Source organism: Medicago sativa, chromosome 8 (assembly GCF_051527215.1).
Source record: "Medicago sativa cultivar Bolivia chromosome 8, Bolivia_mono, whole genome shotgun sequence".
NCBI classification, from domain to species: domain Eukaryota; kingdom Viridiplantae; phylum Streptophyta; class Magnoliopsida; order Fabales; family Fabaceae; genus Medicago; species Medicago sativa.
This window is the reverse complement of record NC_140756.1, coordinates 50,638,755-50,782,933: the sequence shown is the minus strand read 5'-3', so window position 1 is coordinate 50,782,933 and position 144,179 is coordinate 50,638,755. Positions and strand designations below refer to the sequence as shown.

The window sequence follows — 144,179 nt, the reverse complement described above, 5'->3', positions numbered from 1 at the left end:
TATACCATTTTTTTCATAAGACTCATTATGCATTTCTCTTAGTGTTCTAATTAAGGCATGTTATCCAAGCAAAAATCATAATTACCATCGAGATACTATCATGCACATCTAAACTACAAAAAATGAACTAAGCAAAGAAAAAATAAGCAAGGGACATTAGGCTTGACAATTAGCAAGTATTATCATATAGTTATGGCGAGACCACAAAAAACATATTCGAGACCACATTGCATTGCATGCCAACAAAACATGTTCTTCATATACCATTTAAATTCTACCGAGCACACCAAGTGGAAGGAAATTGTATAGTTATGGCAGCAAACATTACATCCAAACAAAATGTCATTGTTCATGACACTACAATTCAATACATGCACCGAAAACATCACACGAAGAAGAAGAAAACTGCTTGAACAAATTGTTCTAGCAACTTAAATCCAATCTTAAAATTACAATGTAAAATGGAATGAAAGTACCTTAAAACCACAAATTAACCAACGATGATAATGATAGACCATAGATGCTATCGGTAATAAACTCGTCAATAATAGACCATAGATGAAATTCTTAAACAATTAGGAGCATATATTAGCAAAGATAATAATGGTGAAACAATGATAATGATTCCAAAAATGCAATGGCTTAATTGTGCTCAACCTGCGAAGAAAAACAAAGATAGCATAAAATTGAAGCATTAGTTGCCGCAATCCTTATTATAAGTTATTTATAATATGAGAAGAACTGATTTATGCGAAATTTTAATCAACATACTGTATACATCAAGCCTTTCATATAGACGAAGGATTGATCATTGAGTATACTATAAACATGAATTTATGCGTTTCGGATATGATGGCAAATGCAACGGTCGGAGTCAAACAAAACCCGTAAAAACAAATTAAGCAACACAACGATGAGTTAGGTTTGACGACCATGATTCGGACATTTATTTAAGATTAATATCAATACGGTACATACTTGTATTGATGGCGAGACAAATGTATCAACAAAACGGCAACACCTATATTTCATCGGCACCGAACAATTCATAAATTGCAAAAAAACTTCTTTATACACCACGTTTGATGTAGTATTGATGCAATTGTTGTCCTCATCCGTCAATAAAATTTTCGGACCGTTTCGATAGGTTACTCTTGATACCGCAACGTATAGTTGACCGTGCGAAAATACGGGTTGAGGTAGATATATACCAACTTTTTTCGGTGATTGTCCTTGGCTTTTAATCATGGTCATAGCGAACGACACAAAAATAGGAAACTGTCTACGTTGAAGAAATAGGAAACGGTCAAGAAGGCCGCACCACTTCGATTATCAACACACCAAAAGGCATGACTCAAGACAACCTTTCGTGCGAGAACTAAAAGTTGCAAATTCCCACAATAACTCAATTAGTAGTCACCAAGCACTCTATCTAAAATCCATATCAAACTTACTCCATCTTTTCCTTTGAAATACCCAACGGTCACAAAACCTACATTATAATAAAAATTGATACAAAATCACGATGGCCACAAAGATGAATTTCACAAAAAAAGTGAGTCAATCATTAAACTACATGGCATTGTTCATCTCCAATCTCGAATATATAACGGCGAAAAACAAATTATAAGGACAACAAAATCATATTAATAGACTCATATCGAGCCAAGGAATGCTTCTCACCTAGATAATTAAAAGGCATACCACATGCACATCTAAGTATTGCATAAAAAACTAAGGCGAAAAAGGGATACAAAAGAGTCAATCGAAAAAAGCGTTGCATTCACATTGAAAGGAAAAAAGCTGACAATAAGCCAAAGTCATGGGGGGTAAAACAACGGTATCAAAACATATATATGAAAATATGTGATATATCCTAGCCATTAAAGTATTAAAAGTTCAGTTTCCACTATTACACAATCATATCTCCCATTTGATGGTTTTGGTTATATCATTTCTACATTGCCAATTGAATAACCCCTCAAGAAAGGAAAAAATAACCGAGATGTCAAAATAAGTTAAACAATAATAGGAATGATAGTAGAGATTGTCAAAAACAGAGCAAGAAGACTCAAGTGGAATATGAATATGAGAAGATAAAAAATATTATTAGCAAATTGTACATGGCTACATATGAACTATTTGTCGAAATGATTAGTAAATTCATGACCACAGTTCATATCTTCAATTAAATCTATCAATTCAAAAGGAGAGTTCTAATACCAAATTGTACATAGCTACATATGAACTATTTGTTGAAATGAGTAGTAAATTCATGACCACGAGTTCATATCTTCAATTAAATCTATCAATTCAAAAGGAGAGTTCTAATACCATAATATAAAATCACTTTGATTAACTACCTAAATGATTGTTTTGAAAAGTATATTTGATTGCAATAGATTCTCCATTTAGTTTGCTGCTATTGAATGACATATGGCAGCATGACAAAACAATGGTTCTAGACAACCTTAAGGCAAAGGATATTTATTATTTTAGCAACTTCTTCATCACTATAACTTAATCTGTTAATCCATTATTCCGTTGTCAACAATGTTAAGGCACATGTTACCTACATTAATACCGAAATAAGTTATATTAGTGTATGTAAGGGAACATAGAGGAAAACTAATACATCCGCGAAATAAAAAAGAAGCAATTTTTTGTTGAGGATATGGATTATTTCAAGGCTTACTTGAAAGGAGGGTTTGATTTTGCTCAATAGGCGGCATCATAAGAGACAATAGAAGAATCGAAGTCACCTAAAGCAAAAGCAACCAAAAGCAAAAGTCATCTTAAGCCATGAATGGAAATCGGATATAAAGAATCGAGTTGAAAGCAAAATAGATATATACAAAGACATATAAACATATTTATCCTAAACCATAAATACGAAGAAAAAAGCTTCCAAGCAATCAAAGTGTAAAATTCGGACGATTATTTATGTGGACAATTACATTTATTTGTGAAATCACCAATATGCAAATCTAAATTGAAAAACAAACAAACCAAGGTCCGTAAATTATTTGAAGAGGAACGTCCAAATTCTGCATTGTTTTTGATGTCGGGTATGCAGATTAAAGCAATTTTCTTTTGTACTTATATATGGTTTTCTAGGCATTTTTGCCTGCAGTTGGTATGTTTAGTTTTAGTGCAAATTTTATGTGTTTTCGGCAAGCTTTTACTTTTTTTTCCTATTTTCCTACATCGGTATAATTGGTTGATTGAAAAAGAAAAAGAAAAAACGAAACAATCTAATCTAAAATAACACTAAAATTGTAGTTAAAAAAGGCAATCATGAAGGCATCACCGGACTTGGGATAGAAATTACGGCAACTCTGCACTAACGGGAAAGGATACACGAGTTGAAAATAGATTACATTAGCAACAGTAGGCCAAAACGACAAACCTTAACGGCCATATGCTTGAAAAAACAGCGGGACTCAATGGGAAAATAACATAATAGACATTAGCAAAACACCAAGACACAAAACCAACAAACCATCAATTTATAACTCTCTAGCAACAGATACAAAAGCAAGCACAAAACATACAAAAATTACTTCTTTCTTTGACCGAAACACCATCGGTTTGAAAAATATGAATACCACACCAAGTTTGAAAATACCAATTTTACATTATACTACACACTCAAAATCTACTATTTTATCCAAAGTTAGAGCAAACCTTGTTAAAAGTTTTCAAAAGCCGCAACACGAATATGAGCATTGCTTCCGGCGGCATCAAACTTTGCACTTTGAATTTGTCCACCTAAAAGAATTACTTGGCAAAATCAGTTCTTTTGAGGATCGAAACTAAAATTGGCATATTCAAAAGATGTTCAAATAAAAAATGTCTATTTTTGTAAAGTCAACGGAAATTGTGAGTTCCGATTAAAGGAAGCAAAATTAAGAGAATCCGATTGAAGTTAACGGAAATTGTGAGTTGCAAATATATAGCATAATTAATCCATACTCACAAAGATCTATGAATCCCTAGAATTGTTTCTTCAAAAATTCAAAAAAATCAAATAAAAAATTCAGCGGACGAAAGAGAAGGTTAAAGATGAATTTTTCTTGAAAATTGATCAAAGAAAATAGTAGTAGAGCCGCACACCACATTTCATTCTTAACAACGGCAACGCTTACCCATTACACGAAAAGATGAAAATTTATGTTGTTTAATGTTAACTCATGAAAGCGGAACGAACCAAACTCAATTATTTTTGTTTATTTTGAAATTGAAAAAGAAGCATACAATAAAAAATAAAACAAACTAAGCACTTGATTAACAAAACAAAAGGGTTAATAAATTGATTACCTGGAGAGGAAAATTCAATGTGTTGCCATGGATTGAAACCGCAAATGAAAATGCCGTGAATTTCGAGATTTTGATGTGATATGGGATTTTCTTCTCGGTACGCACACTCTACCTCTCAACCAAATTTACTTACCCATAAACAAACACTAAAACACAATTCAACCAAATTAAAACAGAGCCAATCCACTAAAACACAATTCAACCAAATTGGAACAGAGCCAATCTGTTGAGGCCGAGGCAAACAACGACGGTATGTTTAGGCCGAGGCGGTAGAGGACGGACGGCGGCGATCGAGTCGACGACGGCGAGGGATGAGAGGAGAAATACGACTATGATGGAGGATAGATATGGTAGAAAGTTTTGCTATTGATATGTTGTGGGAGAGGTTTGGTGGTCGCCGTCGATGGATGGGGGAGAGGGTTGGCGGTGGTGATGATAAGAGGAAGAAGAAGAAGAAACGCGTGACCTTGTTTTGGGAAATAGGAGATTCAAATAAAGAGAGAGAAAGAAGAAGAATTAACCCGTGCTTTTTGCTCTTCTTTTGTTACAAATTTGTTTCTAAATTAAGGGTTAGGTTAGGGGTAAAATAGGAATTTTAGTCATTAGGGTTTAGGAAAAATTAGGGCTTCAAAGTTTGCTTGGGGCAACTTTTATATATAGATTGATAAGAAGCGAAGCGCCACTCTCTTTCAACCCTTCTTCTCATTTCGGCGCCGCTCTCTTTTAAACCTTCTTCTCATTTCTCTCTCATTTCTCTTCTTTCAACCCTTCTCATTTCTCTTCATTCATTCATGGCCCAATACGTTCATGACAAAGAAATGCTCGACGGCTAAATGCTCGGGTATCGATGCGAAAATTTTCTCCACCTTTGAACAAGCAACCTTGTTGCTGAATTTCCTCGAGCCACAACACGAGCGAAGTAACCGCCTTCCAACAAACGAGCTGTTCTTAGAGAATCAGAATCACAAAAACATGGCTTTTGGCCATCTTTATCACCTCGCTTTTAATGACGGTTGGAAGGAGGCGGCGGGAATTGGTTGATGATGAGACAACTCGCAATGAGGTTTTGATGCGGATACGTTTTTGTCGTATGTCAAGTTTTAATGGTCCATGGTTGGACGAACTTGATGAATTTTTGAAGAATGTTGAATACACGGACGTCGTTGGTGCTGCTGATAGATTTCAAATGTTGTCGCTTTCAAATGTTGTCGCTGAACATGAGTTTCGCGTGAAGCGGGCGAGAAGACCGCCTCTCTGCGCCAACTTCGCCGAAGTTGTAGCTTACGGCACAGTTCTTCACATCGAGAATGAAAGAAGTAAGATGAATTTGCATGGCCATTGGGAATTTCATTAGTAGTTTGTTATTTAGTATTGTTATCATCTAAGCTTAATGCTTTATCAATGAAATGTCTTTTTTTCAATTAACCCTACTTTTCTTTTTTCTTCCAATTGTAGCTCTTTGTGAACCGTTCTTAAACCTAATTTATGAAAATATTTTGTATATTGATGAAAAGGTTGATAAATACTGTGATTAATACAATTATTTTCTGTTTATTAAATTTCTTGTTTTGGACTTGTTTCACTAACACATGTTTGACACGTGTTGTATGAGGTGCCAATTTTGACGTCTCTTATGTTCTGTGATTTGAGTACTCTTTTGATGCTTCTCATTGCTGGGACAAGATCATGCCACATAAAGAAATAGCTTATACATAAGTAATTACTATGTGATAAGTGTTTATGCTATGAGTGCTTAATTAAGTTTCTTATCCATAGTCAAAATTCAGAAATTTCCATTTAAGACTTTGTTATTGAAAAGTTTGATGTTTATTCATTTAAAACCGGTGCATATTTGAGTGATTAACATACACTACGAGACAGTAATTCAAGCTTAGAGCCATGGTTGAAATAGGGAATTCATTCACAATTCCTCCTATCACACTTGTGTGTGTGTGTGTGTGTGTGTGTGTGTATTGGCCATGCACTTGCTTATGAACCAAGAAGTGTTGAAAAGTCAAGGCATGTTTCATTATTAAGGTTATATTCAATGATTGGTCCTTATTGGTCTTATGGAGTTTTTGGAACTTTAGCTGCTTTTACTACTGGTGCTTTCATGCCACTTTTTGCTCTTGGAATATCTCATGCTCTTGTATCATAATATGGATTGGGATAGCACACGCCACAAAGTGAAAAAAAATTGCATTCCTCTTCTGTGGAGCAGCAATTGGAGCTATCACTGCTAATTCCATTTAACATCTTTTGGAATCATGGGAGGACAACTTACCCTTCGTATCAGAGACATTATGCTTTCTGGTAATAGTGACCAACTTGTTATCATACTTGTGTGTTTGTTATTTTATGACATTTTCCTTTGGTCAGCAAAATGTCTACTATGGTTTATATACAAATTCTACGGCGGACCACTTTGATAGGCCGATACTTATAAATTGTTTGATATTCTAATGACGAGTGACAAACTTGGCTTTTCGTAAATAGAATCTTACTTCCTCCTTGCCTTCATGACTAAGGCGGTGTATGCCGGTTCGACAAAAGTAGGGAAAAACTAATATTTGTGTCTTAAAATTCACCTCACATGTTTTATCTTGTTTTTTTTTTTCTTTCCGAACTGAGACACATCATGTCACCGTTTCAGTCGTAAGAATGTGGAAGATTTCAGCTTCTATTTCAAAGTAGCATCGACGATAAAGTTTCAGATAATTTTAGTATTAGTCCATCATGGCCACCTGACCACTATCAAAGTGGTCTACTTTAGAATTTGCCTCTTTTTGCCAATTTATTTAACACTTTTAAGTATTGTAACAAGAGAAATGCTAATTCTTGGTTATCTTTCTATTCCTTAATTTCCTTTGTTCATCTAACTGCAGCTATTTTAAAGAATGAAATTGGTTGGCTTGATGATACAAGAAACACAAGTTCTATGCTTTCATCACGTTTAGAGACTGATGCAACTTTGTTAAAAACTATAGTAGTCGACCGTTCTACAATTCTCTTGCAGAATGTTGGTCTAGTTGTTACTGTTAAGAATTTCTGGTTTTGGGTTCCTTTTGTTCTCCCTTATTTTTCACAATGCATGAAATATTTGCTTATTGCTGATGATTATTTTTGATGAATTTCAGATGTCAAAAGGTGGGTTGTTCATTGATTTGAACACTTTTCTTGCTTTCGGAAAGGATTACATTGGTTGGAATTATGACAAGACTGGAAATCCGGTCTATTTGCATATAAAGCAGACAAAGAAGTTGGTTCCAGAAGATAGGCCTTCTAAGAAACCAACACTATTGGCTATAGGTATGTGAAATTGGAAACCCTTGGAGAAGATTCATGGCCCAATACGTTCATGACAAAGAAATGCTCGCCAGGCTAAATGCTCGGGGTATCGATGCGAAAATTTTCTTCACCTTTGAGCGAGGCAACCTTGTTGTTGAATTTCCTCGAGCCACAACTGAGCGAAGTAACCGCCTTCCAACAAACAAGCTGTTCTTAGAGAATCGAATCACAAAAACATGGCTTTTGGCCACCTTTATCACCTCGCTTTTAATGACGGTTGGAAGAAGGTGGCGGGAATTGGTTGATGATGAGACAACTCGCAATGAGGTTTTGATGCGGATACGTTTTTGTCGTATGTCAAGTTTTAATGGTCCATGGTTGGACGAACTTGATGAATTTTTGAAAAATGTTGAATACACGGACGTCGTTGCTGCTGCTGATAGATTTCAAATGTTGTCGCCGAATGTGAGTTTCGCGTGAAGCGAGGCCGAAGAACGCCTCTCTCGCGCCAACTTCGCCGAAGTTGTAGCTTCGGCACAGATTCTTCACATCGAGGATGATAGAAGTAAGATGAATTTGCATGGCGGAATTTCATTAGTAGTTTGTTATTTAGTATTGTTATCATACCTAAGAATATTTGGGATCTGTAATTCTAAGCTTAATGCTTTGTTTTTGGGATACTGTAATTCTAAGCTTAATGCTTTATCAATGAAATGTCTTTTGTTTAATCAACCTTAATTTTCTTTTTTCTTCCAATTGTAGCTCTTTGTGAACCGTTCTTAAACCTAATTTATGAAAATATTTTGTATATTGTGGAAGAGGTTGATAAATACTGTGATTAATACAATTATTTTCGTTTATTAAATTTCTTGTTTTGGACTTGTTTCAATAACACATGTTTGACACGTGTTGTATGAGGTGCCAATTTTGACGTCTCTTATGTTCTGTGATTTGAGTACTCTTTTGATGCTTCTCATTGCTGGGACAAGATCATGCCACATATAGAAATAGCTTATACATACGTAATTACTATGTGATAAGCGTTTATGCTATGAGTGCTTAATTAAGTTTCTTATCCATAGTCAAAATTCAGAAATTTCTATTTAAGACTTTGTTATTGAACAGTTTGATGTTTATTCATTTAAAACCGGTGCATATTTGAGTGATTAACATACACTACGAGACAGTAATTCAAGCTTAGAGTCATGGTTGAAATAGAGAGCTAAGGGAATTCATTCACAATTCCTCCTATCACACTTGTGTGTGTATGTGTGTGTGTGTGTGTGTGTGTGTGTGTGTGTGTGTGTGTGTGTGTGTGTGTGTGTGTGTGTGTGTTGGCCATGCACTTGCTTATGAACCAAGAAGTGTTGAAAAGTCAAGGCATGTTTCATTATTAAGGTTATATTCAATGATTGGTCCTTCTTGGTCTTATGGAGTTTTTGGAACTTTAGCTGCTTTTACTACTGGTGCTTTCATGCCACTTTTTGCTCTTGGAATATCTCATGCTCTTCTATCATAATATGGATTGGGATAGCACACGCCACAAAGTGAAAAAAATTGCATTCCTCTTCTGTAGAGCAGCAATTGTAGCTATCACTGCTAATTCCATTGAACATCTTTCTTTTGGAATCATGGGAGGACAACTTACCCTTCGTATCAGAGACATTATGATTTCTGGTAATAGTGACCAACTTGTTATCATACTTGTGTGTTTGTTATTTTATGACATTTTCCTTTGGTCAGCAAAATGTCTACTATGGTTTATATACAAATTCTACGGCGGACCACTTTGATAGGCCGATACTTAAAAATTGTTTGATATTCTAATGACAAGTGACAAACTTGGCTTTTCGTAAATAGAATCTTACTTCCTCCTTGCCTTCATGACTAAGGCGGTGTATGCCGGTTCGACAAAAGTAGGGAAAAACTAATATTTGTGTCTTAAAATTCACCTCACATGTTTTATCTTGTTTTTTTTTTTTCCGAACTGAGACACATCATGTCACCGTTTCAGTCGTAAGAATGTGGAAGATTTCAGCTTCTATTTCAAAGTAGCATCGACGATAAAGTTTCAGATAATTTTAGTATTAGTCCATCATGGCCACCTGACCACTATCAAAGTGGTCTACTTTAGAATTTGCCTCTTTTCGCCAATTTATTTAACACTTTTAAGTATTGTAATAAGAGAAATGCTAATTCTTGGTTATCTCTCTGTTCCTTAATTTCCTTTGTTCATCTAACTGCAGCTATTTTAAAGAATGAAATTGGTTGGCTTGATGATACAAGAAACACAAGTTCTATGCTTTCATCACGTTTAGAGACTGATGCAACTTTGTTAAAAACTATAGTAGTCGACCGTTCTACAATTCTCTTGCAGAATGTTGGTCTAGTTGTTACTGTTAGGAATTTCTGGTTTTGGGTTCCTGTTGTTCTCCCTTATTTTTCACAATGCATGAAATATTTGCTTATTGCTGATGATTATTTTTGATGAATTTCAGATGTCAGAAGGTGGGTTGTTCATTGATTTGAACACTTTTCTTGCTTTCTGAAAGGATTACGTTGGTTGGAATTATGACAAGACTGGAAATCCGGTCTATTTGCATATAAAGCAGACAAAGAAGTTGGTTCCAGAAGATAGGCCTTCTAAGAAACCAACACTATTGGCTATAGGTATGTGAATCAGGTCATTTTTGGACCATACTGTGGCCACATTGAGATTATGATGTGCTTTGTGATACTAAAGAAGAAAAATGGTGTTTATTGATAGAAAAACAGAAGTACACTCTAGGTTTTTGAGAGATCTGATTCTCGCACACAACTGTTAGGTTATAGGATAAGTAGGAGATTGTTAGGATTTGAGATAAGATGTTAGTTGGGGAAGTTATTAGTTAATGGGGTAGTTAGGATTATCGAGTATAAATAAGGAGTTTTTCGAGTTAGAGAAATGGTTCTCGAGTATTTTAATAGCTTAGTAAATAAAGTAGTGACTACTGTAAAATTGGAAACCCTTGGAGAAGATGCCTCTCCAGTCCTTCTGGTTGGTTTGCTTGCACTGAAGTGCCTTAAGTAGCCCTCGAGGAGTCCGTTTATATCAGACTGAGCTTTCAAAGATATACCCACCATAAGCATCTTACTTACCATTAGATACCAAAAGCCGTATTCTAACATTTTCAACCCTTTATAAAAAACCCGATTTCTGAGACCCTTTTATTTGAATTCAATTCCTTGGCTCCAAACAAAAACCCTTTACAAAACCAAAGATGCCCTCTATAATCTCTTTTTGTTGTTATTTATAGCGTATCACCTCATACTTTCTGACGTCCCTATCTCTACCAGTGTCAATTACAAAATATTTCAGACCCATCTGCTCTTCAAAATATTTTATAGCATATCATTCTTATTGTTAAGATGAACAGCTTGTACTCTCTAATTTCCTTAATACCCACCTTGCTGAATGTTGAACAGCACCTGTATTTCTCAACATGCACTTCCCCACAGCTACAAGATTGGAGCTCTAACACCAATTGATAGATTCTTGATCAGATTATTTCCTTAAAACTAAAGTACACCGCAGATATTTGAAAGACCTTTTATTAATTAAAGAGACGTTGTAAGCTGCAAAGGAGTTAAGTTTTTTTAATCTCATTTATTCAAAATATTATAGTTAAGGTTGGCAGTTGATGCAATCTTACTAGCCGATGGTGCTGAACGTAAGGAGCAACTTGCAGCTTGGGCGGCTGATGAGAAACAAGTTAGTGCCTACGCAGTGAGTTTACAAGAGATTGACAATGGCGTTGTTATTCCGCCATCTGGGTGGAAATGTGCCAAGTGTGATATCAAAATGAAACAGATTGACATGATATGTTTGTATAATTTTGTAACTTGAAGGATCAAGGTATTAATATTTTGAATACATGAATTAGCATTTCAAGTGCCTAAAATGAAGGATCAGAGCGATATCTAAAAATTATACAATTTATACTATAGTGAAAACATGGCTGTTACATGGCGATATCTGTTTGTATATCAATCACATGGCGTTGTTTGTATAATTTTGTAACTTAAGAGCCTAAAATAAAATAAAAAAATAAAATAAATTGCCTAAAATGAAACAAAACAAACATAATGGACCAGAGCGATATCTAAAAATAATTTACAAATATTAATACCTTGATCCTTCAAGTTACAAAATTTATACACTAAAATTTAACGTGGGGCCAAAATGTCTTAATTAATATTTGGAAGGGTCAAAGTGTTACACTTTTCGAAAGAAAACTTAAAACCAAATTTTATAATGTTTGTAACTTAAATGCCTAAAATGAAACAAAACAAAGCGATATCTAAAATTAATTAAAGGGACCCAAAGCATAATTTAGCCTATAAATTTAATTTGAACTGTTTGTTTATCTTTGATTTTCCCCTAAATTTAATATTAGCAGACTTGCAACTAAATATTTAAAAAAAATGTTGAGAATTGAAGTACTTCATTGGAGTTCACGGATGAAACAATGGGAACCAACATATATACTTCGATTATATTTGGAATTTAGAAGAATTATACGATGAATTGTCTCAGTGTAAAAAGAGGAATGCCTTAATATGCTGTTAACTCCTTATATACACCTTTTTAATACAGTGGAATTTTGATGACAAATTGTCTCAGTATAAAACTTTCAATTTTTTTTATAAAATATTACATTTTAATTTTAAAATTGCTATAAATACAATACAAGAAGTTATTTTAAAATTGCTATAAATACAATACAAGAAGTTATTCGACAAGTTACACCTAAGTCCTAACCTTTATATTACTTGTCATACACTATTGAGCTAGGAGATTGGACTATTATTCAACGTGGGGTCACCAAAATCATAGAGTAGAGTGAATGATTGAAGTTGAATTGTCACTGGACTTTATTGTGTAACAATCTAAATAAATAATAAAAATCAATATCAATAACAAATGAAAACAGAACCTGTGACCAATCTCATGTCTTTAAGCTGAACCATAACCATAGAAGAAAGTGAACCATATTATTGCCTAAAATCTAAGGCTAAAGTCTAAACACAAGTCCATCACGAGATAAGGCATGATTGTTTGCTTCTTCAGCAGTCACAATTAGCCTTAAATCTATCATTTAAATTTTATATCTATATATGTGATTAGTATAAAGTTCATACTGTGTGGCTGAATTTTGAGTTATAATTATTACAAAGATTATTCATATGTATTACAAACACTAATATATATATGCTTCTTTATTGTCCACAACTATATTCATGTTATAATTTTATGACTAAAACTATTCACATGATTCTATTGTCAGAATACCTTTGGTTCGATGGCGGATGTTGCTATTTCCATAACGGCTACTGTGGTTGAACGTTTGGCGGGACCAGTAATACGCGAAGGAAAATGTTTTCTTTGCGTTGGTAAGTTTATTGGTGATCTTGAGAATGAAAAGAAGGAGCTGGTATTCGAAAGGGATAACTTGTTGGATCGTGTTGAACAAGCCAAACATAGAGCCGAAGAAATTGAGATACCGGTGGGAAAATGGATAAATGATGTGAATAATCTACTGGAACAGGTGGAAGATTTGGAGCAAAGAATGAGAGAAAATACTAGTTGCTTTCAAGGGAAGTGTCCAACTTGGAAAAGATATCGTTTATGCAAGCAAATGGTGAAGAAGTTAGAGGCGATACGAAAATTCAAAGGCACGAGCAATATTAAGCCGTTTTCTCATCGCGCTCCTCTTCTTGGCATACAATACCAATCATCAGAGGATTTTACTTATTTTGAATCAACAAAAGTGGCTAGCAGTCAACTATTGGAGGCACTTCGAGACGAGGACATGTACATGATAGGAGTGTATGGAATGGGCGGAACTGGGAAAACAACTCTTGTTACTGAAGTTGGTAAGATGGTTGAAGCATCAAATATTTTTGACAAGACTATACTAATTACAGTGTCTCAAACTCCAAATATTAGAGATATTCAAGGAAAAATAGCTGATGTTTTGAACCTGAAATTGGAGGAAGAAAGTGATGAGGGAAGAGCGCAGCGTTTGTGGTTGAGTTTGAAAGAAAAGAAGCGGATTCTCGTAATAGTAGATGATTTATGGAGAGAGTTTGATTTGAACGATGTAGGGATTCGCTTAGACAATGATAACAAGGGTGCATGGAAGATCCTTGTAACCACTCGTAATCAACATGTATGTGATTTGATGCACTGTCAAAGGAAGATTCATCTAGGGCTCTTAGATGAAGATGAGTCTTGGTCTTTGTTCCGAAAACATGCACATATTGATGACAAATTCTCCAAATCATTAGATGGTGTACCACAAAAATTATGCATGGAATGTAAAGGACTACCTATAGCAATTAAAGCAGTTGGATCTTCTTTAAAAGGAAAATCCAATGTTGAATGGAAGGTTGCATTTCACAGATTGAGAAATGCAGAGACCGTTGATGATAAGGAGGAAGGAGTAGGAGTTGCTTTAAGTTGTCTTAAATTAAGCTATGATTATTTATCAAACAAAGAAAAACTTATCTTCTTAATGTGTTCCATGTTTCCAGAAGATTATAAAATCTCAGTAGAAGACATGATCCGATATGCGGTAGGGCTTGGACTAGGAGAAGGATTTTCGTTAGAGTCGGCAAGAGATGAGATCGAAGCAATGATAAACAGACTTTTGGAATCATGTTTGTTGATGCATACTGGCGAAAGCAAAGAGTATGTGAAGATGCATGACACAGTTCGCGACACAGCCTTATGGATTGCAAAGAGATCGGACAATAACAAAATTGTGGTAAATGTTGACAAACCAATTAGCACTTTGGAAATGGATGATGGTATAAGAGATTGTTTTGCTCTATCTTCATGGTATTTGGAGCAAGATAAAAAATTTCATCAATTGCATGCTCCAAACCTAGAAATTCTACTGCTACATTCTAGGAGGTGGAGGTGGAAGTGCTTTGATTTATCGCGTGCAACCTTTCAAGGAATAAAGGGGCTGAAGGTTTTTTCTCTAATCAATAATGGCTACGGTAACCCTCCATTATACTTGCCTTCTTCAACCCATTCATTGACAAATCTTCGAACTCTACGCTTGAATGGATTTAAGCCCTTAGGTAACACTTCTTTCATAGGAAGCCTAACAAGACTCGAGGTTCTTGACTTGCAACATTGTACCCTCGAAGAACTTCCTAATGAAATAGGAAAGCTCGAACGACTGAAGCTTCTAGATTTGTCATTTTGTGTCTTTCTTCAAGAAAACTATAATGGAGCAATAGGGAAATGTTCACAATTGGAAGAGTTATATGCTTCTAAATGCATGCCAAAAGAGTACATTTACCAGTGTTTTATGGACATTATTACTCTCCCAATGCTGCAAAGGTTTGTTATATGTACCAACCTTAATAGAGATTTTTCAAAAACCTCGAGACATTTAGAAGTAATGGATTTTAATATCTCCAACTTGAAGGATTCTAAAAAGAATCTTCTTCAAATGGCCGAAACAATTCACTTGATACATCTTCTTGGAGGATGTAAAAATATCATGCCAGACATGATTGAAGTTATGAGAGGTGTGAGTTGTTTTACATCTCTCTGTCTTGAGGGTTGTCCAGAGATAGAATACATCATCGATACAACCTCTGATTCTGAGGTCAAGTTTTCGGTTCCTAAGTTGGTTGAATTAGTACTGCTGGAATTGGAAAACTTGGAAGAGCTGTGTCGTGGTCCACCTCAACAAGTTCTAAGATTCTTTGAGAGATTAGAAAAACTTGAAATACAACAGTGCTTGAAGTTACGCAACATATTTCCACAGGAATGTAACTTACGGAATCTTAAAATCCTCAAAATAACAAACAGCATGTTCGGCGAAGCTCTCTTATCGATTTCTGTTGCTCAAAGTCTACAACAACTAGAAGTGCTAGAAGTAGCACAGTCTGATGAATTGAAGCTTATAATTGCCATTGGAGGCGAGCACGTTTCTAATTCAGGCAATGAAATATTTCAGACTGATCTAAAAGGTTCACATTTTGTGATGTCTAGATTGAAGAAACTTCAAATTTCTAATTGTAGGAAGTTAGAGTCAATATTACCAATATGTTGTGTTGAAGGACTGGCACCACTGGAAGAGATACAAATAATTCAAGCTCCTCAGTTGAAACTTGTATTTGATGAATGTGATCACCAAAATCATTCGTCTCACCAATACCGGAACAAGAACTTGCATCCTCATTTGAAACGTATCAAACTTACAGATCTTGATAATCTCATTGGGATATGCCCTGAAAAAAATTGTGAAAATTGGCCGTCTTCGACAGTGGTAATTGTGGAGAAATGTCCAAAGTTGAATGCATCATGGATCGCTACGTTGGCCGGCTCTGAGGATAGAGAAGTACACACCCTTTTTTTATATTTTTGTTTGATCTATTCCGATATGCATATGATGCTTAATTAATTTGTCCAAATTCCTTTTTCAGAAAGTTTTCAAGGTAGCGAAAATGACCTTAAGAGGTTTTTCGGAATTGAACCTCATATCAAGAGTAGGTCCTTCTCCAAGACATATTTTGAGTCTCCATTGTCTTCAAAATTTAGCAGTGAGCAGTTGTAAAAACTTGAGATCTCTATTCTCAATGGAGATACATAGAAGCTTACCAGCGTTGACATCGTTTCGAGTATACAACTGCGACGAATTAGAACAAATCACTGAAGAAAATGAAGAGCTTGTGTCCACTACTGAAGTATGTTTTCCGAAGCTAACAGATATAAAGATCGTAAATTGCAAAAAAATGAAAAGCCTTTTCTCTGTTGCTATGATTAGAATGCTTCCAAAGTTAAGCACTCTTGAAATATCAGAGGTCACTCAACTAGAAGAAGTTTTTAAGGGAGAGAATACCATCAATGATGTTGAAATTGGGCTCGTAAACTTGTCATCAATACAACTGCATAAGCTGCCGTGTTTTGTTGATATCTGCAAAGGTTTTAAGCTACGGACTGCGAAAATTAAACATGTTGACATAGTTGAATGTCCTAAAATTTCTCCAAGTTTGAGAAAAATTCAGGTGATCACTCCTCTTCTGTAGAAAAGAAACACTACTGAGTACTAACACAAATTCTATATAGTTTTTATTAGCACATTTCAATAAAGTCATTCAAATAAATTATCTGTTCATAGTAATGTTAAATTAATTTCTCTGATGGCTAAACTTTTGAATTTGATTGTGATGACGGTGCAGCTAGAAGAATCAGGAGACAGAAGCAGAAAATGACTGAAGGCTTGATCATTATACTCCCATTTGTGAGATATCTAAAGGTACAGAAAATCTAATATAAACTTGTGACTAGACTTAGACATGCTAATTGAGATCAACATTGTTCCAATCCTTGTGTGATTGTGATTTGGAAGTTAAGAAGAGTAACTCCTTTTCACTGTTTAGTTGCAAATTTCATTCTTTTACCACATGTAGGTCTGAATAGTCTATTGTATCACATCTCTTCAAACGAAGATTTGGAATTGCGATTTCCGATTTCCATGAACCTGGTACAGTAATATTTAAGATTATAAAAGTAAGAGTGAGAGAGAAAGATGAACTGAAACTGTGACTGTTGTATTTTGCAAAATATGATCGATAAGCCAGCAGTTCAGTAAGTGCCACTAACTGATTCGGTTAAAGTTCGCTGAAAGGCTGAACATTGAAATATTTTAGAAGGATTCAGAATGACTAGAGTGATTAAGAGATGAAATGCTTCAAATAATAGGAAAAACACAATCATATCACCTTGTCATTTATCTTGATTCAATATCTGAATTTTGAGTCTTTGCATATAAAATTTGAAAAAAAAAAAAAAAAAGCTGCAAGAAATAAGATAAACTTAACTCTATAAAAGATGAACCTGCTGTTTTGGTCTGTATTCTTTGATCACAAAGAAAATTGAATAAAATACATTGTGAAACCAGATCTGCATGTTTGGTTGGAGAAATCTGAGCTTCAAACTGAAACCTGAGCTGCAAGAATAGCTTCACATAATCCATTTAGTAGTTGTATCAGATCACTTAACTGTTTTTCATTTTTGCTTTGTCTTTACTTGTTCTAATGTCCTTTGTTAGAAGTAATTGTAGAATAATGATACAATGCTCAATTTTATTCATGCAGTTTATCAAATACAGAGATGATACATACACTCTCCTCCAGCATTCAGAAGTACAGGGTTTCATTTTTCATTTCCAGTTTTCTTCACACACTCCTTTCTCTTTGTTGTAATGTTCAGCTTTGGTGAATGATTTTGTATAACATGGTGATATGCCATGTTTATGGAAGAGGTGTGTGGATGGAGTATTTGATGAATATTGCTGGCAAGGACGAAGTTTATCGTTAAAATGTATCATTTTAGTAATATCACTATGTTGTATTCTACCTCTATTGTGTACTTCTATTTAGTAACCGTGATTTTCGACATTTTCTTTCTTAATTTCCAATTGATATTTCGAGATTGGGAATACTAATTCATGCAATGGCAACATTAAAGTTACCAACATACAGAAGTGATATGTAAGGGAATCATAAAATCCTAATTTCTTTGCAAAAAGTAATCTACAACATGTTAAAATGTCCTTTCTTCGTGCCATCATATGCTAAATTTACCATATTGTACTTGAAGACGTGCTTTCCGAATCGATTTTAAAGCAAAGAGTTATTCAAACCAATGATAAAAATAACATACAATTCAATTTGGTTTCTTCCTTCAAGAACATATGATTTGATCCAATCAAGTGTAGTTTGAATTACACAACATTCTCAAAAATATAATAACACATTCGTTACCAAAAAAATATATATTTATTAACACAATTTTTATAAATCCAAATAACAAATACTTATTGACCTGATTTCCTGATCATTTCCCTTATTCTATATCATGAGTAAACAACTGAACCATAAAATTCTATCAAAAAAGAAAACAGGACCAAAAATTATTCAAAACCTTCACAATGCCGGGCCCCAACTTGTAATAAGAAACACAATAAGGGCTGCACAAAAATGGCATTGGTAAATTGAAGCACATCTGCAACAATAGCAAAATAATGTACAAATTTTTCTGCACCAAAATTCTCAAAGTTTGGTGCAAACAAAAAGGCCATGTTTTGATTACGGGGCCACTGGTCCTTCAATGGCATAAGATAGAGACTCTTCTGCCAAGTCAGCTTTAAATAGCAGCGTCTGCAAAGCGTGCAGCATATCATAATCCGGATCAAGTCTCCGTTGCCACCCCTAAATGTAACAGAAATTATTAGTTCATGTTTATTGTTTAAGCAAGAAAATTAACAATTAGCTCAGAGCTCTGAAACATAACTACTTCATGTATAAAGAGTTAATCATATCCTCTGCATATATGATGTTTAAAATTTAAGCATTGCATTGTAACATCCTGCAGTTCCTGAGTCGGCACTTGACAGGATCTTTAGTTTCATACATTAATTAAATAAATATAAACGAAATAATTATTAAAGTTTTAATGGACTAAACAGGAATCGCAATTATCCAAATAAAGAAATGGATTCCCTGTAGCCCAATAGTGACTACAAGATCATTTGTCAAAAAAAAAAAACTACAAGATCTCAGCCAATCACCAAACGGAGACTTCTCTTCTTCATAGCAAATCAGAGACTGTTATTTTTCAACTTTTGACTGCTTATGATTTTAATTTGGATAGGCTATTTGAGAGTTAAGTGTTCATTCACACCATGATGTTTCTTACTAGCTTATGTATTTTTATTTGCAACCTATGTAATTATGAGTGAAGAGTTGTGTGCGACTATCATTTTCAACCTATACGAGTTTCATGAATTTTGTAGAATCTTACAATTCACATTAAGATTCACCTTGCTAGAGGTTAAGCAATCTTATTTCCTTACTGTTTATATATTTCAATAAATGAAAACAGCGAGACTATCATCATTTTTATTCATTTTTTATGCATTCTGGAATAACAAATATGAAGAAACTCACATAGGCTGGTTTGCTCAGTCAAAAAGAACGACCAATATAGGCTCCAACTATAAAAAATGAATCTAGTGGAAGGTTGTATGAATTTATAAATGCAGTAAAGGAAGACTAGAAAACTTTATAAAAACCATAAAAAAAATATAAAAATTCAAGCTAAATTGATCTGCGATAATATGTTTTTCATGGAGTCTAATGGCATTAAAAATCTGAATGGCTTATCGTTATCTTACCTAGAGGGATAAGGTTTTGTTAGTAGTTATTGTTGTTGTAAACAACTATATACCCAGAAATCAAAAAACAATGAATAATGCTTTTGTTCTCAAGCATAGAAGTAAAATGGAATAGTGATTAAGTTTTAGGCCTCAGTTATTCTACGAAAAAACAAAGCCTTCTAACCATGTCATATAAATGTGAAAAAAGTAAGCTCTAACTTCAAGCTTATGTCAAGACCATCAACAAACAACTCAACTAATCAGAACATGATGAAGACATGAGGCACAATAATGGTGTCCAGAGTCAAACTGAGCTGGTAATGAAAAGTTGCGCATTTTGGGAAGAAGAAAAATATAAACTTTCAATCATAAGAGATGCACAGAAGCTAAATAATCACTCAATGTGTCAATATTCACTTCATTTATAAGGATGTGTAGAATGGCTTGGTAAAACTTAAAAAGGGTTATTCTGAGGCAGAACTTACCTCCAGAACTAACGTGGTCACTATCACAGCGCAAATATTCCCATCTATATTGACTTTACACTGCCTAACATGCTCGAGCAAATGTTGCATACGGTCACCTGAGTGGACAGCTTCACCTTCTGAGGACCTCCATAACTTGAATGATTTATCCACCTCCTGTTAAATGCACAAAAAAATAAGGAAAAAAGTATAGGCTGATGCTGAAACAATTATGGCACATTGGTATATCGATAATACATTTGTCAACTGTATACAAGTATCTAGATGCAGAAGACTTGAACTTCAGTAAAATTGAAAGAAAAAAAAATCGGTCTTTCACCATACTGACATAATGTGTACACAACTACTAATGTTTAGACTCACTTATCTGATGATGTTGAAAACTATTGATCGTGACTTTGTAATTCAAAATGATAGGATCCTTTTCGAGCAAGGATAAAGCTCCAGAGAAATTAAGGACGGGAAGTGAATCAAATAAAATATAATGGATCAATTCCTCATTAGATCATTTTATTTCATCTATTCCTACATATATTGTGAAATTGGTTCTCTAATGTCACACATCCTCTGCCAAGTTAATAACCTAAAGCCAAAACAGGTGATTAGAGGTCCAATGAATAGCCGCGCTTCACATATAGGATTGTATAAATTTGTAAGTAAATCATATAATTCGTCAAAAATATGAATGCAATACAATATTAAGCATGCTATGTGCTAATATTGTTATCAATATTTTAATACAAATCATACATAGAAAACAAAGCAGTAGTTCTTTACCTCGATGAAAGATTTTGGGTCAGGGCAATTCTGTTGTTTTGATAATCTAAGTGTGCACTCGGCAACACCGCGGCCATCTTGAAGTGCTACAGCCTTAAAGAATTCCAGTAAACATTCTCGTTCCCTCTTCGAAAGTTCAGTAGTCATGCCTACATCAAGGAAAACGACATGGGGTTTTGACTTAAAGAGCTGTACAGCAGGTGGTGATTTCCTTTTCGCCATACGAACAAGAATATTTCCAGGATGCATGTCTGCATGAATAAAATTATCCACCTGGAAGAAGAGATGTACGTATAAGTGTATGCAATCAAATTATTTCACTCAAATATCTAATTATCCACAAGATATCACCTTAGTGATTACGACTTGTAACTAATGGAGAAGAGAAAATCGTTATCGATCTATGTAGTTATTCTTAGAAAGCAGCAAGGAGTGGCCAACCTCAATCCTAGGATGGCAGCAAAGGGCATAACAGGATAAACTATTCTAACATTTTTAATAACTAATAGAAAATAAGGTATATTGAATTTTTTATTAAGTAACTTATACTATATATATAGAGTGAGAGAGAGAGAGAGATTTTAATTTAATAAATATACTAAAAATTTAAAATATTTCGTGTTTTATTCAACAAATTTTGGGCTTATACTATATATCCAAACTGTTAGACTGTAAGGTAAGAAGACAAGACTACATCATTAGGGGGAAAAATAATGAAGCCTTTTGGGCTTAAAGGACTCAACTAAAAGAAAGCAGAGAATGACACTGCTGCGCATCTCTATCCTTCTCCTTTACTTCTTTTATCTTCTTTATTCTTCCTTTTTCCTTCTCCTGTGCTGGCCGTAAAAAACCAGATCATGACTAAAATATCTGTCGTCGCTGGGGCGAAAGGGACTTTTCAAACTCTATCCCCTTTTTTGGCCGCAATAGACCACAGAGCACAATTCCAGCGGCCAGAGCCGCACCAGCAAAATGCAATATACCAGTGGTTAGAGTCGCGGACGACCCGTCGGATGCTCCGCGATTCTGCAACCGCGCCGTTATTGACAACATAGTTCTGGACATTTATGATGCTTTATCACATGCATATAGGTTAAAAAATATTAACAAAAACATAATGAAGGTGATGAATCCTCTCTCACAAAATCCTTGAAGAATTTACCATTCTTACAAATTTAACTCGTCTTGAACTAACCAAGGAAAGGCATAATGATATATTACGATGAGGAGTTTTGGAATGTTAAGGAAATTGATTATTGTTAAGTTTATTTTCATTCTTTCTATTCTATCTTTCCTTCATTCAAGCAATATAAAAAACACTCTACGACATGCAATATAAAAAACAGAAGGAAGTAATTTATAACCAGTATTAGAAAGGTGATTGATATATGAAGATGGTTTTGAAGCAACAAGCCTAGAATTTTTCCCATTTATTACAAAACCCTCTCTGACATGCAATCTTTATCAACTAGGTTAAATGTTGCATTGCATGCAATTAAATCATATCATCATTTAATACTTTCATGAGCTAGCTAGATACAAATCTACAACCATGTTATTAAGGAAAAGAAAAGAAGACAAATCACAAAAGAATTCAGAATATTTTACCAAAAGCATCTTTAAAAGAGCATGTGTTCCAATATGAGCGAGAGAACTTTTGATATGCTCATGTCCTTCAAGATCTTCAACAAAATGTAAAACACTTTCACCTTGTTCATAAGTTTCCACCAAAACAGAAGGGTGCACGAGAGGGTATAGAGGTATTGGGAATGAAACATCTTTCGATCTCCGGAAATTGTAGATAAAGCGATTAAGATGTGCCGCTTCCCTCGAAAGATCGACCCGAGACATCATAAAAACAGCAAATTGCTGTATGCTCTCATCTAATCTCAACCACTTCAAATTAGGAACGATACTCGTTATCTTGGAAACAAGATTTATAATGAAAAAATCCCTTCTAATTGCTTCAGTAACCCCCGGATGTCGAACTTTCACTGCTACAACAACAGGTTTGATTTGCTGACCAGGGTATTTGTACTTAAGTGTAGCTCGATGAACTTGAGCTATGCTACCCGAAGCTACTGGTTCTTCCTCAAACTTTTCAAATATTTCATTTAACTTGCGACCAAACGCAGTTTCAATACATTTTCTGCTATAACCAAAACTATGTGATGGTGCTTTGGTTTGAAATTCTGCTAGTTCATCACAAAGATCCCTAGGAAAGAGATCAGGTCTGGTTGCAGCCCATTGACCCCATTTAATGAATGCTGGGCCGGCCTTTGCAAGTGTATGATGAACAACACGAATCCATGTTTTTCTAAATTTAACACCAAAATAGTGAACTAAAGGAGCCATAGCTATGCAAGGAGAGAACAAAACTAGTAAATACAAAGCCCTGAGAAACAAGGCAAACATCTCAAGGGCATCCAAGAGAACTGAGGTTAAATATACACGTCCATCTTGTGCGTGTAAGTACAATAAATCCCTTGTCGGGAATGCTTCCGCTTCTGCTAATTTCCCTTGTGTCCAGGCGCTTACTATGACAGCAATCATACCATGAATAACAAAATTTGATTTAACCATAGCTAGACTCACAGCACGGGCAATTTGACCTACTGGAGGTAGAGCTGGCCCTTTATGGAAACGCATCATGTTCCAAAGAACATGACCATGCTGGTATTTTGCATTATTTGAAGGGAGGGTATACAAGTTCCTCGCACTGCCATTCATCAACAACTTAACCTTTGTTTTATATAACATAAATGGAGTTTGTCCTTTCTGTACAACTGCATAGTATGAGAAAAATTTGTAGGTTGAGTAAGGGATCCCGATTGGATGAAATCCTTCCAAGTTGCCATTGTTCTGTTTCCGGTGAAAAGAATGCACAAACCTTCTAACATTTCCACTAGCGAGAAGCCTGCATATTTTATTGGAGGTTTACTCTTCATATGCTCAAAGTCTCAAACAAAGCTAAGATGCAAAATAAACATACAAATATCCTAGAATAATACAATAGCCGAGACCTCACAGATAAATACAAATTGATCGCAAGAGGGCATGTGGCAAATAAATTAAGTGTTTTTCCAAGAAGCTCTTATCAAATGAGAGATTATTTCATAAGAGCTAACAATCAATAATCTATTTGCATTTAAAAGTGCACGTTGTCAAATTATTTGCATTCTAAACATTTAATCGCTGTATAGATAGAATATAGGTGTGGATACGAATTGAACATTGCAATAAAATAACCTGAAAAACAGCTTATGGGCATTTCATAAGCTACGTTTATGTTCTTTTCTTTCAAATACTTGCATAAAAATCTGTCGTGAGATTAGGCCCAAATATGGGCATGTTTGAATGTACTTATTTGAGCTTAGCTCCTGACATAAGCAATTATGATACTGTTTGTTTGGAGAGCTAATAGAAACAGCTTTTGACATATCCATACGCTATTTCAGCTTATTTCCATAAGCTCTCTGAGATAAATTATGAAAACAGCTTATAGCTTGTATGGATATAGTTTAAATTTATTTTAGCATTAGTTATAAAAATAGCTTATACATAATCACTTATATGATAAGCGCTTATACTATAAGCACATAATTAATTTGTTTATCCTAACAGAGCTATAAACAAGTTCTACAAAATTAAAGGGAAAATTTTGAAATATAAAGAGTGTTTAGATTTAAATTTGAATTAGTTTTTACCAGAATTGGAAATTTCCACAGCAAAGTTTGTCTCTTGCTCTAGAATCTTTCCATTTAGGTCCATGCAAACATGTTTTTAAGAACTATATACCTTACAAGCTACAGCACTACTAGGATTGAAGAACCCTAAAAACTGAATGGAAAATTTTGAAATATAAACAACAAGCTTATACCAAATTACATTGAATATAAGTGATCAAAACAATATAAACAAATGACATTACTAAGATTATTTATACGATAAACAAAAGCATGCATTACTATGATTAATTTATAATTATGATAATGATTAACAGGAGAAATGAAAACATATTTGATGATATACATGCAGAAAATTCAATTCAGATATAAGGAATATAATTGAAAAGAAAAAACAAGAACCTTGACATGATGACGTGGGTTTTATGTTTATGACAATGAGTTTCAATGTTGAACAGAACATCCTCGTCCTGTGTCGGTCAGGAGGATCAGGTCGTACAAGGTAGCGTTGACAACATGTTGTCCTGTGTCTGAGGAGGCACCGCAGTTGGTGGGAAGAATTCTCTGTGGTCAATGTTTGTTTCAAATTGGGTATGGGTCTATCTATCCTTCAATTCATCAAATAACTTGCTACCTACACCCTATTTATTTCCTACACCTACTCCATACGTGCTTTCATAAAAGAGTAATGATATTTGTACGAAACGTTTTGTGACAGACTTTTGAACAACTTTCTCTTATGTACTCACATGATGTTCGCATCATCTCTCTTCATTTTTCTCTTTCTATTATTTTTAACCAATAAAAAGAGAGAGAAAGAAGGTTGTTACAAAAGTTGTCATTAAATAGTTGTATAAATATCATTACTCTTCATGAAAATAAAGAAAAATTATATTTAAAAAGATTCAAATCAAAATATCCGTAAAAAAAAAAGATTCAAATCAAAATAAATATGTAACACAACTTAGATTTACAAAACTTGGAATTTTATGAATTACATACGGATGCATCCATCAAAATTATGTTTCATAAAGAATGACGTAAACACGTACAACTCGCATAATCCGTGCTCTATAATTCTTTGCCGAGACCGATATCGTAGATATTGGTTCCATTGCAATTTTTTTAATGTTAATAAGATTGTACGAAATGAATAAGCAAGTGAAAATGATGTAAGATTGATCGACTATATATAGGGAAAAAGGCTAGCAAATTATTGAACATTAAAAATAGTATTTAGAACGCAAATCATCCATTTATCTTCTTGAAGGAATTGAATGAATTAATTTTTAGAGGAAAAAGGAATTGAAGGTAAATGATGATAATCACCATTAAGGATTTGAATGAATTATTTTTTAGAGGAAAAAAGGATTGAAGGTAAATGATGATCACCGTTAAGGAATTGAAGGTAAATGTGTTATGAATTATCTTTGACCATGCATATTACGTAATCGGTGTATCAATGCATATCATTTTCATTCAAAATAAAATTCTGCGTATTAATGTATGTTTAAATGGTCGTGAAGCTTTACGTCGCAACATAACGGGTTGTAGGCGTGGGGATCCGTATCCGTGTTGGCGGTCGAATCTCCCACCTTCACGAAGTTTGGCCTTGTATAACTTGGGGATGTTTCAAAATCCGCATCGGTCTTTGATGTTGGGATACATTTTGGCTTGAAAGAGACGCTATGCTTGTTGTTGTCGCAAGGACATGTTGGTTCTTGGATCAATTTCGTGTTGACGGTTGGTCCATACATCGCATGTTAGGCATCCACCGGTGTTGCTTTGATTTCTTTGTATCACCCGATTGGGTTGGCATACACTTTGTGTGGATTATTTGGGTTAAATTTATGTCCCTCCCGGTTATTTTAGTATTTATTTTTTTCCTCTTTTTAATAATATATATATGAGCACTCGACATGCATCGAAATCTCGTAAGACATTGTCTATTCCTTTTTTATGTCATTGGACTCTTGGCTTATAAAAAAAATGGACGTTTCTTAATCAAATGAATCACACACGTCCAATTTTTTTTAACAGAATATGGCCTAATAAGTTTGATTAGAAAATTTGCTATACCATGATTTATTTTTCTGAAAATTTAAACAAATTTTTGGAAAATTAGTTTTTAAAATTTTTGTAGGATATTAAATTTTAGATGAAAAAGAATTAATTATTTTTGTTGGGTTTGGTTTAATATGTAAAAATGTTTTTTCTATTTACTTAGGATAATATTTTCGTAGATTAAAAAATCACGAAGAAAATACAATAATTAAATAGAGTTGAAGCTTGTATAATAAAAACATAATCTGTTTTCTAGTACAATTTAAATCGGTAATTATTTGCCTATTTTGATTATTTCTGCAAAAATTAAAACAATAATTTGGAAAAACATTAGTCACCTAATTTGTGAATTTGAACAAAAAAAATATCGATCAACTAATATGCGAAACCGATTGGCTAATTAGTGTCGACATTAGAGTTTTAAAAAAAATGTTATTTTCTTTGTCAAAAAAAATGTTATTTTCGGTTACCAAAAGCTAAGAATGAAATCAAAAGAATAATTAATTTTTTTAGGTATGACTTTTTGCTGTGGAAATCAAAAAAATAATTAACTTGATCTTCTTACGACCATAACCAATTACTACAATCAAGGAAGCAAACTAATACTTAATTTTTTTTTTGTAGTGTAAACCAATATTTGATTACGTGTACACTTACTTATCACATACAACATAGGTGTAATTATTTTTTACGACATGGCAAAGCATTAAATGAGACTTAGAACATCAAAGTGACACATCTACTCATCAAAAAATGAAGGCAAATGTCTATAATAGAGATAAAGATATATTGGAAAAAATCAACATCGGTTTCAAAGAAACTTGTTTTAACTCCTAGAGTTGGTTTAGTAGTAAAAATAGGTCTTTATTTGGATGGTCTACATTCAATTCCTGTTAGTGTCTTTTGGATGAAGGTAAATGTAAACTTCCTTAAAAATATTTCAAAGTCAAAGGTCTTCTCTACCTTGCCTTGAATCGAGACACCATTCCTCTCATCCTAAATTTTATGTATATATATAAAAAAAAAAAAATTGGTCTTATTCAACAAAATATGTTTTTTTTAAAGAACATAATATGATATTGTTATTTTCAAGTCACATAAAGCAAATGACCACATTCATCAAAGTAAGTATTCACTTTAATATGAGTTGGGTACCAATACTCCCTAGGTAAAATTCATTTACAATTTGAACTAATTATAAAATGAATTAATATAAAAATATGACATGACATTGAATAATAAAATGTCATACCTTCAAAATAAAATGTCCCAAGTATACGAAGTGTTGATCTTCAAAATATCTTAACTAAACATAAATGAAAATAACAAAGTCATTCAAACTAGAATTAAAATAATAATCATTATAGTAAATGTTAGTATATTTTATTCCTTTAATAGGTATTGTACGTACGAAAATCGTTCATACTTGAGAAAATGTTATTCCTTTACTCACATTGATCATGACCTTCTAGATATTCTCTCTCTTTATTCCTTTTTGGTGTGAAATTGTTGAAAGTTAAAGGCAATATTTATAGCAAAAAAATAAATAATCAAATAACATCAATTACCTCCTTAATTTCTCATATATAAATGAATGAATATTTGATTCAATAAATGTACGATCTGAATATCGATACATTAATGCATTTCTTATCCATTAAAAATTGAAAACGTGTACTTTTATTGTACTATCAAAGAAAATTGCGAGAGAAGTTTATTTAGTGGTAACCATTCAAATTGACAATGACAATGAGTGCGACGATTATGTGGATTTCTTTGATAGCTTATTTTGTCAAAATAAAGTGTTTTTGTTTACTGTAACACCCTGATTTTTAATATTATTTTATTAATATACTTATTAGATAATATTAGTGTTGATTGTTTGACATTATTATTTTTTATTATTTTTATTTGAATTAAATCCGTTTTAACATGTTTGGGTGAGGTTGTTTAGTTAATTGGGATAGAGACATTGGATTAATAAGGGTAGCATATATAAACTAGAGCTTTAATTAATGGTAGTAGTTTAATTTAAAAAAAAGAGTGAGAGAAAATAATATTTAGAAAGAAAATAGAGTTTTTTTAGAGAGAATAAAGAAATTAGAGTGCGAACGGGGTGATTAGTAAAATTTGGTAGAAAAGAGGTGTAGTTAGTGAGATGAGTAGTGCTTTAATGATTTAAGTAGAGGGAAGTGTGAATAGCAAGATGGTGTAGTTACGAAATAATAGTAACAAATTCGAGAGGTGCAGATAGTAATTTGAATAAATTAGTAACAAACCTAGAGGACATATAGTAATCTAAAAAGATTGGTAACAAACTCAATTAGAGCTTATAAATAGAGAAGAGAATTAAAGAAGAAGGGTTACCGAGAAAGAGAGAAACAAAGCGGCAAAATAAAAACTAGGGTTATGGAGAGAAGAGGCAAAGAGGAATAGCGAGAAGAACCTAGAGAGAGATTTCAACGTACGAAATCATCAATTTCGCAAAACTAGATGTAGGGGAGTCTTCACCATAAGGATTGTATGAAAATATGAGTAGTGAACGGTTTGTGTTCTTTCTTTGTTTTCATGATCTTTTAATGAATTCATATTTAATTCGTACTCTAATATCTTTCTTTGTGATTTTTGAATATATTATTGTCTCTGGATTCATTAATTTCATGTGCTAAATTCGTGGTTATTTCAGAGTTATGTTCCGGTTTAATGTTTATATGATGATTTATTCATAGTTGTGTGCCAATTTTGTTCTCGTGTTTGATAATTTGATCTGAGAGAGGATTTGTGATTCACATGATTCTTATTATGCACTTTATTCTTATACGAACTTGCTATTTTAATTTATATACATGATATATGGATCCAATGGAATTTTGGTTAGTTATATCAGTTTTGAAATTGTAACAATCGGCGTGCACAGCAATTTGTTTTCATACCTTAGCTATCACTTAAAACACTTAATTAATTGACGAACACAACAATGCGGGAAGTATTAGGATAAAAAGGTGTTTTGATATTAGTTTAGAATATTGTGGCAAAAACGTTTGCCTATATATTGGCTTTAGAAATTGCTAGTGAGACTTGATTTAATTTCTTTTATTAAAACTAATGTTGTATATAATTTCTTTAATATGAGATAGTATTGGCCTGGAAAATATAACTTTACCATACATATTGTAATCTCGGTATGTTATATGAGATATTAATTGACATGCTAATTAATTAACGATGTGTAATTGAAGTGTTATTTAAATATGTTTAATTAATGTGTGAGTTAAAGATGTGTTATATAATTGATCTAATATTTGAAGATGTGATATTTGACGATGGTGTTATTTAAAGATGTGTATTTGTCGAGTCATATAAAGATGTGCATTGTCGAGTCATTACTTTGTGTTCATGCATTCATGGTCGAGTCTATTTAACGATGTGATTTAACATACTTTGATGGTGTTGTACTCAAAGATGATGTTCTCTTTAAAATACTTTGATGGTGTTGTATTCAAAGACGGTGTTGCTTTTAAAATACTTTGATGTTGTTGTATTCAAAGATGATGGGATAAAATTGGTGAGTAGGTTTGGTACCACATGCATATAAAGTCGAGTTAGGGACATTGCATACATAAGCTGCAAGTCTACTTGAAGATGTGTAATTAAAAGATGTGATTTAAAGACATGTAATTATTTAAAGATGTGATGTTCAATGATGTGCTTCTAATGGTCATGTGTGAATGAAATGTATTTTGCTAGATGTCTTTTCGATATTCTTAAATGTTGTTGATGCTCATATGTTATTATAAGATATTGACGGATATACGTTGATTTTATTAAATGAAGGTATATGTTTAAATGTGAATAGTATACTGATAGTGATGTATACATGCCTAAATGTAAATGATGTATTCTTTGTTCTGGATCTATACACGTGTTTATGCATTTCTTATGTTGAATATATTCTCACCCTCTAGTGGCTGGTTGGGCGCCTGCACCCTTGTGGTGTAGATTTGCGGGAAGAAGATCTTAGTAGCGGTGAGTCTCGGAGGATGGCGATGGGGCCTTCTCCTTTTTGTTTATAGCTTTTTGGGAGTTTTATTGAGTCGAAGCTCGATCAATAACACGACCGATTCTTTTTATTTTAGACTCTATTTTAGAATTCTTTTGAATTTAGTTTTGGTGTTGAAATTGTGATGCAACATGTACTTTAAAGTTTTTGAAAACTATTCCATTGCAATGTTTTTCATCTGAATGAAGTACTTTTGATTTTTTTTAGAAGATGTGCGACACCCTTATGTGTTTCTTTATTTTAAATGCATTTTTATTATAAAAAAATAAAATGTGGGAATTAGGGTGTAACATCCTAGATCGCTTCCAGATTGCCGACCGACCCCACAAACGAACACGAGTCTTTTCAGCGCGTGTTTTGTCCTCACTCGCACGCTTACCGAGAAACTTCCCGGTAGGTCACCCATCCCAAAATTGCTCCAAGTCAAGCACGCTTAAGCTGTGGAGTTCTTATGGAATGAGCTACCGAAAAGAAGATGCATCTTGTTGATATAGATAGTACCAAACAATTCTTATGTTCACCATAAAATTACAATAGACAGTACATAATGGATCGAAGTTGTAAAAAAAGAAAAGAAAAGTGTTCCATTATCATTTCTTAGTATTGTGTTTAGTAACAACCGGGAATGAATAGTCTTGTAATGAACTGGGTAAAGAACTAATAAACAAGTGATGGAAATGGTACGATGTTATTAAATAACGATGGAATCTCAACTTCCACCGTAAATGGTAGGAATATTACATGAGAGTTACTAGAAGGGATACAACCCCGATGCAAATACTCTCATGCAGCCTCTAATGCATGTGTATTTTCCCACTAAATCAACCCACGATGCATTTGAATTGTTCCCCCGTTGTACAACCCTTCCTTGTAGCAACTTAGCTAGTTGCATAATATGACCACTATAAGACATAATCATTGGTAATGGTAGATATTGTCCAATAGAGTTTCCTACAAATGGTTTCAATTGGTACACATGAAAAACATAATGTATACGAGCTGGCTCTAGAAGTTTCAACTTGTAAGCTACCTCTCCTAGCTTAGCAATCAATGGAAAGGGTCCAAAAATTTGCATTTCCAATTTTTTATTTTTTTCTCAAACTCACTAAATGTTGTACGCACTGCAAAGCTAGCACAATTTTTATGAAGCATCCAATTATAAAACATAAATAAAATATATTTTTAAAAGTGATATATTAAACTTGATCAATAAGTAAAATAAATTCACAATAATTTTACTTATACGTAATGAAACGACAACGTAATGAAACTTCCTTAAAAATATTTCAAAGTCAAAGGTCTTCTCTACCTTGCCTTGAATCGAGACACCATTCCTCTCATCCTAAATTTTATGTATATATATATATATATATAAAAAAAAATTGGTCTTATTCAACAAAATATGTTTTTTTTAAAGAACGTAATATGATATTGTTATTTTCAAGTCACATAAAGCAAATGACCACATTCATCAAAGTAAGTATTCACTTTAATATGAGTTGGGTACCAATACTCCCTAGGTAAAATTCATTTACAATTTGAATTAATTATAAAATGAATTAATATAAAAATATGACATGACATTGAATAATAAAATGTCATACCTTCAAAATAAAATGTCCCAAGTATACGAAGTGTTGATCTTCAAAATATCTTAACTAAACATAAATGAAAATAACAAAGTCATTCAAACTAGAATTAAAATAATAATCATTATAGTAAATGTTAGTATATTTTATTCCTTTAATAGGTATTGTACGTACCGAAAATCGTTCATACTTGAGAAAATGTTATTCCTTTACTCACATTGATCATGACCTTCTAGATATTCTCTCTCTTTATTCCTTTTTGGTGTGAAATTGTTGAAAGTTAAAGGCAATATTTATAGCAAAAAAATAAATAATCAAATAACATCAATTACCTCCTTAATTTCTCATATATAAATGAATGAATATTTGATTCAATAAATGTACGATCTGAATATCGATACATTAATGCATTTCTTATCCATTAAAAATTGAAAACGTGTACTTTTATTGTACTATCAAAGAAAATTGCGAGAGAAGTTTATTTAGTGGTAACCATTCAAATTGACAATGACAATGAGTGCGACGATTATGTGGATTTCTTTGATAGCTTATTTTGTCAAAATAAAGTGTTTTTGTTTCGTAACACCCTGATTTTTAATATTATTTTATTAATATACTTATTAGATAATATTAGTGTTGATTGTTTGACATTATTATTTTTTATTATTTTTATTTGAATTAAATCCGTTTTAACATGTTTGGGTGAGGTTGTTTAGTTAATTGGGATAGAGACATTGGATTAATAAGGGTAGCATATATAAACTAGAGCTTTAATTAATGGTAGTAGTTTAATTAAAAAAAAAAGAGTGAGAGAAAATAATATTTAGAAAGAAAATAGAGTTTTTTTAGAGAGAATAAAGAAATTAGAGTGCGAACGGGGTGATTAGTAAAATTTGGTAGAAAAGATGTGTAGTTAGTGAGATGAGTAGTGCTTTAATGATTTAAGTAGAGGGAAGTGTGAATAGCAAGATGGTGTAGTTACGAAATAATAGTAACAAATTCGAGAGGTGCGAGATAGTAATTTGAATAGATTAGTAACAAACCTAGAGGACATATAGTAATCTAAAAAGATTGGTAACAAACTCAATTAGAGCTTATAAATAGAGAAGAGAATTAAAGAAGAAGGGTTACCGAGAAAGAGAGAAACAAAGCGGCAAAATAAAAACTAGGGTTATGGAGAGAAGAGGCAAAGAGGAATAGCGAGAAGAACCTAGAGAGAGATTTCAACGTACGAAATCATCAATTTCGCAAAACTAGATGTAGGGGAGTCTTCACCATAAGGATTGTATGAAAATATGAGTAGTGAACGGTTTGTGTTCTTTCTTTGTTTTCATGATCTTTTAATGAATTCATATTTAATTCGTACTCTAATATCTTCTTGTGATTTTTGAATATATTATTGTCTCTGGATTCATTAATTTCATGTGCTAAATTCGTGGTTATTTCAGAGTTATGTTCCGGTTTAATGTTTATATGATGATTTATTCATAGTTGTGTGCCAATTTTGTTCTCGTGTTTGATAATTTGATACTGAGAGAGGATTTGTGATTCACATGATTCTTATTATGCACTTTATTCTTATACGAACTTGCTATTTTAATTTATATACATGATATATGGATCCAATGGAATTTTGGTTAGTTATATCGGTTTTGAAATTGTAACAATCGGCGTGCACGGCAATTTGTTTTCATACCTTAGCTATCACTTAAAACACTTAATTAATTGACGAACACAACAATGCGGGAAGTATTAGGATAAAAAGTGTTTTATCTTGGTTTTCGGGTGTCAAACATTGATTACGTTCGAACCTTTTAAACCGGTGATATCTTATTTTTTCTTGGGAAGGGAAAAAGTAAGCAAAACCCTTGAGAATCGAGGTCCGGGAGTTGTTTTCGCTACGGGAAGGTGTTAGGCACCCATAACGACTATAGTATCCTATAGGAACCGTCTTTAATTTCTACGCGCGCGCTTTATTTTTTAAATGCTATTTTGAAAGTGTTTATTTAAACCTAAGAGTTCTAGGTGAAGAATTGGAGGGAGAAGAGTGTGTTTGAATTTTTATTTTAGTTGAATTGAAGGAATTTTGTTCCTTGCCTACGTACCCGATTAAGGGATCAAATCCACCGTAGTTCTCTTTCAAAAATGTTTTTGTTTTTCTTGGTTGATTTTAAGTTTGAAAATGGGATTTTGAAGAAGAGAAAGAGGCCTCAAGGGCATGAGATTAGGAAATTGTGAGGTTTGATTAGTGATTTGCAAAAGAAGTCAAAGTTTGATTATTTTTATCGAAATTTGATTAAGAAAATGGAAAAGAAAATACAATGGGATGTTGGATCCCAAGGTTTATTTGGAAAAGGTTTGAGTGAAGTTGTTCACATTTGTTCGGAAAATTGGTTTCTTCTAAATATAAATCCTAGGCATTCATCTAAACATACAATCCTAAACATACATCTAAACATGCATATTCTAGCTACTTATCTAAAGTGGTGTGTGTGCATGTGTCGGTGCTTGTGTCGGTGTACATTATTAGAGTCCATTGTCCTTTACATCATATCCTAGATACATTCTATGGCCTCTTTGCCAAGAAATTAAAATGACATGAAAGTAAAATATTACAAAACTCCTAAGTATTTACATTTTAAACTTGGCATGAAATTGAAACCTAAAGTGCACAAAATTAGATGAAGAGGAAGATGAAGTGGGAATGCTTATGATGAATATGAAACATGAAATGAAAAGGTTAGTAGCATAAGGCAATATCAAAGGAAATAAAGCAAGAGAAACACTAGAACATAAGGGATAAAAAATAAAGGCAAAATGAGTGCAAATATGGCTAAAATTTGTTCATAAAATGCAAGAACCAAGTGACCCATAATTCTCACATTCCAATACATTTTAAAGGTTTAGAATCAAGTCTTGGAATGGGATTTAAGGCAACATGGTTTACTTGGCATTTTAAAACAAACCTTGAGCATATTTGCATTATTTAACTATTCAACTAACTTGTAGGCTAAGTAGCTAACCAAGATTCCTACTCATGCACTAATATCAAACACAAACAGTAGCTAAACCCTATGGAATCAAATAGCATAGGTCACCAACATTCATCAAGCAATTGGAATTAAAATCAAGTGAATTTTCATTTATTTTTTAGCACAAAATACCACAAAATAGTAGGAAAATTAGCACCTTAGTTTTTAACCAATTTTAATATGTAAAAATTATCACAAAATGCTACCAAACTATCAAGAACCCTATATGAATTTTTGGGATTTTTAAAGGGGTTTTTTGGACTAAAAGTGCAAGAAGATTACTAATTCTCGACAAAAACAAGAAAAAAGCTATATATTTTTTTTATCAAGATTTATTATGCAAAAATGTTAGAAACACACCTAAAAATCATCAAGAAATCATGAAAATATATTTTGGAATTTTTTGTAAAAGGTTTTGATGCACAAGAGGTGCGGGAAGCAAAGTCCGGTGGTGCAACTAGTAGGAAATAAGCCAAAAACGAAAAAACCGGTAAAGAGGACCCAGCCCGGGGTTCTCGATGGATCTTGGACCCTCCAACGGCCTCGAGGCGTTGGATTGATCCAACTCCTAGGAAACCCTAAATCCAAAGGTCGGGAATGCGGGGCGCATGATAAGCTCGGATAGACACACGGCAAGAACGAATCGGGACCACACATCTAATGCGAATGCAAGATCAACGGTTGACATAAAGTCTAGAAATGAACCAAACCGGTTTCTATGAACCGAGACCGGTTCACATCCGTATAAAAGCAAGCACAACCGGTTCAATTCATTTCTAAACCTCTCCTTCTTCTCTTCGTTCTCTCATTCTCTCATCCTAACCCTAACGGCGCCGTTCATCTTCTTCCTATCACTCATGGATCCAAACACGTATAATGAACAAAACCACACACCTACATAGCCTGGCCAAAACGTTTACGAATCTTGGTACTTTTTCGAAGAGAATCCATTCGAAATGCTTCGATGTTGTTGCTTTTTGAAGGAAATCGTTTGAAACGTTTCGATCTAAGCATCTTTCCAAGGAATCGGTATGAAACGTTTCGATTCTTGCTACTTTTTGACGAAAATCATTTGAAATGGTTCGATCTGGATACTTTTCGTTTTGAAATGCTTCGATTTGGATACTTTTGAAGAAAACCACTCGAAATGTTTTAAACTTGGTGTCTTCTTGAAGAACACCGTTTAAAACGTTTCGATCGATTTTTCGAAGGAAATTGTTTGAATCCCTTTAAACTTGATGTTTTTGTGGAAAATTGAATTGAAACGTTTCACACCATACCGATTCGAACGATTCTATCCTAATTCTTCGCAAATTCGAAGCGTTTTGGATTTTGAGGCTTTCTTGGGCCCGAAACCCTAATTTGATTCGTTAATGATGAAATTACTTTACGAATTGAAAGGTAAACGGTGAATCTTCATGATTTTGTGTTTTTTAGGGTTTCAATTTTCGACTTGTTCGAATCTTTTCAAGCTTCAATTGGATTCACCGTTCATCTTTCAACACAAAGTTTCGATGATGATTATGAGAAAGTTTCTTTGTGTTTTTACTGAATTACTTGGAGATTTGAACAAGTGGATCCTTGCGAGCTTTTGATCCCTCTGGTAAGCTTTGAAACCGAAAATAAATCGGTATTCAATCTTCTTCTTCTTCGAAGCTGGTTTGATTCTTCTTCAATCTCTCTTCTTCTCTTCCTCCAATTTTCTTGTGATCATCCTTTGGACTTGAATTGCAAGAAAGCGAAGGAAAACCGTTCAATGATGATGATTTTCGTAGAAAATCTGCGAGAACGAACCAAACTCAAAAGAACTTCGTTGAATTTTACGCCTCCGTTTTGATTTTCCAAAAGTTCATATTGATTCTGTATGTTTGATGATGAATGTGGTGGAACTGGTATGAAATTGAGAATTTGTGCGGTGGTTTTGATTCTGTTGTGGCGGTTTTGGATTACATTACGGTGGTGATTGAATTGTTACGGTGGTGATTGGAGAGAGAAATTACATTAGAGTTTCTCGATGATGATGTGTCCTTGAATAATTGGGAAAAATCGACTTTGACTTGAGTTGGCGAGGGTTTTATAGGTGCCATGTGTGCCCTTTGGACGAATAGGAAACTGCCACCTGGACTTGGACTAAAGTTCGAAGAAAAATGACTTGGACTTGGGCCTTTTTGCAATTTTGGAAAACCTAAAGGATCGGTTTCCGCAAATTAAGAAAACTAAAGGGACAAAGCGAAAAAAGGAAAAGAGGACTTAATTGCAATCAAAAAACTTAAAAAGAAAATTGAAATAAGAAGGACTATTATGCAAAAAATGCGAAATTAAAGGCTTAAAAAGAAAATTAAAAGGGACCCGAATGAAATTTTGGACACTTTGGACTTAAAAAAAAACTAAAAATAAAATTGAAAATAAAAAATGATAATTTGACTAAACGTAAAGTGAAACGTCTAAAATTTGACAAAACGGACTAAAACGAACCAATGGCCTAAATGAGGTACTTTAAAGTAACCTCTCTCGCCAAAATTTCGTGTGAAATGACCAAAATGCCCTGGGGCTAAAACGACTAAAAATGACTCGAGATGCGAATTAAAATGGATTTTTAACAAGGAATTGAAACAAAACTTTATTTAAACCAACTTGAAAGACTCAGAGACAATTTTAAGATTTGAACGAGTCTTGACACTTGAAAAGACTAAAATGCCCCTAGGGGCAAAAGCCGACTCAAGATGACTTCAAATGTAATTTTGAAATGGACTTTGACATAGAATTGAAATGAAGACTTATTCAAACTATTTGAAAGGACTCAAACAAAATTTTAAAAGATTGAAAGAAATTTTAACACATGAAATGACTAAAATACCCTTCTATGTGAATTTTGCAAATAACATTGAAATAAAATGCGAGAGAAAATGTAATTGATCGAGACAAATCAAATGACTTATAATGCAAGAAAAGGAGAATTGAATAAGTATTTTTAGGTCCAAAATTAGGGTATAACAAAAAGGTGTTTTGATATTAGTTTAGAATATTGTGGCAAAAACGTTTGCCTATATATTGGCTTTAGAAATTGCTAGTGAGACTTGATTTAATTTCTTTTATTAAAACTAATGCTGTATATAATTTCTTTAATATGAGATAGTATTGGCCTGGAAAATATAACTTTACCATACATATTGTAATCTCGGTATGTTATATGAGATATTAATTGACATGCTAATTAATTAACGATGTGTAATTGAAGTGTTATTTAAATATGTTTAATTAATGTGTGAGTTAAAGATGTGTTATATAATTGATCTAATATTTGAAAATGTGATATTTGACGATGGTGTTATTTAAAGATGTGTATTTGTCGAGTCATATAAAGATGTGCATTGTCGAGTCATTACTTTGTGTTCATGCATTCATGGTCGAGTCTATTTAACGATGTGATTTAACATACTTTGATGGTGTTGTACTCAAAGATGATGTTCTCTTTAAAATACTTTGATGGTGTTGTATTCAAAGACGGTGTTGCTTTTAAAATACTTTGTGTTGTTGTATTCAAAGATGATGGGATAAAATTGGTGAGTAGGTTTGGTACCACATGCATATAAAGTCGAGTTAGGGACATTGCATACATAACTGCAAGTCTACTTGAAGATGTGTAATTAAAAGATGTGATTTAAAGACATGTAATTATTTAAAGATGTGATGTTCAATGATGTGCTTCTAATGGTCATGTGTGAATGAAATGTATTTTGCTAGATGTCTTTTCGATATTCTTAAATGTTGTTGATGCTCATATGTTATTATAAGATATTGACGGATATCCGTTGATTTTATTAAATGAAGGTATATGTTTAAATGTGAATAGTATACTGATAGTGATGTATACATGCCTAAATGTAAATGATGTATTCTTTGTTCTGGATCTATACACGTGTTTATGCATTTCTTATGTTGAATATATTCTCACCCTCTAGTGGCGAGTTGGGCGCTGCACCCTTGTGGTGTATATTTGCAGGAAGAAGATCTTAGTAGCGGTGAGTCTCGGAGGATGGCGATGGGGCCTTCTCCTTTTTGTTTATAGCTTTTGGGAGTTTTATTGAGTCGAAGCTGCGATCAATAACACGACCGATTCTTTATTTTAGACTCTATTTTAGAATTCTTTTGAATTTAGTTTTGGTGTTGAAATTGTGATGCAACATGTACTTTAAAGTTTTTGAAAACTATTCCATTGCAATGTTTTTCATTTGAATGAAGTACTTTTGATTTTTTTTAGAAGATGTGCGACACCCTTATGTGTTTCTTTATTTTAAATGCATATTTATTATAAAAAAAATAAAATGTGGGAATTAGGGTGTAACATCCTAGGCTGCTTTCGGGATTGCCGACCGACCCCACAAACGAACACGAGTCTTTTCGGCGCGTGTTTTGTCCTCACTCGCACGCTTACCGAGAAACTTCCGGTAGGTCACCCATCCCAAAATTGCTCCAAGTCAAGCACGCTTAACTGTGGAGTTCTTATGGAATGAGCTACCGAAAAGAAGATGCATCTTGTTGATATAGATAGTACCAAACAATTCTTATGTTCACCATAAAATTACAATAGACAGTACATAATGGATCGAAGTTGTAAAAAAAGAAAAGAAAAGTGTTCCATTATCATTTCTTAGTATTGTGTTTAGTAACAACCGGGAATGAATAGTCTTGTAATGAGCTGGGTAAAGAACTAATAAACAAGTGATGGAAATGGTACGATGTTATTAAATAACGATGGAATCTCAACTTCCACCGTAAATGGTAGGAATATTACATGAGAGTTACTAGAAGGGATACAACCCTGATGCAAATACTCTCATGCAGCCTCTAATGCATGTGTATTTTCCCACTAAATCAACCCACGATGCATTTGAATTGTTCCCCTGTTGTACAACCCTTCCTTGTAGCAACTTAGCTAGTTGCATAATATGACCACTATAAGACATAATCATTGGTAATGGTAGATATTGTCCAATAGAGTTTCCTACAAATGGTTTCAATTGGTACACATGAAAAACATAATGTATACGAGCTGGCTCTAGAAGTTTCAACTTGTAAGCTACCTCTCCTAGCTTAGCAATCAATGGAAAGGGTCCAAAAATTTGCATTTCCAATTTTTTATTTTTTTCTCAAACTCACTAAATGTTGTCTGTGCAAAGCTAGCACAATTTTTATGAAGCATCCAATTATAAAACATAAATAAAATATATTTTTAAAAGTGATATATTAAACTTGATCAATAAGTAAAATAAATTCACAATAATTTTACTTATACGTAATGAAACGACAACGTAATGAAACTTCCTTAAAAATATTTCAAAGTCAAAGGTCTTCTCTACCTTGCCTTGAATCGAGACACCATTCCTCTCATCCTAAATTTTATGTATATATATATATATATATATATATATATATATATATATATATATATAAAATTGGTCTTATTCAACAAAATATGTTTTTTTTAAAGAACGTAATATGATATTGTTATTTTCAAGTCACATAAAGCAAATGACCACATTCATGAAAGTAAGTATTCACTTTAATATGAGTTGGGTACCAATACTCCCTAGGTAAAATTCATTTACAATTTGAATTAATTATAAAATGAATTAATATAAAAATATGACATGACATTGAATAATAAAATGTCATACCTTCAAAATAAAATGTCCCAAGTATACGAAGTGTTGATCTTCAAAATATCTTAACTAAACATAAATGAAAATAACAAAGTCATTCAAACTAGAATTAAAATAATAATCATTATAGTAAATGTTAGTATATTTTATTCCTTTAATAGGTATTGTACGTACGAAAATCGTTCATACTTGAGAAAATGTTATTCATTTGCTCACATTGATCACGACCTTCTAGATATTCTCTCTCTTTATTCCTTTTTGGTGTGAAATTGTTGAAAGTTAAAGGCAATATTTATAGCAAAAAAATAAATAATCAAATAACATCAATTACCTCCTTAATTTCTCATATATAAATGAATGAATATTTGATTCAATAAATGTACGATCTGAATATCGATACATTAATGCATTTCTTATCCATTAAAAATTGAAAACGTGTACTTTTATTGTACTATCAAAGAAAATTGCGAGAGAAGTTTATTTAGTGGTAACCATTCAAATTGACAATGACAATGAGTGCGACGATTATGTGGATTTCTTTGATAGCTTATTTTGTCAAAATAAAGTGTTTTTGTTTACGTAACACCCCGATTTTTAATATTATTTTATTAATATACTTATTAGATAATATTAGTGTTGATTGTTTGACATTATTATTTTTTTATAATTTTTATTTGAATTAAATCCGTTTTAACATGTTTGGGTGAGGTTGTTTAGTTAATTGGGATAGAGACATTGGATTAATAAGGGTAGCATATATAAACTAGAGCTTTAATTAATGGTAGTAGTTTAATTAAAAAAAAGAGTGAGAGAAAATAATATTTAGAAAGAAAATAGAGTTTTTTAGAGAGAATAAAGAAATTAGAGTGCGAACGGGGTGATTAGTAAAATTTGGTAGAAAAGAGGTGTAGTTAGTGAGATGAGTAGTGCTTTAATGATTTAAGTAGAGGGAAGTGTGAATAGCAAGATGGTGTAGTTACGTAAATAATAGTAACAAATTCGAGAGGTGCGAGATAGTAATTTGAATAGATTAGTAACAAACCTAGATGACATATAGTAATCTAAAAAGATTGGTAACAAACTCAATTAGAGCTTATAAATAGAGAAGAGAATTAAAGAAGAAGGGTTACCGAGAAAGAGAGAAACAAAGCGGCAAAATAAAAACTAGGGTTATGGAGAGAAGAGGCAAAGAGGAATAGCGAGAAGAACCTAGAGAGAGATTTCAACGTAGGAAATCATCAATTTCGCAAAACTAGATGTAGGGGGAGTCTTCACCATAAGGATTGTATGAAAATATGAGTAGTGAAGGGTTTGTGTTCTTTCTTTGTTTTCATGATCTTTTAATGAATTCATATTTAATTCGTACTCTAATATCTTTCTTGTGATTTTTGAATATATTCTTGTCTCAGGATTCATTAATTTCATGTGCTAAATTCGTGGTTATTTTAGAGTTACGTTCGGTTTAATGTTTATATGATGATTTATTCATAGTTGTGTGGCGGTTTTGTTCTCGTGTTTGATAATCGATCGAGAGAGGATTTACGATTCGCATGATTCTTATTATGCAATTTATTCTTATACGAACTTGCTATTTTAATTTATATACATGATATATGGATCCAATGGAATTTTGGTTAGTTATATTAGTTTCGAAATTGTAACAATCGGCGTGCTGGCAATTTGTTTTCATACCTTAGCTATCACTTAAAACACTTAATTAATTGTCGAACACAACAATGCAGGAAGTATTAGGATAAAAAGGTGTTTTGATATTAGTTTAGACTACTGTGGCAAAAACGTTTGCCTATATATTGGCTTTAGAAATTGCTAGTGAGACTTGATTTAATTTCTTTTATTAAAATTAATGTTGTATATAATTTCTTTAATATGAGATAGTATTGGCCTGGAAAATATAACTTTACCATACATATTGTAATCTCGGTATGTTATATGAGATATTAATTGACATGCTAATTAATTAACGATGTGTAATTGAAGTGTTATTTAAATATGTTTAATTAATGTGTGATTTAAAGATGTGCTTTATATAATTGATCTAATATTTGAAGATGTGATATTTGACGATGGTGTTATTTAAAGATGTGTATTTGTCGAGTCATATAAAGATGTGCATTGTCGAGTCATTACTTTGTGTTCATGCATTCATGGTCGAGTCTATTTAACGATGTGATTTAACATACTTTGATGGTGTTGTACTCAAAGATGATGTTCTCTTTAAAATACTTTGATGGTGTTGTATTCAAAGACGGTATTGCTTTTAAAATACTTTGATGGTGTTGTATTCAAAGATGATGGGATAAAATTGGTGAGTAGGTTTGGTACCACATGCATATAGAGTCTAGTTAGGGACATTGCATACATAACTTGCAAGAAAGTCTACTTGAAGATGTGTAATTAAAAGATGTGATTTAAAGACATGTAATTATTTAAAGATGTGATGTTCAATGATGTGCTTCTAAATGGTCATGTGTGAATGAAATGTATTTTGCTAGATGTCTTTTCGATATTCTTAAATGTTGTTGATGCTCATATGTTATTATAAGATGTTGACGGATATACGGTTGATTTTATTAAATGAAGGTATATGTTTGAATGTGAATAGTATCTCGATTGTGATGTATACATGCCTAAATGTAAATGATGTATTCTTTGTTCTGGATCTATACACGTGTTTATGCATTTCTTATGTTGAATATATTCTCACCCTCTAGTGACGGGTGGGCGCACTGCACCCTTGTGGTGTAGATTTACGGGAAGAAGATCTTAGTAGCGGTGAGTCTCGGAGGATGGCGATGGGGCCTTCACCTTTTTGTTTATAGCTTTTTGGGAGTTTTATTGAGTCGAAGCTGCGATCAATAACACGACCGGGGATTCTTTTTATTTTAGACTCTATTTTAGAATTCTTTTGAATTTAGTTTTGGTGTTGAAATTGTGATGCGACATGTACTTTAAAGTTTTTGAAAACTATTCCATTGCAATGTTTTTCATTTGAATGAAGTACTTTTGAATTTTTTTATAGAAGATGTGTGACACCCTTGTGTGTTTCTTTATTTTAAATGCATTTTTATTATAAAAATAAAATGTGGGAATTAGGGTGTAACATCCTGCATCGCTTTCGGGATTGCCGACCGACCCCACAAACCAACACGAGTCTTTTCGGCGTGTTTTGTCCTCACTCGCACGCTTATCGGGAAACTTCCCGGTAGGTCACCCATCCCAAAATTGCTCCAAGTCAAGCACGCTTAAATGTGGAGTTCTTATGGAATGAGCTGCGAAAAGAAGATGCATCTTGTTGATATAGGTAGTACCAAACAATTCTTATGTTCACGATAAAATTACAATACACGGTACATAAGGGATCAAAGTTGTAAAAAAAAAAAAAAGTGTTCCATTATCATTTCTTTGTATTGTGTTTAGTAACAACCGGGAATGAATAGTCTTGTAATGAACTGGGTAAAGAACTAATAAACAAGTGATGGAAATGGTACGGTGTTATTAAATAACGATGGAATCTCGGCTTCCACCGTAAATGGTAGGAATATTACATGAGAGTTACTAGAAGGGATACAACACGATGCAAATATTCTCATGCTGCCTCGATGCATGTGTATTTTCCCACTAAATCAACCCCTAATGCATTTAAATTGTTCCCCTATTGTACAACCCTTCCTTGTAGCAACTTAGCTAGTTGCATAATATGACCACTATAAGACATAGTCATTGGTAATGGTAGATATTGTCCAATAGAGTTTCCTACAAATGGTTTCAATTGGTACACATGAAAAACATAATGTATACGTGCCGGCTTTAGAGGTTTCAACTTGTAAGCTACCTCTCCTAGCTTAGCAATCAATGGAAAGGGTCCAAAAATTTGCATTTCCAATTTTTTATTTTTCTCAAACTCACTAAATGTTGTCCGCAGCTGCAAAGCTAGCAAAATTTTTATGAAGACCAATTATAAAACATAAATAAAGTATATTTTTAAAAGTGATATATTAAACTTGATCAATAAGTAAAATAAATTCACAATAATTTTACTTATACTTAATGAAACAACAACGTAATATATTAAAAATATATTCACAATAATTTTAAAAGTGATATATTAACCCTCGAATTGGCACCGAGATAGAACCGAACCTAAGACCTTGAAGAGGATCATACTTCCAAATCTCAAGCCAATACAACTAGGCCAACCCAAGTGGGTTTGTACCCTTCAAATTTTTGAATTAGTTTTTGCAGAAATATTTAAAATAATAAAAGAATTTCTCTAATTTTTTTTGTAGAAAACATGAATTAAATATGAATTTTTTAAAGTAAAAAATATATAAATTTACATTCTATCCATGTTTTGTTAAAAACAAATTCTAAATTCTTTTAAGGGAAATTCTTGTAATATTTTAAACCTGTTTGTGAAAAAAATTCAAAATTTCGAGTAATGCATATAAGTCAACTTAAAAACAATGAAAAACTTTTGATTACTAAAATTAAAAGTAAAAATATTTATAGGAGTAATAAGATATTTAGCCCTAAAAATAATGCTACCCCAAAGTGTGCAATCCCTACAATTATTTTGTACTGCGTGGGCCTCGATTTTGAAATTCCTAAAGTTCTCTTTAAACAAGTTTACACATCGTTGGTCGTTGGGGTCGGGAGTCTTCAAAACTGTGCTAATAAATGTTAATGAACTTCATTACTAATGGACCACAGATTGTGGAGCCAAGAGAAGGATTTTTATTTATTTATATCTTTAACCTTCCTCATACTTCTTCTTCACACTATTGTATTCACTACAAACACTCTCGTTCTTTTCTCATATGAGTAATATTATGTTATCTCGTTCACTTGGTGGTTTTTAGTTGCTTGGTAAGTGTTGCACGAGCACAAAGTGCAAATGCTACAACATCATTAAATGAAGGTCGGTGAATTTTACTACCTCCACTGTTTTCTTATCTCTGTATATAAATTGCTTTCAACGTTATTTTTTATTTTCCGAGCCAAACATATAGCATTAATAAGGAGTATATTACTATATTTAAAAAAAAGTAGTAAAGACATCTTATTCTGCTACGAATATAAAGAATTCGGGAATGAATTCTTTCTTTATATATATAAAATATCTAGTAAAAAAGTATCTAGTACCGGTACTAGATATTTTCCGGTCCTTCTGTGAATTGATTTAATAAATATAAAGAATAGTACAATATATATATATATATATACGTGTGGGTGTGTGTATGTGCGCGCGTGTGCGTGCGTACTCTCTTGCGTGTGCGTGTAAGTCAACTTTCAATGATTTATAGTTGAAGGACTACTTACAAATAACAAATTAGTTTAGGTATATAATTAGATCCTGTGTCAACTTTGACTAACTGTTGACTAACGGTTGTTTAACGGGAGGACTTAATTAAAAAATAAAATAGTTTAAGGACCTAATTACAACTTTTTTGAGTTTAGGGACTTATTTAAAAATAATTAAACCTTAGAAACACCATTGGAAACAATTTATTTCTTCTCTGCAAACAACGATTTCTCAACCTGCCACTCCTTGTTATCTTCTCTTCTTTCATAATACAATTCATAAGGCTTACCTCACATTGAGGGGATTAAATGGTACTAAAATAAAAAAGGCTACCCCCTACAAAAAAATAAAATTAAGAAGGTTTTATAATCAATTAATAATATACAAAATTGACAAATTGGAATACTTGATTATATAGAAGAACTAAATCGCTATGTAATTAATTAATTATTTTCAGGGGTTGAAAGTGAGGTTCCAACATTTACATTTCCAACTCATCTTTCTTTCTAAAGCTTGTGTTTAAACCAGTATTTACTCCTAAGTCTTGTGTAGGTTTTGTGAAAATTGCCTGCAAATTAGGCAAACATATTTCTTTTAATTAACAATATTTTATTAATCTAAAAAGAAGCAAAGTTTTTTGTATATACATTAACTCTTCATAGACATGACATAAGGATTGTTAGAAAAGGTATGTGATTGTGAATTGGTCTGTGAATTGACGTCTCTATAATAGCAACGAAACCTCAATTAAACTTGCATCGAACGAATTTGACATCAATTATCCTTAATATTAAGATTCATGATGCAATTTGCAACCTTGAATGACATGCATATTTCATCAACCTAAATGTACAAAATAATTTTGCTTTTGTGGGTTTAGCTTATTTGATAAAATTTTTATCATATATGTAGCAGTTTAGGTTTAAACTTAAACACTCCACTTATTCAGATTAATAGATGAATTTGAGCCACTATATTATTTAGAGTCTCTATTATAATATAAGTATTTTTTATATATATAAAATAACTACTTACTTTGTACTAAAAAATAATAAAAATTAACTACTTACTTTTTTAGTTAATAGTTAAAAGAAATATTGTAAAAACTTAAATTCAAAAATATAAAAATACTCGGGACCCTACCAATAGTTTTTTGTGATACAAATCGAAAGATAGTTTTTTTTCATATAGAAAATTGAAAAATAGTTGAATGAGTTTTTAATTGAATAACAATAACAATAACAATACTATAAAGTCTGTTATTTATTGGTTTATTTTAGTTAAATGTGTGCAAGGAATTCAAATATTTTACCTAGTAAACAAATAGATAACCCCTCAAAGGTACGAATACCACACCCCACCCTAACCATAGGCATCCCTAAAAATAAACAGCTTCAATTGAATTTAGCATGGTAAAATACTTGGTCATTACAGACACAGGCGCTGCTTTCCAATTCCTTTTTATAGAAGAATCTATCGATGTATAGTAGTTGCACAACAAATACACTATAACTTGGAAATATAATTCAATTGAGTATCTGTCTACAACATTAATTAATCGGGAGGAAATTATTGGAACATTTACAACAACAAGTGTGTCACATATACGATCTATTGCAATTTGCATCAATTAGAATTCAAAAACTGTTTGGGAAAACCCAAAGCAAACCAATTAGGACAACATTATTGAAGTTTAGAACATGTGAGCCTGAATTAAAAAAACTAAAATATTAAAGTTGTATTTGTGTTACACATTATCAATGCTCTCTAATCTTAGAATCTACCTAAAATGCTTGAGATCCAACCCATATATTGTGTGTAAAAGAACAAGGAGAACGAAACATACACTAATAATTAGTAATAACAACAACAACAATAATAATAATAATAATAATAATAATAATAATAATAATAATAATAATAATAATAATAATAATATTTGATTTACATGAATAAAAAAAATAAAAATATAAAACAAGCTAGGGCTAGCTACACATTATTTCCGCAAAGTTATAACAATATTTCAAGCTGTTATTTTGATGATGAAATTTTGAATATTATCCATAATTACAAGTATCAACATTATTCTTTAGAGTTAGGGTGCTAGTAATTAGTAACTCATAACAATGAAGCATAAAAAATATAGGGCTAGGTACACGTTCACAAATTTTTGAAAATGAGTCTTTGTCGGTAGTAATTGATTTGGAGTAGAAATTACTATCTTTTTATTTCACACATCACCTTCTGTCACAAATCTAATTTTTTTTCTGCCTCAAAAAAACAAATAACAACAAATAACAAGTATTACCATAAGTTGCAAGATGACAGATAATGTACTCCCAAACCGAGGGCTGGAAAGGATCATTAATAGGAGCAGGCTTGGTTGGTTGTGTTTATTTGAATTTGGCTTGGCCTATTGTACATTTTGTTCCTATAAAAAAGTCATAATTTAAAAAATCATCAAAATTACTACAACAATAATTTTTCAATTTAAACATACAAGAGTATGTATGTATCTGTCTACAACATTAATTAATTTGGAGGAAATTATTGAAACATTTACAACAACAAGTGTGTCACATATACGATCTATTGCAATTTGCATTAATTAGAATTCAAAAATTGTTTGGGAAAACCCAAAGCAAACCAATTAGGACAACATTATTGAAGTTTTAGAACATGTGAGCCTGAATTAAAAAACTAAAATATTAAAGTTGTATTTGTGTTACACATTATCAATGAAGGGGAAAAATAGAAATATTGCTGGTGACTTTTGATGTTGCTAAGAGAATCGATTCTCTCACAATTGAAAAGCTAAGAATTCTAGCTTTAGCCAAACATAACAGTAAAAATATTCATAAAAGTTGTCTTCAAGGAGTGGATTCTTTCTTTATATTTATAAAATATATAGTAAAAAAGTATCTAGTACCAGTCCTTCTGTGGCTCCCTATTTAAATTGTTTCCAATGGTGTTTATAAGGTTTAATTATATAAGGTTTAATTATTTTTAAATAAGTCCCTAAGCTCAAAAAAGTTGTAATTAGGTCCTTAAACTATTTTATTTTTTAATTAAGTCCTCCCGTTAAACAATCGTTAGTCAACAGTTAGTCAAAGTTGACACAAGATCTAATTAGGCACCTAAACTAATTTGTTATTTGTAAGTAGTCCTTCAACTATTAAATCATTGAAAGTTGACTTACACGCACACACAAGAGAGTACGCACGCACGCGCACATACACACACATACATACATATATATATATATATATATATATATATATATATATATATATATATATATATTGTACCATTCTTTATATTTATTACATCCATTCATATTAACTTTGACGTATAACTTTAAGAGGTGCAATACAAATTTCATATAGAACAATTATAAAATAATCATAAGCATCACCGTTATTCATTTAGGCAAGACTTGTATGGTAAATGTGTATGATGTAATCCTTGGAGAAGGCCTATGATAGAGTGAAGATTGTAACCAAATTAAAAGACAAGTTAAGAATGAAGATTACCATTGCAAGGTTTGCCTTTACCTTTTCATTACCCTGTGACATTCTTGTTAGAAACCAACACAGCAGAATAAGACTAATATGTCGGGAGCAGAATAAGAGTGATATAAAATAGGGAGCAAGAGAAGGACCGGTACTACATCCTTTCTTTATATTTGACTAACTGTTGACTAACGGGAGGACTTAATTAAAAAAATAAAATAATTTAAGGAGCTAAGGGACTTATTTAAAAAACAATTAAACCTTATATATATTGAATGTTTTTTTTTAAAAGAAGGCCAAGTAACTAACCAAAATAGGCATGAGAAGAAATTGAACATAAGACCTTGAGGATAGCACACTTTAATATTTCAATCTAACACTACTAGATTAATCCAAATGGACTATTCCCATGAGAATGGTAGATTCTCACTCTTAACCAAGAGAATAAACGTCTTTAAAAAAACAAGGGAATAAAATATGAAGAAACCACGTGTAAATAATATTTATTGAAATAATTTTCTAAAACATGATATAAACATGAGAATATTGTATTTTCAAACTCACACATAACATTGTAACAAAAAAAACCTCATATATAACATTATAAACCTTGAAATAATTCCTTCAAAAAAAAACCTTGAAACAAACACATTCAATGTCTTTAGTTGGCTGTTTCTGTCATCCATAAAACATTATTCTTTTTTTAGGGATTCATATAACACTTGAGATTTGTATCTAAAAAGAAAAATAGGTGTTATATTGACACACAAATTTAAAATTAAATTTCTTTTTATCCAAAAATAAACCATATTCATGAGTCGATTATAATTACAATTTGTGTTCAAATAATGACGTTTAAAATTGTGATTAATTATTTTTGTGGTGTCCGGGGTTGAACCTCAAACTTTGCATATATTATGCATTGTCCTTACTCATAAATTATTAATCAGGTTAATTATTAATCATCCGTTCCGCGTCACTAACTAACTCATAAATTGGGTTAACTTTTTGTCAAAAACTAAAATAAAATAAATTGGGTTAACATGTAAAAAAATTAGGACATGTGTACACGGAAGAAAGAAGCACCATATTTTGATGTTGCGGTTGCAAAGGAAGCTTCCAATTCCATGTAGGAATAACAACTTCTTTGTCTTCTTTTCTCTATATTTAGCAAAAACGTGTTATGTCTTGTTTAAGTAATGCCTTGGAGATGAAGCAAAGGATTGAAGCAATATAATTTGCCACAATAGAAAAAAAGTGTCACTGTCAACTAATGACTTTAAATCGTTAGATTCCATATACGCGCTACGTAAGAGATGATGGGGATGGTTAATAATTGGAGGCTGTTTAATTGAAATTAGATTAAATTGGATGCTTGAAAGCCATTGAAATTGACCAAATAAAAAGATTGGTTGCTTGAGATTTTTAAGATTTTCTAGAGTTACTAACCATAGGGAATTCATCTTTGTTGGAGTTGTTGAAAAGATAAGATTTGAGTTAAAAACACCACGAAAACTTAAAACACTTCTAAGCAAGTACACCTAAATTTATCCTATAATAATATGTCATGCACTAAGCAAGTAGTAATTGAGCTCAAAAAAGATAGATATTATACGGTTTAAAATACGGTTTAAACAAAATTCACATTATGTGATCCAAAGATTCTACGTCGGAGATTAGTTGTCAAAGACGGAAAAATTTTCTTAATTTTTTCCTCTAAAATTGGTTTGATAATATTAAACTATAAATAATTTTAGAGATTTTTTTATGGATAAATAAATTTAAAGAAAATAAAATAAAAAATTGCTTTATAAATTTGTTTTAAATAGTATTATTTTCAAAGCGCGTTGCATTGAGTTTTGGTGTAACATGAACAAAGAGTTCTAGATGATGTTACCACTTACTATATGAGTGCCTGTTAAAAAATATATATATGAGTGCAAGCAATGCTCTCCTCAGAAGGAAAAAAAGAGCGCAGACAATGCTTACTTTAATATTGTCTAACTTTAATTTTAGGTTAGGTAAAATAAGCATTTTTGTTCTATAAAAAAAAGCATTTTTATTGACAAAAAAGTAGATTGCCATCATTTTAAACATGGATCTCACATAAAAATAATAGAATTTACATAAATTTTATTCAATGATAAAAATTATTAAATAAGAGAAATATGAAGTCAGTGTTGTTAGTAAATTTCTAAAGGATACTATTGTACAATTATTGGACGAGGTTGGATGGTGTTTGACGTTAGATGGCATTAGTACATAAGTAAATTCTTTATAAAAAGTTAAAATGGAATTATATATGAACCAATCAACTTTACTTTCTCTACACGAGTGTTAGAGAGAAGAAAAAAACAAAAGTATTAGTTACATCAAAATAATAAAATAAATCATCAAAAAGAAAGTTAAGTAGAAGCGCATATATACACTACATCGACGACATTAAGAAAAGATTTCGACTAAAAACATAAATCATATACAACTAGACGGACTAAGAATACAACACGGATTCTTAGCTATTTTACATTCAATCATGATACATGAGAGTTTAGTTACCCCTTTGTGCGTCGCATAACTAACAACAAATAGTTGTTGAATCTTGGAGATGCATCAACAAGCTTCCTTATCCACCGCAATCTCTCTCTCTCTCTCTCTCTCTCTCTCTCTCTCTCTCTATATATATATATATATATATATATATATATATATATATATATATAGAGAGAGAGAGAGAGAGAGAGAGAGATTGCGGGGATAAGGAAGCTTGTTGATGCATCTCCAAGATTCAACAACTATTTGTTGTTAGTTATGCGACGCACAGGGGTAACTAAACTCTCATGTATCATGATTGAATGTAAAATAGCTAAGAATCTGTGTTGTATTCTTAGTCCGTCTAGTTGTATATGATTTATGTTTTTAGTCGAAATCTTTTCTTAATGTCGTCGATGTAGTGTATATATGCGCTTCTACTTAACTTTCTTTTTGATGATTTATTTTATTATTTTGATGTATGCCTTTAGGCGACAATTTTAAAAAGGGTAAAAAACAAAACAAAGAAACTTGTAACGCATCAAAAACCGTCGCCTATTATGCCTTTAGGCAACGCTTTTTCGGTTGTGGACTAAAGTTTCATTGCCTAAAATCAAAAATGGTGTAGTGTCTTTTGATTTAGTCGGACTTTAGTAAGGCTGATTATCTAAGAGACATGTTTTAAATTATGTACATGTGATATCGCCCGAAAGATCACAGGTAGGTTATATTCATGTATAACATTTCGGTCATATGCTATAAAAACAATCAACTATTTTGTCGTCATACATCGGAAGTCGAGTTGTTTTTATGTTATCTCGCATTGTTATATACGAGGAATAAAAAGTATACATTCCATTAAGAGGAATCACAGAGGAATAATTATTGAAATTCAATCCCGCACAACTCTATCTATATGTATTGGGTTTACTTTTATTCAAACTACTCAAACACTTTATAAACAATTTGTTCAGAAAATATGTCAATACAAACTTGAATTAACTAAACGTGACACAATATTTTATTTGTTTGATAAAACCGACATACTTACCATATGCAGGAGTAAAACCAATCGATTAAAACTCCTTTATCGGCTATTATATATGATAGTTAAAAACAAGGTTGACAAGTTTCACCTTGAACCATCCAAGAGAAAATAAAATCCCTTTTTTTATTCAAAAACTAGAAACATGAACAAGTTTTAAGATAAGTATACAGCAAATAAACACTATATACTTTTCCTTCCTTATACAAAAATCCAGTATTTTTACAAAAGTAAAAGTTTTTAGACGTGCACTCAATAATTTTAAATTAAAATTGTAAAGTGCGCAGTCACGTGACGTTGTTTCTTTCTTTATATTGTTCAATTCTTCCATTTGCCTCGCAAGAAACGGTCCACGGATCACAATTGGTCTGTGTTACATTTATAGAGCCAGGCAAATATATATACATAGCAGCCAATATTGAGGCTGCCACATGCCCAAAAGCATGACAAAATCCATTTATATATGCCATCTTATCTTATTCATTCTTTTTGAAAAAATTAAAGACAATTCTGTTATACAATGGATGCGCCATAGTTGGTTGAATTTGATGGTCTTTACGTGTTCATGATGCATGTTACATTGTTCTATATTGATTTCTAATTAACAGTTCTTTTAATTAAATTATATTTATTTAACTACAATTTTCAAAATTGCATTATATCTAACTAATGGCATCATACCTGGTTGATCACTCTTGACTACATCATAGATATCATCTTCTACTATGAGTTTCTCATCTACCCACACAATGAATTGTGAAGTAGTCACATGGAAAACAAACTAAGGAGAGTTATCATACTCAAATATATAAAAGAGGCCAGTGTGTTCATAATTCAAATGCACTAACAACAACGGCGAAGGTAGCAAATAATTTACGCGAGGGGTCAACTATAAACAAAAAATAAAATATTTTATAACCAACATATTAAATTTAAAAATAAAATATATTTTTTAGTCCTATAAATTATAAATATTTTATTATTTATGCTAATTTTTGTTTAAACATGTGTGGAAATTGAGTAATTGACTAAACACAAATTCTCATAATGGGTAGAACGGTGTAGTGTGAACCGAAAAAAGTGGAAGTCCCACGTCGGATGGATCTCACACATTAGTGGTGTTTATATAATGGGTGTACCTCTAAGGGGGTGCATAATTAAGTGAACAAAGTAAGCACAAAATAAAAAATATATATTCATATATTTTATTATTTGGAAATGATAAATTAAATAATTAATTTAATCATTATTAGAAAGTGATTTCTTAGTCCCCAAGGTTTGCTAAAATATTTTTGAACACAATCTAGAATATTTTGGAACACAATCTGAAATATTTTGGAATGCAATCAAATATATTTTAGTGTTTAATTTGAAATATAGTTTGGTACATAATATAATATATTTTGGTAATATTTTTGTACTACATCTAATATGGGAATTACTTAAAGTCAAAGTAATGTTTCACTTATTCTCAAAGTTTCTCACCTATTATTTGTGAATTTTCTCTATAAATAGAGAGCTTACACGGTGACTGTGTTCGTCCCTTGAGGGTGTTATTTCTCGAACGATTACTTACGGTGCGGTACATGATCGAACAGGTGAACTTGATTTGTTTTCACGTATTTTCGATTTTATTTCGTTTGTTTTTGTGATTTCGCCGTCTTTGCATGACTTTGTTTTGATATCTCGTCTTTATGTCGCTTGTCTTTTATTTCTTGTCTTAGTACGATATTTATTTGATTTAGGTTTAAGGATTAATTTTGATTTAGGCTCAATTAATAACTTTGACATCAATGTTGCATATCCAGATACATGATCTTAAAGACTTGAATATATTTATATTTGTAGGTATATATATAATATTGGGTTAAATATGTTTTTGGTCCCTATAAATATGTCAACTTTTCGTTTTAGTCCCTCTAAAATTTTCCTTCAATTTTTAGTCCCTATAAAATTTTCAATCTTCACTTTTGGTCCCTCTTTTAAAGTAAACTCATATGTAGAATTCATATTTTTTAATAAAAATTTTCAGAAAAATTCAAAATATTATAAGAATCACTCCAAAAAAATTTAGAATTTTTTAACAAAACATGAATTTAATATGAATTTTTATATTTTTTACGGTTAAAAATTCATATTTAATTTGTGTTTTGTTAAAAAATTCTAATTTTTTTCAGAAAATTGTTTTAGAATATTTTACACATTTCTGCACAATTTCTTTAAAAAATACATAAATTAAGTTGAAAATAGGGACCAAAAGTAGTGATTGAAAATTTTATAGGGACCAAAAGTTGAAGGAAAATTTTAGAGGGACTAAAACGAAAAACTGACATATTTATAGGGATTAAAAACATATTTAACCCTATAATATTCTTTGCCGTTTTATGTTATTCGATGACATGATTTTGTTTGTAAATTTATCAAATTTTGTTTGTAAAAAAAAAAAAGCGAATTTGAAAAAGATATATACACGGTGTAGGTCGCTGTCATATCTGAATCCACAGTAACGTTCTTTTTCTTCGTCCTTTCCATGATCAATCCTATACTTTTTTGTCTGGCCCCACACTCTTTTTCAACTTATATAACAAGAGAATCGCTTTTTCCAATTCATAAACTCAACCACCTCAACAACCTAAAAACACAAAAAACAAAAAGCGATTCTCTTCTTCTTCTCTCTTTTCATTCTCAAAGAATCAACCTTTGCTTCAAAGATAAAACACTATTCACATAATCACTTTTATAACATTCTTGAATATTACCTTTTCCGCAAGGTATCTTCTTCTTCTTCTTTTTGCTTTTAGTTTTTCTTCTTAATTCCAGTTTTTGATAATCTTTGTGAATGATTCTTGTTTCAACTTTTGAAATTAAGTCCTGTTTGGTTCATTCAAAAGTACCGAATTAATGTATTTTTTAATGAAGAATCTGATTCTGTTAACAACGACGAGAATCTCCAAATTTTGGTTAGTTATTACGTAACTGTTTCATGCTGGTTATTCTGTTTCTTTTCGTTGTTCAACAAACTCCAATGAAGCACAACACGCGTAACAAATTTTCGTTTTGGTGGAAAAACCATTACCATTACCATTACCGCGTTGTTTATTTTAAGAATCTTGTTATTTTTTTGTTTTGTTTGAATTTGTGAATATGAAGGGTTTTTATGATGATGAAATAATTAAAATTAAAATTGTGCAGTTTGAAGATAATAACAATGGGTGATGGAAATAGCATAAGAACATTGAAGGAATTTACGATACCGGATTATATACTATTGCCGGGAACTGCGAATAAAGGTGTTACTCATTTACCTGCATGTCCTGTCGTTGTTTTCATTAACTCCAAAAGTGGTGGTCAGCTTGGTGGAGAACTTCTTGTTACCTATAGTTCACTTCTTAACCAAAATCAGGTAAAAGTTTTTATTTTTTTTGCAATCGCGGTTTTGAAAATCGGGGATTTTGGTTGTGACGCAAGGGTTTTAGATGTTTTTTTGTGACTGTAATGTCAGAATTTGGGTTAGATCTAATCAATGTTGTTAAATATCGGCCATGACGGACTCTGATAGTGGATTTTTTAAAATCGCCATGACTGATTTGTGAAGGATAGTGGTGCCATGGCTTGAAATGGCGGAATTTTGGCTTTTTGCCATCCGCCATCGATAACAATGGACTTAATGCTACAAAACTGGTTTGTAAGGTCAGGGATGTCTCCCGCCTATAATTACATTTTTAGGCTATGTCATGGTTTGAATTGCGGTATACAACCGTAATATAAAAGGTTTTGAGATCTCTGCAACGGCGTCACAACCAAAATTTCAACCTCTGTTTCCCACATTTTACCACTTTATTCAAGTTTGCAGCATAACAACAACCACAATTTAAAATCACAGGCACTATCTCATCCAATGTTGAACTGCCAACACATAATGAGATTGACATTGAGGCTACATTAGTCTCATTTGATTGCGATATTTTTTTAATATTAAGAATTGTTAATGATTTTTTTATTTTATTTTACCAGGTCTATGATTTGGGGGTACATGCTCCAGATAAGGTGCTGCATCAACTTTATGCTAATTTGGAAAAGCTAAAACACAATGGAGATCATTACGCTGCTGAAATTCAGAATAGGTTGAGAATAATTGTAAGTTGATCCTTTGTGTTTTCCACTTTTGATGTGATTTTTGTCTCTGCACCATATATGCAAATGCTTTATTTATCATCTAATATGTTGCTTGAAATCTAGGTTGCAGGTGGAGATGGTACTGCTAGCTGGCTTCTTGGAGTGGTATCTGATCTTAAATTACCTCATCCGCCGCCAATTGCAACAGTGCCACTCGGGACAGGAAATAATCTCCCCTTTGCATTTGGATGGGTACATTATCTAACTCTTTTGCTGAACCTGAGCTATGAGAATTTCATAATCACTTTGATCAATTTTCATTTTGTCGAATATTTTGTCTTGTTATGATCATTTGGATCAACCATCATTTTGTTTGCATTTTTATGACGATTTTAATACAAACAATAGTTACCAAATTTTAATTTGAATTATGAATTACAAGGCTAATTTATGAATCTTGAACTAAACAAATTTGACTAAGAAGCTCATATATTTTTAGCCATGATCACATTTAAGGTTTTACCCTTTGTTGGAAGCTGTGCATGAGTGTTTTTGTGCTCAATAAGATTTATTTCATTCACAGGGAAAGAAAAATCCTACCACAGACATCCAATCAGTGGCATCATTTCTGAATCATGTAAAAGCTGCAAAGGAAATGAAAATAGACAGGTATTTCCATCATTTTTCTTAATTTTGAAATTGTGAAACTTCTCAGATGGATGCACCAAAATGTAAACAAGAATCATGCGTCATAATATAAAATTTGCACTGCGGTCGATTTGTTAGGGGTCCACGGTCTTCTAACAAATGGACCATCCAACGTCTAATTTGTTAGTGGCCTAGTTCTATGATATTTTTTTAATCTGATCAAACATTTACTTTTGGTATTGTAAGACTTGCCAATGTTAATACAGGACATCGATTGCCTTTTCTGTTTTTTCCTCTATAAGAATTCTTGTAAAAAGATTGAATAAAATAAAAGTTGTCGCCATCTTCTGTTCATTATTTTGCAACTGATGAATTTCCTTGACTCTGCTGAGATTTCATTTTTAAATGATTAATTAATTAAAGTTAAAATGTTATTCAGCTGGCATATTATAATGCGAATGAAAGCTCCAAAAGAAGGTTCATGTGACCCAATTGCGCCCCTCGAGCTACCCCATGCTATGCATGCATTTAATCGAGTCTCTTCAACAGATAAACTAAACTTGGTGAGTTTTGTATTTATTTTTCATTTCATTTTTTGATGTCCGTGCATGATCACATGTATGTTAGTTCTTGATTATTTCATTTACTTTTGAAAGAGTGAGGCACTCCATGTATGTTGATCAGTGAATTCTTGTCTATTCACAGGACGGCTACCACACTTACCGCGGGGGATTTTGGAACTATTTTAGCATGGGTAAGAAACTTGTCTTAAATTTGAAGGCGCACTTTGGAAAGAGCTCTTTCTTCTGAGTTGCAGAATCAATAAAAACTTTTAAAGCTGTTATATTAAAGTGACCGGCAAGAGTGTGACATAAAATGTGTATGTTTTTGATGTAGGAATGGATGCGCAAGTATCATATGCATTTCATTCTGAGAGGAAGTTACATCCTGAAAAGTTTAAAAACCAGTTATATAATCAGGTACCAAACTCATCTCACATAACTAAATAAACATTTATTGAAAATTGGAAATAAAAATACTTCTCATTATGTCTTTACTTCCAGTTCTTTCTTCATAGCTATCCATATTTCATATATCATCAAATTTGGGTTCTATACGGGCTATATTTGGCAGTTAGTTAGGTGTGAGAAATTTTCTTTTATCACACAATTGTCAATAATGAGTCTTCTCATCATTACATTCTTTTGGTAACCAGAGTGCTTATCTGAAGCTTGGATGTACACAAGGCTGGTTCATGAGCTCTTTATTTCAATCATCTTCCAGGTTAGTTATTTTTTGGTTGATTTGGTCAATTTATTTTACGAAGTTGGGATTCCATCGGAAATGATGAGACATATCAATAAATTTGGTTTTTGCTCATATCCGCCATTTACACAGTCACTTGCCATTGTTATGAAAGATACAATGTGAAACTTAATTAAGAAAAGATTGAATAAGCCATCACAATTTGGTCTTTAAAAAATCACTTTTTCTCCTATTTGGTCTCTAAACTCTAAAAATATAGTAAGTAGTCCATAATTTTTTTTAATCATCAAGCAAAAACAGTGAAAAGTAATGAACATTCCCTTCTAAGATTTATTTAGTAATGACTCTTTGGAACTAAATTGAGATAGGATTACCTGCAAATGATGATGGTTTCAGTAATGGTTTAATGGCGATACACTGCTTATAATATCTTGAGTCAGTTCAAACTTAAAAAAAATGCCAATTTCTGTTGGAATATTTCTGATTTTAGTCGTAGTATTTACTGAACTATGTGGTGTTAAGTTTACAACTTACCTTCTATTAAGTAGTATAATTCAAAATGTTTAAATTTTGACACAGGAATATTGCTCAGCTGACAAAGGTAAAGATAATGAAAAGGCATGGTCAATGGGAAGACCTTCACATACCTCGCAGGTGAGATACTATTCAAAACATGCAATCATAGAATATCTTGGAATTTATTGATATTGCCGTTCAAATCGGAAATCATCAAACCAACTTTTGAATCATAAATTGTGCAGGATAGTAAGATTCAGGATTTGAAAAACAAAGTTGAAATATATCATAAAAATGATGTATAGTGTTTGATGTAATAATTTAAAATTAGGACCAAATAAAATGATTTAACCATATGCCTGATGAAACAAAATATATTTCACAGATGAGAATAGAACGAACGTATAAAACCAACTATACACAGAAATAAAATAGTTAAACAAGGCGCCTTCAATGGAATTCCCTTAGTTTCTTTTTTTACATAACAAGTATGGACATTTAAAACTATAATTTAATGTTCACCATAACTTTTATATATCAAGGATTAATTACACATGAATAGAAGACACTATGTTGTTTATATTGGTGATACAAATCACACTGAACTCATATGTCGCACAATGCAAAATCATTGCGATTAATTGAGTCAGTTTATTTTTTTCGTAGTGCATCAGGGCTTCTCCTCCTTTGCCTTACGTGATATTTTTCTAGCTAGGTTTACTAAACCTTGATTGGATTACGGAAATTTACAATTCTTTATGAGTATTTTGTTGATTGTAGAGTGTGATGATTTATAGTGTATCTAGAAAAAAAAAATACAGCAAATGATTTAGATGCATATCTGGTTTTTTTTTTTTTTTTTTTTTTAAAGATAATTTTATTGCATAACTTAAACTTTTGACATTTCATATACAGCATACGATCAATAGTTTGCCTAAACTTGCCCAGCTTTTCTGGTGGACTCAATCCTTGGGGAAAACCAAACAGAAAGAAGTCAATCTATGTAAGTGTTGAATCTCATATCTCTGATAGTTTTCCGTGTATCATTTTCGACACATATTTGTTAAGAACATAAGCAGGTTTTCGTCTGGAATTTTGATCGAATGCTAATAAAATTCTGGTTTTGCAGAGAGACCTGACTCTTCCATTTGTTGATGATGGGCTATTTGAAGTGGTTGGTTTTAGAGATGCTTGGCATGGTCTTGTTTTGTTTGCACCAAATGGGCACGGGACTCGTTTAGCACAGGTAAGACATATCAGATTCTTGATCCTTGTAATACATATGCAGTATTTATTTATTTGTTTGTTTAATCTTCTCTCCCTCCTTATCTTTGTTTATCCATATGAATATGAGGCACACCAAGTATGAGGTTAGATATGGGATGTGTTAATTTGGAATTCTTGACTGTACAATCATACATGGATGGTCAAAGCCTTTTTGCTAAAATTTAATTTTAACCATCCATTTGATAGTGAGAGGAGATGAATGATCTAGATTGAAACAAAACAATATAGTCATTTGACAATCTCATTTGACAATCTTAAATAGACGTGTGACTAAAAACTTTTAATCTCTATCATTCATGTATGCTTCTCTTATCATAGAGATTCTGTGGTCAAGATTTATTCTTCTTTGTACTATATATAGTTATATATTGACCATTGGGCATTGAATAGATAATGATGAAACAATAAAACCTTGTGACTTTTTAAATTGACATTTGAGAAGAATAAAGCACAATCTTGACCGTCCCAGTAGGGTAGGCGAAGCATATTTGAATTTTTCTTTAGATAATGTGCAATGTAGAACCACTTAATTGACCAATTTTAAAAACCATACGTTGCATTAGTTTTTCTTTCTTCCACTTCTTTTGACTTACATTTCAATAATACAATCATACAGGCCAGCAAAATCCGGTTCGAGTTTCACAAGGGTGCAGCTGACTGTACATTCATGAGAGTCGACGGTGAACCATGGAAACAACCCCTCCCTAAGGATGATGCCACAGTTGTTGTTGAAATATCTCACCATGGTCAAGTGAGCATGCTTGCCACCCCATTATGTCGTTCTAAAAGTATGCATGACGACAATCCTTCTTCACCTTCTATTGATCATGAAGATGATGATAGTAGTGATGACGAATTAGACGAAAGTAGTGAAGAACGTCGCAAGTTTGGTGCAGCCGAGACATTCAAGTATACAGAGGGAGTTGTTATGTCTTCTTTGAGTTAGTATAGCTAGCTTTGCTTAATTTGTGGGAATCATAGGGAGTAAACTCTTTTTGTGCATATCACTCACTCGAACTTAATTCTAGTGTGTACAGGCCTTTTGGTGGGTTTGATAACCTTTTGAATGGAAATTATTTTCTTTTAACAATTTTTTAGTGAGTTTTGGCTATTTTGCATTAGTGTTATTTACAAGGTTACTCTACATTAATTCCATTAAAATTGACTAAGCTGTCTAATAGCTTGCATAGAATAAAGTTAACTTGAAACAACTATTAATTAATAAAGCACAAAGATTGTAAAAAAAAAAATTAATAAAGCACAAAAAGAAAAATAGTGTCAAATATATCAAGAAAAATTAATTTCATTTCAAACGAAAATTAAAATAATCTATATGTCAATAAAATTCTAGGCCATTTTACAAGACAAAAAGGTATTATGACAGTTGAAATAAAATGTAAAGAATGTAAAGCCTGAAAATAAAATAAAAAATCATACGAGAGATATAACATGGTATTATGAAGAAAGAAAAAAAAAGAGAGAATATGGCATGGTCAATCATGAAAGGGTCCATAAATTCTATTGACTACATAATACTACTATCAAACTATGTTGGCGTGAAAAGAGAAAATCAACTTGATAATCCCTATGATGATTATACTCATAAATATCTTTTTAATGAGAGAAGGAAATTGCAAAAGTCTAAGGAATTAATCTAGAATACTACACTTCATTAGATCAAACTAAAGCTTAAGAGATTTATGGCGACTTAAATTGACAAGGAAGTCAATACATGAGTTAGCCTTCTTATAAATATGCTTCTACGAGATATTCGAATTGAAAACATGGATAAGATGAAGAATGGTGAGTAAGAAGGATCGAAGAGCCACCATGTAAGTTTAAGTGCACCGAACAATGTGAATAACAACTTGAAAACACTCTGTCAAAAAAACTTGAAAATACTCATAACATCTTGGTGAAACACTTATACATTTTTTTTTTGAAAGATCAAGGTTAAACACTTATATGCTACAAAAAAGTTTAACACTTTATTCTTCCAACCCGAATAATATAATATATTTTTTTATAACATACAAGTTTGGATGAGTAGGGCTCACTAGGGTTAGGGCATCCGAGTAATATTTTCCTCATACATTACTATCTGACAATTAAATAACTCTCCTTGAATACCAATATCTTCAAGAATTCCAGTACTTACATCAAAATATGCCAATTCATCATTTTCTTTTTGGAAAAATATATGGCCTTTCTTGCCTACTCCGATGGGATGCTCAACACCATGAAAGGGTCTAACAACAAACAATTTAGTCCACGATTCCATGAAACCAAGTTCACCTAAAATGAATATTTCAAAACATGCACTGCTCTCATAATATGTTAGTAGAGAAATGGACATATTTAACACTGCCAGGCGTCTCTCAACACATTTAAAAAAACCATACATATGAAGAGGTACATGAGTTGTAAGGAATACTTCATTGCTCAAATCAAATGATACCAAATACTCTTCATTAATTTTTATTCCCCACCAATGACACATGCCATTCATGTACACATCATCAATGTTAAGATCACGATAAGGCATATCAACATCGAGTTTTCTCCATGACTTACTTTTCAGGCTATAAATTTCCCACAAGTGTTTATAGATCATTGGCACGACTACTCGATGACCATCAAGGTAGTTGAATGGAAAAAGCTTTACATGTTGAATGACCTTGTAGTCATCTTTAACGCTATCATAACCGAACCCATGAATTGTAGTCAAACCTTTGATATAAGATAAAGAATCAACATTACCGGGAGGAATGACCTTGAATTCCCCCGTAGTTGGGTTCCACAATACAAATGTTTTATGATCAACTCCTTGGAAGAGACAAATAATTCCATTAATACAAGAGCCAGAAATATCGATACATGTGTCATCATATTGAAATGGAAGAGGCAATTCTAATTTCACTTTTTTCTCAAACCTCTCGCCGGAAAGCATATAAATTGCGCATTGATAATCATCATTACCTGGAATTGTCTGCTTTAAGAGGAGACATTCATCATCATATGAAGAATTATATTTAGATATGATATTTTTGCGGAACTCACTCATGAAATCAGGGGTTTCAATTGAAAGAGCCCATGATTTGTGTACACACTTAAATCGTTTCATGGACTTTAAAGGAAGTTTTGACAAAATAGAGAAGACAAGATCATTAGGTACATGGTTACTAACCTTGTGATATATCAAAGCCATGGATTTCAATATCTGAGTTTGGTGTGGACAGGGTGAGTCGAGAATACAATGCAGATAGAAAAACGAAACTGTTAGGAATTAGAATACTTTGCTTGTTGATGAGAAAAGAAGAAGCTGAAGGATTTTATATAGAAATAAATAAATAAATCAATCAATCAATAAATCAAATTTATATTTTAAGTAACTTATGAAAACTTTAAAAGCGGAATTGAAACCTCTTTACAATACTTATCTTTAAATTCCTACCTCAACTCAACTACTGGTAAGAAATCATAAACGTTTGGATTTTATATATCTCATTCATTAAATCTTTTAAAATTCTTTCATCCTTTACTATAATTTTTTAATTAATGTGAGAGAAAAAAAGATGATCAGTTTTTTAAATCCATTTTAGGAAAAAAATCACACTAAACAGTCTCTTAAACGTAGAATATTTTTTCTCCACAGTAATAATGACATAATAATGGTGTTTAGTTTATGGATATCCTTTTCTTATTCAATTACCCTATCCGTCACTTACTTGGGGCTCAAAACCTTATTGTTGGTTGAGTAATTCAACAAACAAATAAGCGAGAGAATTTTTCATGTCGGTGATTTTACAAGCTTCTTCCTAAGTACTTTGGTCCTTTCAAGGTAATTAACATAATTGGAACTACCTGCGAAGATTGTCGTTCATAATGTGTCTCAATTGAAGAAATGTTTGAATCCGAAATATCCTAGTGTCATGAAATGGCTACATTGGAATTTTACTATGACTTGCTCAACATAAAATGGCTAAAGGAATAAACACTTTTATTAATATTATGTTTAATTATAAAGGTTTATTTCATTAATACACACAAAGACACTTAATCGGACCAGGTACATTTGAGTTACATATTCCACCAGTACGAGGTCCACCGTATTTGTTCTTACACTTTGAGTTGCAACATTCTAGATTGCACTCAGCAGAGCAGGTTCCAAATCCATTTATGCAAATCTGTTGTGGCTGATCTTTGTCGTCAAAAAAACATGTGCATTGGTTGAAGTAAGAGCATGATGACCCAGAGACATTTTTGAATTTGGATTTACAATTTGAAAGACAATTCTGATGATCAGGACATCTAGATTGCACAAATAGGGAACATGGTCGACCTTCTGCTATGAATTCCACTGTAAACCAGCAAATTAATTAGGAAAAAATTGAAGTTAAAAAGTTGATGAAATATATCATTTATGGTTTAAGAGACTTACATGAAGATACTAGAATTAGCACAACAAAAAAGTAGAAAGATTTTGGAGAATGGATTGCCATGAAACAACAATTCTTTGGAGTTTTACTGAGATTATGTTAAAGGTGAGAAGCATAAGTGAACGAAAGAAAAGAAAACGAGTTGTTGTTGTTTATATTGAGAGATTATAAAGTGGGTTCACAAGCCTTTTGGGGGTAAGCTTGTCATTTGTGAAAAATGAAAATAGTATGGATTACAAACGGATAACACTAGTGGATTACCCACTCCAAAAATAGAATAAATAATAGTGGATAACTGATTTATTTGTGCGTGAGTTGGACTACTGATTTATGATGGAATAATGTTTCTTTTTAAATAACTTTTTACATATATTTTTGGCTAAAGTGCACTTCCCCCTTAACTTTCAAAATCTTTGCAATTTTGGCCCCCTAATTACTAAAACCACAATTTTCCCCCTTAAGTTTTAGCCACATTGCAACTTTAGTCCTTTTGGTCAATTTTGACCGGTCAATGCTTACGTGGCACGTCATGTGTATAATTATTGAATTTTTAAAAAATAAAAAATTCACATAATCATTTTCCGAATTAAATAAATTAAAAAAGAAATAAAAAATCAGAAAAAATTAAAATTAAAAAGAAAAAGAAAAAGGAAGGAACACGCATGAATCTTCTCTCAAACCACCTCCAAACTTTTCTTCTTAATCCATTTCATCAAAACCCATTCTTCATCATCATTATCATCAACAATAGCAACCCAATCCATCTTTTTCATCATCAACAACCCAGTCAATCTCTCTCATCCTCAACAACAATCTCTCTTCCATAAATCCGGTAACAACACATATAACAAAATTCCTCTTTTTCAATTCATCGCAAAACACAACAACAATTCCCTTTCCTTTTCCCTCTTTCAAATCCAGAGCAAATAAAATCAATCAAAAATATTGAAGTTGTGTTTGAATTTTTTTGATGAATTTTGGATCATCTATGTTGTTGTTATTGAGAGCGTAAACGGGAACGCCTTCGAGGCGCTTCTCGATTGCCTCCGTTGACATGAGTTTGATGGCGTTTCTTTGGTGAGATTTTGGACTAAGTTGTTGCAATGGGTTTGGAAATCCGATAATGCTTTCTCGGAAATTTTCGAAGTTCATTTTGGTTTATGTTTGCGGTTGCCGCAGAGGTGAAGTAGGGGATAAGGCCGTGTTGTTTACGAACAAAAGTTGAAGAGGAGGAAGAGAGAAGGCCGACGAGGGTTAAGGACGAGGACGAAGCAGCGAAGATGGGAGAGGAAAAAGGAAAGGCATACGAGAGCGAGAGAGAGATGATGGTGGTGGTGACCGAGTTTTTAGAGAGAGAGGGATCCGGGATTGAAGGTCGAAGAAAGAGAGAGGGAGAAATTTATTTTTAATTTAATTTTTCATTTCTTTAATTTAAAAAAAGGATTATATGATTTTAAAAAAAATTAATTCATTCTTCAAAAAAAAATTAATTCAATAATTATACACGTGGCATGCCACGTAGGCCTTGACCGGTCAAAATTGACCAAAAGGACTAAAGTTGCAATGGGACTAAAATTTGGGGGGGGGGGGGGGGGGGGGGGGGGAAATTGTGGTTTTAGTACTTAGGGGGCCAAAATTGCAAGATTTTGAAAGTTAGGGGGAAAAAATGCACTTTAGCCTATAATTTTTTTATGTCGTTGTAAATTTTTTTGTCAACAAGATACTAAAACTCGACTTTTCTTGATGATTCCAAAGAGAGACACTATTATAGGCCATTTTGGACACTATTATAAACGCACAAGATACGAAGAAAATAAAAACCGTAGCAAGTTGAGTTTTCCGGCACGGTGGTTAGCGGTGAAGATATTATGATCTTGAATTTTTTTTTTTTGTATTTTGTTGTTTATTCAAAAGATGGTCTATGGTGGTCAATATCTAGAATAAAAGACGAAATTTATGATTTTAAAAATCTTTCGTTCTTGAAATAAATTTAATGAAAAAGATAGAGGGAGAAGAGGAGGGTGTAGTGGTGATGATGGAAAGTCCGATTGTGCAAGTGGTGGGCGGAGCATCACCGGAGATTTTATGCGGCAGCTAGGTTTTTTTTTTTTGGTGGTCGGGATTTGAACCCCGGACCTTGCATATTTTTATGCATTGTCCATACCAACCGAGCGTTCGAAGGACGATTAGGGTTTGTTAGAAGGGAAAGAGCCCTTTGGTGAAGAGAAAGAAAAAGATTAGTAAAGAAATAAAATAAATATTGTTTATGTGTTAATAATAAGAGAAGAAAAAATAAATCCCCTTGGATCCGTTAACGGCGAGAGAGAGAATGTTTTTTTTTTGTTACATAAAATTTAGGTGGGTTCGGCTCCGGTCACCACCGGGGTCGTGGCACGCCTCCGGGCCCAAAGGACACTTATAGAGGTACTTCCGAGATCACCCACCAACACTGCCCTCACATCGGCGAGGGAATCGAACACACAACCTTCGCAAGGAAGTGACCCGTTCCTTACCAACCGAGCCAACGTGTGTTGGTTGGTGAGAGAGAGAATGTAGTATCAAAAACATTTATAACGAAATAATGTAAATAAATTTGTCAAAAAATATAATGTAAATAAATGATGTGTGTTTTTTTTTTACTAAATAAATGTAAATGTGTGGCCTTTTATCTATCTATAAATAATTAATCTCTAAAAATCAATCCATCTAAAAAATATATCTATAAATAGTATAAACATATTTAAGTTGAATCTTCATCAACTAAAATGTATAGGATAAGTGGACTTTGTCTAAAAAAAATTAAATAATTAAAATGCATGGAAGAAGTGTGCACCGACACAAAATTTAAAAGTAATTCAAATGCACGAGATAAATTGACAGCGATTAACTAACTTTGATACACGAGACAAGTTGTTATTTAAAAAAAAATTGTTCTTGCAAAAACGTTTATACTATTTAGAATATCACATAACTTTAATTCTACAACTATATTGGACCCTCATCAACTAAAATGCACACGATAAGACCATCCACAACAGTACCCTAAATTAGGTGCTTAAATTGAATTCATCTATTCACATCACTCATTTTACCGTAATACTTAATTAGCACCAATTTTCCCCAACCCAAGGCACCTTAAAAGAAATTATTAAATAGGTCCCACAAATAATTTTTATCATTACATTTCAACAAAATTTATTTATTTTATTAAGATTTAATAAATGGGACCCATGAAAAATGAAGAGAGAGATGGTGCTTCCATAGCCACCCTTCTCCATAGCCTACTATGTATTGTACTCCACAACGGGGGTGCTTATTTAATATGATGTTAAATAAGTGAAACACCCACCATTGTGGATGGTCTAAGTGGCCATTGTCTAAAAATTTGTAAATATATAAAATGCACGAGAGATGTGGGCATTGACTAAAATTTCAAAATTAACATAAATGTACAAGATAAATTGCTACTAACTAAGCTAAATTTGATACATGGCCAAGTTGCCATTTACAAAAATTTGTTTCGATAGAATGTTTATACTATTTAGACTATTACCTCGCTTCAATTCTACAATGATGTTGAACGGACACCAACTAATATGCATGGGAAAAGTGGAATTGTCTAAAATATCGTAAATAAATAAAATGCACGGAAGAAGCGGACATTGACTAAAATTTCAGAAGTAACTCAAATACACGGGATAAGTTGTCACCGACTAAACTAACTTTGATACAAGAGGCAAGTTTTCATTTATAAAATATTGTTCCTTCTAAAACGTTTATACTCTTTAGAATATCACCTCACTTTAATTCTACAATGATATTGAACATTCATCAATTAAAATATATGAGATAAGTGACCATTGACTAAAATTTCAGAAATAACCAAAATGCATATGAGAAGTTTACATTGATTAAATTAAACTATCACGCACTTGACAATTTTTCACTAATAAGTTTTCATAAGTAACTCAAATAAATGCGATAAGTTGTCAACGACTAAACTAACTTTGATACACATGAGAAAATGTCACTTATCAAAATTGTTCATAATAAAATGTTTATACTATTTAGAATATCACCTCATTTCAATTTTACAATGACATTGAATCTTCATCATCTAAAATGCATGGGATAATTGTGAATTGTCTAAAAAATTTAAATAACTGAAATGCATGGAAGAAGCGAGGCATTGACAAAAATTTCAAAAGTTACTTAAATACACGAGATAAGTTGTCAATGACTAAACTAACTTTGATACACGAGACAATTGTTATTCATAAAAAAGTTGTTCTTGCAAAAATGTGTATACTACTTAGAATATCACATAACTTTAATTCTACAACTATATTGAACCCTCATCAACTAAAATGCACGGGATAAGAGAGCATTGTGTAAAATTTTGAAAATATATATAAAATGCAATAGAGAACGAGGCATTGACTAAAATTTCGAATTAACTTAAATGTACAAGATAAGTTGACACTTTGAATAAACTAATTTTGATACATGGGATAAGTTGTCATTTATAAAAATAATTGTTTATGATAAAACGTTTATACTATTTAGAATACCACCTCACTTCAATTCTACAATGATATTGAACGGTTACCACCTAAAATGCATGGAAAAAGTAGGATGGTAAAAAAAGATCATAAATAAATAAAATACATGGGAGAAGCGGATACGGCTAAAATTTCATAAGTAACTCAAATACACGGAATAAGTTGTCACTTACTAAACTATCTTTGATACAAGAGGCAAGTTTTCTTTTATAAAAAATCGTTCCTTCTAAAACGTTTATACTCGTTAGAATATAACCTCACTTCAATTCTACGATGATATTGAAAATTCATCAATTAAAATACATAGGATAAGTAATCAATGACTTAAATTTCAGAAATAACCAAAATGCATATGAGAAGTTGACATTGATTAAGCAAAAATATCTTGAACTTGACAATTTTCACTAATAAATTTTAGAGTTAACTCAAATAAACGGGATAAGTTGTCACCGACTAAACTAACTTTGATACACAAGATAAGTTGTCATTTATCAAAATTATTCATGATAAAGCGTTTATACAATTTAGAATATCACATCATTTCAATTTTAGAATGATATTGAAACTTCATCAACTAAATGCACATGATAAGTGGGCACCATCTAAATTTTTTTAAATAATGTAAATACATGGGAGAAGTGGACATTGGCAAAAATTTCAAAAGTACCTCAAATGCACGAGATAAGTTGTCACTAATTAAACTAACTTTGATACACGGGACAAGTTGTTATTTATAAAAATTTGTTCTTGCAAAAACGTTTATACTATTTAGAATATCACATCACTTTAATTCTACAATTGCATTGAAGGCTCATCAACTAAAATGCTCGGGATAAGTGGCCATTGTCTAAAATTTCATAAATATATGAAATACATGGGAGAAGCGGACATTGACTAAAATTTTATAATTAACTCAAGTTGTCATTTATAATTAAAAAATTGTTCATGATGTTATGAATATTATAAGTGGATGTACATATAGCAATTGTGTTATTGGGTCATACTATTAGCTTCTTGGGCTATATTGTGCTTGCTCCCCAAGTCATTGGTGCTTGTTCCCCAAGTCATTGTATTTCTCTATAAATAGATATCATATGTAACCTAATTGTATATACCAAGAGAATAATAGAATCATCTCTCCTCACTTTCTTTCACCTTCTCTACTTCTCTCTACTTTATTCTTGTTCCTATTTCTTTAGTTTTATAACACGTTATCGGCACGAGACTCTAACCAACCGAGGTATGTAATTCTTTTTAATAAATAAGTTTTAATTTCTGTATCGATGATTATAGACTATAATATTACAATTCCATCAATTGGAATCAGTTTCTTATAGATACATTAAACCACTATTATGTGAATTGTATTATATTATTGTGTTTATTTATTCCATATGCATTCTGAAGTATTGCATAAGGATTGATCTCATATTATAAAATTAAAGAGATCTATTATGTAGTTCTTGAAGAACTCAATATTATTCTATATGAATTCTGAAGAATTCAAAAGTGTAGTTCCCGAATAACTCAATTTTTTTTGTGAATTACGGAAGAATTCATCGAAAGAGTTACATTCTGAAGGATGACTTAGAGAATTAATCTTATTGTTTAAATTTGTTGTATAGTTCTGAAGAACTTAAACAACTCGGCTTTAATTTATTCTCCATGAATTCTGAAGAATTCGGCGGTGATACCATGAAGGATCACACAAATAACAGAATTAGATGCGATATATAGTTCTTGAAAAGCTTAAAAACCAACTAATTTTATTCTCCTTTAATTCCTGAAGAATTCAATAGTGATGATGGATTGCACAAATAATTGATTTGATTGTGAGTAGTTCTGAAGAACATAAAATACTCATTTTTCTTTTGTGAATTGGTGTGTATTATTTTCACGAAGATTTCCATGTTTTATTGATTCATATTTTTTGAAAGAATGTTTTATTGATTCATGATTCATTTAAAATTACCCATTGATTTAATTATTATTTTATCTTTTGGTTTAATTTTAAAACAAATCTCTATTTGACCGAGATTGTTTCCTTTAATTGTGGATCGTTTACAAAATATTTCTTGAAAGCTTTGTTGGGTTTAAAATAAACCAACTTGTTTTTATTTAGATCTAAGTTAAAAATATACAAATTAATTTGAAACAAATCTTTACGTTTGAGTTTGTTTCAAATATAATATTAAATTCAAATTATATCAATTATCTTTTGGAGATTCGATCCAAAATTATTTTCTAAATTCTATTTATTTTTACTTTTCCAAAAGTGTAGTGAAAAAATTTATTTTGTCTCTTATTTATACTACACTTATATTAGTGCAATGGAAGCACATATAATTGTAAACTAGAAGTTTACATATTATATTCAATTTATTGTTGGCAAGACCGGTTGGGTTATCCCGGATCTATTATGATGCATAAACTAGTTTAAAAAAAATTATTGAACCATCATAATATTCCTAAAGGCTCCAAAACCTCCAGAAGGGCCTTAAGGCCCCTAAGAAGGCCCGGGCGCCCTCGGGAAGGACCCACGGGACCTCGGCGCGCCAAGCTTTAGGGCGCCGCCCATCCCGGCCTTCTAGAAGTCTCTGGAAGCCGCCTAAAATACGAGAATATCCCTGTTACTTGGCCTCCAAGCAACCAAAACCCAAGCCCATAGCAGGCTATAAATACCACTCTTGAGATCACTCTCGGGGAATGGAATCACCGATCTAAACCCTATAATCCTAAAATCCCTTACGGTACTTTTTTGCAAGTACGGTTGGCGCCGTCTGTGGGAAAAGGTAAAACTAACCTTAACCACGTTTACGAATCGCAAATCGTGATTCGGGAACCTTAGAACTAGACCTACTGAATCGTAAAACTCCCTGCGATTTGGAAACCCTACCCCTTTTTCAACCAACCTAAATCGAACCTCACGTACGATTTAGAGAAAAACCTCTCATCATGGCAACGGCCGAAGAATTAGAGTCCATGCGAACTCAACTCCCTCGGCTAAAGGAGCACAACGACGCTGCGGGCTTCAATGGAAACCATGCGGCGAAGCAACAAGAAGAAAGAGATGAATCAAACCATGGCGAGATGGACGATCCGGAACCCCAACCTCTCGTCCGTCGAGATTTGGGGGGCACCGATCCCCGAAAACTTTAAGCCTCCTCACCTTTCCGTCTTCGACGGTAAGAGCGATCCCATGGAGCATGTCACAACCTTCAATACTCGCATGGTTGTCGTTGGAGCTCCGCATTCCCTCGAAGTGCAAGTTATTGGCCGGTACCTTCTACGACGCCGCCCTACGTTGGTACATGAATCTCCCACGCTTCGCATCCTCGGTTATCCGGATATGACAAGAAAGCTTATCCAACGGTTCTCGCAAGTCTCCACCGCAAAGTTCCCGCCACCGGCCTTTTCAACGTTTGGCGGGGCACAACGAATCCCTTCGAGACTACTGGTAAGGTTCAACGACACGACTATAAAGGTAATTAACCCTAACCAGGAAGTATTTGTAGGCGCCTTCCGAGAATGGCCTTAGGGAGGGCCAATTCAACGAGTCACTAGCCCGAAACCTGCCGATTCCATGGAAGAAATAATCGCCGGGGCGGATTGTTACATCAAAGGTGAAGAAAGCAATGCGAGAAAGAAGGCGAGGGACGCCAAAGAGCGAGCATCCAATAATTCGGAGCGGCGACCTTATCAACCACCTTCGAACGGGGACCGCGCCCCCTACCGAGAGAGCGTAAAGGCGAAACTATGTGCCTTATACCTACGAGATCACGCCCGGAGAACTTCACACCCCCGAACACAAGACCAGAACGCATCATGAAAGAAATCTATGAGACCAAGTTGATTCCCGAGCCGCCTCCACCACGATTCGGCACCATGGGAGCCGACAAAGACAAATGGTGCAAGTACCACGGGATAAAGGGTCACGACAACCGACTCGTGCATACATTTGCGCCGGGAAATTGAAAGGTTAATACAAAGTGGCAAGCTTAGGGTATACACCCAAGACCGATGGGATGAAGACGGACACAAGGCGGAAAGCAAGAAGGAGGGGCGCCGAAGAAAAGAGATACGCACTAAACACAATTTTCGGCGGATTCTCTGGAGGAGGAGAGTCGAGCTCATCTCGCAAGAAGTATGTATGGCAAGTCATGCTATGCCAAGAGTATGAAAAGCAAGTTCCGCAGCACGAGCTCGATATATCCTTCTTGCTAGGGACTACAAAGACGTCGTGCCACAAATCTTCATGGTCGTCACGCTACAAATCTTCAAATGGGATGTGAAGAGAGTGTTAATAGACCGGGGAGCTCCGCCGATATCCTTTACTACGACACATTTGATCGAATGGGATTAGATCCAAAGCAACCGCAACCTTTTAGAGGAACACCGACGGGATTCACCGGCGAGCAGGGACCACATCGTGGGGTTACATCACTCTTAGGACGACATTTGGTCACGGATCTCACGCTAAAACTGTTCGCGTACGGTATCTCGTAGTAAACTCGCCAAGTTCTTACAACATCATCATAGGGCGTCCCGCTTTCAACCTCTTAGGCGGTTTCTGTCAACAAAATTCTTGGTCATGAAATACCCTTTGGATAACGGAAAGGTAGGTACTATCGAGGCGATCAAAAGCTTTCTAGGGAATGCTACCACAATAGCTTGCGCTGCAGAAGACTTAGAAGAAATCCATCAACGAGGTCACACACGAAGTCAACATGATAGACCTCGACCCCGAGAAGATTTCCAACAGAACGAATAGAGCCCACGGAGGATCTAAAAGAGATCTCCATCGGTCCCGAAGCCCATCAAATGACGAAGATTGGCACGTCTCTAAGTTAGGAAGAAGAAACCGCCCTCATTAATTTACTCCGAAAGAATCTAGATCTCTTCGCCCGTCACCCATCCGAAATGCCGGGGATGGATCCGGATATTGCTTGCCACCACCTATCCATCAAGCCTCGGGGTAAAACCGGTCGTGCGGCGAAAGCGGAAGATGGGCGAGGAAAGAAGAAAGGTTGTAGACGAAGAGGTAAAGAAGTTAGTAGACGTCCGCTTCATTAGTGAAATCAAGTAACCCACATGGTTAGCTAATATCCGTTCTCGTGAAGAAGGCAAACGACAAGTGGAGAATGTGTGTGGATTATGCCGACTTAAACATGGCGTGTCCAAAGGATCCTTACCTACTCTCGAATATCGACCATCTAATTGACAACGCCTCGGGTTACAAGACTCGAGTTTCATGGACGCCTACTCCGCTTACAATCAAATAAGAATGGACCCCCGGATGCTCCCAAGACCGCATTTATGACCAATACGAAGAACTACCACTACGAAGTCATGTCCTTTGGCCTCAAGAACGCCGGTGCCACTTTTCAAAGGTCTATGGACATGGCTTTCTCCCAACAAATAGGAAGAAATCTGGAAGTATACATCGACGACCTGGTGGCAAAGACAAAGGAAGGACACAACCATGCCGACGACTTGGAAGAAATTTTGGGTCAAATAAGAAAGTACAGAATTCGATTGAACCCGGCTAAGTGTTCCTTCGGAGTACGGGCGGGAAGTTTTTGGGATTCCTCTTAACAAGACAGGGTATAGAAGCAAATCCCGACAAATGTTAGGCGGTTATTGACATGAGGAGTCCCTCCGGCATCAAAAAGGTCCAAGCGGCTAACGGGGCGACTAGCGGCGCTATCCCGTTTCCTATCTTGCGCCGGCGACAAAGCCTTCTCTTTTCGCATCCATCAAGAAGAAAGAGAAATTCGAATGGACGCCGAATGTGAAAACGCCTTCCGACGGATCAAAAAGTTCTTGTCTAGCCCGCCTATCCTTCAACGACCAAGCTCGCACGCCATCCTATTCTTGTACTTGGCGATCTACGAAAACGCCATGAGCACGGTTACGAGTAGAAGATTCGGAAATAGGAGAAAAGCCAATTTATTTTGTCGGTAGAGTTTTCAAAGGCGCGGAATTACGGTACCAAAAGATAGAGCGCCTAGCCACGGAAGTGGTCCGCCCATACTTCCAAAGTCATAAGATTGTCGTGAAGTCGGATTATCCTATCAAGCAAGTCCTTGGAAAGCCGGATCTAGCGGGAAGGATGGTCGCCCGGTCTATAGAATTGTGGGAGCACGATGTTCGAGTTCATACCAAGCGGAAGTATCAAGTCTCAAGTTTTAGCGGATTTCGTCGTAGAACTCACATCGCCGGCACAAGAACACCCCCTTTTGTGTGGCTTTTATCCGGTGATGGCTCCTCCAATTTAAAAGGCAGCGGGGCCGGCATCATCCTGGAGGGACCGGATGATATCCTCATAGAACAATCTCTCGGATTCGAGTTCAAGGCGAGCAACAATCGGGCGGAATATGAAGCACTAATTGCCGGCATGACTTTAGCACAAGAAATGGGAGCGGAAAACCGAGAGCAAAGAGTGATTCTCAACTAGTGACGAGTCGGATTACGGGCGAATACCGGACTAAAGACCCCCAACTCATCAAATATCTGGCGAAAGTACAAGACCTCGCCAAAAGATTTGTTTTCTTCGAAGCGGTCTACGTGCCACGAGAGCAAAACTCCGTGGCCGACTTACTAGCCAAACTCGCCGGCACCAAACGACCGGGCAACAACGAATCGTCATCCAAGAAGTAATCACGATGCCCAACACCAATACCGAACTTATGCATCACATCGCCGAAGGAAAGGAGGGATGGATGGAACCACTACTCGGATACTTAATCGGGTCATTCACGCCCAAAGCGGCGAAGAAGAACGTAAAGTGCGAAAGAGAGTTTCCAAATTTGTCATCATATCGGGAAAACTTTACAAGCGAGGACGGACAAACCCGTTGTTACGTTGCCTAGGAGAAGACCGGACCCGGTTGGTGCCGCTCGAAGTACATGAGGGCGTATGTGGCAGCCACATTGGAGGGCGGGCGTTGGAGGTAAAACTCCTCCGTGCGGGCTACTACCGGCCCACCATGCTTCAAGATAGTTCGGACTTCGTGAAAAGATGCGACAAGTGCCAAAGATTCTCCGACAAGAAGCACGCCCCGGCTTAAGAATTAACTTCGTTTACTCTATGTGGCCACTTTCATAAATGGGCAGCTGAAGTTTCTCATCGTGGGCGTGGACTACTTGACTAAATGGATCGAGGCGGAAGCGATCGCCAAGATAACGGCCGAAAGGGTCAAGAAGTTCTACCTTGGAAAAAGATTATTTGCCGTTTTGGGCTCCCCAAATGCATAGTATCGGACAATGGAACTCGGTTCGCAAGCTCGACCGTGGTAGATTTCTGCAAACATCTGGGAATCCAAACAAAGTTAGCGTCGGTAATTCATCCACAAGCCAATGGGCAAGCCGAATGCGCCAACAAAGTCATTCTCAACGGGATCAAGAGAAAGCTAGAGGCGGCTAAGAGCCTTTCGGCGGAACGGCTACATGAGGTAAGTATAGTTGTCAACTTACTCTCATCTTATCAAGATAAACTCATTTCTCTCAAAGCATATTATGAAAAGACTACATCTCTGTATTTAAATAAATGCCGTCATGGTTCACACAAGTACGGGTATTATGGTCGTATCACACTACTCCACATTCCACAACCAAGGAAACGCCACTTCACAATGGTTTACGGCGCGAGATGCCATGCTCCATGTGGAAATAGATACCCCCACATGGCGACGAGACATGTTTTCGAAGAAGGTATTGTATCATTATTAGCTCATCTAACGATTTTGCATGCGGGATAACAAAATTTTGCTTCTTACACACTCACGACACATGAATTCACGAAATTGTTTCTCAAATTTACGAAATTATTTCTTTCAAAAGCAAATGAAGTAGGTACGGCGGTCGGCATGGATGTCATCGACGAGGTCAGTGGAACAAGCCCACATCCGAGAGTTCGCCGCCAAACAAAGAGCAGGCTCGCCGCTACAACTCCAAAGTGACGCCCGAGAGAAATGAAGGAGGGCGATGCGGGTCTGAAATAAGTCGTCGCCCCAACAAGGATAGGCAAACTATTTCCCAATTGGGAGGGACCCTACAGAGTCCGAGAGAAGTGCTCGCATGGAGCTTACAAGTTGGAAGAGTTAAGTGGAGAGGCTATTCCCCGCACTGGAATATAGCTAATCTGCGCCATTATTATAGTTAATATCTCATTTATAAGTTCTTTTTCCGTAAAACAAGCTTGTTTCGAATAAGGATGGCATAAGGCCACTACTATGACTATTGTTATCTCTTTGAACTATTAAATAATATAAGGATATGGTTGCACTCTTTTCCCCTGCAAGGGCGGGGGTTTTTAACGAGGCGCCCTCTCCTTTTTAAATATGATTATCTCTGCACATGTTACTTGTTATTGTTATTTACGGACCACAATCAATAGAAAGATGACGACGCAACAAAAACAAAAGCAAGACATTATGCGACCACCACTGTAGAGGGTTCGACTAAATAAGTCGCCGGTAACAATATGCGGCCACCCTAAAAGTGTTCGACTAAATAAGCCGCCAATACATTATGCGACCACCACAGCAGAGGGTTCGACTAAATAAGTCGCCGGCAACAATATGCGGCCACCCTAAAAGGGTTCGACTAAATAAGCCGCCAAGACATTATGCGATGACCACGAAGAGGGTTCGACTAAATAAGTCGCCGTGCAACAATATGCGGCCACCCTAAAAGGGTTCGACTAAATAAGCTGTCGAAGAGATAAAAATTATGCGGCCACCCTAAAAGGGTTCGACTAAATAAGCCACCGAAGACGTAAACATTATACGACCACCCTTTCGACCGAATAAGTCACCGAACGATCAAACAAATGTATGACCGCGTTACAAGAAGTTTGGGTACGCCATGAATAGAGATTAAACAAACAAAATTAAACGTGAAACAAAAACCAACACAATAGCCGCGGCGACCTCGTTAAACGAATTACGAACCCCCGGCGACGTCAACCTTAATAAAGGTTCTTACAAGGGTCGGCTGTTAAAACTCGACCGACACACCACGGCTCCGGCTAAAGGCAAAGTCGCCTAAGGTTATTCTCAAAGGAAGATCGTCCACTAGAAAGGCTCGGGAAATGAATATTAAGGCGCACAACCTCAAGGGTCGCCAATATAAACTCGCACGAAATCATGCAAAGGATTCACAAACAGCTCAAAAAGATATGCGAAATACTAAAATTTTTCAAAAGGACCATAAACATTGTTCGCAGATAAGTTAAAAAGGCGCTTCGCGAGCCGCCCAAGAGTTAAGCTACAACGGAGTATAGAGCAAAACAAATGAAAGGAGGCATCATTCATCATCCACCAACTTGCCATCAACAATGATCTTGAATGGATCCGGCTCGTCCATCTTAGCATCGGGATTAAGCGGCGGCACTTTGTTCGGTAGCACGCTTGAAACCATTCTCAAAGTATATGGCTAAAGAACGCCTTCCCTCATCCACAACCAACTCTTCCTTCTTCAAAGCGGCGTCTTTCTCGTTTCTCTCCAACTCGGCGGCCTCCTTCGCCTTCGTCATCTCCTCCAAAGCTTTCTCTCGCGGCCTTCTTGTCTTTTAACGCCTACGATAGACGCCATTCTAAGCTAGTAGCTTTGTGTTTTCACTTCTCCACATCCTCCGCAACGTCTAGGTGTTTCTTCTCCACCACTCCATACTTCAATTCCAAAGCATGATTCGGTAACAAAGCACGCGGGGCAGCCGTACCGGCGTCGGCAACTAAGTCACTCACTTTTGCTTTCACCGTGGCTTCAACGTTAATCTTGGCAAAGGGCACCTTCTCTCGCCATATACCTACAAAACAAACAAAGCTCGTCAAAAATACAATAATAAACTTACGATCCAGAATAGTATAAGGTAGGAAAGCATACCGTCGGAAATCAAACTCGAGTGCCGTAACGACTCCATAGCCTCATCGTTAAGAGAAGTACCGCCAACTTCCCTAAACGCCGTAGGGCGACTTCCTCCAAGCTTGGCCCCTATAGAGCTCCTCGACTTTTTGGCACGGGATAATCAGCCCGAGCGAGGGCATTTCCATCACTTCCACCCTTCCGAACCCTCCACCTCGATCACGACAACGTCGTCTTTGGCGAACTCCTTCCTCTTCAATTTTCGTAGCGACATGCCGGCATGATTGCTCGACACGTAACCATCCGGGTTCTTATTCTTCTCTAGCTCGGCCAGATATTTCTTCATCTCGGCTCTAGTTAGAGGCAACATCTCTTCTGCGAGAAACGGATGAACGAAATTAGTCAAATAATTACAAAGAAAAATTCAAAGATAACAAATCGGACTTTTAAAGACACTCACGCAAGTAAGCTTCCAAGCGAACAACGTCGCCCTCTCTATTCAAAAGCTCATGAATGTTGGTAAGAGGAACCGCCTCCAACAATTGAACTAGCTTCCGCTCATAAGGAGACATCTTATCTAGATCATACCCCTTCATAGCTAAAGGACTTTTAGTCCGGCGAAGAGGAAATTTGGGTTTTCCGGCCATCATCACGAAGTAGTAGAGCATTCGGTGCACCTTGCACTCTAACAAAGGTATCACGCCATTCCTTTTGAAGTTGCAAGCATATTGGGGAAACAACCTCTTCCCCAAATGAGCGAGAAATGGCGATCCAAGTGCCCTTATTTATGTCTTTGGTACCATAAAAACGAGAGGAAGACGCCAACCGAAGGCTCCGGGCCCAATGATTTACACAAAATCTCGAACCCACAAATGAACGCCCTACTATTTGGGAGAATTTGTGTGGACGCCACGTTGAGATACTTTAAGACATCCACTTCAAAAGAGGTAAATGGAATCTTCACGCCGAACTCCTCGAGTACGACGGTGTACATGAAATAAGACTTGTCGCCATCACCCATCTCCCGATCGCATACACATTCGTCGGGATCACGGACAACAAAATGACGTCTTCCTCCCGACCGGTAGCGTAAATGTTAAACTTACTCCGAACAAATCCATGGGGAAGACGTCGACGTATAACGACTCCTCTGCTAATACTTCTTCAGCAAATGCAACCATTTCTAATAACCTAGAAGAGTAACCCTTCTTTAAAAATACGGACGAAAGGTTCCTAGACGGACGAATTTCCCAACACTCGTCCTCCTTACGATTCGTTCTCGAAGTAGCAGACAGAAAACGGACAATCACTATCACTACCCGAGTTAGCACTAGATTCCCTAGATAAGTCTCTAAATAAATCCTCCCCGTGAATCCCTTGGTAATAAACATCCCAATTTATAATCCCATTGGGACCGGTTGCATGTCTCAAACACTCCCTCCTCAACCGATCCCTTTCAACCGGATTAGTGGGACGAATCAATCTTCCCTCCCGTCACACTCTCTAATCAACACCATCCCTAAAATTTGAACCCTCACAAGCATGGAAAAATAAATAAAAATATGAGAGAGAATAGGGAATGAGGAATACTGTGAAAGAAAGGAAAAATCTGTCAAAGTCGCTTAAACCGGGAGGAAAATTGAAGAAATGAACAAAGAAATGCAAAAGGGTCAAAAGTCGAACGCGATCTTAAAAAGGAAGAAATGATTGAGTGAATCGACGACATAGGATCTTGACACGTGGCGGCCATCGAGGGAACCACGAGAATGCAAAACGTTTGGAAGATAAGCCGACAAAATGCCATGCGGACCTCAAATGCACGCCGCACGAGCAAAACACGTCGCCCGAATTTCGAGTAGGGCGTAACCCGAGAACGCCACTTGGAGTAAAGGAACTCGCTACCAAGTACACAAACCACTTTGCCTTTTTCCAAGTATCGTGCTTGGGGGGCTGTGGGTGGTAAAACTATAAAATAAGCCGAGATACTTACTCCACGAGGGACTTTGAAGGAAAGAGAAGTCACCGTAGGAGTGCCCTCCAAATAGGGACGATAGATGCCCGGGGAGGCGTTCGGACCACAAAACGAGGTAAGGTCTAAAAAATTTCAGCGAGACCAAGCACCTCGCCTCCTCCCAAGGCTCATGCTTGGGGGCCGTGAACCGCCAATACTTTCTTAAAGGACTTGGATACCCTCCTGAAAAGTCAATATCACACTTTCATCACTTCGCCTTGTCCCAAGACTCGTGATTGGGGGGCTGTGAACCATCATAATATTCCTAAAGGCTCCAAAACCTCCCGTAAGGGCCTTAAGGCCCCTAAGAAGGCCCGGGCACCCTCGGGAAGGGCCCACGGGACCTCGGCGCGCCAAGCTTTAGGGGGCCGCCCTTCCTATCTTCTAGAAGTCTCTGGAAGCCGCCTAAAATACGAGAATATCCCTGTTACTTGGCCTCCAAGCAACCAAAACCCAAGCCCATAGCAGGCTATAAATACCACTCTTGAGATCACTCTCGGGGAATGGAATCACCAGTCTAAACCTTAGAATCCTAGAATCCCTTACCGTACTTTTTTGCAAGTACAATTACTATGGATATATATTGAAGAGCCGAAGATTCTTCAATCTAGTGATTTTTGTGTTACTAGTTCCTAAGGGAAGCTGACAATTTAAAGGAATGTGTGTCTCACTTATATAAGGTGTTATTTAAATTAATACACCGATCATGTGAATCACTTGGATATTATATGATTTGAATCGATGCATCAACTAAATGATCACATGTATATTCACAACCTGGAAGTTTGTGAGATTATTATGTCAACAAATTTGACTAAGAGTTTATTTTCTGAAATTGTTCAAAAATCATTTGATAAGTATCATTTTTCAATTGAAATTGATATTGAACAAGCGTATGCTAATAAAATGGAATTTGGAAGATCCATTATTTAGACGTCTAAAGTTAATTGTGTGATTGATACTTATCGGACCATACCTTATAAACTCTATTTTGGTTATGAGATCATGCCTTATAAACTCAATTTTGGGAATCAATAATTTTGTATATTGAGATATTGATATGCATCAAGCCAACACATTACTATATGTAAGTTCTCCCCTTAATTTATCATTGGTTTAAGCTTAACAACTGATATTTCTCATCTAAGTGAATTTTTGGATGTGTTGTGTATGTCACAATTGCTCCAATATAATGCATTATGATAAATCTTGAAAGAATATTGGGAAAATATATTTAATATAAATATCCATCTATGATTAATTGTATTGAGCCAACTTGTTTACAGCCCGATGGCCGATTATCAATTGATGGATTGGTTTTCCCAATATTAGGGGAGATGATAAGCATCTAAAAATTATGAACCCGAAGTTCAAATAAATTATTTAAAAGGAAATATTATTGTCTCTTCTTGATCCTCAAGATATAACTCATTTGCAAAGGTAAACAAATCTAATACTAGCCGCTAATGCTCCAAACGAAATAGATATCGAGATAATCTAATATTGCAAATGACTCTCGGTCGTGCACGAAGCATGATAGATCAATCGGTTCCAAATATAAAAAGCCTTGAATAAGAAAAGGAGCTTAAAGGAAAGATAACCCAAACGAGGATATAGAAACTCTAAAAGAGTTTTCGACATAATTGATTTTTCGGTTCCGAGAAGAACTAATCGAATTCGAAACTTATAAAATATTGGTAAATTATGTCATGAATAAAAGATCTCAATGGAATGAGATGGAACCGAAATGAAGTCAACGTTGACGTGTTTTTGCATATAATATAGTGCTATATGTGATAAGTAATAATGAGGATCATGTGTTAAAGTCGACTAAAGATTATAGATAAAGAAAATATCTACGAATGAAAAGAGACAATTCTAGTGAAATCAAACTCGCTTCATGAAGCAGACTTTGTTTGGACTTGTAGTCCGCACACTTGAAGGTATGAACTTAAATGACTATATATGATTTTTCGCGCGAAAAGGGAATTAGTATGGTAATATACATATATGTAGAGTTTGATATGTTCACCTACGGTGAATTGGTAAATATCTACCATTTATTTTTAAGAAACATATATTGTTCACCTGAAGTGAATTCAAGAACTTTTTCATACTTGATTAAGTTCAGTAGCATATGAAAGGCTCAAATTATATTAAACTTTTTCAAGAAATTTATTTGTATATGGCTCAATTGATAGAGATGATTATATGAAACTCCCTGAAGGATTTCATTTGTGTGAGACACATTATCAAAACTATTGGAAAGATGACATCATTTCTCCATTTTAAGGATTTGGAAATGAATTTGTGATAATCAATTTTATGATAATGGTATAAATATTATTAGAACTCATGAAGAGATTCTAAAATTTGTTATATAAACGTTGATATGGACAAATTTAATTGATTATATACTAGAATGATTGAGATGTCACTTGCCGTAAGTAAAAACCATGTCCTCAAGAAAATTATGAACAACTTGAATTGGTCAAGTGAGGACACTAATGTGTTTTACTTATTATATATATCGTGGTATTTTGTTTTTGTGAATATTAGTAAATGCAGATAATCAAGGAAGTGGAGAATGTTCTTTATTAAGGATTATGATTTTATACATACAAGAAACTTGCGGTTTTTTAATTTTGAAAGGAGGTTCTTTCAACAACTCAATATGAAGATATCTCAAGAGCTGCTAATTTAGAGAAGAATATGGAGATAAATCGGATCTTTCTACAAAGTCACCATCAAGTGAAGCTTTTGAGTAACATGCATAAAAGATTATTTGACTTTCTTCATCTCATATATAATTGTTTTTATGAGGGGAGACAAAAATGTGTTATGCACTCTTTTTCCCTTAACCATGGTTTTATCCCACTTGGTTTTCTGGTAAGGTTTTTAATGAGGCAAACATTATGACACAAAAGGATGTTGTACTCTTTTTCCTTCACTAGAATTTTTTCCCATTGGGTTTTTCTCTAGTAAGGTTTTAATGAGGCATATCCTCGATGGACATCCAAGGGGGAGTGTTATGAATATTATAAGTGGATGTCCATATAGCAATTGGGTTATTGGGTCATACTATTAGCTTATTGGGCTATATCGTGCTTGCTCCCCAAGTCATTGGTGCTTGTTCCCCAAGTCATTGTATTTCTCTATAAATAGAGATCATATGTAACCTAATTGTATATACCAAGAGAATAATAGAATCATCTCTCCTCACTTTCTTTCTCCTTCTCTACTTCTCTCTACTTTATTCTTGTTCCTATTTCTTTAGTTTCATAACACATGATAAGATGTTTATACTATTTAGAATATCACCACACTTCAATTATACAATGATATTGAACTGCCATCAACTAAAATGCACGAGATAAGTGAGATTGTGTAAAATATCGTACATAAAAAATGCATGGGAGAAGCGGGCATTAACTATCATCAACTAAAATGCACGGGATAAGTTGCCACCGATTAAACTAACTTTGATATACAAGACAAATTGTTATTTATAAAAAAAAAAAAAAGTTCTTACTAAAACATTTTTACTATTTAGAATATCACATTACTTTAATTCTACAATAATATTGAATAAAAACATAAAAATAAAGTCACATACGAATAAAAAAATTAACCGAAATAAATCATTCGGACCAACGGGTATCCGTGCAGAGGCACGGGTATCTTACTTTTTTTGGTTACAGCACAACACGGGTATCTTACTAGTATATAGGGTGAAAAAATTAGTCCTCGAAAAAAAATTATTCTTTAAAATCCCTTACAAAATTAAACCAAAGACAATTTTATTCCTCCGTTGATATTTTTCTGCATCCAATTTTTTTTATTCCTATTTTTAAACCATATGGTTGGACATATTTGACACTCGACTTTTTTTTTTTTTTTTTGACAAATATTTGACACTCAACTTGTCTCACTGACTACTACGTTTATTGTTTAGGAAAATATAGGGTATTTAGGACCCTAAAAAGTAAATTGGAATGGTTTGGTCCTGGTAAAAATAACACGAAATCAGTCATTATTTTGTTATTTCTTGATGAAAAAAAATAAAAAATGCAGTTTTTTGAGTTTTGGGGCCAAATTGATACTTTTATTTTGGATAAATTGCACATTTGGTCTCTTAATTAATTTATGGAAAATGTTAACTTGTGCCCTTAAGGCACAAGTTAATGAAACAAATATAGAAATAGCTCAATCGGAATGTACGCAATACATTTAATCTTTAAGTTTTTAATGAGTTAAATGCACAAAATTTTATAAAATATTTCTCCTTTTAGGTCTCTTAACATATGCCCTAAGGGCACAAGTTAACACTACCCTTAATTTATAAGTATTATTTTTGTCCACTAATTAAAAAAGATCTGTTATGGAACTCTATCTCCATCCGTAACACCCTAAACCACACATATAATCAAATAATCAAATACTTCAAGATGTTACTCTTCACCATTCATCACATAAAGAAAATTCCATCATATAATATAATATAATATCAAGTCGTAGCGAAAAAAATTGCCTCGGCATAATAAAGTCATGCATCATATGTCCCGTGAGTATAGCTCGGTTGGTAGGACAATGCATTATTATATGCGGGGGCCGGGGTTCGAACCCCATACACCCCACTTATTCACCTTATAAGGTGAATTGCAGCTACTAGGCTACCCGACCAAAAAAAAAAAAAAAGTCATGCATCCTATCTCAAAGTAAATACATCAACAAAATGATCTCATGGTTTTCTCAACAAAATGCGATAACATAAAATAAAATCCCAACGGTTCTAATCAAAGCAATCCTATGCTAGATTCCAAAGCAATTGCGGTAAAGACGAGTAGGCTCCAAAGCCGTCCTCGGGATACTCACGTCAACTAAACATCCTCCGTAACACCCTAATTCTGTCAATAAATATTAAATAGTAATAATGAATTTAATAAATAGAATGCTACTCGACTCAACATTAGATCACAAGAATAGTATAAATTTTCCATTTTAATAAACAATTTTAGTAGCAGAAACATTTCACTGAATTCCTTAATAAAATTCATTATTGGCATTCAAGGTTATAATAGAAATAACAATAGTTCCAAAATCCAAACTTCAAAAATAATGAAGTTAACATCAACCCCAACCCATAGTGTTACGGACAATCGAGCTCGTAGCGACTACATGCTTATTCAACTACCAAATAACACAACTAAATGGAGGGCATCCCCTCATCTCCGCCTTCTAAAACGTCCCGCAACTACTCTTCGTCAACCCGAGTATCAACCCGAAATATCCTAGTGTCATGAAATGGCTACATTGGAATTTTACTATGACTTGCTCAACAAGTTCCCTAACAATCAACATCATTGCATCTATCCACCATCTACCAAGAGTTACACATGAATTTCACTATCATGTGCTTTAAATTTGAAATAAAATACTTTCAATAAGTTTCACATGGTACAAGTACAAAATGAATATCACTCTTAGCACCTCTGGTATTAGTTTTTTGGTTTCTTTGAATAACACCTTGTGTCAGTTGGGTTCCTGGTTCATTTATTTTAACTTTGGGTTGGGTTTTACAAGGTGGAATGATTTGGTTAGTAATTTTGTTGGTGGTAACCGATTTTTCGTACATCCCTAACCTTAGCCACACTGAAAAATGATGCTTACCACCAACACCTTGACTATAGTATATAAAGCATAATGCTTTGGAAGCCATTTCAGCCATGGTTAGGCTAGAAGAACTCACATCCTATCTTCACATAGGACTTGAAAGTGTTGATTTGATGCATGATTAATTAAAGAATGTTTAAGCTTCTTGGAATGATACAAAGGGCATTGTCCAATGTCCATGAATTGAACCACATCAAGAGTTTACCTCAAATATATGATTCTAAATTAGCTACCTTTCAAATAAAAAAAATCAAAAATAAAATATGTACAATTTTATAGAAGACCAACTTCCACATGAAAGAAAAATATTCAATGGTAAGAGTCCAATCCAAATCCAAATCCAATTAACCAAATAGTGTACATTACAATTCCAAATCTACTCAAAAATAAAATACAAGAGTCAAAACAAAAAGAAAACCAACATTATCCTAAAATGGGTACTGTACATAACATATGTAAATAGCCTAACAAACAGCAACAATGTAACTGAAATATGATAGAATATGCAGAACAAATCAAAATAATGACATATTTTACTACAAAAATCATATCATATATCATCCGGCAGGTGAAAACTCTGCGAACCAAAAATCTGGTGAGAAGGGCTTTGAACAAAGACAGCTACACCACATTTGCTGCTATTGAATCCTCCCCACAATGGAAAATTAACAGTTCCTGTTATTGTCTTCTTGGCAGATATGTCTTTTTCGGTGCAGAGCTTTTCGAGCTTTCTAACAACAAAATCGTTTGATAGAACACGGCCTTTGTTCTCCCCTCTTGGACAGTCGGTAACTAAACCATTTTCGTATAAGGCTACCATGACATTCACACCGTTACTGTCGACTTTGCTCCTCAATGCTCCAGTTAGTGACACTTGCAAAGAGTCTTGTGTAGGTTTTGTGAAAGTTGCCTGCAAATTAGGCGGACAAATTTTTTTAATTAACAATATTTATTAATCTAAAAAGAAGCAAAGTTTTTGTATACATTAACTCTTATTATCATGACATAAGGATTGTTAGAAAAGGTATGTGATTGTGAATTGGTCTGTGATATCATGGTTTTTGACGTCTCTATAACAGCAACGCAACCTCAATTAAACTTGCATCAAACGAATTTGACATCGATTATCCTTAATATTAAGATTCATGATGCAATTTGAATTCTTGAATGACATGCATATTTCATCACAAACCTTCTATTATTGTTTGATTCATGTACCTATTGCAAGAATAATTTTTTTTAAGAAGTAATTTTATGTTGGGTGTGAAATAGTTAGGTAATTAAGCTGGTCTTAAAGGACGCTTTTGATCCAGCTGCCGTAAATATTAAAGAGTTGATTCTGTTAAGAGTCACACATTGGATGAGATATGACATAAACATGTATTTATAAGTGGATACATTTCTCACCTCAGAATGTGTGATTCTTTTAAGGGTTACATCAAGTAAGTACGTCAAAATGTATATAAGCATGTAAAAGTTAGTTACATCTCTAATAATAAAGGAAGGTATGAAAAGAACAACAAAACTTACTCAATCCATAAAACAACTTAATTTCAAATTTCAATTAGGTGAGAGCAATTGGCCACCTACTTAGTGTTGTGTGGAAAACAGAGTATTGTGATTGACAATGTTTCAACAACTCTTTTGGTATCTACTTGAAGTGTTCTTTTGTGTGATTGAGATTGGGAGACTGAAGAGATAGTGTGGCTTATAAGCTACATTATCCTTTTATTCAGTAATGAGTTAACATATTTGATCATATATAAAATAATTAAATGAAATGAAATCTTAGATCCCTTTACATAAATTTTAAGCACCTAAATTCACAGGCTTAGGCAAATCAGCGATTAAAAGTACATTATTTTTTGTGTTTTTTTCAGGGTCATAGGCTCATAGCAACCTAAAAAAGCAACTTTGCAAAGGACAAAATATATTTAGTTTTTCCCTTCACTGCCTTTATTTTTTCATTTATTAGTACTTGTTTCAATTTTCCTATGATTTCTCTTTTGATCTTCAAAGCTTTTTCAGCTAAGTTAACAAAGTATATATTTAAATAATAAATACATTTTCCAACATTATTAAGATTTAAAACATTAAATTCTATACAAAAACCTTCTTTCCAAATACCTGAGTATTTGAAAATATTGAGAACACCGACCAAAAGTTGAGCCTTATATATTACTTAGCATCAAACATAATTAGAATCTTATGATAAAGCAAGATTTCATCTCGTGAAGCCACGATACTCTAAAAATGACGAAAAATCATGTCCGATGCGTCTTGATACGCATATCAAAGAAGTATCGGGCAATTAATATTATAAAAAATGACAGATACTTATCTGTATCGTGTCAGGTATCTATAGGGGATTCATATTTTTTGGGTGGTGGTCGCTGCCCCAAACCGCATATATTATGCATTGTTCATACCAACTGAACTAAACTCACTAGTGTTTTGTATGATTTCACATTGGTATATAATGAATGAAACGAAACAGAGAAAAAACAACATACCTGGAACGTAGGAGCAGGGTATCTAGGAGCATTTTGAATGGCATCAACAATAGCAGTATCATCATTTCCAAGACAATGAGCCGAACCTTGAATCACAACTTGAGGAGTTAACAACGTATCAAGCCCTAAAGCCTCAACATAAGCTTTTTGTCTTACGGTCCATTGACTTGATCCATAAGGATCCTTCCATCCCATGTAATCCCAATAATCTACATGGAAGGCCAACACAACCACCGGCATTTCCAGCTGAAAATCACCTCTCCCCAACCTTGACAACACCAGCTCCGCCGCCGGCGACGTTGCACATCCTTGTGATGAAAACATCTCAACCACCACTGGTCCGCCGCGTCTTTGCTCTTCCGTTGTTACATCGGCTGTCATGCTGCTGCTGCCGCCGTCTGCTGCGCTGTCTCGACTCCCCTTGTTTCCGAAACAGGTCCAGAAACGGGGCGCCATGGCTTGTTTTTGCCAATCAGCGGTGGCTGTAGGGATATACAAAGAAAAAAGAAAGGTGGATTTTGAGAAAGGGAGAAATAAATTGAGTTTTTTTTTAGTGAATAAATGTTAATAAAGGGGGTGGATTGAGGATGGAAGGTGGAGAAAGAAATAGGGCGAATAAAGTGGGTGAGAGATGGAGGAATATGAATATTTGATGTTTGCCTCTCTTGTATTGTATTGTTGCTTAATGGAGAAGACAAAAAAAGGTTGGGTGAACGATCAAGATTAGCTTATTTAATTCTGCAAAATAAAAATAAAAAAGCTTATTTAACAATAAATTAAGTGAATAAATAATTGAAATGATATTATTATTATTATTATTATTATTATTATTATTATTATTATTATTATTATTATTATTATTATTATTATTATTATTATTATTATTATTATTATTATTATTTATAACTAGCATTCATATGAGTACATATGACTATTTTTTTTATTGCATTCATGCTTATAAATAGTATAGATTATTAATCCCTTTAAAGAATTGAGATGTTATCGTTTTTTCAAGAGTTTAGGGAGAAACAACTTGTTGAGAAGTGGAGAATTGCATATCCAATAACGTTTTAGAATATAAAATATACCTTAAATTACGATTGAACTATAACTAAGAGACATTATTATTATTTTTTTGAAGACAAAAATATTATTATTAAAAAATTGCTAACAAATGCCTTTAAAATAATGTTTAAATAGTATAGAAAAAAATTTAGTTTTTGCATAAAAACATGTGTATTTAATAATTTAATAAGTGTTTGTATTCTCTTTATAATTTTTATTTTTATAAATTCTTTAAATAATCTCTAAAGACACTTGTCAAAATAAAAATGTAAAATAGTGATTGTTTTTGTAAGTACTAAACTTGTATTTTTTTTCCTCTCGATGATCGAGGTTTAAACCCTGCACTTGCGTATATGTTTAAACCCCGAACCTCGCATATATTATCGTCGTCCATATCAACTTAAGCTCACTATAACTAAACTTGTGATTTTGAAACAACTAAATATTCTATCGTTTCTTTTATCGGCTAAAGTTCATGTGAGTTTTCATCAAATTTATGTGAGACGTACACAATTTTAACCAAAATCAAAGACTGTATTTTAAAAAATGTATGTTAAATATTGTGTTGGAATGTAACCTATTTTGCACCGTCAATGTTATTACTAGTTACGTTGTGGACACGGATCTGTTGGGATGCACGTTGAAAGTTGTATTGTCAGTGTTGCGGTTGGACGGTAGTTGTTTTTAAACAGTTGTCACACAACATGTGCTTAACGAATCCAACACTGCTTTGAAGAGAGGTTACGTTACGGGGTTGGCAAGGAATCAAATTTAGTTTTTTCTGGAAACCATATTATAACACTAAAATGTATGCTATCATTGATTCATTTTCACATTGTTTAGTTAGAAAAATGAAACAAGTTAAAAATAAGTTAGAAAAATGAAATAGGAAATGATTTTTCACACTCAAAAACTCAATTTACACTTTGAGAGAGAGAAAGTGTTAGAGAGAATCATGTGATAAATATATGATATGTTGGTGATGTAATAGAAAGAGAAAGAGAAAGATTTTTTTTTTTTGAAGGAGAAAGAGGGATAAAGATAAAATGTTTTTTTTTTTTGGTTACAGGATAAAGATAAAATGTGAGATTGAATAAATGTAAAGAGATAAAATTTTGTGAAGAAAAAAATACAATATTCCTTTGTTACAACGGTCTCATTAAATCTTTGATAGAAAAAAAAAGGGTCTCTTTAAATAAAATCGTTTCTTGCACTTGATATACAATTAGAGATGTAAGCAATACAATTCGGAACGAGAGTCTAAGACTTCAAATTTCTAAGATACAAACTTTGATAAGAAATTCTTAAGGGTGTGTTTGGATGAAGGGTTTGGGAGGGGAAGAGAGGGGAGGATTTACTTTTCTTTTTTAAATTGCGGACATTATAAAATGATTATTAGAACATTGAATTAACAACATGATAAATGATCATATAATAAATACTTCAAAAACACTTAATTTATTTTAAACAAACATTTTACATTGTTCGTAATTTAAAAAATAAAAGTGAGCCCTCCCTCCATTCCCCTCCTAAACCCTCAATCCAAGCACGTTGTTCTATGCGCTTTTTGATTTGAGATAATAAGAGCACAATTAAAATGGTAGAGTCTTGTTGTTGTTCTTCAATCATCAACTTCTTATATATGCAAGGATTTGAGAGACGTTGGAGAAGAGTGCCAACACATTTAGAGTCGTTGAGAAGCTTTCAAATCAAGGATGTTGGGTCTTTATCAAATATAGATAATGCGGTGATTAGACATCTAAGATTCCTTTGCCGATACTAGAATTATTCTTTCATTTCTTTGTCCTTGAAGTTATTTGTTTGTTTCTACACGTGGTCAAAAGAAGACAAACTATACTATCAAACTTTGATAGAGATAACTACAAAAGAGGACAAATACGATGTGGTGTCTCGGGTCCCTCAAGATATTTTGTACTTCGGCGTCTAGAGGTCTTCGAGTCCGATGCTCGTTAGAGTCCGATGAAAATCTTCATCTTCCGAGTAGCATTCTTTCTTCGATCCAAGGCGTTGACTTATGGTTGACCTTTTTCGGATCATCTACCATAGTTTTTGAGCTTCTCTTGTACTTCGATTCTCTTATACATGTTCATACCTTGTTAAATTTTAATCTATGGTCTTTGAACATATATTAGCATATCTAATTGTTCTTTAATACTTTGTTATCATCAAAACCTTAGAGGAATTATACAAACCAATTTTGTTCCAACGCACTCACTTTACTATATTTTCGCACATAACCACCTCTTTTAGATACCGACTTGAGCGTTGGAGTGTTAATGTGAACGCATGCACCTTTCTCCTTCGCCATGAAGATTCAACCTCTCGTAACACCGGAGCATCACGAACCACCGTTCAGAATCATTGATCGTCATTGGACCGATCACTTTTAATGCAAACAATTTCACTTTAGGGATATACTTTACCTTTAGTGAATTTTTGTATGTTTGATAAGGTAGAAATGGCCACGGATATGATTATCAATAACGATGGATGATGATAACAATGATATGTTTTATGATTGATAAGTCAATGTTAATGTTTATAGCTTTCTTAGTATGTTAGCATGAATTTGACATATACTAGTTTTATAAAAGTTGATTTCATTCATTGGTTCTCAACATGATGAAGGTCAAAAGGGGATATGTTTTTTTTATTTGATTTTGAATAAATTTGTGAATAATGGAGGATTTTGGTATTAAGGTTAAAGAATGGTGGAAATAGGTAGAAAATGGTAACTAAACAAATTCCCAATTAATCCAAGGAAGATGTTTAGTTTGGTAAGGATCGCCACATGAAACGTGGTTTCTTGATAAGATCAAGTCACAGCTTAACGAACCAAAAAGATTCACATAAAGTGATTTTTTTTATCAAAATTCATCCGCCTTACATATCATTTTCGTGATCTATTTATATGAGCTTATTACCAAACACCCCCCCCCCCCAACCACCTTTTCGCAAATATATTCAAATCAAAATTAGATCCCCTTTTGATCTTCATCAATAATTTTGGGGTTAATAGGCTTTTACCCCCGCCATTTGGGGGACTTTTGGTATACCCCCGTCGAAAAAAACTTGGAGATTCCCCCCGTAAAATAAAGATTCCTTGGTTTACCCCCCAAAGCCAACAGTTAGCATATGACCGTGGACAAATTTGATGATGTGGCGTGCCGATATGGTATTTTATTTATTTTTTGATTTTTTTAATTTCCATGTGGCATAATTAAAAAAATTAAAAAAAGAAAAAATTAAAAAAAATCTTTTTTATAAACCCAAAAAATCTTTTTATTTTGAAAAAAATCTAAACTTTTTTTAATTTCATTTTTTTCTATTTTTTTATTTTGATAATTAAATTTCAGAACTTTTAAATATCTTCTTAAATTAAAAAAATATATGAATGTTTTAAAAATCTAAATGTCATAAAAAATTAAAATAAAATAAAATGAAATTAAAAAAACAAATTCTTATAAAAATTATGGAATAAAATTTTCGAATTTTTTCTATATTTAATTTCTCTCGAAAAAAATGAAATTAAGATTTTGACAATTAAAATAAAAATAGAATTTTCAGATTATATAATTTTCCATAAAAATATAATTTTTCAGATTATATAATTTTAAAAATTATGTTAAAAAGATGAAATACCTAAAATACCCTCGATAAATTAAAAAAAAAATCCCATTTTTTTCTCTCTTCTTCTCCAACAATCCCATTTCCAGATTCTTAATTTTTAATTTTTTTTATTACATCTCACTTATAAAATAACTTAAAAAATAACTTAAAAAAATCAAGATTATTAAAAAAACTTTAAAATTAATTTTTTTCTCCTCTTCTTTCTCCGGCGCCTTCTCTTCTTCTTCTCTCCTCCTTCATCAACACAACATCAACACACAACAATCCACAACAACAACACATCAATCTCATCATCTTTTCCATAAACTACACAACATCATAAAAACAAAATTTGAACAACAACAACACATCAATCTCATCATGTTTTCTATAAACTACACAACATCATAGAAACTCAATCCGGGCAAGAAAAAATTGAACAACCGTTTTTTCATTTTTTTGAAAAGAAGAAGAAGAAGGAAACAAAATGCGCCCCTGTTCAGAGAAGAAGAAGAATAGGAATCAAAATCATGTCCAATTCGAATTTTACAAGAGAAATTTGGGGATTTTAGGATTTTAGGGATTTGAAAAATTGGGGTTTTTGAATAAATCTTTTCCATCTCGATTTTGTTTTCCTGGTTTGAAATTGGGTTGAAGAAGATATGATTGATTTGATTTTGTTGTTCTTCTTCTTCTTGTTTTTGTTGTTGTTGAAGGAGTGAAAAAGAAGAAGAAAAGGATGAAGAGAAGAGAGAAAGATGATTTTTTTGTTTTTAAGTTTTTTTTTAATTGTAAATAAAAATAAAAAGGACATATAAATGATAAATATAATTTTTTTTCTTGTCAAATTTTTTTTTTTTTAAAATAAAAAGATTTTTTGGGTTTATAAAAAAAAATTAATTTTGCCACGTGGAAATTAAAAAATAAAAAAGTAAATAAAATACCATGTCGGCACGCCACGTCATCAAATTTATCCGGTCGGATGCCGATCGTTGACTATAGGGGGTAAACCAAAGAATCTTTATTTTACAGGGGGGAATCTTCAAGTTTTTTTCCACAAGGGGTAAACCAAAAAGCCCCGAAAATGGCGGGGGTAAAACCCTATTAACCACTTTAAATAATGTGTTGTATATTTTATGTGTTCATTCCATCTCTTTTAGGCAATGCATGCTGCTCCAATGTACATTGCGAGAGACAGCTCCAACGCCAATCCGTGGACAACTAGTCTCTTTGAAAGAGTTCTTTATAGTAATCGGAATTGTTGTAAGTTCTCGAACTTTTACGGTTGAACCTTGAATTTTCATGTACGTTCTATAAATGCGAGAAAAGCAATCAAATATTTAGTTTTTCCTTCTACTCCTTCATGTAAAGCTTCTTCAATGATAATCTTCTATTATCAAATTACCTTCTGTTCGAGCTTCTAGGTGTTACTAAAAATGGCCATATGTTGCGTACGTGTGCGGGCCGGGTATGGACTAGGTAGCTTGTTGGTAGACAGGTTGTTGGATGGCGGTATATGTTTGGAATTAGTAGTCCTGTTGCGGTAATAATGGGATTTGGAATGTGGTGGCTTCCGGCTTCTCCAAGGTGGATACTTTTACGTGCTATACGGAAAAAGGGGGATCTTCGGACTTTGAAAGACACCGCAATTCGTAGTTTGTGCCGGCTTCAAGGTCCTACATTTCATGATTCTGCTTCTCGGCAAGTAGATGAGATTATGGCAGAAGTTTTCTTATTTATGTGAAGAAAATGATGTTACCTTAGGGGAAATGTTTCGTGGAAAATGTCGGAAGGCCATTGTGATAAGTGCGGGATTGGTCTTGTTTCAACAGGTATTGTAATTGCTCAAGTGAAATAGTGATAATTTTAAGAGTTTCCAACACTTCGGTATATTTAATACTATAACATGCAAGCTGTGACGGATCACGGGGCAACCAAGTGTTCTCTACTACGCCGCATCAATCCTACGGGTGTTATGTTAATTTTAATCAAGGAATAGTATAGCAAATTCGTGTTATCAATTACATATCACCATGGAATGTAATAACACTATGGTAATTTTTCTCTTGAAATATCTCGATTAAATGCTAGTTGCTACAAATGATTAGGAATTACATACATGAGGAATTTGTGAGTATCTTGGACCTATTGATTAACAATTGTCCTGTATGGGAAGTCGAAGATTTATATCTCTTCCTTTCTTCATTATTACCTGTATTTATTAAAGTTTCTTTTATTGCCGCTTCTTGTCATTCTATTTACATGCTAACTTTGTCTTGTAAAGGTCAAGGATATGATTCCATTATTCCCACCGTTCCCGATGATGTAAGTGGCGACTCCCATGATCCAACCAAAAAATTTGCCAACAAAGTTGCCGCATATATGGAGCAATACATAGAGTCAATGGAGAAGGTAGCCGGCACCGTAGGACATGTTCGATCGTGTTTTTTTTTCCTTCTTAATATTGAAATCTGTTTTATTAAACAAATTTGAAAATTTGCTTTCATAACAAAACGAAAGAAAAATATCTGGTAATGTTGGTTTAAAAACGAGATAGAACATTATGCTCTAATTTAGTCCATGTAGCCGATGCAACTTAGTGGGATAAGGCTTGTTGTTGTTGTTGTTGTTGGTTTGAAAACAATTTAAATGGTGAGATAAAAAAAGTTTGTGGTAAATTTGTTGAGATAATGTTTTAGAAAGTGGAGCGTTCTTGCCGATGATGGTGGTGGTGGCATGGCGGCAAAGGGTCCTAGATGACGGTGACGGTGGAGGGTGTCAAACTGCAAGGGTGAAACATGCCGAGCAGTGGAGGTTATTAGGCTGCGACGGTGATATAGGGTCTTATTTTCGGCAGCAATGGTGGGAGGGACCGGCTTCCACGGGTTGTGGTTGTCCGCAAGGATAATGGAGGTGGTAATGACAATGGTGGAGGGTGGTAGTGAATAGTGTCGAGGTGGCGGCTTTCGTGTGGAAGTGAGTGGCAACAAACATTAAAAAATGAGAAGAAAAAAACTAACAACACTAGGCCGGTCATATTTTTTGTTCAAAAAGATAGAAAACAATAATAAGTTGTACGCTTGAATAAGTTTTTTTATAACAAAATTTGTATAAACCGCAATTAAACAAGCTTGTAATCGACCGTAATGCACTTGTTTACTTTGAATATGTGTATTACTACGGTCCGATATTATTTCTTTTTGCAAAACTTGTAAAAATTGCAATGAGCATATCTGGTGAGGGGAATGCATATTTGCGGGTAACTTTGGAATTGCTAAGTTCCCTATTTTTGCCCCCCCCCCCCCCCCCCCCCCGAATTTTATACTATTGATGCTGATGTTAAATGGCGGTGTAACTTGTGCAATAAACTTTGTAGGAAGCCGAGTTTTGGCGTCTTTACAAGCAAAACCAATCTCTCTCGCTCCCTTGTTATGAAAACTGCCGCCGGATTGTGTATCTTCTTGCTTGTTTGTTGGAACCTTTTATGCCATCTTTCGGTCTTGAGGTAATATAACTTCCATACATATTTGTATTCTGTTTTGTTGGTATTTTGATTACTTATTTTGTTAAGATATAGAAAATGGAGGATTTTGTTATGAGTTGAGGAGTTGGTCGTGGGAAATTATTAGTTAATGAGGGGAGGTTTTGGAGTTAGAGAGGGTATGTAACATCCCGCTCGTCGGCCTAATGGCAATTTTACACGATAAATATATCGAGAGGACTCAAATTCATGGAAAAGTTAGTTAATGAAAATAAGTATGATGGAATTTTATTACGGAATGTTACTCGGGCACGAGTTAAGTATCGATTTCATGTTTAACACGCTTAAGACCAAGGGCAATTTGGTAATTGCAAGAGAAAGGATATTTATTTGGTTTATGGCCCAAAATATCTTCACTTTCCTTATTCTTTTTCTTTCCAAGTTTTGGCAAGGCTTTTCTCTTCCTCCCTCTCTATCTCTCACGCCCTCCTCTCCCTCACTCCACCAATCTTTCTCTACTTCTTCTAAACCAAGAATCATGCTATAAAAGATTCATTCAAGATCCTTTGTCACTAAAAGCTTGGATTGGGATTGAGCTTCAATTCTTAGATTCCAAGAGGAGTTAGGGTTTGGTGTGGAATGGAAGTTGAGCTATGTTAAGCCATAATTCTTCATGATCATGAAACAAAGAGAAAGATGTTTTGAAGATGGGATGATGAGCTAAGGCTTTGGAAGTTTGTTGAACCAAGCTAGGGTTTGGTCATGGAAGTGAAGATGATGCATGAGGTTTGGGAATCAAGTTCACAACATGTTAGGTGAGTTCTTAGATAGAACCCACCATTGGGAATATATGTTAATTTGCAAGCAAAACATGTTTTATGTAAGTTAGTGTTCATGAAACTTTAGTACCCCAAAGCCATTCCTCGCTAAATTTATATGTTGAAATTGCCATGATATATGCTTAATTAAGCCTATACAAGTTGTTGGATATGTTTGGTGCATTACGGGGTCAAATTGGACGAGTTTTGGGTCGAAAATGGCAAAAACCCGCGGCCGAAATCACCGAAAACGCAGAATTCGCGGCGGCGCGCTCGACCAAGGGCGCTAGGCGCCCACAAGTCAGGGAGCTAGCGCTAGGCGCCCTCCCTCTCGGCGCCGAGCGCCCCGGACGGGACAACGCTCGCGTTGTTCCGCGTTCGGGTGCTTAGGGGCGATCGCGTGGGGGTCCGTAGCGATCGTTTCGGTGTATTCTTGTCTTGTTTTCACTTGCTTTTCTCTTGGAACATACTTGACTTTATCAAAAACCTATATTTTCTAAATGGCTCGGAACTTGGATCCATGGTAATTTCGGTTATCGGAAATTATGGAAAAAGGCACATAACATCCAATGATCTTGAATCAAAATCATGGCAATCTTAACATGTAAGGCAAGCATGGCTATGAGGGTATAGTATGATAAGAATTGGGTAGCAAGTTATCCATAAGCATGGGAAAACTAGAGCCTCGACATAGTCGTCGAGAATTAGCTAGTTAGCATGAATCCTTAGAATGATAAGACGCGAAGTGTATTCTCTTCGCATATGAACAAGTATGACTTAGCAAGTATAAGCCGTGGATTGATAAGTTATTTCTCTCCACCATGATTAAGTATGTATATGAATAAGTATAATTTACCGCCAATCGGATCGATTAAGGTACCGAGGTAAATAAGCAAGTATGAATATGTTTAACTTATGTACGACAAGACTATGACTAATAAGTGTAGGTGACATGTCTCTTGATATCCACATCGGGGGATACAAGGGGTTCTCATTATGAGAACGATTTAAGCCGTAAGGGACCCGCATGTCACCGAGTAAACAAGACGTAGGTGCTCGTGTCTCTTGTTATCCACGCCGGGGGATACGGGAGGTTCTCGACCTAAGGGGAACGGTTTAAGCCGCAAGGGACCCGCACGACACCGAGGGAGTCCGATGTACGTACATCGGTCATGTATGGGATTGATCTCGGGGTTACTCCACTCGGGACTATCCGTAAAATGAACCAAGATAATGATGTTTGTTCAACGCTAACCAAGTATGACCCCGACTTTATTTATGTTTATGTTGCAAGAAACGAATTTATGTAAGATTATGTTTATGAGCAATAGCACGAGATGCTATTAGACAAGTATAAGATATGAAATAGATCAAGTAAAGAATGTTATGCCGATGACGATCTTAGGTTCCCTAATCGTCCGGTTTAGGATTGTGTCATGAATATGTATGTTAAGTCTTGATGCGTTTAACGTATCTTGAGTTAGCGGCCCTAGGATCCCTTGACCGCCATGACACATATGATGGTAGTAAGCCCATAACAAGTAAGATGATTTTATGACGGTCCTAGTATGCACAACCGTCTAAGCATGCAAGTCCCCACACACGTATAATCAACCGTCGGGTTGTAAAAGTAGACACGTGGCGACCGTAGGTTTCCCTTGAGGTTGCCTATAGCCTAGAATTAGGTGGAACTCACTGAGACATTATGTCTCATCCCAATCCTTATTTGTTTCGGATAAACGGAGTTGGACGTCAAGTTAGTTGCCGGATGGATATTTCAGCAAATGCTCGTTCGTATACGCCGCGGAATGGATATGGATTTTCAAGGATGTATTTGTTATTATATTAGACAAGAGGTGTTGTATCAATTTGTACGAGCGCTTATTGATGTATAATATTCATTCGAAGTTTTTATGTTGTAAATTTTAATGTATCCGGTACTAAAGATAACGCACATGCTAAACTTTCTAGATACGTTTAGTATGGGTGTTACAGGTATCATTGAGTATTTTGTAAATTCGGTGAATAGAGTATTTTGTAAATTCAGTGAATAGAGTAGTGACTTAATTCTACAAGGGGGAACCCTTGGAGGAGAGTTTTCTCTCCTATTCTTTCTTATTTTCTCAATAAAATTGTTCTTTCTTTTGACTTCAATTCTTGGTTCCTATTATATTCCAAGACTTTGATCTTCTCTCGTTTTCTCGGCACAAAGGTATTCAAGCAACTAAAGTTGTACGTGGACACGCATCTTTCACTTTCGATGATAAAGGAGACGTTGATAGAGTAAAAAGACCCCGGGATCTCCTAAGTGCTGGTCATAAAATTGGAACATCAAAGCCATTGTTCGAGGAGCCGGTATGTGGCAATCTTTGAAAATTACTAAAGGGATTGAAGTTGTGTTTTTGCTTTCGAGTCATTGATGTATTCAAAATCCTTTACCGTAAAGATGAAGAAGTAGAAGTCTTCGGGAAGAAGTTTGAAGGAAGTCAAGCCGACAGGGGTTGTTCGTGCGAGAGGCCGAAGCCGCCGAAAATGTTGCCGAGCAATTGAAGAAAACTAAAGTTTCAGGTGTTTATTGCATCCATTTCTAATGCGAGTTTATGTTTTAAATCTTCAACTAAGACGGATGATAAGATATTATCATTATATTTTCATGAAAACATGAATATCTTGACAAAAAAGGGAAAATGTATTTTTTTTAACGGCTTTTTTGCTTCCTTAAGAATATAGCAACTGCCTTTAAGAATATCTCTCACCTCAAAGAATGTGACAACTGGCTATATTCCACAATAAGCTAAATGACACAAACGGTTGGACCTTTTATAATTCCGGTACTCCACTTTAACCGCAATGCATTGCATGTTTAGATATTATATTTTCTAATGTCTTCTATAATCTTATCTTATCTTATCTTAATAATACAAATGCAATACAATCCGCAACCAAACCCTAGCCTTACGGTCCGCCAATTTTACCCGAATACCCTTGCCGGGCTCCAAAATGCATCATTTAAAAAAGCTAATTGACAATCCTACCCTTCTTGAGACACTCAAAATATGTGGGTTCACATTGGTCAAAAATACCACCACATAACCGGCCAATAGGAGATGATGCTCCACGTGACCAATTTATAAAACACGTTTCCTAAGAGGAGAACAACATTTCAATTTCAACATTTCACCACCACCATAATCTACACTCTTCTCTCTCCCGCTGCGACGAACCACGCCTCTGCCTCTCTCATTCCTCGTCCTTCTCCACCTCAACCACCGCCCTCGAAGACCGCATCACCACCCGCCACCGCGAAATCCAAACCCTCTCGCCACAACTCACCCCGCTTTAAAACAAGACCTCACCGCCACTCAACAAGAGCTTCACGGCTCTCCGTCGCTGCCGCCGATGTCAAGCGAACGCGACGCTGTCGCCGAAGTCCGTCGGATCTACGAGAAATCGCTTAAGATGGATGTTGAGGTACGTGCCGTTGCGGCAATGAAGTCCGATCTTGATCGAGGTAAGGGGCGATGTAAGGGAACTTGCAGAGGTAAGGAAGGAGCCGGTGGAACATTTGCAGAGTGTTCGTAGTGAGTTTGCTTTGGCAAGGGAAGATTTGAAGCCATTGCCGGTTATTAAAAGTGATATTGAAGCTTTGCGCCATGAGATTCAACGAGGAAGGTAAAAATTTCATGTTTTTTAGATTTTTGTCTTTGTTATTGGCTTTGAATTGTTATTGATTTGAATTTGAATTCTCTTAATCGATTTGTTTACCCCCTGTTTGGATTTTAACTCAGCTTATTTGCATGCATGATTGCTTATGAAAACGGCTTATAGCTTATATGACAACATCTCGGTCGGTGAGTGGAGATCGTCTCACCAAAGCGACCAAGGTTTTCACCCTTCTTCTCACTTTGGATCTGTTTTTTTTTTCTTTTCCAATTTAAAGATTTCATTTTTATATATTTTTTTTGTGTTGTAGGTGCTAGAACAACTTAGTGGTTAAACTCCAGTGTTCTCCAAAGGTTAGTTATGTAGAAATTTATTAGTGGGTTCTTTCATTTTTTTTTATTATTCCTTGCTCGTTGTTGCATATCATAAAGTTTGCTCTATATGGTCTTGAGGAACAAGGACTTATGCAGAGCTAGGTTGATTTGTGTGATTTAAATTTTTATGAAGTAAAGTCCACTTATCTGTTTTTGCAATTTTGCTTCTTGTCCTTGAAATGACATTGTCGTGCCTTTCTTTTTTGGTTTCATTTTCCCGTATTTATGTTATCTTGCTCTAGGTTCATTCTCCTCATAAATGTTTGATTGCATAGTTGTTAAGGTTTAAAATTCTTGAAACATTATTGGTCCCCGACACTAGACAATCTGCTTCGTGTATGACCCTTCAACCGGTAGTTATGGAATGGATTTCTTTGTTGTTGTGGAGCGCCCCGGATATCGTTAGGTCGTCGCCATAGATGCAAGGCCCGTGTTGGAATTCAACACCGCGTCACAAAAGATGATGCCATGAAGTGGTTCCAAGTGAAATACGAGGGAGTGATCCTTAACAAATCCTAGGCAATTGTTTAGTTAAACTGAGCTCTTTTAAGATTATGTTACCGTTTTTGGCAACTATAGTTTGGTCTCTCTTGGACAATGTCTTAATTATCGGTCGGATTTTGGATCACCGTTTTTATCAAGCCGATTTTGGATCACTGTTTTTATGAAGGGTGGAGGTTCTTCCTACCCTTTGTTCCCTTTTCAATATTCAAAAATCCCCAATTTCTTGAAAATCCCACATTATCGCCGCATCTTTTTGGTGGATTAGAGGAAGGGGTTGCCGTGGTGCACGTCCGCCGTGACAAGAGTAATTGTTCTCGGTCTTTCTTCTATCTATTGGCTTATTTCCATCACTAGGAAAACTTTTTGAGAAGGTATATGTTTCTATCATTTTTATTTAGGAATTTTCATTCTCAAGAATGGATATTGCGCTTGGACATTTATAATTTAGTTATCTGATGACAAATTGTATGAAGGTAGATAGTAATTTTAAAAACTTTGTTGTTTGCTCTCCTTTTCTATTTGTTGATGTTGATATGTTTCTTTGCATTTATACTATTTCACATGCACGGTGCCGGTGAATATTGAAGATGACGACGAAGTGTCCATGTAAAAAATGGTGAAGCCGTGTACATATCATACGAATTTGATATACGAAATGTAGGTAAGAATTTCAGATATGTGTATAATTTTGGTGTCAATCTTTTGATTGTTTCTTCTGTTAGAATTTTATAGCAAAGAGACTATTAGTTGTTAGTCTTTTGGTTACTCTTGAATTTTACGGCAAGCCAAGAATTTTATAGCAAACAACCGAATTTTGTAATTACGTAATCATTCCCTTTCTTGAAACATACTGTTATTTTAGCAATGATAATCCTTTGATTACTCTTTTTGAATGAAATTAATGGTAGTTTATATATATATATATATATAAAAGCCAACGGTTTTCCAACAAGCTATTTTACCTCCTACTTACCATGATTTTGATTGACTTACTTAACATTGGTCATTAACTTCCTTTTTCAAAAAAACATTGACCATTACCTTTATTGTTATACATGCTACAACAAATATAAATGCATTTTGTTCCCCGCATTCGGCAGAGCTAGCAAAATGGCCGATGTCAACAGTGAACGATTTGGCCGAGTCATAAGGAAGATTGTAACATGGGTAGGTGATTCGGCTGCATCACTATGAAGGATGCAATCTAGGGTAAGTAAACTACAGCGATGTTCTCTTCATAAATGATCTTAGTTTGATAGCATCATACCCTTAACTATATTCATAAATGTGCAGCCAAAATTTCTCTCCTTTTGATGTGCTCAATGTGATAGTGCACTAAGATGACATAGGCATGTAATTTTAATAGACACCTTTGGGACCTCATAATTTAATTCTTGGTTTTTTTTGTGTTTACGAATGTTATGTTCATGCGCATGTATTAAGGCCCCTATGCCATTCCTTTAAATTGGTGATACTTGTTTGGTCTGTTTGGCCATTGTCTCAAGTTAGTTTAGCCGCATGCCGAAGTTCGCAGTAGAGAACCTTTGGTATCTTGAGCTCCTTTGAAGCGCATTCATGGCAAACAAAGGTCCGTTTTTGTATACAATTACATTTTTATGTTTTCCTTTCATATTCCTACTATAACGAATATATTACTTCATAAAAATAATTATTCTACTTTTGATTTGTAGGAAAAGCTTCAACGATCTCGAAATATGCAAACATTGTTGGCGTAAAGATTGACTTTCAAATCCGGGGTCGTGTGATTAATCTCCGGACTACTCCGTACCATTTCAATCCAAATGAAGTTGGCGTATGCATATTATCTTGCTTGATGATCGGGTAATTTATGAGCTCTTTTCGAGTTGATAATAGGTATTATAGATCGTTCCACGTATGGGTTTTCTTAACAAAGAATAAGCAAATAGGTTTCGTTTTAATGCAATAATAGGAGCATAAAGAATGAAAGAATGAGTAAATATTTATGTTTAATAGCATCCACTGTGGTTTTGAGTATAACAATGAAAGGCCTGTAAAAATGCGGTTTCTATCATCTAAAAATGCGGTTTATACCACAGGGGGTTAACGACGGAGAAGCAACGAACTACGGAGGCGCGTCGACCGAAATTGCCGTTCGTGCTCCCGTGGTAGATATATAAACTTTTTCTTTTCCCCCAATCCCTGCTATGCGGTAAAGGGTTTAACCTTCACATTGCATTTTTCTCTACGGTAAGTTCTTGTGGGAGGTGATTCGAACAACAAAGACGAAGCTCTTGACGTTACCGAAACCCCAACAAGCAAACAATTGGGAAAAAGGCCAGCTGCAAGTGTGGAGGGCCTCAATTCCCTAACTTTTGAATGCGGACAACTCTCTCGCAACTAAGGAGGCAAAGATAATTGGCATGGAACCGAAGATTCAAAGTAAAGGAATCCATCTCGTCTTGGGTGTTGTGAACTATGAAGTAGCTTTGCTAGCTTATTTTGTTGTTGCACTTTGATGTATGGTTTTCTTTCCCTATGTAATATGAACTATGCAAAGTGCCTTGGTTGGCTTCTTACGTTATTGCACTTTGATGTGTATCTTAATTGTCATACATATATACATTTGTGTCTTTAATTGTGTATTTTTACCTGTTGAAATTCATTAATTTTTATTAAGGCCACCTTCCATTATTTTTCTTCCTCATCAAGAAAATAATGTTCAAATCGTAACAGCCATGGACCGAACTAGATCCGAAATACACCGCCCGAGATTGACGAGTTATATGGACACATATCTTCATAGTGAACCATGGTTATACACACACGTTTTCTTTAATCTATAGCAAGTATATAGGTGTATGAGTGGAGCACATCTTAATATTTTCACCGTCAAACTCAATAAGTGTGTGAAATTAAGAGTTCAAAGTTTTTATAATTTTAAAATCATTGATAGCAGGATGACATTTGCCCATCCAAAAAAATTGATGGCATTTAACATAGTTTTAACTTGAACGCATTTAACATTAATGCGGTTTTGATTTGTTCAAAAAAAACATTGATGGCATTTAAGATACTAAAATATGAATATAGCAAATTACATTCATGATAATCTCATTACAAATTAATCATAAACTTAATTATGAATGTCATAATACTAGTCAATCCACAATTGCCAATGAAAAAAAGCTCCTAAAAGCAGCCACAATTTTTTTTTTAAGCAATGAAGATGTAATCAAAGATTACAATCTTCGAATTCATTCCATAAAAAGATAAAAGTACAAAATAAAGATGAAGATGAGGGGGGACATAAAACCAAAACCCTCCAAAAAGTAAGAGAATCTAAAGTTTGGGAAACCAAGCCTTGTTCCTAGCAAATTCGCCAAAATACGAGGAGGCAAATCATTGTACCGTAAATGTGAAAATAAAGCAAGACCAATGTTAGCTAATACGTACGCACATTTGTTACCCTCTCTATATATATGAGTAACTTGAAATCTCGAAGCTATTCAACAAAAACAAACAGTTATCCCACCTATTTCTTAAGCTCCAAGGAACTATCTTAGGGGACTTGAAAGCTAATTGAACTAGCAGTCTCACCAAAGGCTGTGCTAATGATGCATATGAGCCAGCTCTATGGCTACCATTTCTCCTATTAATTATGCATTCAAAGCCGAACATTAACGAATATTGATAGTAAAGGCACCTAAAAAACCCGAGTCGAATTTGTAAATAAGCCCCATCAAGCCGATCATATAAGTGAAAAAAAGTTAGTCCCTCAAAACTCAAGTCGAAATAGAGGGAATTAGTCTTTGCCATACAAAATTAAAACAATTGTATGAGTAACAATTGAGCACATACCTTAAAAAAATGGAACGATACAAGCCTCTATTGTGAAAGTGATTGACCAAATCCAATAAGTTAAGTTGTATCTGCACACATGTTGAATGGGTTAATTGATGATCCTTTGACATATATAAACTAATGGGTTAATTGAATAAAGCTGTGTTGTGAGTGTAATTTAATAGGCGTTTGCGAAATTGCACTAGCTCTCACAAAAAGTGTTGGACTATATATAAACTAGTGATGAAATGCGAAGCGAGAGATGCATTCATTGATGGTACAATTATATGGAAGAAGAAGAAGCATGATATTCACATTCACGTTACAATAACATTACCAATTCACTTTCATATGTAAAATTCAAAATTTCTCTACCTCTCAATATAATAGTCTTGATTATTTTATGCATAGTTGTCCTTATTTCATGAAAAATCCTACCAAATTAGGACACGTCACCTACATATTTGATAACCTTGTTACATATAACCTATATACACTACTTGTCAAAAAGTGTTGGAATATTTGTAAACAAGCCTATCAAATTAGGACACGTCACTTACATATTTGATAACCTTGTTACATATAACCTATATACACTACTTGTCAAAAAGTGTTGGAATATATGTAAACTAGTGATGAAAAGTAGAAGCGAGAGATGCATTCATTGATAGTACAATTATATGGAAGAAGAAGCGGCATGATATTCACATTGACATTGACATCCCCATACAAACATTACCAATTCACTTCCACTCTCATTCATAACCACAATTATTTCTCTGCTAATTAATCACAAACTTCCCTTTCTTGAAATCTTGTAAACAAATAATTATATGTTGAAAGTAATTTGAAACAAATACAAAATACTTTAAAAATTGTTAACATTCGGGGGCGTAGCCCTTCATATGGGAGGGGTAGCCTTGGCTACCCCAGAAAAAATATTATTCTTTAATTGGTCGGTATGTATTTATATCCGGCTACCCCAAATTATAAACATTGAGCTACCCCAAACAAGTTTAGCTGCAAAAATTAGCATAAATAATAAAGTAAAAATATTACTACAAGATTGATAGATTTATTTGTATTGGTTTGATACTTCCGGTCTCAATAACAACAATAGAGAAATATTTTTTCAACAATAAAAATTATCAAGACAATAGTCATAGACAAATTAAATGGACAATTAGTTTCTTGCAAATAACTTACTTCCTCTGGTCACATTTATAAGTAAAAAACTACTTTTTAGTTTCATTGAATACTCTATGTATTTGGTATATAATATAGATCAAATACATTAGTTATTCAATGAACTTAAAAAATAGTGTTTTGCTTATAAATATGAACGGAGGGAGTATTTATTTAAATTTGAAAAGACATTATTAATCTAATATTAAACAGACATTTATTGATGAAATTGAGTTCTTGAAACGCATTTTATCCAACGTTTCTAGCAATTTTATGTTAAGTTCCTAAGATTTATTAATTTTAGTCCTTAATTTTTTGTTAGAGATTAAATTCAAGACTAAAAACACTTTTTTTTGTAAAATTTTTAAAAAATTGAGACAAAATTGAATAATTTTTTTTAAAGACTAAACCAAAAAAATTATAATTTATGGAACTAAAAGTATATTTCATCCTTAAATTTAATATATTTGATTAAAAAAATCTTCTATATAATTGGCCCCTCGCATAAATTTTCTTCGAGCTTCGCCGCCGTTAACATTGCCAACAAAATGACATAACTTTATGTTTGTACACTTCTAACCGAGACTTTGAATTGCCGAATTGAGTAACTTCTAATTTGATGGAACAATCTTTTACTATCAAAAACCGACGACATCCCGTGTATCATGTTGTACTACTCTCCACCCATATAGGTTCTTTGGGCCTAAAACTATACTTTAAAGGAAAATGTACAGGCTATTTTGTTCATTTTAATAGTAAAAGCAAAACTAGATAACTCCTCCAAGCAACAACCAAATTGGAACAAACTAAGATATACCCTTCTTTAATATTGTACTTTAGTAGTAATTTAACTAAAATTACATTCATAAATGAAACACTAATATTTCACAATTTTCTCTTATAACAATGACACATTCATCACAACTCACACCTACATTTTTACTTTGATTAGGCAAGGAGGGAAAAGAAAAAACACAAAAAAAAAGAAAGTTAAGACTCTTAATTTTGGAAACTTGAATAATATGTATTTAATATGAAATTAATTACAAAGTTAAAAAAAGAAACCATATATTTTGTATTCTATCACCCCAAACAGAACAAAAAACTACAGCCCATAGTAACCATTCTTTGTGAGTACGTAATGCCATTGCCATTTTTCAATATTCCAAAGCATGGCCATCACAACTCATCGATTATTTACAATATTTACGAACATCATTCTACTCGTGATAGCAATACTACTAGTAATGCCGGTTGTCGGAGTTTTCTTTATAGTAATTTATTCTCGATTCATCACTCACAACTTAAGACTCGACATCCGCCGTTGGTTTCAAGGTCGGAGGTTCCTCACTCCCAACAACGATGTGGAGTCCCAATCAACATCAAGAGTGAGGAGAGTCACATGCACACACATCGAGGGCTTAGAAAAGTCCGTTATAAACGCCATTCCTAAAGACATCTACGCTAAATCTAAAGGGAGAGGAATCACATTGTGATTTGCACGGTTGTTTGGATGAATTTGAAGAGAGTGATCATATTCGCAAGTAAAGAACAAGCAAGTGATTCAAAGAGAATATGTTTTTCTAATGAATCGACATGAACATTGGTGACGGTACCATAACATTCAAAATTCTACAAGGCTCCAAGGATTTTTTTTTTTTTTTTAAATCTTTACTTGTCTTGTGAACCTTACACGAGGATTCATGAATGACGCATAAGGGTCTATCAATCCTCATGTCTACAAACCATAATCTGTTAAAGTTCACCTAATTTTCTAGGTGAAACCCTTTTCAATATTTGTCAAACTAAAGCCTTAAAGTAGGGTTTTTTTATGGTATTGGTCAAACCAAAAAGCAAAAAAACGAAATCAAAACCATAAACAAAAGATTTAAAATCAAAACAAATTTGAGATCCAAAATTAGAGAAGATGAAATTGAGACTTACTACAATCGAAATCTCAATTGATTTCTGGTTTCATTCCATTGGTTTGAAGAGTTCGACGGGCTCTTCGTAAATACGAGATGGTGATAAGACGGGTTACGGGTAAAGATGAAGGTGGGCCGTGATCCGTTCGACGGAGAGAACAATCGAGAACGAGTGAGACGATGAGTTCGATTAAGGGCTGTGAGGCGGAGAGAGATGGATGGTGAATGTGATTCGTGAGGAGATGAGTGAGGTGAAGGGTTGATGGGTCGACAGAGTGAGGTGAAAGGGTTGATGTCGGAGAAAAAATTGATGAACAACGGTGGAGAGAGTGTTCGGAGTGTTTGTGAGAGAGAGTGAGTTTTGGACGGTGGGAGAAGCTTCACTTTTGGATAAGGAAGGAGAGAGAGAGAGTGAGTTATGTGTTATATTTTTTGTGCGCCAAAATGAAAAAAAAATATATGCCCTTTTTTAATTTTCATAAAGACCAAACATAGCGTTTGTGAAAGCGCTATTTATACCCTCCAACAATAGCGTTTTCTAAAAAGCGCTATTAGTGTGAACGAGAATAATAGCGCTTATAGAAAAGCGCTATCTAACCCGATTTTTCACAAGTTTTTCTTAGCGCTTTATGAGAAGTGCTATAACGAGTCTATGATTTACATTTTTAATAGCATTTATCCGTAAACACTATTAAAATTGTGCTATTGAAAGCCAAAATTGTGGTAGTGTTTCAAGGTTGCTTATATTGATTAGGGCTGTTGTTTGCAACGGATGGAACCGAGAAGAAAAAACCGGCGGCAAAAGCATCATCAAGTGGAGCCAAAAACAAGGCCGCCTTCTTGAACCGTAAATTACCATCACAAGGCTTGATATTCGAGTTGGTCTCATAAAGAAGGCTGAAAAGCATCCCGATGCGGATTCACCGTATGTTGAAGAGATTGATGTCGGTGAAGAACGGACAAGAACCGTTGTCGATGGACTTGTCAAGTATATACCACTTGATGAAATGTAGGTTTGTGTTTGGTTCGATGTCTACATGCTATTTTAAATTACTAGCCGTGATGCTAATGTTTTGTCTGTTGATTAATGAATACTCATTACTTTTTCGGAATCGAAAGGTCCGTGTTCTTTGCAACCTAAAACCAAGAACCATGAGGGGCATCAAATCCCAAGCAATGGTTCTTGCCGCTTCCAACGCTCGATCACACCAATGTAAGGAAGAACACAATTCATTTTCCCTTACAACTAGGGGTTGGATCGAGCTTGTTATCATTTTAAATTACACAATGGTGCTACCGTAGTAGTATGCCGAATGTTATGATTGTAAAGATGTAGTATGATTGTTGTGCACCTTTAGGTATCACATTCCCGGGGTATGAAGGCAATCCGGATGAACTCTTGGATCCAAAGAAGAAAGTTTGGGAGACATTTCAAGTCGATCTCGCACACGAATGAGAAGCGAGAGGCATGCTACAAAGACATTCCACCGACCACATCAGCCGGCATTTGCACGGTTCCATCCATAGGCAATGGGACCATACGGTAGACAAACATCAAATATTAGTGTTCATAGAGATGCAATTTTAAAAGGAAAAGAAAGCATATTTTAGCCCTTACAATCGACTATCGGATTTGTCGATTTTTCATGTTGCCATAATTGTAGAATTTACATACATTGTGTAATTTGACTTACTTTTTGCCAAGTGCCGGCTATAGTCGCTCAAACACTCTCTTTTGGGTACTTGCTTTTCCATTGGTCCACATCATTTAAATTAAAACCTTATGTAACGTGCAACCGGATGATATTTATTATAATTTTCAATATAAAATTTTTTAATTAATTTTTCTTCTCCACTTCGTTAAGAAAAAGAACTTTCTTCTCCACTTAACCCTCAACCTCTCAAATCACTTGTTCACATACCAAGCGGCGACAACTTGTCTTTATCATCAAGCTCAACAAAATCGTGGAAAGTGAACCGAAAGGCTAAGATCCTTTGCACTATGGACATATCATAACATGCATATCTTGTATGATGTCAAAGCAACGAGAACACAAAATCGAGGTTGGGTGTGGAGTTATTTTCTCGCGAGAGAGACCTTTTTTGATATCAAATAACTCAATTTTTTTAATATTAAAAAATATAAAGGAACCCATATGTAATAAAGAAGCATCGAGGTCGTGTGATGTACTCGTACGTTTTGGAGAAGAAGATTTGTTGGTGATTCTTTCATGTAATAATGATTTTTCTTTCTTCAATTTTTTTTAGGAACAATGAGTTTCTCTTCCATTAATTGAAACACAACGAGGTCGTGTGGTGTATGTGTTTGAGTAGGAGATTGGTGACTCTTCGGATCTGTTGATGTATATTTGAGAAAGACAAAGAAGAATCCATTTGATGTCTGTTGAATCCATTGCGAAGGATGTGTTTTTTTATTTTTTTATTTTTCAATTAAAGGACTCTAAACCGGTAGAACCGGTGAGCGAGGTTAGCGATTTAGTATTTTTTAAAAAGTAAGCCACGTGGCCTAGTAGATGAGAAAGTACCCAAAAGAGAGTGCTTGAGCAACTGTAGCTAGCATTGCTCTACCATCAAATATTCTAATCGCATATTTTAGACGAGCTGGTGCCAAGTGCCAACTTGTTACCATCTTGATTAAATTTTAATTTGAACTTCGGATTTTTCTTTGTAAGCTAGCCTATATTATTGACGAGTTGATACTGTGTTGTTGGGGTTACATTTTACTATTGGGGTTCCATTTAAGTTGAAAAAGCTAATTCATTTCAATACTAGAAGCCTCCTCATCTATATCTACCACCCTCAGAACTTCTAAAAATCCTAAAATATTCCCGTAATCATTCAAGTTGAAAAAACTAAAATTACTTGGTAGTAAAATATCCAACCTTTGGAAGTCAATTTTTTGGAATAATTATATTGTAAACCTTTGAAAAAAGAAACTTTTGGAATGAATTGGTGTATTGGATTAGGATTTTGAAGGACAATTTTTGTTTAAAAAAGTCTCAATGATTTTAAAAGATTTTGTATGATTTTAATGACTTTCATGATTTTAAAAGACAATCGGGATTTTCAATTTGGATTTCAATGGATTTACATCATAAGATTTTAATGGATTTTAAAGGATTTTATGGATTCAAAAGATTTTATGAATTTTAAGGACTCATTGAAAAGAAATGATTACAACACACTCTCTATCATAATATTTTGAATACATACTCTTTTTTTTTATGAGAGATAGAGAGGGGGAAGAGAAGAGGGAGGGAAGGGAGAAAAGAGAGGAGATAGAGGGAGAAGATATATATATATATATAGAGAGAGAGAGAGAGAGAGAGAGAGAGAGAGAAGGGAGAGAGGGGAGAAAAGAGAAAGGAGAGAGAGAAGGGAGAAGAGAGAGACGAAGAGAGAAGGGAGAGAGAGAGAGAGAGAGAGGGAGAAGAGATATATATATATATATATATATATAGAGAGAGAGAGAGAGAGAGAGAGAGAGAAGGGAGAAAAGAGAGAGGAGAGGAGGGAGAGAGAGGGGAGAAGTGAGAGAGACGAAGAGAGAAGGGAGCAGAGAGAGAGGAGGGAGAAAAGAGAGGAGAGAGAAGGAAGAAGGGATAAGAAAGAGATAGTAAAAACTTTTAAAGAAAAACAATCCCAAGAAATCTTATATCTTCGTGAAAGACTTTTTTTTGTTAAAATTTCACTAGTCAATCTCACCAAATCCATCAAAATCTAATTTATTAAACAATCCTTTGAAATTTGAATGATTTTGAATACCATGAGATTTTTTTAAGTGATGAAAAGTCTTGATTGAATACCTCAAGACTTTTTTAAAATGACAAAGAATCTTGATTGAATACCACAAGACTTTTTTAAATTGCAAAGAGTCTTGATTGAATACCACGCGACTTTTTCATAATTAAAAAGTCTTTTAAAATCCCTTAGAATCCTAATCCAATACATCCCTGAGTTTCGAAAGTTTTCGGATGTTCGGGATTTGCCTTTGAAACTTTTAAGCATTTGGAATAATTGTTTTACAAAACTCTCGAATTGTCTTATATCAAGGGTTATCGGCTTTCAATTCTTTTACAAAACTCCCAACTTGTAAATAGAAAAATGCTAGATACAAAACTCCCTACTTGTAAATAGAAAAATGCTAGATCTTGCAAAAAGAAGAAAGAAAAAAAAAGTTTCGCAAAACATTACTATAGACAGATGCAACTGTAGATGATGTTTTCATTTATACTTCCATTGCCCGTGTTTTCCGCTAAGTAATGCTCATAATTCATTTGGGATGAGTTTGTGATCATAGTATTCGTTGTAAATAGTACCTTTCTAATTTATTAAGATGACAAAATTGAAATAAATGATAATTGAGAATGTAGGGTATGGGTGAAGTGGTGATTAGTATATTTCATTCAGTATTAAAGAAAAAAAATTATAATTTTAAAGATGCCTAACTCTCAACACCTTCCTCCCCAAAAATTTATCGATTTAGATATAATTGTCAGTTCATGCAACAACCTCATCCATACTTCAATCCATGCCGTAAAACCACATCCATACTTCAATCCATGTCATAAAACCTCTCCTACTTTTTTAGACAACAACAAATACAATATTTGACCATGATGATTTGGAGGAGGAGATTTCATCACCACCATCGACATTGCTCCTGCTCTTTCTCGGTTGTCGGCACTTTTGCATTTGGTTTGAGATTTAAAAAGGAAGATAGATAGATCCACTCGTAATTACTACAACCGTGTTCTCAAGTGTGTTTTAATTTCGCAAATAAGATGCGTGTTAGTTAAAAACAAGGAGTGTTTATGTCCTATCACGATAAAAAATAAGATCTTGTGTCTTTTTTCCATAAAATAGTGAGTTTTTTTTTCACGTTGAAAAACAAGGTTTTTGGTATTTTCAACTCGCCTTCTCTCGTTTCAATCGTCTTGTCTTCAATGCAACGCCTTTTTTATTTCTCCTCCATAACACAGATATGAGGTGGTGGTAATTGTGAGGTGTGGCAAAGCCGTAAGGTTTCACAAATTGAGACCGTTGTTTATCTTCAAGGGGGTCGGTATGTGAAGATAGAATTGTGGGTGCATAATTGTGATTTGTTATTTGCTGCTCCTTGTTTCAAAATACATGTCCAATGTTTGCAATGTGCACTATTCACTTGACTTACTTTGACCATACTTTTTAACTAATGAATAAATACAAATATTAGCATGTAAGATGTTGTTTGATTTGTCTCGACAAATATTTTCAAAATATTAAATTTTTATAATTTTTTACTTTAGATAATTAAAGATATTAATGATCAAAATTATGCATTGACATATGTGAAGTGGTTGACTTGGACATGTATTTTGAAACGGAAGGAGTACCAAAGTGCAAGCTATGGTGGAGTTTTCATTGTTGTTGCTTCTTCGTCAATGTATGAATACTGGATTATGTTTGACGAAGAAGAAAATGATAGAAGATGATGAAGCTTGTTGGAATTTGTGTGGCGAGTTGGATGATGTGAATGACACGTGGAAGTCCACATTATTTAATGTGGCTACATGAAATCCCAATAACGCTTCCACTTGACTTTTCCGTCACGATATTAATCAAATCAATAGATCGTTAAAGAATGAATCACTAATTTAACTAATTAATTAAAGTCGATAACTACTTGTTTTTTAACCAAACCAAAGTTAACTCATATGTTTATCCGGCAAAATCATGATACAATTTGAGGAACACATGAAAGTCGATGTGATTAACATAATAGAAAGACATCCTTGCTAAAATATGAGTACCGGCTTGTCGCCCAACGAACACGACCTGCAAATTATTGTGGCTTATAAGAATAACTATTCAATCATTTATAATGGAGTTTTATTCTAAACTATTTGATTTACCAAAGTGAATGTCATCCACTTTTCTTTTCTTTTTGCAATCTAATGCAAAAATAACATTTGTGATGCTTGTTACCAAAATCCACCGAAGTGTATTATACAATCCCCATGCTTGACGCAACACCGTTTGAAGATTCATATGACCTCAAATTGTCTTTGCCATTACAAAATGACATTGATCACCTCTAACACACATTTTAATGTCGTAGCAAGTCTGTTGTTGGAACGTGGATCCATCTACATTGAGTTTAAAAATCCCACATGTGGAGGTATCCAATTGGTGTTAGATAAATGAGTCAATGTTTGGTTTGAGTTGTACTAGCTTGGAAACCGTGCCAAGCACGGGCTAGAATTACGACTATTTTTTTATTTTATAAAATCTAATTAAGTAGCAAATTCATTATTTTATACGCAAAATATATAAATAGAATGCATCGTTATCGTATTTTCGATTGCACATTATACATAAATATCAACGCATATATAGTTATTTGAATTTTTGTATCGTTAAATAGGAATGATTTAATGGATGTAACGTCGAAATATTAGTATTTAATGCCAGAATATTTTACACGGATGACTAAAATTAATCACGGAGACATTAGTTTTTTTTTTTTTTTATGTTCTCGTATGTAACTCGGGGTTGGAGTCTCGAGGCCTAGCACTTGCATATACAATTAATTGTCCATACTCAACGAATCGTATCTACCGCATTCTCTTATACATAGTTTCTTTCAAATTCCATGATTTCTATAGTGGATACCCTTATATATACCAAGTTAATATCATGCATAGTACACTTGATTCATCTTAACATCCAACACGAATTTGTAATTATACGATCGTGTAACAAATAAGTATAACAAACAACGACAAAGACACCAACTATCTATCACATTTTTTAACTAAGCATATTATAAAATAACCCATCAACAAAAACACAACAGAAAAGGCTTGAAAAAGGGACTGCAAAATTGTCCCGTGCATGAACATAGACATAGGTGCTCCAAAGAACAAAGAAAAAAAAAGACGATATACGGCAGATTGTATAAAAAATGAAGCGAGAACATATAGTTGATAATATGGTCATTGAAAGAGTACGGCTTACATTAGGAAAAATGAGAAAGATCAAAAGCATATTTACATTATAAATAAAATTAAATTAAGTATGAGAATATTGGAGTTGCTCTATCGTATAATAGAAAAACGAAGTCTCGGTAGATAAACACTTTGTACGCCACTATTCTCGTCTGATTTGCAAACCGAATCGAATCGATATATTCCTTTTTGTCTACTGGAACCAATGATAGAAGAAATTCATTTACGTGCTCAACTGCGTCCAGTGTGGAAGAAAGTATCCCCCGCTCTTGGAAAAATCCAAGATCTTCATGTTTTGCAATGAAAAAAAAAATCTTAATATTTATAGGGAACATTTACTTTTGTTATGATGAATTGACAAAATACATGTTTATTACCTAAAAATCTTCAACTCCTTCAACAAAACCACATAATTAATGATAATTCATTCCTATTTTTTATACTTTCACGGACAAAACACACACTACATATTTTTCACCTTAATGTTTCTCCCATGTTCAATTTTCTTCTTATTCATATTTGTTTTATTTTTCTATCTAGTTTCCTTTCTCTATTCTCGTGGATGAAAGGAATATAAATTTCCCTTCATGAAATCACCACCAATCAACCTTTTTGAACATGTTGTACCTAATTTTGACCTTATTTGACTATGTTACATAATTATGGACGCAGATAGTCACACAATTGATTATGATATGTTAATGTGTCAAATGTGAGTTAACGTTATATATTGGATAGAAGAGTAGATTTTGAACAACATATATAAGTGAGATTACCGAAATACATAATGTCTTAAGGTTTTATGTAAAGATGTGGTGTCAATCTCACTTGTATGGTTGTTAGTGATGTAATACGATCATCCAACCCGGTGACGACTCACCCGAAAATCCCAACATTATGATAATATATTTTGGTATTTTCAGTTGTCAATTGTTTATTTTTTTTTATCTTAAACTTTAGTTATTGGATGTCATTCTCTTTCATGCTATATTTTTTTTTTGTTATTCAAACTCCTTCACTTTTATTCTTTGGTGAGATTTGACAATGGAAAAAAGCATATGTGTATTGTTGATTTTTCAAAGTAAATACTTATTAGAAATTTTAAAATAACGTGGTGTCTTTTTAGTTAGTCTAATATTTTGGTTAAATAATTACTAAAAGATGTCCAACTCCTTAATTGAACCAATTAAATTATCGACAATTCACTATATTCCTTATTCTCCCACAAAAGCACACAATCTTTTTTCCTTATCATTTCTCTCATGTTAAAATTATTTTTTATTTTTTTCCTTTTCTAATTTATTTCGTAACTTCTCATGAAAGAAAGGAACATAAACCTCCTTCCATTAAATCACCACCAACTCACCATTTTTACCATGATATGTCTTCATCTAATTTTATTTAGCTCGTTACCAAATCACAAATGCGGAGACTCTCACACTTAAAAGGAGAGATGTTAACATGTCTTATATGAATTAAAGTTTCAAATTCGATTCAAGAGAATATAATGACAAACATATAAGTGAGATAACCCATAAATCCAATGCCTTTAAGATTTGGATGAAGATATGATGTTAATCTCACTTGAGTAGTTGCTCTTAGTCTAATGTGATTATCCAACTCGGTTTACGCTCTCGCGAAAGTCCTAACATTATGATGAACTCGTTTTCTTCGATTTTGGATTTCATTTGCTTAATCCTTTATTTATCATGAAAGAAAGGGATAAAAACTCTTTGTATAAAGCTACCATCAACCCACCTTTTTTAGCATGTCGTGCATCCGTCTAACTTTATTTTATCATGTCTCTATATCCCGGATACAAAGAGTCTCAAACTTAACGGAGATATGTCAATGTGTCAAGTGTAAGTTAAAGTTCTATATTGGATGCTAAAGTAGATGTTACATCTAAGTTGGATGACCAATATACATGATGACTTAAGGTTTTGGTTCATTATACGGTGTCATTTTTTCAACTCCTTCAAAAATTCCACAAAATTATCAACAACTTTTGGACAATATGTTTGACCGAGCAATCCCAATTAGCATGAACAATTAAACCAACAAACTCTTTTAGTAAAAAATCAAGATGAGAGATGGTTTTGGTATAAGGGATATTTCATTTGTCATTATTAATTTGAAATAAAAATTCATTTTCTTGTTCCTTGCGATTTTCCAACTTAAGGGTTTAATCTAGTAGTATAATGACAAATTTTGAATTTCAAGATTCAAAGTTTCGAACTCAGCTAGTATCCTTGGAGATAAGTAAACATAAATATATTTGTGAGTGTTCTTTTAACTCTAAGACTATCCACAATGGTGGGTGTTTCACCTATTTAACACCATAATAAATAAGTACCCACATTGTGGAGCAAATAAATAAGGTGCTTGTAGAGAAGGGTGGCTATAGAAGCACCCTATATCTCTTCACTTTTGTGAGGGACACCTAAATAAATTGAATAAAAAAAATTGTTGAAAATTCGAAAAATTGAAATTCACAAAATCATCGAGTTATTGCTACAATTTAATTTTGGATATCATTCAATTCTCCTTTTAAATTGTGTTTGTTATTATTATTTCTTAAAAAAAAGTTCATTTAGAATATGTCAAAGAGACTTTAGGGTGTGTTTATTTCAAGGTTTGTATATGATTTATGGGAACGTGATATTAGAAATGCAACATTCCCAAGTTTGTTTCAAGTTTTGAAAATGTGTTCCCATGAATGTTATATTCTCAAGAATGTTATTTACACATATTTTCTTCTATTGTTATTCTCATGCTTAAAGGATGGGAATCTAAAATTTCCATGGTAATAAATCTCAACTTGATATAAATTCTTACTACCATTAACATTTATTTTTATTTTTTAATTAATTAATTTCTAAAATATTCCGGGAAATCTAAATTTTTACCAAACAAATGGGTACGAATGTCCTTTCAAGAAATGTAATTTCTTGCCTTGAAACAAACACACCCTTAATTTTTCATAAAATAAATTGAGGCTTTTCAAAGACTACTATCATAATCTACAATTTACAATTTAAAAAAAATTGTTTTTTTATTATAATTTTTTTAGGTGAGTTAAACTCGGAGGACACATCAAGATCAAGATATGCCTCATGATTCAATGAGCACTTACAAAGTTACTCCCTATCAAAGCGATCATCACGCAAATAGTGGGGATTGAATCCACACCCTTGAGGTTGAGTTAGCTCATTATTAGCCGAGCCAACCTTGATTAGGAACGTTATTATTAGAATTAATAGCAGAAATAGTGAATCAAAACATGATATCATATAATGGTATCATTTAAATAGCATTTTTTTTTCATCTCGTAGGAGTCAAATTAGTGTAATTGTATTAGATTAAATGTGTAGGAGTCAAATTAGTCATCCACAAATAAAAAGACTGATTTAGTGTCCCTTACAAAATCAAATAAAGATAATTTAGTCTTTGAATCAATTTCTATCAATGAACCTTTCAAGTATATTGTTAATTTGACTAAGTGGCATTAACCGTGTCGGTTAAGTGCTAACATTACATTAAAAGAATTTTTAAGGGAACAAATTAATCTCTCATTAAAAAAAAGTTAAATAAGTAAAAACTCTAACGGTTACACAATAAGAACATTGAAGACATAAAGAGAATGAATGAACCGTTTATTCTAAAAACGAGAGAATGAGTTAAGAAATTGAAAACCATAAACATACAATCTTCTATTTCGGTTTTCTACATCTCGTTTCAAGCTTTCATGTTCTTCGTCACTCTTCAGTTTTCGGTTAGTATCGGCAACGTCGACATGTGTTTTGTTCGGTGAAGATGACAAAAAAAAGTAAAAGTACCAATTTGTTATCTTAAAATATACTCCCTCCGTTTTAAAATGAGTGTCGCTTTAACCAAAAAAATTTGTTTCAAAATTAATGTCGCTTTACATTTCCGATACAACTTTAATTTTTTTCTTCCAACTTTACCCTCTCCAACTTTTCTCTCACACAATTTTCAATGTAACTTTAAGTTTGTCTTTTTCTTATAAAGTAAGGGCAATTTAGTAAAAGTGTTATGTCTAATGATTATTTCATTCCATTCCTTAACCCGTGTGCAATGGCCTAAAACGACACTCATTTTGAAACAGAGGGAGTAAGAAATTGAATTATTTATTTATCTTTGTAAAGAAGCAATCGAAAAATAATGATGATTTTTTTAAGGGGACTAAATTGCCCTAAATTTTTTTAGAAGGGATCCAAGTGTTTCTTATTTTTTAAACAATGCACGTGATTGTCAATAAGACTATTGGGCCGCCACATATGCCAATCACTATTCAAAGATAGAAATAAAAAATCAGTTGAAAAAAGTATCAACGGATGGACTAAATAAATTGTCTCTATTGTGTGATGAAGTTTTATTGTCAATAAATATATAATAAATCATTATTAATATTTCTATATAATAAAAAGAACGAAAAAAATATCTGGCTAGATGAAATACAATTTTTTTATTAAAGGATTCTTTTGACTGATAATTTATTTAAAAACATACATAATCGATGATTTTATGTTCAATGTATAATAATTTACATAATTAAACCAATCTTCCCGCCTTAAAAAAATTCTGATTTTATTTTGAATATATTAAACAAAAATAACAATTGGCGAACTCTCCCTTAAAAGATAGGTTTGAATTGTAACAAAAAAAAAGATAGGTTTGAATCAGATGAAAGATAATTTTCTTTATGAGTGTATGTTTTTAATTTATTTTTCTACAATGACAATAAACTACTCAATCAAATAATTCTGAATTTTTAGCATTTATTAATTGAATTTTTTTAATGATTGAATCAATAGTAGTTTAATGCACATAATTATAATCAAGAAAATGATTGTGATACTTAAAACTTTCTATATATGGATTGCAGTGGTAAATATTTCTTCATTGAATCAAACATAGATCAAAATAACCATAGAACAAATATTTTATCAACCTAATTTAAAAGTTGGGGTAAGTTCATTATACTTTTTTGTGTGTGATCCAGAGTTTATTGATATCAACGGTATCATTTTTTTATTGAATTTTAGTTTGCCATATTGTGAATGTAGATTGTGTGAAAACTGAGAAAATTCAACCGAAACTTGGATATGATTTTGATGTAAGAAAAAAAATTATAAAAATTATTCATTCTCTATTTGGATTATCTTTTATAACAACGGGACTCTTGGACATAAGAGTATGCATATGCTTCATCATTCAACATGTCTAAATTTTTTTTCCCGCTTCATATTATCTCGAAATCTCGAAACATTAAACCCCTTGTCTAAATTTATAGTCCTTGACCAAAGTAGGATATTTAGAAATAGTATAACAATAATACAAAAGAGAAAACAAAACATTTTTTTCTCTTGAACTCAAAAGGGAAAATAAAAAATGTATTTGTTGTTCAAATGAATCACACTTTTCTATCAAAGCTTTAGAATTTAAAGGGCTAAAAAAAAATATCAAAAACACTACATCAAATGAACATTCTTTATATGATCTATGCTTTTGAATATTTGACTACATCTCATGACGAATATTTGAATCGGCAAGATGTACACACATGAAAAAACAAAACTTGCCCCCATGGAACGACAGATCCACCTCATAAGGAAAACCTTGACTTAGATAATTCATCGCTAAAAGACATGAGATGGAAAATCAAAATAGGAGAATCTTGTGGCATTGTAATAGAAAATTAATGATGTAAGCGTAAAGCGAGATGTATAACATAATAAAAAGAAGACTCGCATATAAGAGTAAGAATTATTTGATCGTATTGATTTTGAGATGACAAAATGTAGAGTTATATAGCATCACCGACGCTACAATTTAGGAGTTGATTAAGAAAGACAATAAACGCGTGGTGGTGCCGGAAAAGAAACAACATTTGTTTATAAAAGAGCAATTTTTTTTCCTATTATAAACTTTTTCATATTTATTGTGTACATAAAAGAAAACGTTGGTGCATTAAACAACAATTTCAAATTCGACTTTTTGCACAACATATTCGGTTACCTCATTTGGATTTCAATTTTGTTTGTTTTTTTCCTATTATAAACTCCATCATATCTTGTGCGTACATGAGAAAAATCATTAAATGAGCTTTATTTAATAGGATGCGCCACGTGTATTTTAAAAAAATAGCACAAATATATATAATAGAGATGACATTTGCGAGCATGGTGCCATGAGGTGGTATTTTTTTAACCATGCGAGTGCGAGCGTTCCCCCTCTTCTTTCAAACTCACTCACTCTGCTTCATTTTCACGCTGTCCTTTTTTCTCTTCATTTTTTACCTCCATAAATACCTATTATTCTTAACTAAAAAAAAGAAAAAAAGAAAACTAAAAACCCCCTACTCTTCTCTCTCCCCGAAATCTCTCCCCCTCTCTCTCTAGAATCTCCTCCGAGCGAGTCTAGGGTTCTTGTCACTGTTCTTTCAGTCTACTCTCGCTCTAGGGTTTAATCACTCTTCTTCTTCTCCGATGGCCGCTGAGAAGCTCAGAGATTTGAGCTCTCTGATCGATGTTCCGTTACTCGACGCCACCGTCGCCGCCTTCTACGGCACCGGATCTAAGCAAGAGGTTAGTTACAATTCTCTCCCTCTCTCTTCAACAATGTCGCTAACACTGCAATGAATAACACGCATTTTAGGGTTTAATTCTTCAAACACACACTTCGTTGTATAATAAGCTATCATACTTAATTCAATTATACGAGTTTCATTATTTATCCTGCAATCTACACGATTTCAAATGTTGTTGATAATAATTGATTCTTAATCTTGTGATATTGAACTAACTTGTTATCGTTTTAGATAATGTGATGCTGTTTACGGTTGTTTTGCTGTTTTTTGTATGTTTGGATTTTAATATTTTTTTGTGTGTGTTTTGATTGTGTGCAGAGAAGTGCTGCTGATTCGATTTTACGGGACTTGCAAAACAATCCTGACATGTGGCTTCAAGTCATGCATATTTTGCAGAACACTCAAAATCTCAATACCAAGTTTTTCGCATTGCAGGTTCGTTTGTTGTTTACTGAACAATTGTTGGATTTTTGGATTTAGGGTTACCTACAAAATATTACGGCTTCAATTATAGTCTATAAGCCTATATCCATGCATAGTCAATGCCGATAGTAATTTTTGTCGTTGTCGAAAGAAAGCTGTTATTGATTTGTTGTATGATCAAGATGTGCGCGCTAGGTTGGTCAATTAGTAATGCACTATATTTGAAAACATGCTTACTCTAAGCTTAAAAGTAACGTAAGACAGGCGTTTCAGTTTGTAATTATGCGAGATAAGTATCTGTCGCGAATCTGCTGCGTTGTCCGATATCTTGAAAAGATAGCTTATGCTAGCTGAAATTTCCTTTAGAGGCTGGCTTACGACAAAAATGTTCTTTCCACATTGCTTTGTTGGATAGACCCGTCGACTCAATACTGATTTGGTTATTGTGCTTTTGCTTGCTGAAATTTTCTTTAGAGGCTGGCTTACGACAATAATGTTCATTCCACATCGCTTTGTTGGATAGACCCGTTGACTCAATACTCATTTGGTTATTGTGTTTTTGCTTGCTGAAATTTCCTTTAGAGGCTGGCTTACAACAAAAATGTTCTTTCCACATCGCTTTGTTGGATAGATCCGTTGACTCGATATTTGGTTATTGTGTTTTTGCTTGCTGAAATTTCCTTTAGAGGCTGGCTTACGACAATAATGTTCTTTCCACATCGCTTTGTTGGATAGACCCGTTGACTCAATACTCATTTGGTTATGTATTCGTATTTGTTTTATATGGATTACTTAGTTTTGACCTCTGCATCCTACTTACTATTGGACCTTTGCCTTCGGAAACAACGCTTATTGACTGTTGAACAAGTTTTTCATTTCTTATTAGAATATTATATTAGCTACCTTTCTTAGTACATGTTTTTTACTATGCTTGTATCTTTCACTCAGGTTCTTGAAGGCGTAATTAAATATAGATGGAATGCCTTACCTGCCGAGCAGCGAGATGGAATGAAAAATTTCATCTCCGACATCATTGTTCAGGTATTAGCTGTATTTGGTTAAAGCAGTTATATGTGCTAGTCAGGCATACATAGATTTTTTTCTATAAGTTCATAGTTTTTCTTCATCCTGGATCTCATTGTTGGTTTTTCTTGCATAGCTTTCTAGCAACGAGGCGTCATTTCGAACGGAAAGGTTGTATGTCAACAAGCTCAACATTATATTAGTTCAGGTAAACACCGCAGTTTCTTAACATTACTTTGACTGATTGTTCTGGTGTTTTTGTAGTCCTGAAACTTATAGTTCAGTGATTAATTATTATGCTTTCCTTTTCTATAAACAAGTTCAGTCCTCTTAAGATCTTTCATACCTTTTCTATAAGCAGATTTTGAAGCATGAGTGGCCAGCAAGATGGCGGAGCTTTATTCCTGATCTTATCGCAGCGGCTAAAACTAGTGAAACGATTTGTGAGAATTGCATGGCTATATTGAAAGTAAGTTTATCCCATTTTTCATTAGATTATGTTTCTTACGTCAATGATTGACTTAAAAAATGTCTGTTCAGCTTTTGAGCGAAGAGGTTTTTGATTTTTCAAGAGGAGAAATGACACAGCAGAAGATAAAAGAGCTTAAACAATCATTGAACAGGTAGTTGTTGATAGCTCAATGTCTATGTATTCTTTCCTGAAAGATTGAGTTTTAATTACTTGTTGTACGGTAATGGATTTATAAGGTTGCATTCTTAAAACCCTCACATGTGATGGTCTATAATTTTTTGGGTACACTTTTGATTCTTCAAATGTGCTCTATAGATTGAAATACTAGCAAGTGGTGATAACTGCATATCTAGGTGGCTAGTTAGAACAATTGGTTTTAACTAGCGAGTTGGAAAATATATTGTAGTTGGTATTAGTATGGCTTTCGATGTGATTTGGTAATTGCTTTTATCGCCTCAAAGTTAGACTGGGGCGATTAACATCAAATACTCTTATTGATGATCGGCAATTGGTTGATCATTTTACGTAAAAAAATAATTTTTGGCAAGTTACATAGAGGAAAATCATTTTCTAATCTAGGAATTATCACTAAAAAATGGTGCCACTTGCACCGGGCTTCCACCAGTGGGGTGCGGTCTTGGTAGGGTAGACACACACAGCCTTATCCCCGGCGAGTTCAGGTATGCTCCATTTAGGAGATGCTCCATTTAGCCCATTTAGGGGTTTGGATGCAAGACACGTGGCAAACAAACATCCAAGGGTTGTGATTAAATTAAGAAATAAACATTTAATTAATTAAAAAAAAACATAATGCTCAATCTCTCTTCCTGTCAAACACATCGCTTCCTCTTCCCCTTCCCTGTGCACCACCGCCCATCTTCCCATTTCCGTCTCCGTCGTCCTTTTCCTCCGTCGAAACAACCAGTATAATCACTGTCGCAACCGCTTCCTTTTTCATGTCCATTGAAGAAGGTGATTGAAGATTGATTGATTGAAAATCCAGTACTATCTACAACGACAAAATTATTGTTGAAAAGGGTTGAAAACGCCATGGATCTTGTAAGAACCACAAAAGGGTTCAGATGTTTGAGATTTTCAGTGGTTGCTGAAAGTAAGGAGATGGAAGGGAATTCTCTCTAACATGAAGCTTATCATGGTTTTTGCGATGAAGATGAAGGTTACAACAGCGGCGAATGACGATGGAGGGCGGTGGTGGAGAGGCAGTGATGCAAAGCAAAGAGGAAGAAAGAAGGAACAGAGTCACATAGCTTTCTGTTTTTTTTATTAATTAAATAAATGTTTATATCTTAATTTAATCACAACCCTTGGATGTTTGTTTGCCACGTGTCTTGCATCCAAACCCCTAAATGGGATAAATGGAGCATCACCTAAATGGAGCATACCTGGACCCATCCCCGGCAGGCACTAATGGAGATGCTGGTTGTATGATTTGTACCTGCATCTACTTATTGGCTTAAGTACTTATTACTTAATGTTTATGATCTGCAAATATTTCTGCTCACAATTCCGTTGTTAAATTTTGCCATTTAGTTTCCTTTTCCTGCACATCTCTGACTTCTTTGTATGTGTCTTTGATATCATGCATATGATGCATTGTAGTAATGTACTTAAAGCCTTAGAAGACTCAGTAGTAATGTACTTGAAGCCTTAGAAGGCTCAGAAGATGTAATCTGAATTCTTGTAAGGCTTCCTTGTTATAGTTTTCCTGAAAGCCTAAGCTATTGTGCAAAAGCTTGGTAATAGTTTTATGTCTAACTCTCTTTATCATGCATGACTTGGATGGTTAATTTTTTTTGTTCAGCTATTGTTATTGTTATCTATTTACATTTACTTTCTACGAAGTGTCTATATTTCACTAAGCATTGTACTTGGTTGTTTACAGCGAATTTCAACTCATACATGAGTTATGCTTATATGTGCTATCGGCATCCCAAAGGGCTGAGCTGATACGTGCCACACTATCTACATTGCATGCCTTCTTATCATGGATCCCCTTGGGTTATATATTTGAATCACCGCTGGTAGGTTCATTTTTCTGCTCAAAATGAATTTGTTGTTGATGAACTCACTAACTGAAATCTTATAACTTTTGTCGAAACCACAGCTTGAGGCACTCCTAAAATTTTTCCCAGTTCCATCATATCGAAATCTTACGCTGCAATGTTTAACAGAGGTATGTTCCATCCTTTAAGTTCCATCCTCGGTGATTTTACGATCTTGAGTGCAATTCTAGACTAGAATTGTCACTCAAATATAATATATGAGCCCGAGTTTTGAAATTATTATGATGCCTCGATGACCCGAAAAGAATTGACGGATATTATTTGTCCCATTAAATTTTGCAAATTTTGGGATGCCTCGGTGATTCTATGATCTTGAGTGTAATTTTAGACACTATGAATTGTCACTCAAATATGATATATGAGCACGAGTTTTGAAATTATTATAATGCCTGGATGACCCGAAAGAAATTGATGGATATTATTTGTCCCATAAGTATTGCAAGTGTTTGGATGCCTCGATGACCCATATGATATTTGAGCTCGAGTTTTGAAATTATTATGATGCCTCGATAACCCGAAAAGAATTGACGGATATCATTTGTCCCATTAAATTTAGTAAATGTTGGGATGCCTCGGTGATTTTAAAGAAATCTACATTTTGTAAATGTTGGGATGCCTCGGTGATTTTACGATCTTGAGTGCAATTTTAGACTAGAATTGTCACTCAAATATGATATATGAGCCCGAGTTTTGAAATTAATATGATGCCTCGATGACCCAAAAAGAATTGACGGATATTATTTGTCCCATTAAATTTTGCAAATTTTGGGATGCCTCGGTGATTTTGTGATCTTGAGTGTAATTCTAGACACTATGAATTGCCAATCGGATATGATACATGAGCACGAGTTTTGAAATTATCATGATGCCTCGATGACCCGAAAGGAATTGGTGGATATTATTTGACCCATTAAATTTTGTAAATGTTGGGATGCCTTAGTGATTTTAAAGAAGACTACATTTTGTAAATGTTGAGATGCCTCGGTGATTATATGATCTTGAGTGCAATTCTAGACTATGAATTGTCACTCAAATATGATATATGAGCCCGAGTTTTGAAATTATTATAATGCCTCGATGACCCGAAAGGAATTGATGGATATTATTTGTCCCATAAGTATTGCAAGTGTTTGGATGCCTCGATGACCCATATGATATTTGAGCCTTGTCCCATTAAATTTAGTAAATGTTGGGATGCCTCGGTGATTTTAAATAAATCTACATTTTGTAAATGTTGGGATGCCTCGGTGATTTTTCGATCTTGAGTGCAATTCTAGACTAGAATTGTCACTCAAATATGATATATGAGCCCGAGTTTTGAAATTATTATAATGCCTTGATGACCCGAAAGGAATTGATGGATATTATTTGTCCCATAAGTATTGCAAGTGTTTGGATGCGTCGATGACCCATATGACATTTGAGCCTCGGGTTTTGAAATTATTATGATGCCTCGATAACCCGAAAAGAATTGACGGATATTATTTGTCCCATTAAATTTAGTAAATGTTGGGATTCCTCGGTGATTTTAAAGAAATCTACATTTTGTAAATGTTGGGATGCCTCGGTGATATTACGATCTTGAGTGCAATTCTAGACTAGAATTGTCACTCAAATATGATATATGATCCCGAGTTTTGAAATTAATATGATGCCTCGATGACCCGAAAAGAATTGACGGATATTATTTGTCCCATTAAATTTTGCAAATTTTGGGATGCTTCGGTGATTTTGTGATCTTGAGTATAATTCTAGACACCATGAATTGCCAATCGGATATGATACATGAGCCCGAGTTTTGAAATTATTATGATGCCTCGATGACCCGAAAGAAATTGGTGGATATTATTTGTCCCATTAAATTTTGTAAATGTTGGGATGCCTTAGTGATTTTAAAGAACACTACATTTTGTAAATGTTGAGATGCCTCGGTGATTATATGATCTTGGGTGCAATTCTAGACTATGAATTGTCACTCAAATATGATATATGAGCACGAGTTTTGAAAATATTATAATGCCTCGATGATCCGAAAGGAATTGATGGATATTATTTGTCCCGTAAGTATTGCAAGTGTTTGGATGCTTCGATGACCCATATGATATTTGAGCTTGAGTTTTGAAATTATTATGATGCCTCGATAACCCGAAAAGAATTGACGGATATTATTTGTCCCATTAAATTTAGTAAATGTTGGGATGCCTCGGTGATTTTAAAGAAATCTACATTTTGTAAATGTTGGGATGCCTCGGTGATTTTACGATCTTGAGTGCAATTCTAGACTAGAATTGTCACTCAAATATGATATGAGCACGAGTTTTGAAATTATTATGATGCCTTGATGACCCAAAAAGAATTGACGGATATTATTTGTCCCATTAAATTTTGCAAATTTTGGGATGCCTCGGTGATTTTATGATCTTGAGTGTAATTCTAGACATTATGAATTGCTAATCGAGATATGATACATGAGCACGAGTTTTGAAATTATTATGATGCCTCGATGACCCGAAAGGAATTGGTGGATATTATTTGTCCCATTAAATTTTGTAAATGTTGTGATGCCTTGGTGATTTTTAAGAAGACTACATTTTGTAAATGTTGAGATGCCTCGGTGATTATATGATCTTGAGTGCAATTCTAGACTAAGAATTGTCACTCAAATATGATATATGAGCCCGAGTTTTGAAATTATTATAATGCCTTGATGACCCGAAAGGAATTGATGGATATTATTTGTCCCATAAGTATTGCAAGTGTTTGGATGCCTCAATGACCCATATGACATTTGAGCTCGGGTTTTGAAATTATTATGATGCCTCGATAACCCGAAAAGAATTGACGGATATTATTTGTCCCATTAAATTTAGTAAATGTTGGGATGTCTCGGTGATTTTAAAGAAATCTACATTTTGTAAATGTTGGGATGCCTCGGTGATTTTACGATCTTGAGTGCAATTCTAGACTAGAATTGTCACTCAAATATGATATATGATCCCGAGTTTTGAAATTAATATGATGCCTCGATGACCCGAAAAGAATTGACGGATATTATTTGTCCCATTAAATTTAGTAAATGTTGGGATTCCTTGGTGATTTTAAAGAAATCTACATTTTGTAAATGTTGGGATGCCTCGGTGATATTACGATCTTGAGTGCAATTCTAGACTAGAATTGTCACTCAAATATGATATATGATCCCGAGTTTTGAAATTAATATGATGCCTCGATGACCCGAAAAGAATTGACGGATATTATTTGTCCCATTAAATTTTGCAAATTTTGGGATGCTTCGGTGATTTTGTGATCTTGAGTGTAATTCTAGACACCATGAATTGCCAATCGGATATGATACATGAGCCCGAGTTTTGAAATTATTATGATGCCTCGATGACCCGAAAGAAATTGGTGGATATTATTTGTCCCATTAAATTTTGTAAATGTTGGGATGCCTTAGTGATTTTAAAGAACACTACATTTTGTAAATGTTGAGATGCCTCGGTGATTATATGATCTTGGGTGCAATTCTAGACTATGAATTGTCACTCAAATATGATATATGAGCCCGAGTTTTGAAAATATTATAATGCCTCGATGATCCGAAAGGAATTGATGGATATTATTTGTCCCGTAAGTATTGCAAGTGTTTGGATGCCTCGATGACCCATATGATATTTGAGCTTCGAGTTTTGAAATTATTATGATGCCTCGATAACCCGAAAAGAATTGACGGATATTATTTGTCCCATTAAATTTAGTAAATGTTGGGATGCCTCGGTGATTTTAAAGAAATCTACATTTTGTAAATGTTGGGATGCCTCGGTGATTTTACGATCTTGAGTGCAATTCTAGACTAGAATTGTCACTCAAATATGATATATGAGCCCGAGTTTTGAAATTATTATGATGCCTCGATGACCCAAAAGAATTGACGGATATTATTTGTCCCATTAAATTTTGCAAATTTTGGGATGCCTCGGTGATTTTATGATCTTGAGTGTAATTCTAGACACTATGAATTGCTAATCGTATATGATACATGAGCTCGAGTTTTGAAATTATTATGATGCCTCGATGACCCGAAAGGAATTGGTGGATATTATTTGTCCCATTAAATTTTGTAAATGTTGTGATGCCTTGGTGATTTTTAAGAAGACTACATTTTGTAAATGTTGAGATGCCTCGGTGATTATATGATCTTGAGTGCAATTCTAGACTAAGAATTGTCACTCAAATATGATATATGAGCACGAGTTTTGAAATTATTATAATGCCTTGATGACCCGAAAGGAATTGATGGATATTATTTGTCCCATAAGTATTGCAAGTGTTTGGATGCCTCGATGACCCATATGACATTTGACCCTCGGTTTTGAAATTATTATGATGCCTCGATAACACGAAAAGAATTGAAGGATATTATTTGTCCCATTAAATTTAGTAAATGTTGGGATGCCTCGGTGATTTTAAAGAAATCTACATTTTGTAAATGTTGGGATGCCTCGGTTGATTTTACGATCTTGAGTGCAATTCTAGACTAGGATTGTCACTCAAATATGATATATGAGCCCGAGTTTTGAAATTATTATGATGCCTCGATGACCCGAAAAGAATTGACGGATATTATTTGTCCCATTAAATTTTGCAAATTTTGGGATGCTTCGGTGATTTTGTGATCTTGAGTGTAATTCTAGACACCATGAATTGCCAATCGGATATGATACATGAGCACGAGTTTTGAAATTATTATGATGCCTCGATGACCCGAAAGAAATTGGTGGATATTATTTGTCCCATTAAATTTTGTAAATGTTGGGATGCCTTAGTGATTTTAAAGAAGACTACATTTTGTAAATGTTGAGATGCCTCGGTGATTATATGATCTTGGGTGCAATTCTAGACTATGAATTGTCACTCAAATATGATATATGACCCCGAGTTTTGAAATTATTATAATGCCTCGATGACCCGAAAGGAATTGATGGATATTATTTGTCCCGTAAGTATTGCAAGTGTTTGGATGCCTCGATGACCCATATGATATTTGAGCTCGGGTTTTGAAATTATTATGATGCCTCGATAACCCGAAAAGAATTGACGGATATTATTTGTCCCATTAAATTTAGTAAATGTTGGGATGCCTCGGTGATTTTAAAGAAATCTACATTTTGTAAATGTTGGGATGCCTCGGTGATTTTACGATCTTGAGTGAAATTCTAGACTAGAATTGTCACTCAAATATGATATATGAGCTCGAGTTTTGAAATTATTATGATGCCTCGATGATCCGAAAAGAATTGACGGATATTATTTGTCCCATTAAATTTTGCAAATTTTGGGATGCCTCGGTGATTTTACGATCTTGAGTGCAATTCTAGACTAGAATTGTCACTCAAATATAATATATGAGCACCGAGTTTTGAAATTATTATAATGCCTTGATGACCCGAAAGGAATTGATGGATATTATTTGTCCCATAAGTTTTGCAAGTGTTTGGATGCGTCGATGACCCATATGACATTTGAGCTCGGGTTTTGAAATTATTATGATGCCTCGATAACCCGAAAAGAATTGACGGATATTATTTGTCCCATTAAATTTAGTAAATGTTGGGATTCCTCGGTGATTTTAAAGAAATCTACATTTTGTAAATGTTGGGATGCCTCGGTGATATTACGATCTTGAGTGCAATTCTAGACTAGAATTGTCACTCAAATATGATATATGATCCCGAGTTTTGAAATTAATATGATGCCTCGATGACCCGAAAAGAATTGACGGATATTATTTGTCCCATTAAATTTTGCAAATTTTGGGATGCTTCGGTGATTTTGTGATCTTGAGTGTAATTCTAGACACCATGAATTGCCAATCGGATATGATACATGAGCACCCGAGTTTTGAAATTATTATGATGCCTCGATGACCCGAAAGAAATTGGTGGATATTATTTGTCCCATTAAATTTTGTAAATGTTGGGATGCCTTAGTGATTTTAAAGAACACTACATTTTGTAAATGTTGAGATGCCTCGGTGATTATATGATCTTGGGTGCAATTCTAGACTATGAATTGTCACTCAAATATGATATATGAGCTCGAGTTTTGAAAATATTATAATGCCTCGATGATCCGAAAGGAATTGATGGATATTATTTGTCCCGTAAGTATTGCAAGTGTTTGGATGCCTCGATGACCCATATGATATTTGAGCTTGAGTTTTGAAATTATTATGATGCCTCGATAACCCGAAAAGAATTGACGGATATTATTTGTCCCATTAAATTTAGTAAATGTTGGGATGCCTCGGTGATTTTAAAGAAATCTACATTTTGTAAATGTTGGGATGCCTCGGTGATTTTACGATCTTGAGTGCAATTCTAGACTAGAATTGTCACTCAAATATGATATATGAGCTCGAGTTTTGAAATTATTATGATGCCTCGATGACCCAAAAAGAATTGACGGATATTATTTGTCCCATTAAATTTTGCAAATTTTGGGATGCCTCGGTGATTTTATGATCTTGAGTGTAATTCTAGACACTATGAATTGCTAATCGGATATGATACATGAGCCCGAGTTTTGAAATTATTATGATGCCTCGATGACCCGAAAGGAATTGGTGGATATTATTTGTCCCATTAAATTTTGTAAATGTTGTGATGCCTTGGTGATTTTTAAGAAGACTACATTTTGTAAATGTTGAGATGCCTCGGTGATTATATGATCTTGAGTGCAATTCTAGACTAAGAATTGTCACTCAAATATGATATATGAGCCCGAGTTTTGAAATTATTATAATGCCTTGATGACCCGAAAGGAATTGATGGATATTATTTGTCCCATAAGTATTGCAAGTGTTTGGATGCCTCGATGACCCATATGACATTTGACCCTCGGTTTTGAAATTATTATGATGCCTCGATAACTCGAAAAGAATCGATGGATATTATTTGTCCCATTAAATTTAGTAAATGTTGGGATGCCTCGGTGATTTTAAAGAAATCTACATTTTGTAAATGTTGGGATGCCTCGGTGATTTTACGATCTTGAGTGCAATTCTAGACTAGGATTGTCACTCAAATATGATATATGAGCCCGAGTTTTGAAATTATTATGATGCCTCGATGACCCGAAAAGAATTGACGGATATTATTTGTCCCATTAAATTTTGCAAATTTTGGGATGCTTCGGTGATTTTGCGATCTTGAGTGTAATTCTAGACACCATGAATTGCCAATCGGATATGATACATGAGCCCGAGTTTTGAAATTATTATGATGCCTCGATGACCCGAAAGAAATTGGTGGATATTATTTGTCCCATTAAATTTTGTAAATGTTGGGATGCCTTAGTGATTTTAAAAAAGACTACATTTTGTAAATGTTGAGATGCCTCGGTGATTATATGATCTTAGGTGCAATTCTAGACTATGAATTGTCACTCAAATATGATATATGACCCCGAGTTTTGAAATTATTATAATGCCTCGATGACCCGAAAGGAATTGATGGATATTATTTGTCCCGTAAGTATTGCAAGTGTTTGGATGCCTCGATGACCCATATGATATTTGAGCCTGGGTTTTGAAATTATTATGATGCCTCGATAACCCGAAAAGAATTGACGGATATTATTTGTCCCATTAAATTTAGTAAATGTTGGGATGCCTCGGTGATTTTAAAGAAATCTACATTTTGTAAATGTTGGGATGCCTCGGTGATTTTACGATCTTGAGTGCAATTCTAGACTAGAATTGTCACTCAAATATGATATATTAGCACGAGTTTTGAAATTATTATGATGCCTCGATGATCCGAAAAGAATTGACGGATATTATTTGTCCCATTAAATTTTGCAAATTTTGGGATGCCTCGGTGATTTTACGATCTTGAGTGCAATTCTAGACTAGAATTGTCACTCAAATATAATATATGAGCCCGAGTTTTGAAATTATTATAATGCCTTGATGACCCGAAAGGAATTGATGGATATTATTTGTCCCATAAGTATTGCAAGTGTTTGGATGCGTCGATGACCCATATGACAGCCGGGTTTTGAAATTATTATGATGCCTCGATAACCCGAAAAGAATTGACGGATATTATTTGTCCCATTAAATTTAGTAAATGTTGGGATTCCTCGGTGATTTTAAAGAAATCTACATTTTGTAAATGTTGGGATGCCTCGGTGATATTACGATCTTGAGTGCAATTCTAGACTAGAATTGTCACTCAAATATGATATATGATCCCGAGTTTTGAAATTAATATGATGCCTCGATGACCCGAAAAGAATTGACGGATATTATTTGTCCCATTAAATTTTGCAAATTTTGGGATGCTTCGGTGATTTTGTGATCTTGAGTGTAATTCTAGACACCATGAATTGCCAATCGAGATATGATACATGAGCCCGAGTTTTGAAATTATTATGATGCCTCGATGACCCGAAAGAAATTGGTGGATATTATTTGTCCCATTAAATTTTGTAAATGTTGGGATGCCTTAGTGATTTTAAAGAACACTACATTTTGTAAATGTTGAGATGCCTCGGTGATTATATGATCTTGGGTGCAATTCTAGACTATGAATTGTCACTCAAATATGATATATGAGCCCGAGTTTTGAAAATATTATAATGCCTCGATGATCCGAAAGGAATTGATGGATATTATTTGTCCCGTAAGTATTGCAAGTGTTTGGATGCCTCGATGACCCATATGATATTTGAGCTTGAGTTTTGAAATTATTATGATGCCTCGATAACCCGAAAAGAATTGACGGATATTATTTGTCCCATTAAATTTAGTAAATGTTGGGATGCCTCGGTGATTTTAAAGAAATCTACATTTTGTAAATGTTGGGATGCCTCGGTGATTTTACGATCTTGAGTGCAATTCTAGACTAGAATTGTCACTCAAATATGATATATGAGCACGAGTTTTGAAATTATTATGATGCCTCGATGACCCAAAAGAAATTGACGGATATTATTTGTCCCATTAAATTTTGCAAATTTTGGGATGCCTCGGTGATTTTATGATCTTGAGTGTAATTCTAGACACTATGAATTGCTAATCGGATATGATACATGAGCACGAGTTTTGAAATTATTATGATGCCTCGATGACCCGAAAGGAATTGGTGGATATTATTTGTCCCATTAAATTTTGTAAATGTTGTGATGCCTTGGTGATTTTTAAGAAGACTACATTTTGTAAATGTTGAGATGCCTCGGTGATTATATGATCTTGAGTGCAATTCTAGACTAAGAATTGTCACTCAAATATGATATATGAGCACGAGTTTTGAAATTATTATAATGCCTTGATGACCCGAAAGGAATTGATGGATATTATTTGTCCCATAAGTATTGCAAGTGTTTGGATGCCTCGATGACCCATATGACATTTGACCCTCGGTTTTGAAATTATTATGATGCCTCGATAACCCGAAAAGAATCGATGGATATTATTTGTCCCATTAAATTTAGTAAATGTTGGGATGCCTCGGTGATTTTAAAGAAATCTACATTTTGTAAATGTTGGGATGCCTCGGTGATTTTACGATCTTGAGTGCAATTCTAGACTAGGATTGTCACTCAAATATGATATATGAGCCCGAGTTTTGAAATTATTATGATGCCTCGATGACCCGAAAAGAATTGACGGATATTATTTGTCCCATTAAATTTTGCAAATTTTGGGATGCTTCGGTGATTTTGCGATCTTGAGTGTAATTCTAGACACCATGAATTGCCAATCGTATATGATACATGAGCACGAGTTTTGAAATTATTATGATGCCTCGATGACCCGAAAGAAATTGGTGGATATTATTTGTCCCATTAAATTTTGTAAATGTTGGGATGCCTTAGTGATTTTAAAGAAGACTACATTTTGTAAATGTTGAGATGCCTCGGTGATTATATGATCTTGGGTGCAATTCTAGACTATGAATTGTCACTCAAATATGATATATGACCCCGAGTTTTAAAATTATTATAATGCCTCGATGACCCGAAAGGAATTGATGGATATTATTTGTCCCGTAAGTATTGCAAGTGTTTGGATGCCTCGATGACCCATATGATATTTGAGCCCGGGTTTTGAAATTATTATGATGCCTCGATAACCCGAAAAGAATTGACGGATATTATTTGTCCCATTAAATTTAGTAAATGTTGGGATGCCTCGGTGATTTTAAAGAAATCTACATTTTGTAAATGTTGGGATGCCTCGGTGATTTTACGATCTTGAGTGCAATTCTAGACTAGAATTGTCACTCAAATATGATATATTAGCCTCGAGTTTTGAAATTATTATGATGCCTCGATGATCCGAAAAGAATTGACGGATATTATTTGTCCCATTAAATTTTGCAAATTTTGGGATGCCTCGGTGATTTTACGATCTTGAGTGCAATTCTAGACTAGAATTGTCACTCAAATATAATATATGAGCACGAGTTTTGAAATTATTATAATGCCTTGATGACCCGAAAGGAATTGATGGATATTATTTGTCCCATAAGTATTGCAAGTGTTTGGATGCGTCGATGACCCATATGACATTTGAGCTCGGGTTTTGAAATTATTATGATGCCTCGATAACCCGAAAAGAATTGACGGATATTATTTGTCCCATTAAATTTAGTAAATGTTGGGATTCCTCGGTGATTTTAAAGAAATCTACATTTTGTAAATGTTGGGATGCCTCGGTGATATTACGATCTTGAGTGCAATTCTAGACTAGAATTGTCACTCAAATATGATATATGATCCCGAGTTTTGAAATTAATATGATGCCTCGATGACCCGAAAAGAATTGACGGATATTATTTGTCCCATTAAATTTTGCAAATTTTGGGATGCTTCGGTGATTTTGTGATCTTGAGTGTAATTCTAGACACCATGAATTGCCAATCGGATATGATACATGAGCCCGAGTTTTGAAATTATTATGATGCCTCGATGACCCGAAAGAAATTGGTGGATATTATTTGTCCCATTAAATTTTGTAAATGTTGGGATGCCTTAGTGATTTTAAAGAACACTACATTTTGTAAATGTTGAGATGCCTCGGTGATTATATGATCTTGGGTGCAATTCTAGACTATGAATTGTCACTCAAATATGATATATGAGCTCGAGTTTTGAAAATATTATAATGCCTCGATGATCCGAAAGGAATTGATGGATATTATTTGTCCCGTAAGTATTGCAAGTGTTTGGATGCCTCGATGACCCATATGATATTTGAGCTTGAGTTTTGAAATTATTATGATGCCTCGATAACCCGAAAAGAATTGACGGATATTATTTGTCCCATTAAATTTAGTAAATGTTGGGATGCCTCGGTGATTTTAAAGAAATCTACATTTTGTAAATGTTGGGATGCCTCGGTGATTTTACGATCTTGAGTGCAATTCTAGACTAGAATTGTCACTCAAATATGATATATGAGCCCGAGTTTTGAAATTATTATGATGCCTCGATGACCCAAAAAGAATTGACGGATATTATTTGTCCCATTAAATTTTGCAAATTTTGGGATGCCTCGGTGATTTTATGATCTTGAGTGTAATTCTAGACACTATGAATTGCTAATCGATATGATACATGAGCCCGAGTTTTGAAATTATTATGATGCCTCGATGACCCGAAAGGAATTGGTGGATATTATTTGTCCCATTAAATTTTGTAAATGTTGTGATGCCTTGGTGATTTTTAAGAAGACTACATTTTGTAAATGTTGAGATGCCTCGGTGATTATATGATCTTGAGTGCAATTCTAGACTAAGAATTGTCACTCAAATATGATATATGAGCCCGAGTTTTGAAATTATTATAATGCCTTGATGACCCGAAAGGAATTGATGGATATTATTTGTCCCATAAGTATTGCAAGTGTTTGGATGCCTCGATGACCATATGACATTTGACCCTCGGTTTTGAAATTATTATGATGCCTCGATAACTCCGAAAAGAATCGATGGATATTATTTGTCCCATTAAATTTAGTAAATGTTGGGATGCCTCGGTGATTTTAAAGAAATCTACATTTTGTAAATGTTGGGATGCCTCGGTGATTTTACGATCTTGAGTGCAATTCTAGACTAGGATTGTCACTCAAATATGATATATGAGCCCGAGTTTTGAAATTATTATGATGCCTCGATGACCCGAAAAGAATTGACGGATATTATTTGTCCCATTAAATTTTGCAAATTTTGGGATGCTTCGGTGATTTTGCGATCTTGAGTGTAATTCTAGACACCATGAATTGCCAATCGGATATGATACATGAGCACGAGTTTTGAAATTATTATGATGCCTCGATGACCCGAAAGAAATTGGTGGATATTATTTGTCCCATTAAATTTTGTAAATGTTGGGATGCCTTAGTGATTTTAAAGAAGACTACATTTTGTAAATGTTGAGATGCCTCGGTGATTATATGATCTTGGGTGCAATTCTAGACTATGAATTGTCACTCAAATATGATATATGACCCCGAGTTTTGAAATTATTATAATGCCTCGATGACCCGAAAGGAATTGATGGATATTATTTGTCCCGTAAGTATTGCAAGTGTTTGGATGCCTCGATGACCCATATGATATTTGAGCCTGGGTTTTGAAATTATTATGATGCCTCGATAACCCGAAAAGAATTGACGGATATTATTTGTCCCATTAAATTTAGTAAATGTTGGGATGCCTCGGTGATTTTAAAGAAATCTACATTTTGTAAATGTTGGGATGCCTCGGTGATTTTACGATCTTGAGTGCAATTCTAGACTAGAATTGTCACTCAAATATGATATATTAGCTGAGTTTTGAAATTATTATGATGCCTCGATGATCCGAAAAGAATTGACGGATATTATTTGTCCCATTAAATTTTGCAAATTTTGGGATGCCTCGGTGATTTTACGATCTTGAGTGCAATTCTAGACTAGAATTGTCACTCAAATATAATATATGAGCCCGAGTTTTGAAATTATTATAATGCCTTGATGACCCGAAAGGAATTGATGGATATTATTTGTCCCATAAGTATTGCAAGTGTTTGGATGCGTCGATGACCCATATGACATTTGAGCTGTTTTGAAATTATTATGATGCCTCGATAACCCGAAAAGAATTGACGGATATTATTTGTCCCATTAAATTTAGTAAATGTTGGGATTCCTCGGTGATTTTAAAGAAATCTACATTTTGTAAATGTTGGGATGCCTCGGTGATATTACGATCTTGAGTGCAATTCTAGACTAGAATTGTCACTCAAATATGATATATGATCCCGAGTTTTGAAATTAATATGATGCCTCGATGACCCGAAAAGAATTGACGGATATTATTTGTCCCATTAAATTTTGCAAATTTTGGGATGCTTCGGTGATTTTGTGATCTTGAGTGTAATTCTAGACACCATGAATTGCCAATCGGATATGATACATGAGCCCGAGTTTTGAAATTATTATGATGCCTCGATGACCCGAAAGAAATTGGTGGATATTATTTGTCCCATTAAATTTTGTAAATGTTGGGATGCCTTAGTGATTTTAAAGAACACTACATTTTGTAAATGTTGAGATGCCTCGGTGATTATATGATCTTGGGTGCAATTCTAGACTATGAATTGTCACTCAAATATGATATATGAGCACGAGTTTTGAAAATATTATAATGCCTCGATGATCCGAAAGGAATTGATGGATATTATTTGTCCCGTAAGTATTGCAAGTGTTTGGATGCCTCGATGACCCATATGATATTTGAGCTTGAGTTTTGAAATTATTATGATGCCTCGATAACCCGAAAAGAATTGACGGATATTATTTGTCCCATTAAATTTAGTAAATGTTGGGATGCCTCGGTGATTTTAAAGAAATCTACATTTTGTAAATGTTGGGATGCCTCGGTGATTTTACGATCTTGAGTGCAATTCTAGACTAGAATTGTCACTCAAATATGATATATGAGCACGAGTTTTGAAATTATTATGATGCCTCGATGACCCAAAAAGAATTGACGGATATTATTTGTCCCATTAAATTTTGCAAATTTTGGGATGCCTCGGTGATTTTATGATCTTGAGTGTAATTCTAGACACTATGAATTGCTAATCGGATATGATACATGAGCCCGAGTTTTGAAATTATTATGATGCCTCGATGACCCGAAAGGAATTGGTGGATATTATTTGTCCCATTAAATTTTGTAAATGTTGTGATGCCTTGGTGATTTTTAAGAAGACTACATTTTGTAAATGTTGAGATGCCTCGGTGATTATATGATCTTGAGTGCAATTCTAGACTAAGAATTGTCACTCAAATATGATATATGAGCTCGAGTTTTGAAATTATTATAATGCCTTGATGACCGAAAGGAATTGATGGATATTATTTGTCCCATAAGTATTGCAAGTGTTTGGATGCCTCGATGACCCATATGACATTTGACCCTCGGTTTTGAAATTATTATGATGCCTCGATAACTCCGAAAAGAATCGATGGATATTATTTGTCCCATTAAATTTAGTAAATGTTGGGATGCCTCGGTGATTTTAAAGAAATCTACATTTTGTAAATGTTGGGATGCCTCGGTGATTTTACGATCTTGAGTGCAATTCTAGACTAGGATTGTCACTCAAATATGATATATGAGCCCGAGTTTTGAAATTATTATGATGCCTCGATGACCCGAAAAGAATTGACGGATATTATTTGTCCCATTAAATTTTGCAAATTTTGGGATGCTTCGGTGATTTTGCGATCTTGAGTGTAATTCTAGACACCATGAATTGCCAATCAGTATATGATACATGAGCACGAGTTTTGAAATTATTATGATGCCTCGATGACCCGAAAGAAATTGGTGGATATTATTTGTCCCATTAAATTTTGTAAATGTTGGGATGCCTTAGTGATTTTAAAGAAGACTACATTTTGTAAATGTTGAGATGCCTCGGTGATTATATGATCTTGGGTGCAATTCTAGACTATGAATTGTCACTCAAATATGATATATGACCCCGAGTTTTGAAATTATTATAATGCCTCGATGACCCGAAAGGAATTGATGGATATTATTTGTCCCGTAAGTATTGCAAGTGTTTGGATGCCTCGATGACCCATATGATATTTGAGCCTGGGTTTTGAAATTATTATGATGCCTCGATAACCCGAAAAGAATTGACGGATATTATTTGTCCCATTAAATTTAGTAAATGTTGGGATGCCTCGGTGATTTTAAAGAAATCTACATTTTGTAAATGTTGGGATGCCTCGGTGATTTTACGATCTTGAGTGCAATTCTAGACTAGAATTGTCACTCAAATATGATATATTAGCACGAGTTTTGAAATTATTATGATGCCTCGATGATCCGAAAAGAATTGACGGATATTATTTGTCCCATTAAATTTTGCAAATTTTGGGATGCCTCGGTGATTTTACGATCTTGAGTGCAATTCTAGACTAGAATTGTCACTCAAATATAATATATGAGCACGAGTTTTGAAATTATTATAATGCCTTGATGACCCGAAAGGAATTGATGGATATTATTTGTCCCATA

General features: G+C 34.0%; 6 protein-coding genes, 1 long non-coding RNA gene and 2 pseudogenes across 10 annotated transcripts; 5 read left to right on the top strand and 4 right to left on the bottom strand.

Annotated features, from left to right (window-relative positions):
• Window positions 1-12,559: 12,559 nt before the first annotated feature.
• Window positions 12,560-18,075, top strand: LOC146899366 (putative disease resistance protein At1g51480). Its single transcript, XM_085731546.1, has 5 exons — window positions 12,560-12,696; window positions 12,936-16,013; window positions 16,099-16,680; window positions 16,855-16,931; window positions 17,773-18,075. The coding sequence occupies exons 2-4, from the start codon at window positions 12,951-12,953 to the stop codon at window positions 16,885-16,887; spliced, it is 3,678 nt and encodes a 1,225-aa protein (XP_085587672.1). The 5' UTR covers window positions 12,560-12,696; window positions 12,936-12,950; the 3' UTR covers window positions 16,888-16,931; window positions 17,773-18,075.
• A 362-nt stretch (window positions 18,076-18,437) lies between these two features.
• On the bottom strand, window positions 18,438-25,358 carry LOC146899365 (uncharacterized). Its single transcript, XM_085731547.1, has 5 exons — window positions 25,186-25,358; window positions 22,706-24,014; window positions 21,098-21,370; window positions 20,321-20,476; window positions 18,438-18,888 (listed from the first exon to the last, which is right to left on the bottom strand). The coding sequence occupies exons 1-5, from the start codon at window positions 25,191-25,193 to the stop codon at window positions 18,766-18,768; spliced, it is 1,869 nt and encodes a 622-aa protein (XP_085587673.1). The 5' UTR covers window positions 25,194-25,358; the 3' UTR covers window positions 18,438-18,765.
• Window positions 25,359-56,209: 30,851 nt separating this feature from the next.
• LOC146899364 (diacylglycerol kinase 1-like) lies at window positions 56,210-62,523 on the top strand. 2 transcript variants are annotated; one of them, XM_085731750.1, is made up of 13 exons: window positions 56,210-56,371; window positions 56,793-57,003; window positions 57,615-57,737; window positions 57,840-57,968; window positions 58,300-58,385; window positions 58,804-58,927; window positions 59,070-59,118; window positions 59,262-59,344; window positions 59,581-59,648; window positions 60,210-60,284; window positions 61,062-61,149; window positions 61,276-61,392; window positions 62,050-62,523. In XM_085731750.1, exons 2-13 carry the CDS (start codon window positions 56,809-56,811, stop codon window positions 62,377-62,379), a joined length of 1,467 nt encoding a protein of 488 aa, XP_085587876.1. In that variant the 5' UTR covers window positions 56,210-56,371; window positions 56,793-56,808; the 3' UTR covers window positions 62,380-62,523. The 2 variants fall into 2 exon arrangements, with proteins under 2 accessions (XP_085587876.1, XP_085587877.1); XM_085731751.1 differs by lacking the exon at window positions 56,210-56,371 and adding an exon at window positions 56,413-56,560.
• A 771-nt stretch (window positions 62,524-63,294) lies between these two features.
• On the bottom strand, window positions 63,295-64,641 carry LOC146899363 (F-box/kelch-repeat protein At3g06240-like). Its single transcript, XM_085731752.1, has one exon. It carries the CDS (start codon window positions 64,639-64,641, stop codon window positions 63,496-63,498), a length of 1,146 nt encoding a protein of 381 aa, XP_085587878.1. The 3' UTR covers window positions 63,295-63,495.
• Window positions 64,642-65,412: 771 nt separating this feature from the next.
• On the bottom strand, window positions 65,413-66,123 carry LOC146899362 (uncharacterized). Its single transcript, XR_015021250.1, has 2 exons — window positions 65,875-66,123; window positions 65,413-65,793 (listed from the first exon to the last, which is right to left on the bottom strand). It is a non-coding gene; the product is annotated as an uncharacterized LOC146899362 (long non-coding RNA).
• A 22,169-nt stretch (window positions 66,124-88,292) lies between these two features.
• LOC146899361 (uncharacterized) lies at window positions 88,293-91,130 on the bottom strand. Its single transcript, XM_085732804.1, has 2 exons — window positions 90,498-91,130; window positions 88,293-88,894 (listed from the first exon to the last, which is right to left on the bottom strand). Exons 1-2 carry the CDS (start codon window positions 90,951-90,953, stop codon window positions 88,535-88,537), a joined length of 816 nt encoding a protein of 271 aa, XP_085588930.1. The 5' UTR covers window positions 90,954-91,130; the 3' UTR covers window positions 88,293-88,534.
• Window positions 91,131-96,741: 5,611 nt separating this feature from the next.
• On the top strand, window positions 96,742-112,658 carry LOC146899359 (putative methionine--tRNA ligase; annotated as a pseudogene). Its single transcript, XR_015023194.1, has 11 exons — window positions 96,742-96,893; window positions 96,957-97,024; window positions 97,477-97,603; window positions 97,935-98,114; window positions 98,384-98,451; window positions 98,569-98,697; window positions 101,704-101,850; window positions 101,938-102,059; window positions 111,719-111,974; window positions 112,072-112,216; window positions 112,323-112,658. The product of XR_015023194.1 is annotated as a putative methionine--tRNA ligase (transcript).
• Window positions 102,290-106,672, top strand: LOC146899360 (protein FLC EXPRESSOR-like; annotated as a pseudogene). The gene is made up of 6 exons (XR_015021530.1): window positions 102,290-102,322; window positions 102,643-103,163; window positions 103,313-103,507; window positions 104,431-105,620; window positions 105,724-105,874; window positions 106,111-106,672. The product of XR_015021530.1 is annotated as a protein FLC EXPRESSOR-like (transcript).
• An 11,670-nt stretch (window positions 112,659-124,328) lies between the features above and the next one.
• LOC146899358 (protein EXPORTIN 1A-like) lies at window positions 124,329-131,016 on the top strand. Its single transcript, XM_085737674.1, has 8 exons — window positions 124,329-124,585; window positions 124,906-125,022; window positions 125,959-126,051; window positions 126,170-126,241; window positions 126,395-126,502; window positions 126,574-126,656; window positions 128,409-128,547; window positions 128,631-131,016. The coding sequence occupies exons 1-8, from the start codon at window positions 124,487-124,489 to the stop codon at window positions 128,715-128,717; spliced, it is 798 nt and encodes a 265-aa protein (XP_085593800.1). The 5' UTR covers window positions 124,329-124,486; the 3' UTR covers window positions 128,718-131,016.
• Window positions 131,017-144,179: the final 13,163 nt, after the last annotated feature.

Excerpts from the sequence above, each read along its gene's own strand:
- LOC146899358 (XM_085737674.1), top strand. The coding sequence starts at position 124,487 with ATGGCCGCTGAGAAGCTCAGAGATTTGAGCTCTCTGATCGATGTTCCG. Across the intron at positions 124,586-124,905 it reads GCACCGGATCTAAGCAAGAG|AGAAGTGCTGCTGATTCGAT; the intron begins GTTAGTTACAAT and ends GATTGTGTGCAG. Across the intron at positions 126,052-126,169 it reads TCTCCGACATCATTGTTCAG|CTTTCTAGCAACGAGGCGTC; the intron begins GTATTAGCTGTA and ends TTTCTTGCATAG.
- LOC146899363 (XM_085731752.1), bottom strand. The coding sequence starts at position 64,641 with ATGGCTTTGATATATCACAAGGTTAGTAACCATGTACCTAATGATCTT.
- LOC146899366 (XM_085731546.1), top strand. The coding sequence starts at position 12,951 with ATGGCGGATGTTGCTATTTCCATAACGGCTACTGTGGTTGAACGTTTG. Across the intron at positions 16,014-16,098 it reads CCGGCTCTGAGGATAGAGAA|AAAGTTTTCAAGGTAGCGAA; the intron begins GTACACACCCTT and ends TTCCTTTTTCAG. Across the intron at positions 16,681-16,854 it reads CAAGTTTGAGAAAAATTCAG|CTAGAAGAATCAGGAGACAG; the intron begins GTGATCACTCCT and ends ATGACGGTGCAG.
- LOC146899361 (XM_085732804.1), bottom strand. The coding sequence starts at position 90,953 with ATGGCGCCCCGTTTCTGGACCTGTTTCGGAAACAAGGGGAGTCGAGAC. Across the intron at positions 88,895-90,497 it reads ACCCTGCTCCTACGTTCCAG|GCAACTTTCACAAAACCTAC; the intron begins GTATGTTGTTTT and ends CCTAATTTGCAG.
- LOC146899364 (XM_085731751.1), top strand. The coding sequence starts at position 56,502 with ATGTATTTTTTAATGAAGAATCTGATTCTGTTAACAACGACGAGAATC. Across the intron at positions 58,928-59,069 it reads CAACAGATAAACTAAACTTG|GACGGCTACCACACTTACCG; the intron begins GTGAGTTTTGTA and ends GTCTATTCACAG. Across the intron at positions 59,345-59,580 it reads AAAACCAGTTATATAATCAG|AGTGCTTATCTGAAGCTTGG; the intron begins GTACCAAACTCA and ends TTTGGTAACCAG.
- LOC146899365 (XM_085731547.1), bottom strand. Across the intron at positions 20,477-21,097 it reads ACCCAAAATCTTTCATCGAG|GAGGTGGATAAATCATTCAA; the intron begins GTAAAGAACTAC and ends TGCATTTAACAG. Across the intron at positions 18,889-20,320 it reads TGACCACGTTAGTTCTGGAG|GGGTGGCAACGGAGACTTGA; the intron begins GTAAGTTCTGCC and ends TGTTACATTTAG.